The sequence below is a fragment of the Dipteris shenzhenensis genome, chromosome 31, assembly GCF_047967505.1.
Source record: "Dipteris shenzhenensis isolate YYH24624 ecotype China chromosome 31, Dip_SZ_1.0, whole genome shotgun sequence".
Taxonomy (NCBI): domain Eukaryota; kingdom Viridiplantae; phylum Streptophyta; class Polypodiopsida; order Gleicheniales; family Dipteridaceae; genus Dipteris; species Dipteris shenzhenensis.
Genome location: NC_141626.1, coordinates 19,954,833 through 20,099,011, shown reverse-complemented (window position 1 = coordinate 20,099,011; position 144,179 = coordinate 19,954,833). Strand labels below are relative to the sequence as shown.

The window sequence follows — 144,179 nt, the reverse complement described above, 5'->3', positions numbered from 1 at the left end:
AGTGACCGTAGTGGAATTATCAAGTGTTGACTCTAAATCAATAAAAAATGCATGGAGGTTGGTCAAGTAGGCTATTAGTTGTCAAGGGGTATGCATAGACATATAGCATTGATTATGAAGAAACATTCAATCCGGTTGCAAGGATGGCAACTATAAGAGCAGTCATTGCTATGGCTGCATCAAAGGGATGTTCTTTACATCAAATGGATGTAAAGAATGCTTTCTTGCATATGAGTCCACTAGTAAACATGTTATCAATAAGAAGAGTGCAATTAGAAAAACGCATTGGTGACTACACACTTGGCACTGTCGTTTGCAAAGATAATGATGATGAACAAGGCATAGAACTATGTTAAAAATAGGCAGGCTATGAGGTAGCAAATGTACCCATTTATGAGTCCACTAGTAAACACGTTATCAATAAGAAGAGTGCAATTAGAAAAAAGCATTGGTGACTACACACTTGGCACTATCATTTGCAAAGATAATGATGATGAACAAGGCATAGAACTATGTTAAGTACCTAGTTTGAGAAATGTATAAAGACAATGAAATTTGTTTGGCACAAATAAGGGCCTTTGCAAATTATGGTTTTATGTGGATGTGCACTTGTTCAAAAATCCTTACTGTTGCTTTCATTAGGTTTTGTTTGTATCTACTCTTTGTTCTTGCAAACTTTGATTTGGAATTAATTATGGTTGCACTTTTTCCTTCTTCTCATCAACAACTCTAATTGAACTTTCCACCTGATTCTCAACATGCACTAACAATATTAAGCTTTTCTATATTATAGTTAAAGTTCCTGTCAATAAAAAATCAAATTCTACTATTGAGAGGAAAGCACAAGTGTGTCAGAGAAAAGGCAAATAGCTAGGATCGAGAAGGAATCTTCACAAATGTCAATCATTGGAGCGGCAAGTATAGGAGCATAGAGCAATTGTATAGTTGCAAGCAACAAGAGGGGAGAAACTTTTGAATTGTAAGTTATAATGATAAAGGACATAATTTCAAACACATACAGGGTCATGTTTGAAGGATTGATTTTAAATCATTTATGGTACATATGATAGGAATAAGAACTCACCATACCCCAATTAAGAGTTGATTTAACTAACAAAGTGGGTCTTACAACAATTTTATTACAAATTGACGAGGACCTTATTGGTAAGCATGAGAAAATAATTAGAATTGGTAACTATGTAAGAATTGAAATTTTGGTTTGTTACTTAGCAACCTAAATGGGAAAAGGGTGACTTAGCATGAACATTAAAAATAACAAGGAGCATAGTTATCACACTGCTACCAACGTACAAGATCAAGCTAAACTTCTTTGAAAATAAAACTGTAGCAAAATTGCTACAAAGCATAGATGCATACCCGGTTGGGACAATTGCAATTTTGAGCTCACTAACAATACATGAAAATGAGAAAATCATAAGCTATTAGTTTAAGGTTTCCAACTAAATAGGCATAGATGAGTGCTCAATTATGAGTAACTTTTCTATAGTGTTAAGTCACCGTGAAATGGCTCATTGAAGTTTACCAGTAATTCCAAGGGCAAGGCAATAATACCAAATTTGTAAGGAATAATAAAACATAGTATTTTGTAGTGTGCTTGGCATGGTTGGGTAAACATGTAACTCTAGCAATCACTAGCAAGTGCACATTTGCCTATTGTGAAATTCCTTATGCGGGTCTATCATGAGTTGACATGTAAGCAAACTACTCACCTAGGTTTCACTAGATGCTCAAATTACAAAACACAAGCTGGGTTACAGAGAATAGGCAAGAGTTGCATGCTACAAATAAGATGTTGAGCCTAAGGATGTGAACTATATGACTGCAATGATTAGAGAAGGGAACGATAATCGTGATACAAGACATTAGTGCTAAAGCACAATCTATTGCAAAAGCTTTTGCTTAAACAACTAAGCCCACCCGCTCCATGACTCTAGAGTCTATATACTACTAAAAAAGCTATTGCTTGGACAATTGAAAAGACCTATTTTGCAAAACTACATTTTGCTAAAAAAAGCTATTCTATCAATGTATATACTGCTAAGAAGCTACATCTTGAATAACCTGGAAAGTGTTTTGCAAATCTACATATTGTGCAAAAAAGCTCTTGGCTAGAAGCATTTGTAAATCAAAAGAAATTTTGATGCATGCTTTCTAATGTAAACTAGAATCTAATGCTATAACTATTGAGAATCATGGTCTTAAATCACACAAAATAATTGTATACTTGACATAATGGCATGCCTAACATGTAGCAATTTATTCAAAATTGAAGACAAAGGTCAATACATTTTAGACTAGGATTTGTATCAATGGATAAGGATGAATCAATTGATACTATTTTGTGTAAACAAAAGCTATGCCATGTAAGCAATTATGAGTCCACAATAGGTGATTGCTAGTTTGACACAGTGAGATACTTATACAAGAAAATATGTCATTTGAAGAGCTTCGAGTTGCAACAATCCAAAAATTCATAACGTGTATATACAAAGTATCGGATGAGTGTGTGGTTTCATACCACCATTTGCTTCATGTACTACAATTTACTTCATGTAAGTGCATCTAGAGATTCAAACACCGGGGCCCCTGTCTCAACCTTTAAACTATAGAATCCTTTCCTTTCTGTTCTATTTGGATTGGCACTATCGTTTCACAACGTATATTCGAATAAAGTGCTGTATGGAGCAACCACATTGCTTATGTGCAAGCCATGACATAAATCTCTGCAATAGGTGACTCAACTTATAATCTTAAGGCACATCAAATTTGCACACCCTACACTAGACTCGAGATAGACTATAAGCATGGGCTGAAAGGAAACATCGCTATAGGACAAATAATCCAACACAAAAGCTCCTTGTTCCTGCAAAGGAAAACAATCATCGGCAATGCACACAGTGGCATGGCAACAGTTTACACGCATTGTGGAAAACAAAGGCAAAAGTACTACGTGCTAGGGAAAGAAGAGGAGATAATTTGTTCGGCAAGGAACTGAGATTAAGGTGCATGAGTAGGAGCAAGCGGCGACACTCTCAAGCTAGCAAACCAAATGAAATGAAGAGGAAGGCAAGTAATGGGGAATGGTTCAAGGGAGGGGATTTTGGGCACTTTTTGGGCTTGAAATTTCCCAAAATTTCCGATGCCAAATTATTACCGCATGTGGAGGTTTGGAGGAGCGAGGTGAGCAAGCAATGACATGGCACAATGTGTTGATGATGTGGTGCAAACAATTGCCACATGGTGCAATAGGACTAGCAGATGGTGGGCATGCCATCACTTCAAATGCAAGCATTTAATATGAATGGGGAGGCTGATTCCCATGCTGAAAATGGCCTGATCGAATGGATGAGCTCTTATCTTGTACAAGCCACATTAGACCATACCTACTGAGGGTGGAGAAGAAGAGCTTAGGAGAGGAATAAAGGTCAAAACTCAAATGAGAGAAAACAAACATTGAAGAGGGTTGGGAATGGTTACGAATGAGTGAACAAAAGAACAAACAAGGTGACAAAGATCAATTTTGGCTTATTTTATCTAGTGGCACGTGGTTGGATGAGAGCACAAATATTCATTTGATCCCACAATGTCGCTTGCATAAAAAGAAAACATAAGATGAGAAAGAGGGATTGAGATCAATGATGGAAACTTGAGAAAGAGGATTGATACGGAATTGAAGCCTAGTTTCTTGGAAAATCCTAAACACAACTACCATGTAGCAATGGTTTGCATGTGGGAAGGAAGCATATTGTTTTGTGCTATCATTAATTAGTAGTTGCTATCATCTGATATCATTCACTAATGTTTGTTGGCATTGCATATCATATGTAGTGATTACTTTCTACCTTCTTTCCCTCCCTGTCTTTTCTTGCCCTTATACTAGCTTTGGTTGTTTAGTATTGGTATATACTCTCTGGGATCCCACCTTCCTCATATTACACTATGGCTTGAGAAGATACATCAACGTTTTATCAATTATACACATGTCACTCATCTACCAACAAGATGGTAGAATGATGTGATGTTCTTTATCCTTTCATGTGAGTTGAAGACTGCTTACTTAATGATGATGGGAAAGACAATCTTTCCGATTAAGTCTTATAATTCTACTTGATTTTTGGATGGTTTGCCTAGTAAACTCTGGGGATGAAGATGCAAGCTGCTTGGTCACCAACAATATATGATATTAGCATGAATGAACCATTTGAGCAATGTAGGGTTTGAGTAGCATGATACAATAAGGCATTTTGAAAGGCAGAAAAGCCTAAAAAGAAATCATCAAAAGTTCAAAGTAGCATGAACAACAAAGCAACATGATACAATAAGGCCTCATGAGAGGGGGAAAAGCCTTTAAAGAAATAATCAAAAGTTCGGAGTAGTGCAAGATGAAATCCTAGGGTGCACAATGCCGAGGTAGCCATGGCAAGGAGAATAAACAAGATGAATGATTTATATCATTCAAGAGGCTTCCCGAAAAGAAATGGGTATTGGACTCAAACTTCAATAAGCAGCTTGACCTGATGTGCAGCTACAATAGTCTACAACAATAGACAACACACAAAGGTAAAATCGATAGAGGTATTTTAGATAGCTACTTGCCTGAAGCACGGGGATGATAGGTGCTCATGGTGGCTACTATGGGTTTGGAGTGGAGAAGCTTCAATAGGCCTATAGGGGATAGAATGCTATGAAATGAGGGGAGAAGCTTCAATAGGTCTACAGGGGATAAAACGGTGTGAAATAGGCCTACAGGGGATAGAACGGTGTGAAATGGTAGTGTATACAATAGTGTAAGAACAAATCCAAAATTGAAAATTCTAGGAAAGTCTAGCTTGGAGAGTTTTGCAAGGTTGCCTTGTTTCCTGTGCGTAGTGCTCATACCTGCTTGCATGCCTGAGGGTTCCCGTTAGGGAGAGGGTAGTAATGGCTCAATGAAGACTCGATGTTGTGAGGACAAGGAGGGTGGTGCTCCTGAGGGTACACTGATGATGAGTTCTAGATTAATCAAGGTGGTGTGCCAGCCTCTTTCCAAGAGTACTCACATGCATGTTGATGATCTAAGACATGCAACTGGTTCTAAGTGGGGGGGCAGTGTGGAATAAGGGAAAGGTGAGGGCAGTCATAATGGGAATCCCCAGAAAGAAGCCCAATCATTGTCGTATGCTGAGAAGTAGGTTTTCCCATTGTTGAGGGAGGTTTTCCTTGTGTGTGCAGATGTTGCTCATAGAAAGGTGGAGCCTACTAGAAGACATCTTAGGGAGGATGGAGAGTGCTTGCTACCTACATTTTGGTGCCATTAAGCTTGAAGTGGAGAAATTGGCCAATGGGGGTGTTTATTTGTTTTTTACAGGCAGGGTTCCTTCTATGCGAGAGTTTTGGGATTTCTTGGCCTTTGAGTGTGAGGTGCCCTTGGAGGGTTATGATGTTTGATTCATGTGCAAATGGTTCTTTACAAATGCATTTCGAGGGAGATAAAAAAATGATATTCTTAGTAGGTCCTTCGTCTTCATGCGAGTTGTGGTCCTTTTGATGCCGTGGAGCTTGTCTTTCAACATCAATGAATTTATGTTCAAAGAATGCCCTCTGTGGCTTGATATTATTGGCATGTTAGCCTAGATGGGTTCTTCACTCAATCTGGTGGCTAATTCGTGGGTACGATATTGGTGGTAACCCCCTTGGCAAGAAAATCTTTTGGTGCTAAGATGAGCCTAGAATTTGTAGGATCTTAGCCAGGATATTCCCGACTTTGTCAATGTTCATCTATCTAAAGAGTGTTTGTTACTTAAGAGGGTTAGATTCGGACCGTTTCTTGAAGCCTGCTATGTATGTAGAAGAGGGGGAATTACACACATAATTTTCCTTCACAGGAGGAGAACCCAAGCCTTGCTGAAAATGACAGGGGTGAGGGTTCATCTAATAGCTCTAGATGAGATTTGGATGGAACAAATCAAAAGGAGGTTATCATGCTTGGTGAAGGGGGACCAGTGGGAGAAGCCTAAGCCATCTCAGTTGGAGCTTGTGATGATTGATCAGCTCATGTGAATTCTCATCCTTTGATGCCACAATTAGCACTCAGCAAGGGCGACATGCAAGGTTGAGTGTAGGATCCAAGAGGACAATCAGTGGGGTGGATTCTAGACATGCAATGGTAGACTCGGTCAAATTACAAGCTCTCTCAAAGGATGGGTGGAGTAACTCTCATGATAGCAAGTGGGATGATCATTGGAAAATTGTGGGAAGGAAGAGGAAGGCTCATGTCGCAGAGCCGGTTGATAAAGGTGTTCCTGAAAGCAATTCTTTGGTTGATGATTGAGTTCCTATGGATCACCTAGTCACTATGCATGCTCAAGAGGATGAAGTTGAGGATGTCTTTCTTGACAACAAGAAAAGGGAGTTGGAGGAGAGACCTACATCTAGGAAGCCAAAAATCAGCAACCGTCTAAAGAAGTATCTAAAAGGCTTAAGAACTTGGCTCAGGGTGCGGGTGGTAAGGAGAACCATTTCAATTTCTTACATGATGCGTATAAGCCCTCACTCAATAATGAAGGTAAGAGGTCCTGCTAGAGTCTCATTAGCATCTTGGAATGTTAGGGGTTGTTGTTGCAACAAAACCAAACAAAAGGGGTGCATTGCTACTGTTAGGAGGTGGGGAGTGGATGTTATTCTTCTTCATGAATTAAAATGTGTGCATTATGATGGTCACTAGCTTGCTTTTAAGCAATTAGAGGCTTTGCCTCTACATCGACGCATCTGACCTAGCACTTAAAAAGAAAAAAAAAAAAGGAATTATTTACTGTTCTTTCATCACTCGACGGTTTTGTGAATCTCCCCCAAAGGGGAAGGGGAGTGGTAGCTATTCTATCTACAAAGAAGTTGGACAGGAAGGAGATTTTTTGAGACCTAGGCAAGTAGTACATTGCAGTTTTGGACTATATGGCTAGGTTTCTCTTTAAGTGGTGTGTGCTTATGCCTCCAATGAGTCTTCGTATCACAGTCTAAGATCTCTCAAGGGAGGGAGACAATTCAACAGGTTATTTGATGTCCCGTTCAAGTTTGATAAAAAGTTGCTATCTAAAGAAGGCTTCTTTGATGAGATAATCAATGTTTGAAGAGACGAGGCTGATCAAGCCTTGGAACCGGTGGTGCACTGGGATAAGTCCATCATGGCTATTATGAAAGTGGCTCAAAGGTGGGAGCAGAGAAGTAGAATGGAGTAGAGCCACATAAATGATCAGTTTGTTGAATGCGGGTCCAACTTAAGAGATGCCTTGAACTTGACACGTGAGGCCCACATGTGATGCTATTTTGTAGCTTGAGTTGGAATGAGCTCATCTGCAAAGTCATTTAAAATGGCTCTCTGTGGGGATCGCCCCTCATAATTCTTCTTCTAGGTATTGAAATACAAACAATTGGTTGAGATGATTGATAGGGTAAAAGATTGTCAAGGAAAAGTTGTAACGGAATTCTGGCATGTTGCAAAAGTTTTCAAAAAGATATTGACAAGCATTATGGGAGATTCGAGTGAGGTGACCCATGAATGGATGCAATGTGTTAACGAGATGTTTCATGACATCTCTCCAAGGGTATTTTCTCGTCAGAGAGCAAGATTAGAGGGCCCCCTTATCGAGCCCTTATCTTTGGGAAGCCTTGGATCAATTGGAGGACGAGAAGGTCCCGAGACCTGTTTAACAAATGGTGGAAGGCACTCATTAGTAACCGGTGGAAAGTGTATTTGCTGCCAGGGAAGGTCAACTTCCTAGCTTGGAAGGTACTCAACAAATGGCTACCTTTAAGAGGGTGTATGCACAAGTTCACATGTTAACTGCTCTTTGTGTGGTAAATGGTCTGACAATACTATGCATTTGATTTGGGGCTGTGCAGTGTCAAGAAGAGTATGGTGTAAGGTCGTGGGGGTGGTCTGCAGAACGGGCCTCATGTGGCACTTTACTATCCATTTGAATTGGAAGCTTATCCTTTTAGGGGACATGGAGGGGTTTCCATCCACTTTGGTGATGTGTTGGCAGTACATTATGGCCGCGATCCTATTAACGATATGGTTGATGTGGAATGACTTAATTTAAAGGGCTGTTGGGGTGGCGTATAGGGTTGGGCTTGCCAAACATTTTGTAGAGAGAATTGTGAATAGGAAGGATACTATGGCAGTGTCTTTTTAAGCTTTCCATTGAACTGCAAGGTTCTGTATGATGATGGATTTTGCCCTTTCGATGTAAGTTTGCCCAACCCAATAGCCACAATTCTGTAGTCTTTGTTTTCTCATTAATAAAAGCTAGCATATTATACCCCCTCCCCAAAAAGACAAGGTGAATGATAATAAATCATTCATAAGGCCTGCTCGAGATCCATATAGCGATAGAGGGTGGAGATGATGAATTGAAAGCCATGAGAGAGAGAGAGAGAGAGAGAGAGAGAGAGAGACACTAAAAATGTGGAGGATATCTAGAGGAAACAATCTTGTTTTCACAAGTGGAGTGGATTTAATCAAAGGCAACCCAAACCACATAAAATCCACAACTAAAAGGCCATAGTTTGAAAAAAATAAGTGAGGGCAACTCCAAGGGAAGAAAGACTAGGCATTAAAGCACTTTGACGATGGAGCCTCCAACAATCAAGAAACCTTCACTTGCAATAACTAATGGACCAATTGCAAAAAAGAAGAATTTTCGAATTTCCAATAATCTGGATTTTTAGCTTTGCAAAGTAGAACCGTTGCTAAGGCTACCCAGAGGGCAAGCCAAAAAAAGGACGAATTCAAAATGGACTCAACCAACGCGCGGTGGCACGGGGGAGTGAATGGGGAGGTTAAGTAGCAAGGCCTTGGCCTGAAACCACGTGGACCAATTGGAGGGAGGCAATGAACACAAAGGCGAACAAAAACCTCCAAAGCGCTAAAGAGGGGGGGGAGTGACAGCTGGCGGAACTAATGACGATTAAGGATGCTAAACGTAATCCGGATTAAAGGCTCTAATACGTCGTCTTCTTCATTTTCCCGATCTCTACGCTTCGCAATCGATGATGAAGACGAAGATGAAGATGCAGATGGAGATGGAGATGGAGATCAGGGTGGTGGCAACAACGCACATTGCTCTGAAATCACCTTTTTGATTCTCAAGCATCTCTCATACCTTCATCCATCTTGCTGAGATCTCAAATCCCATCGGATCACTCGACGTTCGACTTTCTCTTGCACAATTCTCTGCCCGCGAGCAGTTTCTTTGCTCAATTCTGTCAGAGAGCTCGTTTCATGATTGAATTTATCACATTGGTCGCTCCACAACTAGCCTAGCACCTTTTCCTCTCCCTGCTGATCTTTCGACTTACTTTGTACGTGGACGTCCTCGTCGGGCTATTCATCTGTGTATCTACGTAAACTTCGGCGTTATCGCCTTCTCCCATAGCGCTTAAACAGCGATATTCCACTTCTTGCGGAGTACACCAGCATGTTTGCTTGAGAGTAAAGATTAGAATTCCTCAAAGGGGCTTGCAGTTCTATCGGAGGTCTCTGCGTTTAACGTCAGATTACAGCCTGGATCTAATTTTTGCGTCAGAAGCTGGTATCTACTGCGAATACGATATGTAGAGTTTTACATGACAACACTGATTCTAGAGGAGAATGGCTAGTGACAGTGTCAATGCCGACTTCTGCTACTTCCACAGGGATTTGAATCGCGGCAACTACGGTAATGATGTCGCGTGCCTGCAGCAGTACTTGAAGTACGAGGTATGTCCAACAGCTTTAACATGCACTTCTATGAAAAGCTTCATAGAAAAGAGCGTTTAATCGCGCTAGAGTTGAATATCATAGAATCTTTGTGCGAAAGAGGAAGACTTTAGGGAAAGGCTTCATGCAACAGAAAAGGATATGTGTTGAAAAGGTTCGTAGCCAACAATTTCTGTAACATTGTGCAGGGCTATCTGTCTGACGAACCCTCAGGATACTTCGGGCCAGCAACAGAAGCAGCAGTGACCAGATGGCAGGTTTTAACTCAAAACAATCCAATTCACCCCCTGTTAACCCGTGTCTCCAAGGAAGGGAAAAGTATAAAGATCAACGCCTTCATCGATGCTGCAAGTGGTGCTTAGAAAACATATCCAGCAGTAGGCAACTCTTAAGAACTTGTGATTTTGAGAGCTAACTTGATAGGCATGCACATCGATGCCTATGCTTGGAAGTGAGGGTGTATGCTATATGATGAAACCCATGTACACGTACTACTATAGGGTGTCCTAGCTAGCTACGTGTCACCAAAACAAAATTTCCTCTTATAGCATTGAAGGAGTCCGTTGCAACAGTTTTATTACGTTATATGGCTATTTTTTCCTATCCCCATTATTTTTTTTTGCGCAAAAAGTAGTGCTAGTTATATTGCTTGAAAACGAGAGTACAAGAGGGCCTCAAGGCCAGCGGGCTGCAATCACAAAATGGATATAGCCCGGGGAACCAAAATACTAATTACAAGCCTCTCAGGGCATAATCATCGGAGAGTGGACAAACAGCCACGGTGGAGGGGAGTAATGCCACTGAAGACTCTAAGCAGAGTGCTGGAAGAACAGCTCTCGGTGGTCCCAGTCGCGAAGTAAGCGCCGTCTCTTCTCCTTCCCTGCCCGGGACTCCCCCTGAATCTGATCCCACTGACCCTTGAGCGTGTGAATGATCGTGCTCCAAATGTCTGCTAGGGTCTGGGTAGCAGAAGAAGCCTGATCTCCTAAGGTCTGCGCGCATCTGGAAGTCCAGATATGCCAGCCTGCAATGCTCCCTATGATCTCCCAAACTGGGTGCCGAGTCATCGTTCCTGCATTTGTCTCTGTCAGATGCCAAGGGAAGCTGTCCATGTATGCCCAGGTGGCTTGCGTGATGAAGAAAACTGGATCCTGCCTAGAGAACTCATAAGCCAAGTGATGTCCCATCTCGGTGCTGCACCAGCAACCTATCCCCATTATTGCATTGACGCTGCAGTGTTTGAAATTGAGAATATTTCTTGCAATAGCCTTTTCAAGTCTTTTTGACAGAACAGTTGTGCGTAGAGGCCGTTGAGGTATCAATTTATGTTAATTAGTTTAGTTTGTAGAAAATCACGTTTAAAACTACAATGTGTCAGTCTTTACTGATGGTCCAAGTGACTAATATTGTGAAAATATATGTCAGAGTTGTGCATGTACTCTGTAGCATGCTTGTGGTTGTCATGCTCTTTAATGCTAGCCTTTGTCATGGCTGACTCTGCCTTGGCCCTTAACCTCTGGAGACATTATAGGAACTTGGCATGGTCTGCTGACAAGATGGAAGAATACTGACGGGGAAGATATATTCAAGCATGTGACATGCAGCACTGATGATACTAACAGTAGAAACTTGTGGTATGCATATAAAATGTGTGAATACTGACGTTGAGTTACCTTTCAAGTATGTGACATGCTGCGCTGATGACATGAACAGGGATGTCATAGCAGCTAATCTTTACTCTGTAAGCAGGTTTAAGGTTGAAGCAGATTCTCATGAACTTGAGTCGCCACTCATTCTGTTTGCGTCCAGTGCTCAATGAGAAGACTCCTTAGATATATATTTGTGCCAGAAAAAACGCTATTTTTGGACTGATCAGTTGAGGATAACAGAAAGTCATAGGTAACATCTCCTTGTATGTGAATTTGTCTGAAGTTGAAAGCATGCCTCCCCTGTCAGCCATGCCACAATCTGGCTACAATCTTTTAAAGAGCACAGTTAAGTCCTCTGTGCCCAAGGGAATCTCTACTTGTGAGGAAGTATGAGATCTTCCTTGGGCAAAGACTAGCCCAAAGGTGGGACCAAACTCTGGTAATGACCTTGAGGGGCACCTACTGCTTCTGCCAATGTCGCTCTCACGAGGGAATCCATGATGAAACATCTAGCTATAGACTCTGCCAATGCGGAGAAACCCACCTCCTCTACCTCTCTAGCTGCCTGTCCTGGATGGCCGGAACCACTCTCCAGGGTCCGAGTGCACCTGCTGCAGCAGTTGACCATGCCAAAGCCATAGAAGCCATTGGGTGAGCTCATCACTAGGGTTGCTCATTGTTTTTGTGAGTTGAAAAGCTGTTATAGGGGTCACTTACAGGCCCTCGGTTTGTCTTATACTGTTTTGGAGCCCCCAGCGAGGAGATATCCTTGGCACTGTGGTGACAGGAGAAGAACTTAGGCGAGAGTGAAACTGCAAGTTAGAGATGGCACAGGATTTTCCTAGATTCATGGGACTACCCCATGAAGATGCTACCAGGTTCATGGAAGAGATGGAGTTCACAGCTTTAATGAAGGACATGAATACGCCAGAGGTGTTGTTGTAGATCTTGACTTACTGTTTGAAAGGTGAAGCCAGGACATGGATGCAGAACCATCCAGCATGGTTTTGAGAGGCCCAAGCACCCTCACGGGAGCCTACATATAGGGAAATGAGAGCTGCATTCTTAGATCAATATGCTTTGGAAAGAGACCCCAATGGAATCTAGAAGGAGCTATGCAATTATCAACCGGCGCCAAACCAAGATGTCGACCAATACTTGATTCATTTCTCCTTATTGTGGCAGCTTTACATCCGGAGATCTCACCCAAAATGATTAAGGAGAGATTTGTTGCAGGCCTTAAGCCGGATATTAGATTGAAAGGGTAACTGAAGAACCCTCTTCGCTTTGATGAGGCCATATGGTATGCACTAGAGAAGGAATGGAAGATGAAGAGATTGGGACAATTGGGCTTCCAGGAAAGTTCAAAGAATCCACCAATTAGCATTGAAGCTGCTCCGGTTGCCAGAGAAGAACCAGTACTTCCTCTCGCCAAAGGACCAGATGGCTCTTTGAAAGAGAACCTCCAGGAGATGGTTGAATTAATGAAATATGTTGGATGGTACATGTCAAGGTAGGGTAAGAGGATCTTGTGGAGGTAGGCGTGTTGGAGTTCCACAAAATCAGAATGGGCAGCCACCATGGCAAGGAGGAAGAGGTCGAGGTATGTATGCTATGAATGTGCAATTTTTTAATTATGTTGAGTAGGGTCACTACAATAGCTATTGTGGCAAGCCTCCTTGTATGGAGGTGACATGTTTCCTCTGCCACAACACTTGAACAATAAGGCTAATGATTTTGGGGTGGAGATTCAAGATCCTTCTCAGCCTAGCACTAGTGGTATTGCTAGCATACCCGTGAATGCGAATGATAAAGGGAAACATAAGGTAGTGAATCTGATTGGGTTGACAGAAGTTCCACAAGTAATGCCGGTTGCAAAGAAAACTAAAGCTCAAAGCAATGGAGAAACAGGCCCTAGTCCAAAGAAGGGGAAGCAAATGGAAACCGTGCCTCTAGAGCAAGCAAAGAAAAAGGTGAGAAGGCCTAAAAGACAATACAAAGTGAAAGAGCAGGAAGAATACAGCTTGGTAAAGGATTTGGTTCAGTGAAAAACAGATATTACTTTTGGTCAAATGATGGGTATGTGTTCAAAAGCAGTCAATCCTAGTAATAAAGTTGTTTCAGAGTTCAGATAGATGACGGTGCTCAGATTTGTGTAATCACATGGTCATGTATGGAGAAGCTGGGATTAAAGATTTCAGCTCAGTCAGGGTACAAAATCAGATTGGCCAATCATGCTATAGTTAAATGTTTGGGTATTATAACGGATTTGGACGCGGAAGTTTTCAATGTACATGGCAAAGTTAATTGCCATGTTATGCCAGTATGTCTAGGAGCTTATCCACTAATTCTAGGGAGGCCTTGGCTACGAAAGGTGGGTGCTATTCAGAATTGGGGAAAGGAAGTGATAACCGTCCATACTAGTAAAGGAAAGAAGATGAGTTTTGACATGGTGAGTCATGTGGAGCTGAATGAGGATGAAGGAGGGGATGATGAAGAGGAAGAGACAGAAACTGAGAGCGAAGAGAAGACTGAAGATTCTGATGAGGAAGGCCAAGTGTCTTTCATTCTTGGTGAGAAAGACCCCTGAGAAGTGCAGCTAATGGATATATTTGATGCTGAAGAGGAGGGAAGACTAGAAACCATGGAAAATCTGATGCAACCAAGGAGTTCGACAACCCAAAAGTAGGAATTGGTGGAGAGGATGCTGAGTACCAACCTCACTTCACAAGAAAGCTATGAATATCTCAGGATGTTTGAAAAATTCCCTGACCTTTTCATCACTTCGCATGAGGAAATAAGGGGATTTTCAGGGGAACCTTTCAGGATAGAGTTAAAGGAAGGTGCAAGGCCAGTGTTTAAAAGTTGAGGAGGCTGGGACCCAAAGGAAAGCAAGTGCTCGAGGCAGGAGTAGAGAAGCTTTTGAAGGCGAGTTTTATTTATAAGGTAGAGAATGTTGATTGGAGGAATCCAGTGGTAATAAGGCCAAAGAAGGATGGTAGATGGTGGGTATGCGTCGATTATAAGCCATTAAATGCAGCAACTAAGAGGAATCACTATCCATTGCCCTTTCTTGATGAAATCATGGATAAAGTTGCAGGCCATGAGTGGTACAACATATGTGATGGATATTCAGAATATTTTCAGATAGCTATTGCAGAAGATCAGGAGGAGACAACATTTATTACACCTTGAGGCTGTTTTTTTTAGAGTCATGCCGTTTGGTGTGACAAATAGTCCATCCATTTAGCATAGAAGTCCATCCATGACATCTCGTTGTGCTCGGTCTGCCTCAGCATCCTGTGACGTCATCACTGCCTGCTGTGTGGTCAGTCATAGTAGCATCTCTTTATGTCATCGCATCTTAATTAGATAGAGCCCAATGCAAAAGTGGTCATGGAAGTGGATCAGTCGTGATAGTGGACCAAAGCCATGTCCCTGCTGAAAGAGGCAGTGGTATTGTCCCCGGATCTCATAGTAGGCTGGGCAGACACATAAGAAATGCTCCTCTGTCTCAACCTCCCCCAGTGTGCATAACCTGCCGATCCGCTACTCTCTAGGTATAGCTGCAGCTCTCATCAATCCCCAATTGATGAGAGAGAGAGAGAGAGAGGGAGGGAGAGGGAGAGGGAGAGAGAGAGAGAGAGAGAAAGAGAGAGAGAGAGAGAGAGGGGGGGGGGGGGAGGGAGTTTATTAAAAGTCTATGGAAGACCAAAGGTTCTATGAAAGAAAGAAAGAAAGAAAGTCTGTTAACATCCACTTGAGACCAAAAGGTCTATGGGACAGCAAGAAACCCTGTAGTACATCTGCTTAAGGGAGGGCACATGGCAGCTCCCAAGGAGTGCAAAAAGCAACCCATATTATTTAGAGTACCTACATGATATTTTGGAAGAGTAAACAGCCATACATCAGTTTAAGATTGAGAGTCTTTTGGTTTTGATTAAACTCTTTGATTAGTGCTACGCCTTGACGGTAAACTGCCCATTTTCCATCCTTTCTGGCAGCCCTGACTTTCGCTAGTTCAGTTGCCTTAATCTTGAGTTGAGCTTGTGTAAGCTCTTCTGCTATCCATAGTTTGGTGCCCTTCAACTTGTAAGATTGTCAAAGAAGCTGGATCCGTATATCTTTTGACTTCAGTGTAAGGATGGCATGACCTATATAGTGCAAAATAGAAGCTGGCCTAGAGTTGTCATCATCCTGCTCATCATCATTCACCCATTCAATGTTGGGCAAGCTTGCTTTGATCTTTGTCAATATTTCACTATATGTATCCTCCTCTTTGTACCAATCTTTTGGGAGTCCCCCTATTCTAATCTCCAACGCATTATCACATCTAGCTTCGTGTTCTTTAATCTCTGCTTGAATATCAAACTTACTTGCTTTGTTGTCCACTTCCACAATCACTTCCTTCTTAGCAGTTTGTACTTCAGTGTGAACAAGATCTTTGACTATAGAGACTAGCTATGGGGTAGGGGGGAATCCTTACAAGATTTTACAGCCTCATCAATTACTGTCTGCTTACCAAGCCCTTCTAGAATGAGGAGTCAAGCCTTTACTTCTGCCAGCTCCAATCGTAGCTCTCTCACTGCCTGCTACAAATAAAAAATCTGATCCTGTTGCCCGAGGATGGGTCGTTTTGAGCCTTCTTGTTGGTAATTCCGTGCATATGGAGAGGGTGTCATGGCTGCAACTGTAGAGTACCGAGTCCTGATGGATGTTGAAGGAGTTGAGGGAGTTGAGGGGGACTTGGAGGAGAGGGTAGGCCAGTCCATAATTGGCTATATGTTGAACCCCCTGGCTTAACCTAACCACCGGGTTGGGTTGGGGGTTTAGCCCAACTCGGGGTTAGGGAGGACTAGGACTAGGTATGGATGGGAGGTGTTGATGGGGGGGAGGTACGGAGGTACGACCTTGAGCTGTGGTACGGACGATGAAGGACGAAGGTACGGCTGTGGTACGGAGGTATGGACGGGCTGTATAGACGGAGGTACGGACGGGCGGAGGGGGCTGTACGGACGGAGAGCTACAGGAGAGGCTGTACGGAGGTACGGACAGAGAGAGAGAGAGGCTGAGCGGAGGGCTGAGCAGAGAGGCTGAGCAGGAGGCTGAGCGGAGGGGCTAGCGGGCAAATGTAAGTGTACTGAATAGAAGCCACTAAGCGGGCTTCAACACTCCTGATGAATACAAAAGAAATCCTATAATCATGATCATAGCAGCATTGATACATAGGGAGAAAACTATCTGAGCTAATGGAGGGTATGGGAGCTGGCTGGGCATCAACCTTGAGAGGGGTTCGTCGACATGTGAGGCTGCTATGGTGGCAGAAAACTTGTGATGGAGCACTAGCAACCGTCAACATGTGTGTGATGTGCTCTCTTGGCTATGGCCTTGCAGCGAACAAGTGCCACTATCACTCATTGGTGAGTTTGGCATATCTCTGGCTCGGGTCCTTGCAGCCACCATTGCCTCTGTGAGTTCTCCTGATTGAAGCTGTTTGGCTGGGAAAATGCAGTGATCATGCTCTGAGTGGAGTTTGGTAGTATGCCCTGAGCAGCCCTGCTCCTTGTGTCGAACAGCCTCATGGCTGAAGGCCGCCAAGAATCTTGTATGACAGGAGGCTGGACAGGGCTCCGCGAAACCATCCTTGAAGAGGCAGTGATAGCGACCTCTGATCTCATGGTACATAGGGTGCTATGGTTAGCAGCCCTCATCTTTATTAACTATGTATTGGCAAAGACTGAAGACCTTGTTGCTGTGGACTTAGAGAGGATATTACTAGGTGCACCCTTTATAAAAGAAAGACACACCAAGATAGAATCAAACCTGCATTAAATTTCTATCAAACCTGCATTAAATGTCTCCTGGCTAAGTCTATAGCTCATGGCTCGGGACATGTAGTATTGGCCAAACTCCAATGCCACAGGGTCTGCATGTGAAGCCTGTGCCTTTACTTTTTGATCATTCTCTCTTTCCATTTTGGTTCCTGTTCTTTCTTTCAATACAATACAGGTATGCATATGCAAACCTTGCAAAAAAAACAGGAATCACCTAACCCAATAGGAAAATTGCAAACCAAAGAATTACAAACCAAACATAGTGAAGTGTTGGTAGCTCCTTGGAAAATAATACCTTTTGCTTGACCCTGCTGTGCCCTTTTGCTCTGTTCAAAGTCCAATAACACACAACCTCAACCCATGAACAATTACCATAACTTCTTGCACTTGTGCTTATGTTATCTTGCATGCCTAGCCGATTCTTACACCATTAACAATTGCTCTTGATGTCTGTATAAAAACTTGGCTGCAAACAATGCTAAGCTGCAACTAAAAAGGGGGGTCCAAATATTGCTGATTTCAATTTGCATCCCCCTTTTTAAAGTCACATAGTAATCTAGTGGAGAAATTGCACTTTTTTGTTCGTGAATCCTTCCAAAGTGCTAGCTTCCATGGGTAGCAAACGTGACTCCAAAAGCATATCTTCAATGCATCCAGTAGATCAATAGTCCCATAGGCCATGCATCCCTTGGCTCTATCAATGGCTTCCTTCTAGGTGGGGGATACAAACGTTGCCACTATTTTTATGCACTTCAGCCATTTTCAATAGATACTAAGATAGAGAAAGAAGTTTAGGAGATTTAGTGCTAGAGTAGGATGCCATTTTTGTAACAAGTCGTTTGGGATATGCTATCTAGGATATTCATGACATGGAGTAGTTGTTCTAGGTTTGCAACAAAGCTATTGATAATTTCATAGATTTTATTGGATGTTTTTTTTTGGGGCGGGGGGAATGTGGAATTTATCTTTATCCTTTGTGCAATTATTAGGAATTCATAGAATCATGTAGCATATGCCAAATAAACATCATGATACCGACTTTATTCCTTCAAATGGTTCAACATTTTTGCCAATGATTAACAGAGTTTCCTTTTGCATTGGTGTGTAGCTAGTGAATAATCTCTTTCCACCAACTGGGTCATATGAGTTCGCATCCAGGGCTCTTTATGCAAAGAAGAACAAGATTCCCACAGCCGAGGAGCTTCTAGCTCTTGAAGTTCAAGCACAGGTGAGTTAACTAGTGATATTTTCTTTTGTATTTGTAACAAAAACTTGTAGTCTGATTTATGTGCTTCGTATCAAAAAAGTGAAACTTTTAGTGTCTTGTAGCAAAATGTAGGTTGTCTCAATTTGCTTTTTGCTTACAAGCATTGTCACGTCTGAGTCTGCCCTTCACCTCTGGAGTGTTGACAGAAGCCCAATACGAGGATCTTTGTATAAATGGATGCTCAAGGGTGTACAGGTGCGTGAATATGTATGTGCAAGAGCACATGTGTATAATGTGGTCTGTACCGCCATTGGGCACTAGTAACATTGGTGGTTATGTCATAATAGCTAGTTATTGCTATGTGTAATGGAGTTTATGGTTTTCACCTTGTGGGTGACTGCAACGTGGTTGGAACTGCACTAATTTTTCTATATTAGAGGATGAGTTAAGGCATACTCCTGGATTCATGTATTAACTTTGCTCCCTAGGTGGGTGGCCAATCTATGAGATAGATGCAAAGTCTCCTCTCCAAATCGATGATTTCTAGGAGGAGGATTACAGGCTGCGAGACTGGAGGGCAAGGCATTTGTATTACATAGGCACTCGATAGACTAACGTCGTGCATCCACTCTAACGACATGGCTCTAATTTATGAATCACATGCATTCATTTGGCATTAGAACCCATGATGCAGAGAAGGGAATGGAAAAGGTATCCGCTGATGATCTAGGGCAGCCAATAGCCCACGTGGGAAGAGACAAGCTGCAACCAGGCCCATTTTGACCAACCAAAGCTAGCCCAGTCAGTTTGACCAGGGTTGGCAGCCTGCAGATCAAGGTTTACCTAGTAGGCCTGCACAGAGGTGCCCTAGTATAGCAGGAAAAGGGGCATTCCACTTGTGCTCAGATAAGTAGAGATTCCAAGGCTTCAAAAAGCATCAATTTTCAGAAGGGCTTCTGCCCATCTGCAGTAGTAACACTCAGCATAGCATAGTGCCAGCAAGGATGGAATGCATGCAACCAGGTGCACACTGAGAGAAGGGTCTTCTCTCATCTCCACATGAGTATCACACTGGTTTTTATCTTATAATGTGAATATTCCTAGTGAGAAAGAGTGCCTGGTGGACCCAACATGGAATCCTGATTCTCTCTTCCTACTCTCTTATGTCTTATGTGACTTGTCTATGCTTCTGCATTGTAAGTTTGTAGCATAGGGATGCAAGCTCACACACTGTTACACTCAAGTTGAGGCAACATGACCTCGGAAGGGTCAATCGACATTTTCCTTTAAAAGATCAATGTTTGTATTATAAAGGGGCAAATGATTTCAATGATATCCCAAGAGAGGGGTAAATGATGCATTGAGGAGAGGCCCTTAAATGTAGACATGTGGCATACTAGATCCATCTAGGGAATTTTGGGGCTTGGTAGAATTTGCAAGCTTGAGCATGTTGTTGACTATTCTAGAGTTTTGCTACCACCGAGGTTGGCTGGGAGGAAATTCTGTGTGCCTGCCCCGTGATAGATTGTTAAAATGATGATGTGAAGCGAGTTAAAGATAGTGATCGTTATATTTTGGTATCAAAGCACAGTGTTTGGTGATTGTCGTGGTTTGGAGCTGCACATCGAGTTGACAGACTAACGATGAATTGAGATTGGAGGGATTTGGTGTTATCTTTCGTCATTGATTTGAAGGCGTGGAAGACGAGATTACAGGAGCCTGTGAGCATAGGCTAGATTTGCAATTGTATGTATCGTGATTCCGTTGGTAGTCGGGGCTAGTACTTACATACGGCAGTTTGGTGGTAAGCGATGCGCTGACAATTCTTGCCTTTGTATGGTGCTAGAGAGAATCCGTGAGCAGTTCATATAATTCTGTCTAGTAATTCAATCGATGTGACCTATGGGTTGACGGCGGTCATTAGGTAAGATCGTGGGAGCACACAGTCTATTAAATGGCATTGTGACTGGTTGGCAGGGCTTTGGTTAACACCAAAGGTTGGAGCGGAACATCATATGGTGGTGAAAGGTTGTGGGTCAATTGCTCTACAAAGTTCGGGCGTTACGACAATATAAATGGCTTGCTAGTCGTGGGCTCGGCTATTGGGCCTGGTAGCCCACAGAGCTAGGCCTTCATTGGTTGCACTTAGTCGTTGAACACGAGTTAAGATTGCGCTCACAAAGACCTGCCTGGTCAACGGAAGATAATTCGACGACACAGTTTTAAACTGGAGAAGAAGCTAGTCTCGTAGGCCTGCTCACATTTGGCTGGACTAGGAAGGTAACTAGGATTTGGAGAGGCACTGTGCTTGGTCGTGAGCTCGTGGGAAGGGGTAGACAGTCCCGCATATTCGTGGTCACAAGGCAGGACACAAATGCGTATTGGAGTAGCTTGCAGGGACAAATTGATCTCTCCATGCAGCATGAATAACTAGGGAGTTTCTATGTTTTTTTAAAATCAGTGTTGGTATATGTTAATTCAGTTTGCCTTAGGATTTGAGGTTTCTGAGATTGCAGGAGTTTCCCTAGCATAGGGAAAAACGGTTTTGGTTTGCAGTTTGATCTATGTCTGGTTAACTGTAATTTTGAGAATTGGAATTTCGATTGTAGAAGCAATTCAAGGGTGTTTTTTTTTTTAAAAAAAAAACACACACACACACCCCTATCGACTTAAATGGAAGTTGAAGAAGAAGCTTCTAGGGTGGATCCCGTAGAGTAAGGAGTCCGGCCGACCTTGCAGGTGTTGCGCCCAGCAAGCCATACACTATATGGTAGAATTGCATTATTGGAGGATGCCTTGCAACAAATTTTAGCGCAACAGTTACAAGCAAATGTAGGGCAATCCGAGCTTAGGAAAATGGTTCATAGTATGTCTACTAGACCATCTCGTGAAGAGAAAGGTAAATCTCCAATGGAGCCTGAAACTAGTGTTCATACGGTTGAGCCTAGGAGAGCTAAGGTACCTAATATTGCCAATTATAGGCTAGAAAGGTATTCTGGTCGGATGTCTGACCGTAGTTTCGATATCATAGAGACCTGATTACACAAATGCGATGAAGCTTTCGCCATTTGTGAAATCAGGAATGATATGAAGAAAATCTGCGAGGCCACCCATATCTTTAATGAGGCAGCAGATCGATGGTGGATAAAACAGCAGAAAGATGGAGTGGCATCCACTACTTGGGAGGGGTTTAAAAAAGAATTTAGAAAACACTTCTTGCCTCCTGACAAAGCATCTTGAGCTTGGGATCAATATCGAAACCTTCGTCATAGGAATTTATCAGTGGCGGAATACACTAATAAGTTCAGAGAAAGTGTAATGAAAGATTATGAACCTCTACCTTAGTCAATCCAGGTAAAAGATTTTATCTTTGGATTGAATGATCGGATCAAGATGGAAGTTCGGGCTAAGTATGCGAACACGCTAGATGAAGCAATTGCCATAGCCCTAAAGTATGAGGATGCCAAAGGGAACAGACCAAGTGGGTTTGTGCAGGTTGGGACTTGGTATGAGTACCTGAAGAAAACTGGGTTTAAGAAGAAGTGGATTAGCAAAGGGAGTGCTCACAGCCTAGTGGTCAAGCCAAGCAGGTAAAGCCAGTTGAGACTCCTAAACGAGTACCACCATTGGAATGAAAAGAAAAGTAACACCAATGGCAGCCCGGGCTTGGTCGAAGTCTTCTTTGAACCCAGAGCAAAGAGAAAAAGCGAGGAGAGAAGGCTTGTGTTTTGGATTCCTTCAGCCTCATCAGTGGAAAGATTGTCCACGAAACAAGGATCGTCGGATGGTTGAGATGGTGATCTCAGAATGCGACGTGGAATTGGAGGGAAGTCCCAGAGCAGAACAGAGCTAGCGGGATCTTCACAAAGGTCAGTACCTGTTTTGTTATGTGTATCTGTTGCTAAGCTAGTAACTAGTGCACTTGATAATGTCTTGTCAAAGCCCGCAGCAACGGGGTGTTAGAAATCAAGAGGGAATGAATCACTCAAACCTCCACCCAAGATCTCTCCAACTCTTACACACACTCAACTCAGATAGATGATCACAGATGCAACAAACCCTCACTCAGAAATAAATATGGACAGAGAGAGAGAGAGAGAGAGAGAGTATATTCATCCACCGGATGGTGGGCAGAAAAATAGCTTCAAGGGAGCAGTACAAAAGACAGCAAAGTGCTGGAGAATATTGATGAGCTCTCTCTCTCACAAACTGCTCTAGATCTGAGTGCTGAACGCAGCCTTGGAGAGGGGCCTTCAGTCTTGCACTGGATGATGGAATGAATGGAGGAGTGGGCCTTTTATAGGCACTGCCCAGGCCCCTTGAGTTGACTGACCAGCAGGGTCGGTACCCTGTCTGGTGGCCGACCACATGGGCCCTAGAAAACCGACCAGGGTTGGCCCTGGTCGGTGGCCCGAGTTGGGCCGACTTGGCCTGCCACAGGCCCCTATATAAGGGTGCCCTGTGCAGCCAGTCTACTCTGCTGCAGGAGCCTCCATGTGAGGCCTAAAGCCCTGTTTTACCTGCTGTTGCAGGCTGCAACCAGCCCGTGTGCTGGTTGCCTATGATGCCGACCTGAGTCTCTCTCTCTCTAGCCCTCCTACCTCTCACTGCCCCTTGTCCCCTCAAATCGGGGGCTCACAGGTGGGCACAGTGAGTTTCTAACACCCCCCCTCAATGTCACAACTGTGGGCCAATCCCCATTCGTTTGATGAGGTGCTCCATCTGTTCTCGAGGAAGTGCCTTCGTGAAGAGGTCGGACAAGTTGTCGGCGGTTGGGCAGTACATAAGCTCGATCACGTCGTCGATGATGAGCTCTCTGTGCTTGGTCCGGGCATGGTATGCTTGGTCCGTATACTGGATTCTTGGCAATGGCTATGCAACTCTAATTGTTGCACATCAGCACTGTTGCACCTCCTGACATACGTCCATGTCCTCCAGAATCCACCTCAACCACAGTGTCTCACAAGCTGCTGTACACGCGACTCTGTACTCTGCCTTTGTAGATGAAAGGGCCACTGTGGGTTGCTTCTTACTCAGCCAAGAGATGGCACCAAATGCAAGTAAGAAGCAATACCTTGTTGTTGATCTCCTGGTGTCAACATCACCCGCCCAATCACTGTCACAGAACCCGCCTAGTTCGATGCCTTTGGTATAGGTGATCCCGTAGGTGCAAGTACCCTTTAGATACCTCAGCACCCGTAAACTTGCATCCCAATGACTCTTCCTGGGAGAAGCAGAAAACTGGCATAATAGCCCAACTGCATAACAAATATCAGGTCCAGTATTGGTAAGGTAAAGCAAACTTTCTACCAATCGTCGGTACACAGGAGTATCGACCAGCTGTGATGTGTCGTGAACACTTAGCTTGAGCCCGACCTCCATGGGAGTTACTGCTCTCTTGCATGCCTCCATCTGAAATCTCTTCAGAAGTTCTCTGCAATATTTCTCTTGTGAAATGAAGATCCTGTCTTTGGCCTGCTTTACTTCTATCCCAAGGAAGTAGTGTAATAACCCAAGGTCAGTCATCTCAAACTCAGACATGAGTAGCTCCTTGACCTGAGAAATCTTCTTGACATGGTCACCTGTCAAGATAAGATCATCAACATAGAGGATGAGTACCAATCGCAACCCCTTCTCAATGAACAAGTAGAGGTTTGCCTCAGAAGGGCTCCGACTTAGCCCTATCTTCTGAAAGAATACATCAATCCTTTGGTACCAAGCTCTGGGGGCCTGTTTCAGCCCGTATAGCGCCTTCTTCAAATTGCAGACCTTTAATGGGGACCTTGGATCTTGAAAGCCTGGTGGCTGCTCTACGTATACCTCCTCCTCCAGGGTTCCATTAAGGAATGCGGACTTCACGTCAATTTGAAAAATAGGCCACTGGAATTGGGCACCAAGGGCAATCACTGTCCGGATAGTAACCATGCGAGCTGTGGGAGCAAAAGTTTCATCAAAATCCATGCCTTCAGTGTGAGCAAAACCTTTGACCACTAACCTTGCTTTATACTTATCCAAGCTGCCGTCTGATTTGTATTTAAGTTTGTATACCCACTTAGTGCCGATGACTTTCCATCGCGGGGGCCTGGCCACTAAGTCCCAGGTATTGTTCTTCAGGATAGCATCCATCTCTACCTGCATGGCAGCTTGTCATTCTGGACAGTCCTTCACCTCCTCGAAGGTCCTTGGCTCTTCAAGCTGAGCCACCAACGCAAAATTCACGGAAGGGGTCTTCTGAAGACGTTGGGACTGTCGCAATCCGAAACTACTACTCTCAGGTATTTCGGTGACCCGAGAGTCTTCCAATGTCCGTAGGTAGTGGGAGAGGAACTAGAACTGCTTCTGGAACATCCTGCTCTTCCTCAGTACCTTGTGGAACATCAGCTTCTGATTTCGCCACCTCTTGGATGGTCAACCTGGGGCGGGGTGGGTTCGGGGGTTGAACAATCTCCTCCTTCTCAATCTGAGGCTCCTCCTGGGGTTCAGGTTCCTTTTCCTCGAAGACAACATCCCGACTGATAAGGATTTGCTTCTTTACTGGGTCGAAGAGTCGATAGGCCTTGGATTCTTCGCTATACCCAACAAAGATACATTTTCCGCTCCGGGAATCAAACTTGGTCCTGTCTTCCTTGTGCACATGCACCCATGCGTTAGAACCAAAAATGCGAAGATGAGTGATAGAGGGCTTCTTACCATAAAATGCCTCATATGGAGTCGTGTCCTTGACGGCCTTCATCTTGGTCCTGTTGAGAATGTGTACGGCTATATTGATAGCTTCACTCCAATAGGCTTTAGAAAGGTTCCTACCTCGGAGCATAGCAAGCCCTGTCTCCGTGGTGGTTCTATGCTTCCTCTCGGCTACCCTGTTTTGGTGAGAAGTATGTGCTGTGGTGAGTTGTCGCTTGATCCCATGCTTGCGACAAAATGTGTTGAACTCATTTGAGGTGAATTCTCCCCCCCTGTTTGTACGGAACATCTTGACATCCTTCCCTGTCTCCTTTTCAACTCTGGCCTTCCAGTCCTTGAACTTCTCAAAGCCTGTGACTTTTTGGCCAAGCAATACACCCAGGTTATTCTATTGAAATCATCCACAAAGAGAAGTGAGTACCTGGATCTTGCCCACGATGCTGTAGACATTGGGCCACAAATGTCGGCATGAACCAACTCAAGAGGTTTGCTGGCCCGAAACGAGGCCTCTTGTGGGAACTTGTCCTTGTGCTGCTTGCCTTCTAGACAAGCCCTTCAGACACCATCCTTGCCTGTAATTGGTGGAAGTCCACGACTGGACAGTTGTTTTTAATCAATGAACATTGTTCAGCATATGCAGTCAGTGAAGGAAAAGAGGGTAATCATTCTTAGGCTCTTCTTTGTTCCTGGCTTCTCTCTTCCATTTCTGATCCGCCTTCTTCTTTCGGCATTCTTTGGCGGAGTGGCCAAGCTTTTCACAGTAATAGCACTTCATTTTCTTCTTTCGGTCAGCGTCCTCTGACTTCTTGAACTCCTTTGGCTTGCCTTTTCCAGGCTTGTCTTTGGCCACTAATGCCTTCTCGTCAGTTTGTGTAAAGAGTTTCTCTCGAGCCTCCTCCTGAAGCAGGAGTGGGCCAAGCTCCTCAAAGGTGATTGGCTTAGTCCGTTGATCCGCAGTGACCGTAGTTACAAAACTTTTGAAACTCCATGGCAACTTGTGGAGTGTGAGCAACGCCAATTGACTCGAGTCCACCTTCTGACCAACCGCTGCGAGCTGGTCCTGCACGACTTTCACCTTTGTCAAATGGTCATGCACACTATCACCCTCATTCATATCAAGATTATAAAGCTAATGCTGAAGAGTAATGATACGGGCTGTATTATCGGTTTCATAAAGCTCCTTCAGTATGGCCCACGCCTCTGAAGACGTCTCTGCCAACTGGATATGAGGAATCACAGCATCTGCTGTCGTGCCAATTAGCATTGCTAAGGCTTGAGCATCCCTCTCCTTCCATGCACTGAGTTCATCCGCATCTGCTTCAAATATAACTTCACCTCTTTTGTCCACAATGTCCTCCAGCTTCTCCTCGGTCCCAATCACTATCTTCCACAGCTTCCGTGCCAACAGATGGCTTCAGATCTTGACTTTCCAGATTGGATAGTTCGTCCCATCGAGCTTTCCAGCTTCACCAAAATGAAGAAGGAAGATGACTGGAGAAGGAGGAAGGACGAGCAATGGGTGTAGAGGCTTCTGAACGCTTATCCATCTCGGTGAATAGCAAACTGAAAAACTGAAGCGAAAAAGATGTACTGACCTCCTGTGCTAGCCTAAGCTGAAAACAGAATCGCCTTTCTGCCAAGGGACTCCTTCCTTCAGAGAGTGCTTTGATGAAGAAGAGTTGAGAGCCTATGGCTCTGATACCATGTTAGAAATCAAGAGGGAATGAATCACTCAAACCTCCACCCAAGATCTCTCCAACTCTTACACACACTCAACTCAGATAGATGATCACAGATGCAACAAACCCTCACTCAGAAATAAATATGGACGGAAAGAGAGAGAGAGAGTATATTCATCCACTAGATGGTGGGCAGAAAAATAGCTTCAAGGGAGCAGTACAAAACACAGCAAAGTGCTGGAGAATATTGATGAACTCTCTCTCACACAAACTGCTCCAGATCTGAGTGCTGAACACAGCCTTGAAGAGGGGCCTTCAGTCTTGCACTGGATGATGGAATGAATGGAGGAGTGGGCCTTTTATAGGCACTGCCCAGGCCCCTCGAGTTGACCGACCAGCAGGGTCGGTACCCTCTCTGGTGGCCGACCACATGGGCCCTAGAAAACCGACCAGGGTTGGCCCTGGTCAGTGGCCCCGGTTGGGCCGACTTGGCCTGCCACAGGCCCCTATATAAGGGTGCCCTGTGCAGCCAGTCTACTCTGCTGCAGGAGCCTCCATGTGAGGCCTAATGCCCTGTTTTACCTGCTGTTGCAGGCTGCAACCAGCCCATGTGCTGGTTGCCTATGATGCCGACCTGAGTCTCTCTCTCTCTCCAGCCCTCCTACCTCTCACTGCAACTTGTCCCCTCAAATCGGGGGCTCACAGGGGGGCACAGTGAGTTTCTAACACGGGGTATATAGCCTTTAACGATACGGAGTTAATTAAGATGAAAGGGCAAGTAGCCAATCATGATGTCATTGTGTTGTTTGACTCAGCGTCAACGCACAATGTAATTAACTCCAAGCTTGTAAAGAGGCTGAAATTAAAGACTAGCCCATCTGACTATGCATATACAGTCAGAATGGCAGACGGAAGTTCAACTGAAGTATGGGACCAAAGGGTTACCCAGTTGGAACTTCAAATTTAGGACTATGTTGAGAAGCTTGATTTTGAAATGACAAAGCTTGCTCACGCTGACATAGCCTTGGGTAAGGCTTGGCATTCTAGGAAGAATCCAGCCATAGATTGGAAAAAGCATATTTATCAATTCAAGATTAATGATGTGCTGTATGTCTTACGAGGTGAAAAAGATATAGCTCAAGGACCGTTGGTTTCCGTAATGGAAGTTCGAAAAGCTTAAGAAGAGTTTTTGTTTCTTTGTACAGCGTTGGTAGAGCCGATTGATGGTCCTTCGGCTAGCACTGATGTTACCTAAAATGGAGAGATGGCCAAGTTGGCTGATCAAATAGCAGAGGAGTTCTCTGATTGTTTTAGGGATGAGTTACCTTATGGGTTACCTCCAGAGCAGAATGTTCAGCATAAGATTGAACTAATCTTGGTGGCAGAACCTGTAAATAGACCTCCCTATAGGTTAAGTTTTACCGAAGAAATGGAGGTGCAAAGACAACTGGAAGAATACCTCAAGCTGGGGCAGATTCAACCCAGTTTCTCACCTTTTGCTTCGCCAGTGATATTAAAAAAAAAGAAAGATGATACTTTTCGCCTCTGTATAGATTACAGAGCATTGAATAATATCACTATTAAGCATAGGTATCCGATGGCTCGGATCGATGATTTGCTAGATGCGTTACATGGGGCCGTAATTTTTAGTAAGATAGATCTTAAATGTGGCTACCATCAAATCCGTATTAGAGCCGAGGATGTGCATAAAACCGCTTTTAGAAGCAGGTTTGGATATTATGAGTTTTTGGTAATGCCGTTTGGACTTACCAATGCTCCAGCTACATTCGTCATGCTTATGAACGATTCACTACGTCCGTATATTGGGAAGTTTGTAGTACATTTTATTGACGATATTCTTGTGTTCAACAAAAGTATTGTTGAGCATCACGAACACTTAAGAATAGTGTTCAATACTTTGAGAAAAGCCAGTCTTTATGTAAATAAAAAGAAAACTGTACTGTGTATGGTAAGACTTGAATATTTAGGATTCATTATTACTCCTGAGGGGGTAGAAATGGATTCAAAGAAAGTGGCTGCGATACTAACTTGGCTTATCCCTCAGAGTTTGACCGCTTTGCGATCATTCTTGGGATTTGTCCAATTTTATCGAAGGCATATCAAAGGATATTCCGAAATAGTATCGCCATTGACTGATCTAACCTGAGATAAAGTACCTTTTATATGGGGACAGAATCAACAGGAGAGTTTTAACACCATAAAACAAGTTGTGGTCTCAGGACCGGTGTTAAAAATAGTTGATCCCCAGAAACCGTTTTTCCTTGAAACCAATGGAAGTGGCATTGCAGTAGGAGCAGTTCTCCTCCAAGAGGGAAGGCCAGTAGCCTTTGAAAGCAAGAAGCTTTCTCCCTCTCGACGAAATTGGCCAACTCATGAATTAGAGTTGTATGCTGTTGTCCATGCTCTGAAAACATGGAGACATTATTTATATGGGTCAGAGTTTTACGTTGATGTTGATCATGATACTCTGAAACATTTTAGTAAACAACCGGAGTTGAGAGGCCGCCAAGCTAGGTGGGCAGAACTCATGCAAGAGTTTAACTCGACGATTCGGTACCGAAGAGGGAAGGATAATAAAGTTGCTGATGCGTTGTCACGCATTATGCATAATATGAGTTTCACGGTATATTAGAGTGCTCTAATGACCGAGATTAGAGAAACTCAAAAGGTGGACAAGTTTGTCCAGAGTCTTTGGCCTAAGGCTCATGTATTCAAACTCGGGGAAAAGGATGACCTGGCATCTAGAAAAGGCCAAACTTATGCAAAATATACCATAAGAGATGGTATGCTGAAAAGAAATGGCAAGGTAGTAATACCTAATCAGAATGATCTCTAGCAGAGAGTCATTCAACAATGCCATGATAGCCCATGTGCGGGACATCCAGGAGTCGAGAAAACATATGATCTCGAGAAGCGAGATTTCTTTTGGCCAAAGATGAAAAAACATATTCACGAATATGTGACGTTGTTTTTTGTGCCAGGTAAGTAAGGCAGAACGGGTGAAGCCACCCGGACTTTTACAACCTTTGGAAATACCACTAGGTAGGTGGGAGAGCATTTCCATGGACTTTATTGCAGGTCTGCCTACAACACAAGGTGGATATGATTCTATCCTTGTGATAGTTGATCATCTTACTAAGATGGCTCACTTCATTCCAACTAGAGAGTCTGTTAGTGTCCTGCAAGTGGCGGATTTGTTTATTAAACATATATTTCATTTGCATGGATTACCCAAATCCATAGTGTTAGATAGGGATGTCACATTTACCAGTCATTTGCTGGCTCATGGGATTCAATAGCATGTGAGGCATGAACTGTCAATCCTGCTTTCTTTTTCTCCGAAGCAATGCGCTTCCTGCATTTTGAAATGTCATGTCCAGGCTTGCGACAATAGTTGCATCTTTTCTTCTTTGCCTTATCTGCTGTATTTTTAGATGCATGGGAGGAATTGCAGCTGCTATGCGCAGAGGCATTGCAGCTGCTATGTGCAGATTTTGGCTTGCCCATAGGCTTGGAAGCCTTGCCTCTTCCTGTCTGTTGTGAAGCAAATGCATGATTAGGAATAATGGCTTGTCTGTTAGCTCTACTTTGCTCTTCCTGCAAAAGCAAAGTAACTAGCTGATCAAAAGAATAGTGGTCTGGATTACCCATGGCCACTAATCGAAGGGTTGTAGCAAACCCTTGATATGTATCTGGCAGTCCATTCAATGTGGTACTGACAAGCTGTGAATTTGGCACCACCTCATCAATGTTGGCAAGCTGTTCCATGAGATCCTTGACCTTTGTCAGGTATGCATCCATAGACTCACCTTCATTCATACTGACTTCTTGTAATTGCCTTCTCAAATATGCAACACGAGCTTCATTGCGAATCTGATAGAGAGAAGCCAATTTATCCCAAGCATCCTTTGCTGTCCTGCAAGACCGGATGTGTGGAATAATGATTCTCTTGCATGATAAAGCAATGCATGAATGTGTATTTGCATCTCTTGCATCCCATCTTGACTGTTCTTGAGTTGGAAGAGCAGCAGCAGGAGTGCTAGAGGAAGAGGCATCAGGAGGAGTACCCCCTGCAGAAGGACCAGCAGTAGAGGCAACCACTGTAGCATTGGCTGGCCTCAGATCAGCCCCAAAAACAATATTCCACAAATGCTTTGCAACAAGAATATGTTTCATGAGATAAGACCACATCGGATAGTTGGTGCCATCCAACTTATCATCTTCACGAAGAACTCGAAACAAATCTTGATTGTTCCCAGCCATAGCAAATGTGATACCCTGAAAAAGACCTGAAAACCCAAAAGCCTCGAGGCTATCACTGCAAAAAGCTGGCTGTCCCAAAAATGACAGCAAATATCTGCAAATTTCAGACCCAAATCAAAGGGCAAATGCAGATCTAAACCAAATGTGACAGTGACAGGCAATGTTCACTGCAAAAAACTGCAAATTTGGCAAAAGCCCCAAATTTATTGAGGGCAAATAGGCCAAAAAGAGGGCAAATGCAGAAAAGCCCCAAATTTTGCTGAGATTTTGCAAATGTGACCCAATTTATTGCAATCTGACTCAATGTCCTGCAAAAGTGACTCAATGTTCTGTAAAATGACTCAATGTCCTGCAAATGTGACTCAATGTACTGCAATAAAAAAGAAATTGCAGACGAAATCTCGAATCTCTCCTAAAGGTATTGAAAGCCCCAAATTTTGCCAAAGTCCTGCAAGAGACTTCACACGTGCAACACCTGTACGGCAGTCTCGAGAGAAGTACCAGCTGTACGGACAGCTCAAGTACAGTGTATGGTTGTACGGTTAGCTCAAGTACGGCTGTACGGTGAGCTCAAGTACGGCTGTACGGTGTACGGTTGTACAATTGTGCTACGTACGAGAATCTGAAGTACTGCATATGTACGGAGGCTTCCACGTGCAGGTACGGCGATGTACGTGTACGGCGACGCAGATGTATGGCGACGCGCAGGTACGGCGACGCAGTACGGCAATGTACGTGTTCACGTACTGGCTGTACGGCACAGGTACTGTATGCAGTACGGAACAGGTGAAGCTGGACGCTTGGATCTACAGCACCAAAAAATGGCGACTGATAGACCCAAAAAAAACTGCAGCAGTTGAAGATGTGTCGACCAGCAGGGCAGCAGACTCCCAAAGAGCAATGGAGGACTCGGTGGCTGAGGAGAGCTAGAAGACAAGAGCAAAACCTGCTCTGATACCATTGAAGGGTCGGAGAGAAGAGAGTGCAGGTACAAAAGATACGTTGTAGAACAGCCGTCACGTCAAAGTCTTAGATAGATCAAAAACACACAAGTACAAAGTACTTGTACCTAGACCTAGGACTAAGTGTCCTAGGTGTCACATAGGACTAAGTGTCCTATGTGGCCTAAAAGGCACTAACACTATAAGTGCCTACACTTATGCCTAAAAGGCACATACCATGGCCTATAGGGCATCACTAGAACCACCAGAAGATGGCCTACAAAGATAGTGATCGTTATACACACATTCTATGATTGAAGGCAAGGTACCAAAGGCTAGATGGATAGTTCCAAGAGCATTACCTCTTGTATTTTAAGCTATGTTTCTTCGCCAAGAAAAGGAAGGAATAGAGAGACTCAAGATTTTGTTGACAAAGCAACATTTTATAGAAGTTTCTAAATAGAAGAAAGGAACATCATCTTTGTAGCTCTATGACATGTTCAACTCAATCAATGAGTATTTCTATAGAATAGACAAAAGCTTGGATTAAGCCACTTCCATATGGAAGGAGGCATGAATCACACAGGCAATTATGGTTATCGTGATAATGGCCTAGCTGTTTGGTCATGTAGTTGTTGTGGTTAGCCTGGTTAAAACTCAATTAAAAAATCATTATGGTTAGCCCGGTAGTGGCCAAGCTGTTTGGTCATGTAATAAAAAATTAGCTAGTGGTTGGAAAAAAGGGCCATGGGCAGTCTATTTTTTGCAAAGCACATAGAACCATCGGGTCGATTGGTCTCTACGTGCCTGCATGAAAAGGAGTGCAGTACAGGGAGAAGGCCTGTACTATTTTCTTGTTCATTCGAGAAGATTCTACAAGGTGCCTTAGTTTGTTAAAGAATCAGGAGTGCCTCAAGGGCATATGGCTGCTGTGGCCAAAACTTAGGAGCATGGACATTGCCAAGTCAAAATGAAAGAAGGGCTCTTAGCTTGCATACAAGAGGGTGGTTGGGTGGTGAGTTTGTTGCGACTGATTTTGTTTTGATACATGATTAGGGTTAGGTCTTGAGAAGACTTCACACCAAAGGCCTTTTCAAAGTCATCAAAGCAGAAACACCAAAGGCCTTCTCACAGATTGCGAATTAGGTCTGAGAGGACTTCATGCCGTTCTTAGAGATCAAAGCGTGGCCGTTATGGTAAGCGTTTTCGCGACTCTAAGTTTTCCATGGCCGCCCAAATAATTGAGCTGAACCAAGCTTTTGTTGCGGGTGACGATGATACACTTACCATATGGCAAACTCTTTCTTCACCGGATGCACCTCTCTGGCGTGAGGCCATGGATGATGAGTTCTGCTCTCTCCTAAAAAACAAAGTTTGGCAATTCCACCTGGACGATGCATCGTCAGTTCAAAGTGGCTAAGTATAATGCCGACGGCTCTCTTTCTCGCTATAAGGCGCGTCTGGTTGCTCGTGGGTTCACACAAATTCCTAGAGTCGACTACACTAATACCTAGGCACCCGTAGTAAAATCCCAGTCTCTTCACCTTATCATCACTCAGCGCAGCACATGGGCTCCTTCTGCATCAAATGGATGTAAAAACAACGTTTCTGATTGGGGTACTCAACGAGTCTCAACGTGTGTACATGCATCACCTCGAAGGTTATGCTCCTCCTGGTCAAGTGACGAAGGTTTGCTTGCTGTACAAAAGCCTCTAGAAGGCTTTACTAGTGACATGGGAGTCGCTCCCTTCTATCGTTCTTTTCTCAGTGTCTCCAAAAGAGGATGAATCAATGCATGCCTTGAAACACTTTGGTCTATGCACAGATAAAGTGGGACAAAGGATACTGGCATTTGCACAACACAAAAGAATATTCAAGCCCTAGATAACCATCATTGTCGTGCTTTGTGAAGACATAGAAGCAGATGCATGCCTTGCAGCACCTTTGTGAGCACCATGATCCATCGTGGGCTTACAATGAATGTAGACTAGACACAGTTTATGTATAACTGCATCTTAATGGCCATTGATTATCTTGTTTACCAAGATTAGAGAAGTTGAACAGAGTGGCACGTAAGTAACCAACACCATTGGTGGAATTCTTGGTGAGGTCACAGATGTGCAAACATTGCATGGGCAGAGATTCCAATCGATTGCTTAATGCAATTACTGAGAAGCCTGCTGAGACCACAATGGTGCACACTGCAAAGTAAAAGTTGCCTGTTATGTTTGACTGGCTAACTGCCTAGTGGGACTGGGGGTATGCTAGCCAAAGAGAGAAATCCACCAGCAATATGATGATTGTGTCTCTAGCTGAAACAAGAGAATGAGCTACTCTTGTGGAATATGGCAACGACCGAGCTGGAACTATCGAAGCTGAAGTTGTTTGATCTGTTGGAGCTGTACGAGTTGTGGTAGGTCAGGGACCAAAGCCTTGGCTGGTATATTGGATGTAGGTTCAATATCTCAATAAGATGAGCCTTGAGGTCCTATGGAGCGGAAGACTCAGGGAGTGGCATCCCTAATAGACTTCAAGAGCCTTAACGAGCTGAGAGGGATAGAAACAGAGAAAGAGCTTGGTCAGCTAGTCGATAATCTTGACAGGCTGAAAGAAAGAAAGAAAGAAAGATGTATTAATGTCTTTTGGAGGCTTGGCGGGCCTATCTATCAAAGTACAATCACAAGAAGTAACCCATACAAGCCACTGTGGGCCGAAACAAAGGGCTCGCTAAGGCCCTTTGCAGAGTACTGCGCTCTAAGCTAAAACAAAATAACAAGAATCTAGTACTCAGATTCAAGAAATATAGCCCAATGTAAGGGTGGGTCTCCTATGAGCTGCAAAGATATCTCGTATCCGTGTCTGCTGGGTCGTCTCTCTTGGTAGTGGGGGCGTGGTCTCCGTGATCTCTGTATCCGGTGGGCCATATCGATGGTGCACCTCCGGTCGGACGATCTCCCCTAAGTATAGCTGTGATGGGCTGGACCTCCATCATGCGTACCCTAGTCTGTTTTTGTATCTTTGGCAGCACCTCTCCACGTCGCCATCTTGTCCCGCTAGCCCACTCAGCCCTCATGTCATCTATCTCCTCCTCAACTTCGCTATGTCCAGGGGCAGGCCCAAAGCTGTAGAGATCTGTAACCTGTCTATGGGCTCTCTCTAGCTCGTCGCAAGGGCTGCTGTCTCATCCTATTTTCTAATGTGGCGCATTAGGGTCTCTCTATGTCATCGCATCTCCATCAAATAGAGACCTATGCAGACCTGATCATTAAAATGGATAAGTTGGGAGAGAGGCCCAAACCCGTGGCCCTCTTGGAATAAGCAATGGTATCGTCCTCGAATCTCATAATATGCAGAGCAAGTACATAGGAAGTTTCCTCTGTCTCCACCTCCTCTAGGGTGCATAGTCTACAGATCCGATGCTCTTTGGGTGTACGTGTGGCTCTCCCTGTCTCAATCCTCAACTGATGCGACGAGACCCACATCTGTCCGATGGCGATCCTCAGACTCATCTGTCCTCTAAGTACGAGGGTCTAATAAGCACTCCATCCACCGATACTCTAAGGAAATGGTCGCGGTAGAATCGGATCTTGGTGGAGAACTCGTGGTCCTTCCCCCAAGTCCGTGATGTGTGGAGCTGAGTAGGCCCAACTGTATGATATGGTTGATCTCATCTCGTGGAATTAGGTGGTTCGGAGCATCTAGGCTGTACTAAAAGGAGGGGAGATGATCCATCTAGATGCCATGACTGCGAAACCATTTGGATATGTGTGTGTACCAAGCCATGCTAATTCCCCTCTCAACTAGGCGTATAGACGACTCGAGAGCCAATCTCGGTAGTTTCTATCTAGGTAGAGCCCGAACCCTGTGAAGATAGGTGACTGTCTGGAAGATGGCATTGACCTAGAGCGGTGTCATGCCGAACTCTGCCTGTAGATCTGGTGGGGGACAAAGGGTTTTCTCCGGATCATCCTGGAGCCCATCATCACTTGCAACCTCTCGAAACGCCACCACTCAGTTGCAGTGATTGATCATCCCCCTAGAAGGGTGCTGCATATATGGCCGTCGGTTTCACTAGTGTGTGGAATAGCCATCCCTTCATCGGGGGTCCTGAAAATGTGCCCTAAAGCATGATCTCTCTGGTCGGTCTAGAGCCCCATGCCCTCAAATAAGTCATGCCCTGGCTGCGTGAGTCATGGTGAAGACTGGACTTGCAAAGACTACCCCTAGGTAAGTGTATGACTTTGAAGAACCAGACTCCTCGAGAATGCGAATGTGTGCAACGCATGCAGAATTTGAATGCCAATTGACCCTCCAATGGGGAAAGAGTGCCCTCGTGAGAGTACTTGTTTCTCTTTTGGACATGCAAGGTGGGAGAGAGATGGCGGATGAATGCAAGGTGAATAGAGAGAATGCTACGTGATTCACAATGAAAGGGTGATACCCTTTCATTAATGGCCCTTGAGATCACTCAAGTTCCATCTTTCCATTTACACCTACCCTTGGCCTATGACTCATGCATCTACCATTCAATGTACCTTAATGCACCCTTCCCTTCCTATTGCCCCTAGGACCTAGACACGTGTGTGCACATTTTTATTAATAAAATAAGTGTCACATGTTCAAATTTGATGCTGTCTGAAGCAGTGGCTCCAGCTCGACTAGTTCTGTCTACTAAGATGATCCACCGCCATAACAAATCAGTCGGTGTCCATCATAAATACAAAAACATGTTACACCATTGGCGTATAATATATAATAATATTCTAATGTCTACTAATCACGGATTAGTGATTTCTCATATCATGACACTCCCTCCTGCTTGAATGCATAGGAGTCCTCTTCTGGATCCTCTCTTGTCTCTTTCTCATGCTTACGCTGTTCTCTTTTACTTCTGCATTTTGCATCACCTCGTCACAATCTGAAAATAGTCTTCTCTTGATAGTACACGATCTCTTTTGAATCAAAACTTAAATCTCATCTTCAAGTTCTGGTTCCTTGTGATGCTGAATATCAAAAATGCAGAAGTACCACTGCAGTGCCTCTTCAATATCTCTTCATGCTCTGAATACTAAGCTGCTGAAATCCCTTCATAATAAGCTGCTCAATAAACTGAAACATTTTCTCAACAAGCTGGCCAGTATTAAAACGATTCTCTCACCCAATTGTTTCATTGAACTAGGTAGCCCTTGGTTAGTGATTTTGAGATCGAGAGCTTCTTAGTCTATAGAGGCTATAGATTGTCACTCTCTTTTTCCAACTCTTCTATTTCAGCCCTATTCATCCTATAAGACGCCCTACATGGAGGAGAAAATTCGTTATTCTCTGTCCATACTCTACAATGAATATGCCTACTCTCTATTCAGCTCACACATCCATACACCAGTGTTGGCTAAATGTATAGCATTTACTCTTGGCTCTATGTTCACTGTAGAATCCTGGGATGAGGAACTCCTACTTGGATGCTTTGCCTTTCCCTTTATTGGTCTTGGCAATTTTGGCTCATATAGAGTAAGACATTATGCCATGGATGCAGTGTGGCAAGACCAAGCTTCTCGTGATCGGTCTTATCTTGATGGGCAAAATATAGCTCAAAATGGTGAATCCAATTGAGGATTTTATCCGCTTCTCTTGCTCCATTGTACTTTGGGAATTCTATTCTCCCTAGAGGTTGAAATTTGGCTCTCTTCGACGGGATACCTAAATCTTCATCTCCCAAATTCAGCATTCTCTTAGTCCCAAATTTTGTCATAATGGACTGTTCAATCATATGGCTAAGCTGAGACACCAGCTTATCAACGGGAGACTCCTCTCTTACTCTTGCACTTGGATTATAATCCATGTGTATGGGATTTTGAGTTAAAGGCATAAACTCAACGCCTTGCTCTTGGATGGACTCATTTCTCCCTTCATTTCTAAAGGAAAACTCCCTACCAAGAGATTCTGAAAGAGAAATGAAGGTAATTCTATACGTGGGTTGTCATACTCAATATGTGTGTAACTCTCATCTAGACCATCCTATTCTGAAGGAGGTGATGGTGTTCTCTCCCTATCCTCTTCTGGTAGTGGAGGAAAAAGGACAAGTTCATTACTAAATCTCCCTTTCCCTTCCATTCTTTCCTTTTAGTAATACAAGAGAGAAAATGACTTGCTGTAATTCAGAAAAGGGGTTTATTTTACAGCAAAAGTTAAGTGTTGTATAGCTGGTGGTACTTATCCGACTCCTGCTTCGCTTGTGTCAACCACCCACTTCGAATTACCTCTTCTTCCTTCTCTTTTAGCCTTTCTTCCTTGTTTTTATGCTGTAAATTGGTACACTCCGCTTGTGCTACTTGTTTTGAGTGGATTGCAGTTCTACATACAGTTATAGGGGGGTACCTAGTGGGTGGATCACCCCCTTAAAATCTTGTTCCGATCCGACTTTCCGTTGGGGAGGATGGGGGGGGTCTCTTTCCCTCACGGTTTAAGGGTTTTAAGGGTCTATTCGCACCGGGGGGGGGTAAGTCACCCCATTAGGACACCCCGTTCCCTCTCCAAAGACCAAAATTTCCAGAAGAAAAGAAAGAAAGAAAGTCAGAAAGAAATTGGTACACTCCGTTTGTGCTACTTGTTTTGAGTGGATTGCAGTTCTACATACAGTTATAGGGGGGTACCTAGTGGGTGGATCACCCCCTTAAAATCTTGTTCCGATCCGACTTTCTGTTGGGGAGGATGGGGGGGGGTCTCTTTCCCTCACGGTTTAAGGGTTTTAAGGGTCTATTCGCACCAGAAGAGGGGGGGTAAGTCACCCCATTAGGACACCCCGTTCCCTCTCCAAAGACCAAAATTTCCAGAAGAAAAAAAGAAAGTCTATTAACATCCACTGGAGACCAAAAGGTCTATGGGACAAGAAGAAACCCTCTAGTACAACTGCTTTAGGGAGGGCGCATGGCAGCTCCCAAGGAGTGCAAAAGCAACCCCCATTTATTTAGAGTACCTACATAATAGTCTGAAAGAGTAATCAGCCATACATCAATTTAAGACTGAGAGTTTTTTGGTTTTGATTTAAACTCTCTGATTAGGGCTATGCCTTCACGATAAACTGCCCATTTTCCATCCTTTCTGGCAGCCCTGACTTTAGCTTATTCAGTTGCCTTATTTTTTAGTTGAGCTTGTGTAAGCTCCTCAGCTATCCATACTTTGGTACCCTTTAGCTTGTAAGATTGTCGAAGAAGCTTGATTCGCATATCTTTTGACTTCAGTGTAAGGATTGCCTGATCTTTGTAGTGCATAATAGAAGCGGGCCTAGAGGAGTCATCATCGTGCTCATCATCATCCATCCATTCAATGTTGGGCAAGCCTGCTTTGATCTTTGTCAATATTTCACTATAAGTGTCCTCTTCTTTGTACCAATCTTCTGGAAGTCGGCCTATTGTTATCTTCAACGCATTATCACATCTAGCTTCGTGTTCTTTAATCTCTGCTTGAATATCAGACTTACTTGCTTTGGTATCCACTTCCACAATCACTTCCTTCTTAGCCGTTTGTACTTCAATGTGAACAAGATCTTTGACTGTAGAGACTAGCTGTGGGGTAGGGGAGGAGTCCTTACAAGATTTTACAGCCTCATCAATTATTGCCTGCTTACCAGGCCCTTCCAGTATGTAAAGTCAAGCTTTTACTTCTGATAGTTCCAATCGTAGCTCTCTCACTGCTTGTTGTAGATAAAAAATCTGATCGTGTCGCCCAAGGATGGGTCGTTTGGAGCCTTGTTGATTATTGCGTGCATACGGAGAGGGTGTCATTGCTGCAACTGTAGAGTACCGAGTCCTGATGGAGGTTGAAGGAGTTGGGGACTTGGAGGAGAGGATAGGCCAGTCCATAATTGGCTGTCTGGAGAACCCCCTAGCCTAACCTAACCCTCGGGTTGGGTTGGGGGTTTTGGGTTGGGGGTTTAGCCCAACTCGGGGTTGGGGTTAGGGTTTAGCCTAACTCAGGATTAGGGTTAGGTTAGGGTTGGAGGGGGGGGTGTTGTTGACGACGGGACTAGAGGGTTTGTTGGTGACGATGGGCTAGGGGGAGCTGGCGGCTGTTGGAGGCTGCTGGCTCCTGGCGGCTGTTCGCTACTGGCGGCGGCTCTGGTAGCTGGTTAGCTAGGTAGATAGATAGATAGGTTAGATTAGACTAGATTAGATTAGATAGGTTAGGCGGCGGCTTAGACAAACGACAGACGGGTTGAGCTAACAGGCTAAGCGACGAACTAACTGAGCTGAGCGACGGACGGGCTGAGAGTTGAGCGACGGGCTTCTACGATGGAAGGTTACGACGACCTACGACGACGGGCTACGATGACCTGCGGGCTACGGGCTATGACAACCTTATCTCAGGGATTCCAAAATTCAAGGTTCAGAAAAAACTCTTGCCTCCAAACTCAAGGCTTGCAGACGACCTCCTGTCGCAGCCTTCAGATCCCGTGGTATGCAGCAGGCCGTCCGTCCGTCAAAACCCAAGGTATGCAACAAGCCCACCAAAAGCCTGTCTCGCCATACGGGCGTGCAGCCCTCTACACCCTCACCCGTGCAGGTGTCTTCCTCGCACACATGAGCAGCTTCTTCCGTGCGTACGGCTCCTTTTCACACACTCTTCTTCTGCATTGTCGCTTGCTGTCCATAACTCTATCTCGCACGCTCTCCTATTGTCCCGGTCGTGGATTGTCGCTGATCTGATACCAAATGGGAAGAACCAGACTTCTCGAGAATGCGAATGTGTGCAATGCATGCATGATTTGAATGCCAATTGGTCCTGCAATGGGGGAAGAGCACCCTCGTGAGAGTACTTGTTTCTCTTTTCGAACTACATGCAAGGTGGGAGAGAGATGGCGGATGAATGCAAGGTGAATAGAGAGAATGCTACGTGATTCACAATGAAAGGGTGGTACCCTTTCATTAATGGCCCTTGAGATCACTCAAGTTCCATCTTCCCATTTATACCTACCCTTAGCCTATGACTCATGCATCTACCATTCAATGCACCTTAATGCACCCTTCCCTTCCTATTGCCCCTAGGACCTAGACACGTGTGTGCATGTTTTTATTAATAGAATAAGTCACATGTCCAACTTTGATGCCGTCTGAAGCAATGGCTCCAGCTCGAGTGGGTCTATCTACTAAGATGATTCTCTGCCATAACAAATCTGTCGGTGTCCATCATAAATACAAATGCATGCTACACCATTGGCGGATAATATATAATAATGTTCTAATGTCTACTAATCACGGATTAGTGATTTCTCTTGTCATGACAATGACTGTACATCTCCACTAGCTCCCCTCAGTAAGTGAAGGTGTATCGGTGAAGAACTGCACGTGAGGTGTTGAAAATCATAACCTTGGTCTTCCCAAGGTTGACTGTCAAATCTCTCTGCAAAACACCTTGAGGGCCTCTAGGTAAGATGCTTTAGTTGGTGGTTGAGGGTGAGAGTGTGAGTGTTTGTGTGTGTGAGGGGGGGAGAGAGAGACACCAAGAGTGTTTCAAGTCTCATCCTTTGATAGTTAAAAGAATGTGAAAACGGAGAATTCTTACCATTCCAATGTGTTTGGTTACCACAAGTTCTCTGGGAGTTTCAACGAGCAAGATGAACTGTATTCCAGCACATTAATATGCAGTAATGAACTGCGAATTCTGTTTAGAAATGTAACATAGACTGCCAAACAGTGCTTTATATTGTGGGCAGAGCTATATATCGTGTTATGCCTTGACAACAAGTAAAATCAAGGTCAGTAGTTAGTTTTGCATTTTCAATTTATGTCCAGTTATAATGAAATTCTGGGTGAAAGAAGCTTTCATGCAGATTGGAGCTGGCTGGTTCATAGTCTTATATGGATTAGTGAATAGACCAAAGCTACTTTGGATGCATGATGGTAAGCAAAATGAGCTACAAATAATGGAATTTGAGAGTCAATTGTAGACCACTGATCTGGTGTAGTCTTGTCTGACTGTTATTTGCCAAAGCAGTATTTCATTCCTTCTGTTCATTTTGTGTGTCAGCCTGCCAGCTGTCCCTCTTTGCTTTTACCATGACATGTTTTCATATGGTGCGCCTCTCAACTGGGAGTGCACTGATATAATGAAACTTAGTAAATCAGAATTTTGCCAGCATGCTTATGCTTTGCTTCAGTCTTCATAATGGTCAATTGTTTACTTAGTATGTGTATATGTTCATAATTTTTCAGGGCTCTGTCAGGACGTGTTTGGATGTTTTGTGCACAGATTCCGATGGTGGGGAGTTCTGCCAGACTGGGTGCTTAAAGTATGCTTTCCAAACTTTTATCAAATATATGAGATCGTAGAACTTACATTTTCTAGCCTTAAAGCAATGAGGGCCTGTAAAGCATATGCTGGCATGAACAGAATAGCATTGGAGTTACTGACCCTTTTTATTGTTATTTGCATTATTCTTACTGTCCTGGCTGCATTCTGTTTGCTTTATGAAAAGTTACATAATTGGACATGACCATCTTTCCAAGATATTAAGGTGGAGGGGGGCGGGGGAGGCGGGGGGTTGCTGTGAAGAAATTGGGTTAATGAAAAGCAACCTTGGTTAATTCTTGTCGGTCTTGATGTGTGTCCCTTCCTGGGTTCATATACTAAACTCTAGGTGTATTCACCCCTCTACCATAAAGCAAATGCTCTTTACTTAAGCTGATTCCTAATCATGGTGCAGGAGAGGTTCACCTGATGCCGACAAATTTCACCTTTGTCAACAAGTTTGTCAGGTTGCAGCTGGAAGGGCTTGTGACAGGGTAAAGTCTAGTTTTTGGATTAACTTAGTTTGACAAAATTTGAATTGAACTTGTTAAAAGCTGTCAATAGCAAGTACAACTTTTATTATATGAACTCTTTGTTTTATCTGGCCTTATGTTTTAATTTTTGTGCAGTCGTTTCCTCCGACTGAACCAATTAAGTACAAGAAGTGTTTATCCATGGTAGCAAAAAATTGCAGACGGACTTGTCAGAGAGGCCTTAAAGCTGGGGGTAGTACAAGTCTCTAGTTTGTAATTCAAGGAAACACATTGAAAGTTTTTTGGGAGGAAAATCTGTAAGGCAAGCAATTGGGAGCAATTAAACATTTTCTTGATTTTTACATTCTTGCAATCATGTTTTAACATGCATTTAAGTCGTTATGCTGATCTGTGGTGTCACAAGATGCTCAACATGTATAATTTTGAAAGGGTGGAATTATTGTTCAAATTGGCAATGTTCTTAACTGAATGTACATCTTACGGTGTTGTACTATGGCATGTGAACAATTGCCTCTTAAAGCAATGGATCATGGCCTTTTGATTCTTAACTGAATGTACATCTTATGGTGTCGTACTATGGCATGTGAACAATTGCCTGCCTCTTAAAGCAATGGATCATGACCTTTTTGACTTTGGTTATTAAACAGGCTACTAGAATTGTTACAGGGTTGTGTGATCTAGTTTGTGCAGAATGCAGGAAGTACTACAATGTTTAAGCTTACTTGATTGCCAGCATTCCAGGCGCTAGAGGTCGTGTGACACTTCACTGTGTCAGTGAAGGTTTGCTTGTGCTGATGCTCTTTGAGGTTCCTTTAACAAATGTGGTTGAGAATCTTGCAACCAGGGGAGGAGTTCACGAACTGTAGTACATTACACTTGAAATGATTTTCAAAAAATTGTTCCCTAAATATACCCTTCCATATAGTGTTCAACAGAACATACATCATTTGTGGTTTTGAATTTCGATTTGTATATTTTCCATGTTGTCGCATACAGAAGGCTGTGATGCTTAAAATGATTTTAAAACATCTGCTCCCTAAATATACCCTTTCCTATAGTGTTCTGTTCCCGAAATATACCCTTCCATATAGTGTTCAACAGAACATACAGCAGTCCTGGTTTTGACTGTGGATTTGTATATTTTCCATATCGTCACATACAAAAAGGTGTGATGCTGCATTAATAATTGTTTTGAAAGGATGGTAGATGACCTTATTTTTTCTTGTGAAACAAGAGAGCAATCTCCTCAATGTGAGGAATTTAAAAACTCAGAAAATTGCAGAGAAAGGGATGTTTATTTTATTTTATGAAGGGGCAAAAAACATCCCAAATTATAAAAACTGGGACAGTGATCAGAACCAGACTACTTTAGACACTTTAGGAACCTCTCCATGTATTCCTTGTCAATTTATGTGAACTTGCTCCTTTTGATTGCAATAACAATGTTTAGAAAGGAAGCCAACTGATAGGCTCTAGATTCTAGTCTCTAATTTCTTCGCGTCGAATCACAGGCAAGGCAAATTCACAAATCTCTCTTTCGTTTCGTCAATCACGGGTAAGACAAATCACAGGCGCTGGCATCGTCTTTTTCCTCCCAGCCTCTCTCATGGATCGCATGCATACAAAAGATACATAATTTCATTGCTTCATGCTTATCCACAAGCCCACAATTCCCTAGATGGTTCCCTCCTGCCACATGTCAACATTTTAGACCTTTAGCTTGGTACACCATTTACCCCTCTTGGGGCACAATTAAAACATTTGCCCCTTGGCATTTTTACACATTTAGGTGCACCTGGGCTTGAGTACTCGGAACCACCTAGTCGATGCCAATACACCCTCACCTAGGATCTTGACAGTTACTTCCCTTAACCATTTAATTTACGCACATGAAATATTATAGAAGTCGGTCATCTAAGAGAAAATGCTCACCGATCTTTCCGAGGTCATGCTATCTCGGCTAGAGCATAACATTTCTTCCCTCTTCAAGCATCATCGTCCTCGATGATGAAATCTGGAAACACTCTCCGTAACTGGTATACGGATTCCCAGGTAGCTTCTGATAGAGGTAGACCATGCCATGCAACCAACACCGTGGGTATCTTTCGATTGCGCACTTGCATTGTTCCTCGGTCCAAGATTCTTGTTGGTTTGCGTCTTGCATTATCCTCTATCTCTTAAAACAAAACAACACCTTGGATTAGTGAGTCACCTATATGCAAAAATTTCTTTAAACGAGAAACATGAAACACTAGGTACTAATTTATAGGCTACCTTGCCTATTCTTTTTAGAATTAACCATGGCCCACAATATCGAGGTGATAACTTAGCGCACACTCTTGCAATCAAAGACTTAGAGTGCGAAGGAACTCTGAGAAAAACTTTTTCTCCTTCCTTAAATTCTCTAGTGGATCGGTTTTCATTTGCATACGCCTTAGCTCTATCCATAGCTTGACGAATGTTTGCTCTCGCAAGTGCTAGCATCTCTCGCATCTGAACCACAAAGTTCGCGGCACTAAGCACTTTCTGAGGTACTCTAACTATAGTTGGATTCGCTGGCCTATAACCATAGTTCAGTTCAAACGGACTGAACCCTGTAGAGAAATGTTTCCTATCATTGTGGGCAAACTCCAACAATGGCAACCACTTGTCTAATGTATGTTTCCTCAATGACACATATGCTCTAAGCATGTCCTCTAAAATTTGGTTGATTCTTTCCATCTGACCATCCGTTTTTGGATGATCCCCACTACTCATTCCCAACTCAGTCCTTAGTGTCTTAAATACCACAGTTCAAAAATGATCAGTAAATTTGACATCTCTGTCTGACACTATGGATTTGGGTAATCCATACAGACGAAATATATGTCTAATAAACAAATCCGCCACTTGCGGGGCACTAACAGATTCTCTAGTTGGAATGAAGTGAGCCATCTTGGTAAGACGATTAACCACCACAAGGATAGAATCATATCAACCTTGTGTCGTAGGCAACCCTACAATAAAGTCTATGGAAATGCTCTCCCACTTACTTAGTGGTATCTCCAAGGGTTGTTAAAGTCCGGGTGGCTTCACCCGCTTTGCCTTACCTGACATGAAAAACGTGTCACATATTCATGAATATGCTTTTTTATCTTTGGCCAAAAGAAATCTCGCTTCACGAGATCATATATCTTCTCAACTCCTAGATGTCCCGCACATGGGCTATCATGGCACTGTCGAATGACTCTCTGCGTGAGATCATTCTGATTAGGTACTACTACCTAGCCATTTCTTTTCAGCATACCATCCCTTATGGCATATCTTGCATAAGTTTGGTCTTTTCTAGATGCCAGGTCATCCTTTTCCCCGGGTTTTAACATATGCGCCTTAGGCCATAGGCTCTGGACAAACTCGTCCACCTTTTGAGTTTCTCTAATCTCGGCCATTAGAGCACTCTCTAACACCGTGAAACTCATGTTATGCATAATGCGTGACAACGCATCAGCAACTTTATTATCTTTTCCTCTTCGGTACCGAATCATCAAATTAAACTCCTGCATGAGTTCTGCCCACCTAGCTTGGCGGCCTCTCAAGTCAGGCTGTTTACAAAAATGTTTCAGAGTATCATGGTCAACATCCACATAAAACTCTGATCTATACAAATAATGTCGCCATGTTTTCAAAGCATGGACAACAGCATACAACTCTAATTCATGAGTTGGCCAATTTCTTTGAGAGGGAGAAAGCTTCTTGCTTTCAAAGGCTACTGGCCTTCCCTCTTGGAGGAGAACTGCTCCAACCGCAATGCCACTTGCATCGGTTTCCAGGAACAATGGTTTCTGGGGATCAACTATTTTTAACACCAGTCCTGTGACCACAGCTTGTTTTATGGTGTTAAAACTTTCTTGTTGATTCTATCTCCATATAAAAGGCGCTTTATCTGAGGTCAGATCAGTCAATGGTGATACTATTTCGGAATATCCTTTGATATGCCTTCAATAAAATTGGACAAATCCCAAGAATGATCGCAAAAAGCAGTCAAACTCTGAGGGATTGGCCAAGTCAGTATCGCAGCCACTTTCTTTGGATCCATTTCTACCCCCTCTGGAGTAATTATGAATCCTAAATATTCAAGTCTAACCATACACAGTATAGTTTTCTTCTTATTTACATAAAGACTGGCTTTCCTCAAAGTACTGAACACTATTCTTAAGTGTTCACGATGCTCAATAATACTTTTACTGAATACCAGAATATCGTGAATAAAATGTACTACAAACTTTTCGATATACGGACGTAGTAAATCGTTCATAAGTATGACGAATGTAGCTGGAGCTTTGGTAAGTCCAAACGGCATTACCAAAAACTCATAATGTCCAAACCTCCTTCTAAAAGCGGTTTTATGCACATCCTCGGCTCTAATACGGATGCTCTAATACGGATCTGATGGTAGCCACACTTAAGATCTATCTTACTGAAAATTACGGCCCCATGTAATGCATCTAGCAAATCATCGATCCAAGCCATCGGATACCTGTGCTTAATAGTGATATTATTCAATGCTCTGTAATCTATACAGAGGCGAAAAGTATCATCTTTCTTCCTCTTTAATATCACGGGGGAAGCAGTTGGTGAAAAATTGGGTTGAATCTGCCCCAGCTTGAGGTATTCTTCCAGTTGTCTTCGCACCTCAGCTTCTTCTATAAAGCTTAATCTATAGGGAGGTCTATTTACAGGTTCTGCCCTCGGGATAAGCTCAATTTTATGCTGAACATTCCGCTCTAGAGGTAAGCCATAAGGTAACTCATCCCTAAAACAATCAGAGAACTTCTCCGATATCTCTTTAGCCAACTCGGCCATTTTCCCATCTTGGGTAGCCTCAGTGCTAGCTGATGCATCATCAATCGACTCTACCGATGCTATACATAGACACAGAAACTCTTTCGGAGTCTTCCAAATTTCCATGGCTGAAATCAATGGTCCTCGAGATAAATCCTTCTCACCTCACAAAACATATTCTACCCCGTTCATCTTGAACTGGTAAATATGCTTTTTCCAATCAATGGCTGGATTTTTCCAAAAATGCCAAGCCATACCTAGGGCTATATTTGCGTGAGCAAGCCTGGTCAACTCAAAGTCCAGCTTCTCAACATAGTCCTGTATTTAAAGTTCCAACTGGGTAACCCTTTGGTCCCATACTTCAGTTGAACTTCCGTCCGCCATCCTGACCGTATAAGCATAGTCAGACAGACTAGTTTACAACTTGAGCCTCTTAATAAGCTTCGAGTTAATTACATTGTGTGTTGACGCTGAGTCAAACAATACAATCACATCATGATTGGCTACTTGCCCTTTCATTTTCATCAACTCGGGCTCATCGAAAACGGTATACCCCGTTGCTGCGGGCTTTGAAAGGATATTATCAAGTGCACCGCTTACTAACTTAGAAACAGACACACTTAACAACACAGGTACTAACCTCTGAGAAGGTCTCGCCAATTGCGTCTGCATATGCTCCGCATTAGGACTCTTTTGCATTTCCAAGTCACATTCAGATATTATCATGTTGGCCGTGCGATGGTCTTTGTTTAGTGGACAATCTTTCCACTGATGTCGCTGAAGGCAGCCAAAGCACAATCCTTCTTTTCTAGCTTTTTCTTTTTGCTCAGGGGTCAACAAGGACTTTGACCAAGCCCGAGCTGCCATTGGAGTTACTTTTCTTTTCACTCCGATGGTGGTACTTGTCTTTGCTTGTCCCTCAACCGGCTTCACCTGCTTGGTTTGGCCACTTGGCTGTGAGACACTTGTCTTTGAACTCCATTTCCTTTGAAATCCCCCTTTTCTTGGGTACTCATGCTGAGTCCCTACTTGCACAAATCCACTAGATCTGCCTCTGGCATCCTCATAGTTCAGGGCTACTGCAATAGATTCATCTAATGTAGTCACATATTTAGCCCGAACTTCCATTTTAATCTTGTCGTTCAGTCCATAGATATAGTCTTTCAACTGAACCGACATAGGGAGAGGGTCTGTTATTTTCATAACACATTCCTTGAACTTGCCAGTGTACTTTGCCACCAACAATTCCTCTAGCGAAGGTTTCTGTAAGCATCCCAAGCTCGGGACTCTTCGTCAGGCGGAAGAAAGTGTTTCTTAAATTCAGCCTTAAACCCTTCCCATGTGGTAGGGGCAACCTGATCTTTCTGTTGCTTTATCCACCACCTATCCACTGCCTCAATAAACAGGTGAGTGGTCTCGCGGATTTTCTTTAGATCAGATCTGATTTCACAAATGGCGAAGGCTTCTTCCCGCTTGTGCAACCAAACCTCGATCACATCAGAACTGCGCTCGGTCAGCCGACAGCATACTTCTCCGGTCTATAGTTGGCAATATTAGGTACCTTGACCTTCGCACATTCTGATGAGTGTATACTGGGCTCTGGCTCTACTCTCTGGCTCTACTGGAGCTTTGCCCTTTTCATTTCTAGATGGTCTAGCCGACAAGGCTTGCACCATCTCTCTAATTTCATTTTGACCAGCGTTCACTTGAAGCTGCTGGTTCATGATTTGTTGTAAGGCATCTTTTAATATAGAAATCCTACCCACCAGGGTAGGTGTTATGTGATGGGACACTTGTTGTGTAGACTGCGCTCTAGATTGACCAGGATTCACCCTGGAATCTTGTCCCTCTGCCTCCATTGTTTCAAAAGGGAAAATAGTTTTTTTTTTCACTTCGAATTTCTTTCTGCTGTACAGAAATAAATCTACTGCAAACTTTGCCATACAGGAATAAATCGACTGCAAACTGGAAACTAAAATTTATATCAAAGGAAAAAAAATAATGCTCCTTGGAAACTCCACGTAATGTAGATGTCCCAAAGCCTGCTCTCTATTTCAGAATGATACGCTATTTACTGCTTTGAGGAGCTGCCTCCAATCTAATATATTGCTCTACCCAAAAATTGATCGCCAAGGCTCTTACAACGGGTAGATTTCCCAGTCCCGACTAAGCCATACATTCCAAAGACGGAGACTCGAGACGGGCCGTTGTGTTCTGATGTTTGGGATATCGATTCTAACCGACTACAGATCAGTCGTAAAAGTCGATCTTTTCCCTAGCCGTTTGCAGGTACGCATGCTCGCGTTCACCTGCAGACTCGTTAAACACCAATCCGCCCAACTGTCGAGGAGTTTCACAGCTTCACACCATTTGCCAACATCAATGCGACGGTCTTTTGCAATTTGATCTTGCATGAAAGTCTCAAATTCCTTTGCGTAATACCACTACAAGCCTGCGGCTGTGCAGCTACGGTAGGTTAATACATGCTCTGCGCTCCTCGTCGTACCTCGTCGAGCCAATCAGCCACGCATCTTCCCTTTTCAAGTAGCCATGACACGCGAAACCAGGCCCTCCCGCCTACGATGACGTCCGTGACGATCACGCTACATACTGTCCATGTCACACATCCCGTGCCTGCGCTCCCTTCATACGCAATCCCCTCTTCCAGCCTGATGCTCTAACACCAAATGATAGGCTTTGGATTCTAGTCTCTAATTTCTTAGCGTCGAATCACAGGCAAGGCGAATTCACAAATCTCTCTTTCGTTTCGTCAATCATGGATGAGACAAATCACAGGCGCTGGCATCGTCTTTTTCCTCCCAGCCTCTCTCATGGATCGCATGCATACAAAAGATACATAATTTCATTGCTTCATGCTTATCCACAAGCCCACAATTTCCTAGATGGTTCCCTCGTGCCACATGTCAACATTTTAGACCTTTAGCTTGGTACACCATTTACCCCTCTCTTGGGGCACAATTAAAACATTTGCCCCTTGGCATTTTTACACATTTAGGTGCACCTAGGCCTGAGCACTCAGAACCACCTAGTCAATGCTAATACACCCTCACCTAGGACCTTGGTAGTTACTTCCCTTTACCATTTAATTTACGCACATGAAATATTACAGAAGTCGGTCATCTAAGAGAAAATGCTCACCGATCTTTCCGAGGTCATGCTATCTCGGCTAGAGCATAACACCAACCATCTTATTATAGTTTCCACTTCATAGCTTAAATTATTACACCACAAAAAAACATACTTGTTTTTAGCTAACCATATCCCTGTTATTGTTTCCTCCTCATTGTGGGCCACAATATTTTTGGTTTGAAGATACTAAATAGTTAGGAGACACCATTTCCTTTTGAAGGGAAGCTTGTCCTTAATCTAGCCTTTTCGACATTGCCGTAATGCAAGTACAAGGTAAAGATCTAAGGATGAGAAATCCTCTTTATGAAAGTAGTATCTACATCAAGGGCTACATCTTCAATCAAGTCCACATTCTGAATAATTTATCTCTAGATCTACCTGATCCTCTGATGGTGATGATGCTCAATAGAAGCGGTAGAATATGTACCATCTGGGATTTTCTTAGAATGATAAATCGTGATCTCCACCTTTTTATCCATCATCTGATGCATCACTAGAGATGTTGGCATCTTTGTATCCACACCCTGTCTTCGAAGTCAGTTTACTTAGGGCAGTAACTTGAATCAGATACCACTATCTAGGGTCAGATCGATCTAGATCAAAGAGCTATGTTCAACATCAAAATGCTACAAACATTAGATATGCTTTAAAGCAAGGTCATGAGCTTAATTTATTGGTGCATGTCTTTTCACATTATTCAAGAAGAACAAAAGTATCACTTTCATATATCAAGAGGTAGAGTCTATAGCAAAAAGTCCACTTCCATTTTTTTTCATTATAGCTTTGGGATCATTGTAGATAACTCTAAATCATTTCACATCAAAAATGAAATACTAAAATTTCTAAATTTTCTCAAAGCAACTATGACTTGTAGGGCCATAGACTCCTATATGCCACTAGCCTAAAAAAAAATATTAGAGGTTACAAAGAACCACAAAAGGGAAGAGAAAGAGGTGATGAGAAACCCCAAAAAATATGAGCAGGACCCATCAAAGATTAATTGAAGGAACCTCAATAGGAGGAAGACTCCCAATGAGAGTACATCTTTGACAACAGTAATGATAGAGTCAAGATTGCAATATCCTCCTTCAATTTATCCAAAAGAGGAACTAGGCACTTTGCTACCTTCCCCATCTAAGGAGCAGTCTCCTTTTCAACAATGATCCACACAGTTTAGAGAGACTAATCTCATCCAATGTAGAGCTATTGTTTCTCATTACTGCCTCCTTCTATTTTATCCTTGCTCCCATTTAAAATTAAGATATTGACTTGGAGTACAAGAGGCCAATGGAAGAATAGGAATCAAATGAATGCATTGGACAATAGGGAGATTTTATCATGTTTCCATGCTTGTCCTTCTTCCCAATGGAATATTCACCATTTAAGATTTTGATGTAGACCTTCTTGAAAATTTTACTAGCAAGAAGTATTAAACAAAAATGAGTGACAATGTCCTTACAGTTGCTTGCCTCTTCCTATATGTTTTGGTGCATCATTATAACTGTTAAGATTCATATATGATATAAATCCATTGTATATTCAAAGACATTATCATCATAGGCAATGCAATTATGATTGTTGTATCTAGAAATTGATTTCTTCAAAAATTGGGGGATGGAAGGGCATCATTTATGGACGAGTTATTGAAGAAGTAGTCAAATATCACCAACTTTGCTAAAATTCCCATGTGGACCTCTTCTCCTTTGTTACTTGTGGCTTCTCATAATCGACCCATAGTTTCATTACCTTTATCATTTTGTACGGTAAATTATTCACTCCCCCCCTCCCTGCCCCAACTCTCCCCTGCTGCTGCCCTGCAGCTCCACCCGTGCTGCCCCTGCCCTCCGCTCCTACTGCCTTGCAGCTACGCCCTCCACCCGCACTACCCTACCCTCCACCCCCACTGCTCCTGCCCTCTGCTCCTGCTCCCCACCTGTGCCTCAGCTTGCAGCTCCTGCTGCTGCTCCACCGCCCCTTTATCCATGCTGCTCCTCCTCCCTCCTCCGCTCCTCCCTTCCTCCCATGCTGCACTCAGCTGCTGCAGCCTTGTCTTCTGTTGTAGCTCCACCCTCTGCTGCAACTCCCTCCTCAGCCCGCAGCTCCCCTCTCTGCCCCTCTGCTCCTGCTCCTCCCCTGCTCCTGCTGCTGCAACTCCCTCTTCTGCGCCCCCTCCTCCCCTTCCACCTCGCTTCCTCCCCTCTAGCCACCCGCTACCATTCAGCTCCTCGCCATCCCTCACCCACCCCCTCTTGACCCATCAGCTACTCCCTTTACCACTCAGCCACCCTCCCCTTCCCTACTAGCTCCCCCGTCTGCTCTCAGTCTCCCAGCCTACCTACAGCCCCCCCGCCACCTCCCATCATGGGGAGGGAGCCCATCATGCTCCGCTTCCGCTCTTGCAATAAGACTTGCACTCAACATGGATCAATGAAAACGCAATTAGAAAAGGTGGAAAGGATGCAGATAAAGCCACCAAGAAAAAACAGACAATCGAAACTCGAAGATGTGAACACACGATAACATCGCGGTGGACTTGGAGTGGACAGCAAAGCAAAGATGGGGCCCACTTCCGCCTCAGTATCAGCCACAGCCTCAACTTCAGTGCCAGCTCCAGCCTCAGCCAGCTACATCACCCACATCCTCATATTCAGCCTCAGTGCCAGCCTCAGCATCAGCTCCAGTTCTAGTTCTAGCTCCACTTCTGCCCATAGCCTCTACTGTTATAGCTACTCGCTTTGATATACCCCTACCCATGACATCGATTGCCCCATCCTCCCCTAGGATTGAGGGGTTGTCACTGACACCATCTCTTCCATCTCTCCCTTCTTCTCCCGCTACAGTTCTCTCCCCGATTATGACACCTACTTTGGAGGGGTCGTACACTGTTCCATAGTACTTGACCTTTCTCTCCCCTCTGCCTCTCAGTCAGCCCACACTCCCTCACCCTACTGGGATCGCCTCATCCTCCCCATTCTGCACCCATCTTACCCAGTCATCACCCAGTCTCCAGTCTCTTACTCACACTGTCAGGCCACAGTCCTATTAGTATCCTTTAGAGCACGGACGAGCTGACCCATCAGAGGCTTGGGAGTATTTGTTGATGGAGGTCCAGAGCATCCGAGAGCGTGAGAGGGAGCTGTCACGCTTCGCATAGGAGCAGACACGCTTCACCCAGGAGCAAGCTCGACTCATACACGAGCAGTCTCAAGCTATCCTATGATCTTATTCAGGGGCTCAGATAGATCTCACAGCTCCAACAGGAGGTCACTGCTGTACGTACAGCCCCAAGGAGCACCTCAGTCGTGGAGGCACAGATTGCGAGCATGCAATCTGCCATCGAGGAGACGTCCAGATGGGTCGACATAGCCAAACGGTAACCTGCAACGGTAACCATTTCGGCTACCCTCCTGGAGCAGTAGTAGAGAGCCAACAAGGCTCTCAATTAAAGTATGTGGGATTCCCCGCACTAAGGCTACCCCGATGGCAGATGCGTAGGTCTTCGTGACCACTACCCTAGGGGTGACTGAGCACAGGATTGAGAGAGCATGGCAGGTTGGGAGAGACCCCAACCGAGAGCAGCCCCTTATCATCTGATTCCATGACGCTCAGGCACGACTTTTGACTTTACATCGTAGGTCAGTCTTATGAGACCAGCCAGTGATCTCCATGGACGAGGACCTCATTCCACTACAGGTTAAGGAGAGGTGTTTCATGTTGCAGCAGCGGGATCAGGTCTACAAAGAGGAGAAGTGGGTAGTAGTTTGAGATGGATGACTCCTTACAGGCTCCCGTCGGTCACCCTCCTCTCCTCCCACATAGGGAGGCGGGGCCTATGAGACTCAGACATCCGAGACCCTATCCTATACCATCTGGAACTATAATGGTACCTTATGGTCAGAACCAGGGAAACTCTCAGAATCCTATTCATGTTATGACAGTCTTTTACACAGAGACACACATCAGAGTCCAAAGCGCCCACTACCAGCAGTCGGCAGGTATACTTGGGAGTCTGCCTATAGAGATGAGACGAGGGATACAAGAGGGGTTCGAGGATCAAGAGGAGTTGCAGTCCTTTATAGATCCACACTTTTGGGCATCATCTCAATGGAGTAGAGAGATCCACACTCCAGGTTTCTCTAGATTCGAATCCGACACATGGATAGCTAGGATTTGTTTATCGCAGTTTGCTACTCCCCCCCCCCCCCCCCGAGACCTCCCACTTTGCCAAAGATATTCGAGGGGAGGATGAGATATCCCCATTTGTTGCTCTCTATTAGTCCATCGTTGACTTCTCCAGCCACGGGGAAGTCCTCCTAGTTGGGGACTTTAACGTGAGAACAGGCACTCGTCAAGTACCACTTCTCGACTTTAGGGATGATTCCACTCTACTGCCAGACATTGACCTTGAGGAGGCAGGTATGCTATGAGTTTCTACTGACAGACGAGGACCGTTCACATCCTATGGGCAGGCACTATTAGACCTCAATAGGATACATGATCTCATTATAATGGTCTTGACAAATGGCCCGCATTAGGTGGGTTTACTTGCTTTCCACATGGGGGAAGCTTCAGTGTTGTGGACTACATCATGGGATCCCCTGCCTTCACATCTCGCATCACTGACTTTACCGTAGCACCTCTCTCTCCAGGGGCTGTTGACCATACCTATCTTTTCTTTAGCATTTCTACCCCCCGCTGCATAGCACTTTCTACCCCGTTGAGCTCCTACTCCACTTGCCATGATATACGCTATGATCATGATCACTCACCTACTTACTCTGGTCTTCTGTACATTCTTCTCACATACATTGACTTTATACCCTTACTAGAAGACCGTGCTGCCCTAGTCACTCGCTCACTACATGAGGCTGCTCTTCACACCTTCCCCGACACCACCCGCTCCACCTGTCCACCACCTCTTGGGACCGTACCGTGTAATAGCTAGTACGATGATGAGTGTAAGGCTTTACACCGTCAGCTCAGATTCGAAACAAAAAACAACGTTTCGAGCGAATCAACGATGCTACGCAAGTACTGTCGTCTGGTACGTAGGAAGAAACTTGACTTCGTGCGTCGAAATGAAGAGGAGCTACTGAACATTCTGTTTAGTAACAACTCTAAGGACTTTTGGCGGTGATTTCTAGAGGGATGGTCCCCCCCACCACTCACTGACACTCAGGTGTGGTTTGATTATGCACGCACGCTCTATGATATCCCAAATCAACCAGCCCCTAACTTATCACATATGCCATGTTCCACATCCTACACCCTCTTCACTAGGGGGGGGTAAAGGATGCCGTAATGAAACTTCATAATGGTTGAGTGAAGGATCATGAGGGACTATGCACTGAGTTCATTGCATATGGGATTAACCTCCTAGCCCCGATCTTAGCCAAGCTATTTAATGAAGCCGTTTGCTTGGGGTTTCCACGCACCTGGACCATCAACACTATCTCACCCATCCACAAGGCAGGGGATCCCATGAACCATGAGAACTACAGGACCATCATGATTGGACATGTTGTGTCCAAGATTTATGTATCAATCTTGATTTTGAGGTCAGCAGATTTGCGGAGTGTCAAGGACTAAGAGCAGCGGGACAAGCCAATTTCAGACGGGATCATTAGACTATGGACCACATTCTCGTGCTCAGATGTATCATCGAGGAGGCGAGGGCACGGAAGCAAAGAGGGTTTACTATTGCTTTGTGGACTTTCGCAAAGCATTTGACACTGTTCCGAGAGCTCGGCTCTTACGACGCCTACAAGATCTGGATTATGACCAGGAGATCATTTGGGCTATCATGGCACTTTATGAGCGAGTTTCAGGCAGATTCCGGATAGGATATGGATGGAAAACGAGATCATGAGCACTATCATGGTCAAACAAGGGTGCCCATTGTCACCTACATTGTTTGGCCTCTACATCGACGAGCTTGAGACAGTGATGCAGGCACAGGGTGGGGTAGGTTGCTCTCTCACAGGCACATTGATCCAGATATTACTTTATGCAGATGACGTGGCTCTCTTGTCATCCTCAGCAGAGGGGCTCCAGAGACACCTTGGCGCACTACAATCCTTTTGTGAGTCTCATGATTTCAAGGTCAACTTGGGTAAAACCAAGGTTATGATCTTGAATACATCCCGAGTCATCACGGGCAATGAGCATTTCACTTTTGAGGGGTCCCCTGTTGAGGTAGTTTCATCATACACTTATCTAGGGGTTGTCTTTTTCGGACCCACCTTCACCATGAGATCCGCGATGCAGGCACGCCTGAGTAGGGGATATGCTTCATTGGCTAGACTTGAAAGATAGTGCTTCCGCTCTCATTTTCAGGATCCACGAACCAAAGGGTTGCTCTTTGACTCCTTGGTCCGCCCTGTAGGGATGTATGGCAACCCATGTTGGGGACCAGATTTGTCGGATACAAAGTGGGCCAGGGTGGAGCGGCTACAGGTTCTCATGTTATCATGAATGGTCTGTGTCAAGCCATCCGTCCCTCACCAAATCATTCGGGAAGGGTTTGGGTCACTCCCATTATAGCTAGATGTTGTATTTCAGGTCATTACATATCTATATCGAGTCAGGGAGTATGGGGATTACACATCCGAGCATAGCAGGATATCATGGCTAGCACTGTCCTCTTCTATGCACTTGTAGTAGGGGGAGATCAGAGGTGTTGGTATGCACGCACAAAGAGATGGTTTGCAGGATTAGGGCTCCACATGGACAGACTACCCCCTTTCTAGTACAGCATAAGTGCTCCTTTCTCTCTCCTCCTATCACACGAGGTCAACCAAGTTATCCGTGAGGATCTACTATAGCTACACACATTTCGAACTTGGTTGGGCCCGAGTGATCTTCTAGTGAAGCTGGGTTTCTACAGAGATCACTTCTTCCATATCACGACGGAGGGTTTCATTGATCCACCAGGACACATGGAGATTCACCTAGCCCACTCGTTGAGGATCTTCCTTGGGCAGCAGTTTTGGGTCTCTTCACATAGGCTTCATATCGAGAGTAGCCGAGGAGAGCGGTTACCCAGGGAGAGACGCATATGCACACTGTGTGACATGCAAGAGGTTGAGACAAAGGGGTATTTCATCTTCAGATGTCCTATTTTTATGAGATCCGAGGGCGTTTCTACTGCCTCTTCAGAGATAATTCTGGGATGTTGGCTCGTGTCCTCCTACCTAGAACAGCGATGTTTGGCTGGTTTCATTCATGAGAAGCTCAGACACAGGAGCAGACTTCTCCCTTGACTGATACCTCTCAGAGCTCTATCACGGAGTTCTTTCAGCTAGATCACATAGACCCCCATGAGGTGAGACCTCGACATGACCGTGACACGGAGCCTGTGACTCGACAACTTAGACAGAGGGTTGACTCACAGATCACACTTGGGGACATCCCCTCCTTGTTTAGGGTTGAAGCCCGACCAACGGGGGTCACAGTGGCCTTGGTTAGACGCAGAGCTACGACTAGGAGACATACCAGGACTACACCCTTGAAGGGGCGACAACGCTCTATTGCTGACCTCATGCCTCCGCTTCCACAGCCTCTCTCTCTCTCTTCCTCTCCTCTCCTCTCCTCTCCTCTCCTCTCCCTTTCCTCTCTCTCTCTCTCTCTCTCTCTCTCTCTCTCTCTCTCTCTCTCTCTCTCCTTCTTTTTCTTCTTCTCTCTCTCAGCTTTCAATTCGCTCCTTTTTCACACATTATCTTGGACAGGCCACATGAACGAAATTCATCTTGTTAATATTATTTGGCTGGTTTAAAAGAAAAAAACACGTTGAACAATGTTCAAGTGGCTTGCCTTGAAATGAAAAGAGGAAAAAAGGAGGAGAAAAAGGTGGAGATCACATGCCCACAACCAATCACAAAAAACTTGCCTGCCTTGAAATAGAAAGAAGAAAAAAAGGAGGAAAAGGTGGAGATCACATACCCACAACCAATTGTAGAAAACCTCAATGAAAAAAAGAGGGATGAATTTCATTCACGTGCCTGCTCGAAATGGTGCATTGGAAAAGGGGACGAATTGAAAGCTAAGAGAGAGAGAGAGAGAGAGAGAGATTCTAGGGGTGAAAGTTGGTGAAAGTCATCCAATTTCAAGCAGCCCTCATTGGAGCTCTTATCCATCTAAGGCACGGCTCCTCATTGTGATCAGGGCCGAAGACCAAGTCGCTCTAATCATGGCACAAAATCCATGCATCTCAATAGTTTACTATCTAGAGCAAAGGGGAGTCCAGCAAGCACCAGGAGGTGCCAAACCACTAGGCAATGATCAGAAACAGGTTCGATTGACAAACTTGCCATTCATCGCCACCGCCCCTCATCAGGGAAAAAAAAGAAGAAGAAAGAAAACAAGTGAAAAAAGATGAATGACACATGTCATTCAATAGGCTTGCCCAAAATAAATGGGGAGGCAAGGGGGGGGGGGCCCTAGGGACGAGTGGTGGAGTGAGGGAAGCTAAGAGAGAGAGAAAGAGAGAGCTAAGATAGAGAATGAGGAGGCGAAGCGTGGGTGGGCTAGGGACGAGTGGTGGAGAGAGAGAGAGAGAGAGAGAGAGAGAAAGAAAGAAAGAAAGAATTTTTATTAGAGTCTTCAAAAGACCGATGGGTCTATGAGACTGAAAGAAAACCTGATACAAATCATAGTAAGGGTGGAGCTATTGAAACGAGCATCATCACTCATGCTGAACCCTAAGTCTGATCATACATAATCAAATACATCTAGATGTAACAATGAAAAGAAAAGAAAAGGACTGGAGCAGAGTGGAATCCTCCGTATGGAATGTCACCCTGGTTGGTGCATAGATGATGATGGGACGTTAGTGCCCGTCAAGGGGTGCCGTGTCTCTCGGTCTCCTAGACGAGGCTCAATACAAGACCAAAGCCATTGTGACTCTCGTGGGACGTATCCCAGGTCTAAACAATGATGGGAGGTCCCCCATAGTGATTTGTGTGTCCCCTCGATGTCTCGTGTGTCGTGCTGCGATCGTCGGGTCAGGGTCTCTGTCACGTCTGCAACTAGAGACTGGACGATCAATGTCACTCGATGAGAAGAACTCTGTGATCCTGCTCTAAGAGGTGTTTGATGATGTGGCCAAGTCTCGTCGCCTAAGTAAGTACTCTCTGTGTCGGACCCCCTCGTGAATGAAGGCCGCGAGGCATCTCTGATCTAGGTAGGCAAGAAATTTGGAAAGGAGCCCGGAGCCGTCTCTGAAGAGGTAGTGGTAGCGACCTCGAATCTCGTAGTACAATGGGCACCTGAAAATAAAATGCTCCTCCGACTCAACCTCCTGACAGTCGCACAATATGCATAAGCGATGCTCCCTAGGAATCCCCTCTGCTCTGCCGCTCTCTATGCGGAGGTGGTGTGATGATACCCGAAGCTATCCGATGGAGATCCGTAGTGAGTGAGGCATATGAAGCTCAATGTACCTTGGTGGTGTGATGAATCCCTCCTCCAAAATACGAAGACAGTAATCTCTATAGAAACTCAGCTTCACTAGAAGCTCCCTCAGGTCCTAAAGGTGTGTAGTTGCAGGAGATCCTCTCGAATGACCTGGTTGGTGTGTGGCCCAATCAGGATGGTGGGTGGGAGTACCAGAGGGGCATCTAAATTGTACTGAAAAGGAGGTATCCTATCGATGTGGAACCCTAGTCTCACAAACCATCTGTGAGTCCGTGCATACTAGCATCGCTCGTCTCCCTCTGCTGCCAACCTCATGGAGGAATCGAGAGCCAACCATGGCAACCTCTGTCTCCCTGATGTGCAATCCCCATATGATCTAACCCGGTGTAGATATGTGATGGTCTGAAAGGCTGCATCTAGCTGGAGTGGAGAAGCACCAAACTCGGCCTGAATGATGTGACGTCGTACATATTGTTTCCCCCGGATCATCCGTGAGAGCATAAGGATCTACAGGCGCTCCACCCGTGTCCACTCTATCTCTGACATGTAAGGCCCCCAACAAGGGCTGCCATGTTGAGATATCGAGCTCCACTCGTGATATGCCAGGGTGACTATTGTGCATTTATGTCACCGACTTGTTAGCTGCAGATGTGGTTGGTACACCGCCCATGAATAATAGCTGGATGACAGCTATCCTTATGTACTCTAGTTCGTGGCTCAGTTAGTATGCCACCTTAGTTAGCTGAGTTTGGTTTGAGACCCATATATAGGATTCTTCTATTTCTTTGTACGAGAGTTCTTTTGGCTTTCACAACTAAGAAGAGGAAAACTGTTTTTAGCCTCCACCTTTATGTGTATTCCCCCATTATGTATGTGAGAAAGCCGCAAGTGAGACTCCTTCCTTCTCTCCCACTATCTTCACATGGTATCAGAGCCTGGTTCGTGGTAAGGAGCTCAAGAAAGCAAACCAATTTTGTTGTGTCCTGGTAAGAGGACCAGTGTTGCTTTCCTTTTTCGAGTTTGGGAGCAAATCTCTGCAGGTAGCACAGCCGGAAAGTGCAAGAGTGCATTGTCTCAGATTGAGACGCCCTTCACGGTGTGGCGAGAGGGCAATATATGCTGCGCCACTTTGGGGCCCATTTTGGAGGCGGAAGTTCTCTGCAAGCACTGAGAAAAAGGCCCTGTTTTTGCTGTGCGACCACTGCTTCGCAGGTCGGTGAAAAGTTGCCGCAGAAATTGCATCAAATGCTTGTGCACGGAGATATTGGGAGTTACAGAATCATCCTTACTACCTATGTTGATGCAAAATCATCACTAGGAAGTGACTATGTGGTCAAATACCACTTTCCTCAATTTTGCAGATTTGCCCTTGTGAGGCAGAAGCTGTGTTTTTTGCAGTGACATAATATTTTGCAATGTTTTGTAATGGCGTCTGATTCTCTTTCACAGATTGTCACTGAAAAGCTTGACAAGAACAACTTCCAAGCATGGAAGTTTAGAATGATGAATTTCCTTATGGGAAAAGGCTATTGGGAGTTCATTACAGAAAATAAAGAAGAACCAGTTCTTCCTAATGTTCCCAATCAACAGGAAATGCAGGCATTTAAAGGATGTCATGAGAGAGCCAAAAAAGTTATGTACTGGTTATCTATCAGTATATCAAATTCTATGATTGTGCATATTCAAGATGCAAGTACGCCAAAGGAGGCATGGGATACTTTAGCAAAAATGTACAGCACAAATACGCAAGCCAGGAAAATGCAGCTCAAGCAGGAGTTGCACAATGTGCAGAGATAAAATATGAGCATCAATGACTACCACATGAAGATGAAGAAAATTGCAAATGCACTTGCTTCCATTGGGTCGCTAGTGGAAGATGATGATCTAGTTTCTGTGACCTTGAATGGTCTAGGAAAGGATTATGCACAATTCCAGACATCCATTGCCGTCCGTGAAAAATTTCCTGTTTTTGAGGAGTTGTTTGCTCTTCTAATTTCTGAAGAGCAGAAAAATGGTGGTGCATCTTCTTCAAGAGGAACTTCAAAAGAAACTGTCCTCTACTCAAATGCTGGAAGAGGTAGAGGCAGAGGTAGAGCAGGCCGATTTGGAGGTCATGGTAGAAATCAAAATATGCAGCAAACTCAAGAAAACCAGTCCTATGGAGGAGGACGTGGTAACTCTAGAGGCAGGGGGAGCCAAAGAGGTCGTGGTGGATGGCAGAGAGGCCAAAATGCAAACAGCAATGTTGAATGCTACTATTGTGGTAAAATGGGTCATATGGCTAAAGACTGCTAGAAAAAGCAGAATGACATTATGAATGGAAAATTGCAGCAAGGCAATTATGCATCCTCTAATAGACAGGGTGATGACAGAAATGAGCATTTGTTTATGGTGCAGCACATGACCAATTCTGTGACAAGTGCCGAAGAAAGCAATGATGTGTGGTATGTTGACTCAGGTGCATCAAACCACATGACAGGTCATGTAGAATGGATGCAGGATGCAAGGAAAATGGAAAGACCAAGATTTGTGGAGACTGGTATGATACTGCACATCCTATTGTGCAGATTGGTAAAATTCCTTTGTCTATGCAGGATGGGAAAAAGAAATACCTGTCTGATGTATTTCATGTCCCGAATATCACCAAGAACCTGGTTTCTGTTGGTCAAATGGTTGAGCAGGGCTTGCAGGTCAGATTTAATCCTCATGGATGCTTTGTTGAGAATATGAAAAATAACGGTCGCCTGATAGCAAAAGGAAAGAAGAAGGGCAGGATGTTTACGTTGGATGCGGACATGCCCGAATTGAGTGCAGCAATGTTTGCACATGGGACCGGTGTAGTTGCAGATATTGATATCTGGCATAAACGCATTGGTCATGTTAATGTACAATGACTTAAATCAATGCAGGCCCAAAATATTGTTGTAGGATTGCCTAAATTCAAGGTTGCAGAAATGCATAAGCTATGTGAAGCCTGTCAATTTGGAAAACAGGCAAGGAAACCATTAACTAGACATGTTCAAGAGAGTAAGAAGCCATTGGAATTAATCCACTCTGATGTGTGGACTACTAAAGCTGCATCTATTGGAGGCTGTCATTATTTTGTCGATGACTACAGCAGTAAAGTTTGGGTGTATTTTATGAAAAATAAAAGTGAAGTGTTTGGGCACTTCAAAGCTTTTAAAGCTATGGTTGAAAAAGAAACAGGCCTGCAAATAAAATGCCTAAGGTCAAATGGAGGGGGAGAGTACCTCTCAAATGAGTTTGCAAGGTTCCTGCAGGAGCATGGCATAAAGCAACAATATTCATGCAGTCATACCCCACAGCAAAATGGACTTGCAGAAAGGAAAAACAGGCATGTTGGAGAGGTATCTCCGGCCATGCTAAATGAAAAAGACCTACCAAATTATTATTGGGCTGAAGCACTTGCTACAGCAGTTTACATAATGAACAGGACTCCCACTGCAGCAATACATGGCATGACGCCAGAGGAGATGCATACTGGTAGGAAACCAGATATTTCTCATTTGAAAATTTTTTGTTGCATTGCCTATGTTCATGTGCCAGATGAGTTGAGGTCCAAGTTGGATCCAAAAGCTGAGAAGTGCATCTTCATTGGTTATTCTCTGCAGTAGAAAGGGTATAGATGCTATAACCCTTCTACTCGTAAGTTTACAGTGAGCAAAGATGTTGTTTTTGATGAGATGAGCAGCTGGTATAAACCAGTAAATGTGATTAATGTTGTAGATGCACAAAATGATAATGCTGCACAGAATTTACAGCATCAATCACAAAATATTAGTGGACCTACAGTGTCCTCTAGCAGTGGTTCACATACTTCGCCATGGACAGGCAGATTGAGATCAGGAGAATCTCCTCAAAGCAATGCAGATAGTGGTATGCAGGTATCACGAAAAGGAAAAGAGAACGTAGATCAACCCATGTTTGATATGAATGTAGGTCACTCTTATGTGGATGGTGAATCTAGTGGCTCAGAACAGAGCATTGATGATGAGTTGGGTATTCCTTCTGTTGTTACACCTGGAGTAAGGAAGACCAGGGATGTTTTGAGAGCACCTAGAAGTGAGCCTATTTTGCGCAGGTCTACCAAAGCTAGATATCCTGTGGATAGGTTGAAATATGATGGATTTACAGCCATTCACTATGCCTATATGGTCAAAGTGATACAGGAACCAGATTCCACTTCTTTTGAGCAAGCCATGGGAAAAGAAAAATGGGAGAAAGCCATGGATGAAGAAATGGATGCCTTGGAAGCAAATGCTACATGGGAATTGGTGCCTTTGCCTAAAGACAAGAATGCAATTGGTTGTAAGTGGGTTTATAAGGTGAAGCACAATGCAGATGGTTCCGTGAACAGACACACGGCAAGATTAGTTGGTAAGGGGTATGCACAGACATATGGCATTGATTATAAAGAAACATTCAGTCCGGTTGCAAGGATGGCAGCCGTAAGAGCAGTCATTGCTATGGCTGCATCAAGGGGATGGTCTTTACATCAAATGAATGTAAAGAATGCCTTCTTGCATGGTGATTTGCAAGAAGAGGTCTTTATGGAGCAGCCACCAGGTTATGTTCATGCTGTTCATCCTAAGTTTGTTTGCAGGTTGAAGAAAGCCTTGTATGGCTTGAAGCAAGCACCTAGAGCATAGTCTAACAAGATAGGACAGTATTTTGTCACTATTGGCTTTCAGATTTCCAAGGCAGATTTCTCACTTTATGTGAGAAAAACAGAGAAAGGTATTATGCTGCTTGTCATTTATGTTAATGATTTGATCATCACAGGTGATAGTGATGAAGATATCCTTCATGTGAAAATGCTATTGAAGCAGAAGTTTGAGATGAAGGATTTGGGAGAGCTGCGTTATTTCTTGGGCATTGAGGTGATTAGATCACCAAGTGGGATATGGCTCTTGTAGAGGCAGTATGGATTGGACATGCTGTCCAAATATGGGATGACAAGCTGTAAGCCTATTTCAGTTCCTTTGGAGCAGAATGTGAAGCTGAGCGCAGATGCAGATGAGCTTCTGGAAGACCCTACTATGTATAGACGCATAGTAGGAAGTTTGATTTATATGACTATTACCAGGCCAGATTTGAGCTATGGTGTTGGATTGGTAAGTCAGTTTATGCAGGCTCCAAGGAAACTGCATTTGGATGCGGCTAGACGCATACTCAGGTATGTGAAGTCCACATTGCAGTGTGGACTATTTTATGAGGCTGGGGTTCAGATACAGTTGCATGGATGAAGCAGTTTACTTTTACTTTCGATGGGTCACCAGTTGAAATCGTACCCTCATACACTTACTTAATGGTCATCTTCTCTGGCCCGATCTTCATGATGAGACCAGCGATGCAGGCCAAACTGAGCAGGGGATACGCCTCACTGGCTAGGCTAGAGAGATAATGCTTTCACTCCCACTACCAGGACCCTTAGACCAAGGCTCTTCTCTTCGACTCCTTGGTCCCCGACCAGCCGGTATGTATGGCATGTGAAGATAGTGGGAGAGAAGGAAGGAGTCTCACTTACGGCTTTCTAACATACACAATGGGGGAATACACACAAAGGTGGAGGCTGAAAACAGTTTTCCTCTTCTTAGTTGTGAAAGCCAAAAGAACTCTCGTACAAAGAAATAGAAGAACCCTATATGTGGGTCTCAAACCAAACTCAGCTAACTAAGGTGGCATACTAACTAAGCCATGAACTAGAGTACATAAGGATAGCTGTCATCCAGCTATTATTCATGGGCGGTGTACCAACCGCATCTGCAGCTAACAAGTCGGTGACATAAATGCACAACGGTCACCCTGGCATATCACGAGTGGAGCTCGATATCTCAACACTCCCCCTTGAGCTCAATCCCAATTCCTGCACACCAAGCATGTCTCTGAACTTGCGCAGCTTCTCCATGCCCAATGCCTTCGTGAATATGTTAGCTACCTGATCCTCTGTGCTAACATAAACTAGATCAATAAGACCTAGTAAAACCTTCTCCCGCACATAGTGATAATGCACCTCAATGTGCTTTGTTCTAGCATGATAGACTGGGTTATTTGCCAAGTGTATACTGCTCATATGTTGTCACAATAAATGACAACTGGCCCATCTGTAGACTGATGCATATCATAAAGTAGCTAATGCAGCCAAGCTACCTCACATGCAGCCATTGCTGCACCCCTGTACTCAGCCTTTGTGCTCGACAAGGCAACTGTAGGCTGTTTCTTGCTGCTCCAAGTGACTACAGCACTCCCAAAAGAGAACACATATCCACTGGTAGATCGTCTATCAGAAATACTACCAGCCCAATCAGTAGGAGAGGCGTTAAAGATCATGACCTTGGTCTTGCCAAGGTCGACTCCAAATCATGGGATAAACAAAAAGCCTGCAGTGCATCCAGGTGTCGCTAGAGCCCCTCGGGTGTGGACGACAAGAGTGCCACATCATTTGCATAAAGAAGAATCCTGATGATGATCCCGACAAGTGAGCAACCGGTCCCTCCGAACACCCCCATGAAAGTCTCAAGCTCATCGATGTAGAGGCCAAACAGGGTCGGTGAAAAGGGACAACCCTGTTTGACCCCTATGGTACTCAGGATCTCATCTGTCCAACCTGCGCCTACCCGAACTCGGCCTGAGACTCTCTCATACAGTGCCATGACTGCCCAGATGATCTCCTGATCAAATCCCAATGTCTGTAGGCATGTGATGAGACGCGAGCCGCGAACTCGAGGTACTATGTCAAAGGCTTTGCAGAAATCCACAAAGCAACAATATACCCTCTCCTTCCGTGATCTGGCCTCCTTAATGACACTCTTGAGTGTGAGGATATGATCCATAATCCCATGGTCTCGCTTGAAACCAGCCCGACCCTCTGCTCTGAGCCCTCTCATCTTTGTGAACAGGCTGACCGATGCATCCAATACATCTGCATAGATCTTGGACATCACATGTCCAATCATGATAGTCCTATAGTTACTCGGGTCCATGGGATCCCCTGCCTTGTGGATGGGGGTGATGGTGTTGAGTGTCCAGGTGCGGGGAAGCCAAGGCAAACAGTGTCATTGAATAGCTTTGCTAGGATCGAGGCTAACGTGTCGATCCCATATGTGATAAACTCAGTGCATAGCCCCTCATGATCCTTAGCTCGGCCATTGTGCAGTTTCAATGTCGCGTCCTTGACCCCCCCTCTGGTGAACAACGTGCAAGTGCTGGGGCGAGGTGTGTGTATGAGATCTGGAGTGGGTTGGTGTGGGACATCATAAAGATGGTGTGCATACGTGTGCAAGACTCTCGTGTCGGTGAGGGGTGATGGGGACCTATGCTCAAGGAATCTCCACCAAAAATCCTTAGAGTTGCTGCTGTACAAGATGTGCAGCAGCTCCTCCTCATTTCAACGAAGAAATGCCTGCTTCTTCCGACGTACGAGACGTCGGTACTTGCATACCGTGTTTGGTGTGTTCGGGAGGTGACATCTGGTTTCAAATCGGAGTTGTCGGCGATAAGCCTTGCACTCCGCATCATACAAATTGTTGCAGGGTACAAAACCAAGAGGTGGTGGTCTAGTGGACCGTGTGGTATGGGGAAAGATTTGGAGGGCAGCCTCGTGGAGTATGCGACTAATCAGGGCAGCACGGTCCTCTACGAGTGATATGTGATCGATGTAGGTTAGGCGTCTGTTTAGGTGTCCAGAGTAGGCTAGTGAGAGGCTGTGATCAAGGTGTATGTTGTGGTAGGTGTCGTGCTTCCTATGTGGTGTTGTGGTGTGGCTAAGCGTGGGGTGGCGATAGTGAAGAATAGGTATGTGTGATCAGCTCCTGGAGGGAGTGGTGCTACGGTGAAGTCGGTGATACATGAAGTGAAGGTAGGGGATCCCATGATGTAATCTACTACACTAGTGCCCCCCCGGGTGGGCAGCAAGTAAAACCACCTGAGGACGGCCATAGGTCGAGCTTGTTGCAGATGATGAGATCATGCATCCTGCTCAGATCAAGGAGTGCGTGTCCATATGGTGTAACAGGTCCATGTCGGTCCGATGAGGTCCTAGTCATACCTGCTCCGTCTAGGTCCATGTCTGGTAGCATGATAGAGTCATCTCGGAAGTCCAAGAGTGGTGCCTAGCACATGCTCGTCTTGGCGTTGAAGTCCCCAACGAGGAGAACTTCCCCGCGGGCTGAAAGGTCTAGGGTATCCTGATGTAAGGGTGCATATGGCGATGTCTCACCCTCCTCTTGTGCGACTTTGGCGAAGTGGGATGTGTCTGGCAAGAAGTAGCATATTGCTATGAAAAGGTCACGAGTGTTTGTGCGTCGGCGGATCCGGATCCACATGAATCGGGAGTGTGCGTCCTTCCTCTCAATGGAGATGGCTCCAACAAGGGAAGACCTGTACAATACTGCGACCCTGCCTCCTTGGACTCCTCGTCTCATCCCTGACGGCTGACTCCCATGTGTAGCCACTGACTATTGGTAGTGGACGCTCTGGGCTTTGGTGTGTCTCCGTGTAAAAGACTATGTCTCGTCTTGTATAAGACTCCGAGAAGTTCCCTGGGTCTGACCATAAGGTACCATTACAGTTACAAATGGTGCAGTCTAGGATCTCGGAAACTTGAGTCTAATAGGCCTCGTCCCCCTAGGAGGTACAGGTGGGAGCCCGACGGGTGCCGGTCAACAACCTACTATCTCAGACCACGGCCCATTTCCCCTCCTTACGGGCAACATCCCGCTGCTGCAGAAGAACTCGTCGCTCCTTAATCTGTAGTGGTGTCAAATCCTCGTCCATGGATAGGGTGGGATGCTCTCGTAGAGAGGCTCGGTGTTGGAGTGTCGCTAGTCGAGCATGTGAATCTCTGAAGCGAATGACTTGGGGTTGCTCTCGGTTGGGATCTCTCCCAACACGCCATGCTCCCTCTATGCCATGGTTGGGGACTCCCATGGTGGTGGTCACAAAGGTGATCGCCTCCTCCATGGGCGTCGTAGTGGTGCTGATCCCTCATATCCGGATGTTGAGGGCCTTCGAAGCCCTCTACTGCTACTCCTATATGACGACTGAAACGGTTGCCTTTGCAGGCTCTAGTTTCGCCACGTCCACCCATCTAGTCGTCTCTATTATAGCTGACTGTATCATGGCTATCTGTGCCTCCATCTCTATGACTGGGGTCCCTCCAGGCGCTGCTCTGAGGGTCCCGAGCTCCTCTCGAAGCTGTGTGATGTCGTGTCTGAGTCCCTGGATAAGGGTGCCCTGCTCCTGTACAATGCGGGCTTGCTCCTGGGTGTAATGTGTTAGCTCTGCCTGACGGGCCCAGATGGTGTGTATCTCAGCCAATAGGGAGTCCCAAGCATCTGGCGGGGGCCTAAGATGTCCTGGTCCAGGTGGGAACTGGATCTCGAGAGGGGTTGGAATGAAGGTGGGCTGCTGAGGTTGTACTGAGGGTGGGGACAGCATGATTTGGGCAGGGGAGTGATATGTAGTAGTAGCGAGGCCGGATGAGGTGATGAAGGGTGGCTGACTGAGAGGTAGAGGTGATACGAGGGGAAAGTACTGTGGAGCCATGGCTAGTGGGGCCAATGGTGAGGCTACTGGAGAGGAGACCTGTGATGATGATGCAGGAGAGGGGGAGGAGAGAGGTGGCGTAGATGATGAGGCGCAGAGGTAGCGGGGGGGTAGTGGAGGGGGTTAGCGAGAGGTAACAAGGGTAGAGTTAGCGGGAGGGGGTAGCAGGGATAGCAAGAGGGGTAGTGGGGGGTAGCAGAGGTAGCGGGAGGGGTAGCAGAGGTAGCAGGAAGAGGTAGCGAGAGGGGTAGAGAGAGAGACCCAAAATAGTTAGTTGTGCATAATTGCCCGGGCTTATAGCTTTAACAAAGGGCAATGAGAAAAACTGGAATTTATCAAATTTAAAAACTAGAACCATTGCTAATAAGAAAAATTCGACTTAAGGCGAGGCCAAAAACTTGTGCTGCTTTTATATGGCAAAAAGAAACTTCTTATGGGCGGATCTGTTCCAGTTTCAATTGGGGACCCATTTCAAGAATCTTGTTTGAGAAAAAGAGAGGAGAGAATTTTCGCAGTGTTTTGGGCATGGCGATGGCGATGGCGATTTCGTCCTTCACTGCTCAAGAGTCTCTGTCGCTCTGCCCCTCGCTCTGGATTCCGCCCTCCGCTCAACCTCTACCCTCTGCCCTTTCTCCACACTGCATTCGGTGAGTTCAATTCGTTTCACTCCCTCCCCAACCTTTTTGGTTAATTTCAACTTTTTGACATAGACCTCCGAATTCCTTGTTGTGCCACAGATGTAGCGCAGCAGACGTGCAACTTGATCATCATGCTGCTCCTGCTTCCAAGAGACAGCCTTCGCCGAGCATGCCTTTCCATCTGGCTATCCCCGTCAATGATGTTCAAGAGGCTAGAGACTTTTACGGAAAGTAAGACCATCGATTTTGGTTGGTTCTTTTTCCCCCCCCGAAAGTTCGTGTCGAATTTGTCACAGGGAGTTGCTTGCGAAATTGCATTCGTACGGCCGACCTTAAAATCGACCTTGCTTTCCGGAATAGAAAAACGATGCAGCTGTCAAATAAGGCTTCCTCACGACCGAATTTGATGCAACGATCATGCATTAGGGAGAGGGTCCAGCTCGTAGCTGATCGATCGGCTCCTCCTTTAGCTGCGTCGCTCGCTACCCTGCCAACTGTTATACTGCTGCTGCCTCAAGGAGTCGAACTTTAGCAGGCACGACGTCTTGTCTGCATTGATGGAACTCTTTAGTATTCTGTTATGAAAGAGCTTCCGGAATCTTTCGAAACCCAGATGGCAGCTTATGCTTGGGTATTGAGCGTAGCTTTGCCTACTAATTGATATTATTTTTGCTCATTTACTCATACTTACAAACTCCATTCTTTGTTTTGTTCTTTCGCTTGTTCTCTCTCTCTCTCTCTCTCTCTCTCTCTCTATATATATATATATAGGCTATATGATCCCTGCCCACGGCATTCCCAATTATTCAGTTAGCGTCTCTCATTCAATGAATCACGCTTTTTTTAAAGCATTACCCCCCCCCCCCCGAGCGCAGGTTCAATAATTCATGCCATGTTGGATGAGCAAGATATGCGTAGGATGGGAGGGCTTGCTTCCTTCTTACCTTCTACTTATGCCATGATGCCTATAGGCAGCTCATCTTTAATTGGATTCCCTTTCTTGACTGGATTCTATTCCAAAGATCTGATTTCGGAGCCTCCTTACACCAAAGTGTATATATATATATATATATATATATAAAAGACTGAAAATGTTTTTAATACCCGTCTACCTTTGGCTATAGGTTGCGAAGTTAGGCCACCTCATTTGGGAGGGACTAAAATGATATCGTATAGTCTTCACAACGACTTGTAGCTTGAATGAATAGAATGTTGACTACTTTTTGACTAGGCTTCTCCTTCTCCTTTAGTGCTAGCCTTTGTCACGGCCGAGCCTGCCTTTCACCTCTTGAGTGCCAATAGAAACTCAACTACGAAGACATTTGTATAAATGGATGCTCAAGTATGTGTGGGTGTGTGGGTTTCTATGTGTGAGAGCATATGCTTATACTATTGTCGAACCCAGCGTTGGGCGCTCCTGATGTCATTGGGGATGTTATAGTAGCTAGTCCCTACTATGTGTGATGGAGTTCACTGTTTTCAACCTTATGAGTGACTATCATGAGATTGAAACTGCACTTTGTGTCGTGTTCTTAGAGGATGAGTTTGGGCATGTTCTTGGATTCATCTAGATATATATTAGACCATGGTGACCTCCTACGTAGTAGGACGTGATCTGCTGTTTGAATTAGTAACATAGTCCAACCAGCAGGACGTGATCCGCTAAAGGTCTGTTCCTCATGGTGGCTTTTGTAGGTGGTTTTTGATAAGATGCTAACCTGGTCGAGGTTTCTAGTTTGTTCTTTCTTTTAACTCCTATCCTTATTTTGGAGCTCCTCCCCCCTATAGAAAGTGGTTCCACCCCTTGTACTACTCCATAGTGACATTTGCAGGCTACTAACCTAGACTTGAGGAGCACTTCAGCAATTTGTTCACTCTCATACTCAGCTCCCAAGATCCTTAATATGGGGTTCCTCCCTGGTTCCACCCCTTATAGTACTCCATAGTGACTTTTGCAAGCTATTGACCTAGACTCGAGGAGCACTTCAGCAGTTTGTTCACTCTCATACTCAGCCGCCTTGGGACACATCTTGCAAAGGAATAGATCTCCTTCATTCCTCCATTATTTGTCTATGAGCTTTGCAAGCTAGCCTTGTGATCGCTTGCTTCCCCTTTATGAATATGCGCATGGCAAATCTTTTACATGGTGTCAGCAGAGACAAGCTTGTTCACTAGTGGGAGCCAAGAGGAGGAGGTGACACCCAGTGGTGGAGTCAAGCCAAGACTTCAAACAAGTGCTCCAGTCCCACGTGATGTTGAGAGAAGCATTCCTAGAGCTCACATGAGTTAGCCTTGGTGTCCATGCGAGCATTCGACGCCCAACTTGTAGACCAACACTAACAATAGCAATCCCATATCATTCTCCATGAAGTATCTTCTGCTTTGAAAGGAAGAGGACAAATTTAATCCTCATGTTATAATTTTCCAGCAATTTGTAGGCAATACCAATTGCAATCTTCAGCAATACATTGGCAATTCTCATAGATGGCAAAGAACGAGCTAGAGTCACGTAGCAGGCGTCCAGCTTCACTAACTCACTCTCTCTGCACACATTAGGGCCTAGAACCAAATTGGGCTGGACCCCCCCTAGGTATTTATTTCATATAATGAAAGATTTACAGAGAGTACAAGATCTGCAACTCGCAAGCTGATTACAAACGTGAGAGAAACTGAAAATACAAAGGAGAGAAACTCCTCCTCTTGGTAAGTGCCAAGTGTCTAATTTCTAGCCACTATCTAAATTCTGGCCATGGATTAAGTCCTTCTAGGCCTTCCAACTCCCATGGTCATGTGCTTTCGTAAGGTTCTTCCTTAGCTCCATGAAAATAAGGTATTTTGACCCCTCTTGGTACCTGCATCAATTTAATGAAGCACACCAGGCTGCTCACCACCCAACCGTGACACTTACGAGATACGATAAGATGTCCCCTTCGAGCCACGAGCTGAGCTACTCAAACTCCCAACCAGATCCTGACCAGCTTGGTGTCCCATACCACCATGTGGCGCCTAGAGGCCTTGGATCTGCAGTTGGGCCTTGGGCTACGCTAAGATGCAGGCGCGCGTCCGTGACTATCCAGGATCAGACCTAGCACCTGGGAACGAGAGTTGCTCCCATCGGCTCCCTGAAGATTGAACCTCTGGGCCCTTTTTATAGACTTGGGCCCAATTCGCCAAAAATAGCGGAGACCTCTATCTGGTTCGTATCCTTGCCACTCAACTGGAGAATCAAGCTTGCCTAGCCCTAAGCCTTCCCAGGCCTAAGCTAGTCTTGTGTACCCCACCCAGTACACGTCAGATACCAATCCGTGTACATGACATACTTAATCCGTGTACATGACATACTTTCCCTCCTCTAAGAACTCACTCCTGATTTCGCAAAAAAACCCGGGAATGTCCTCTGGAGGTTAGGTAATTTCTCCCATGTTGCATCCTCCTCAACACGATTCTTCCACTTGATCTTGTATTCTGTGATAGTTCTATTGTCTTTCACGAAATTCAAGAATACTCTCAGGTTCGTGTGGAATAAAAGTCAAATCATTAACTTCTATTATTTCTTGAGGAGAAACAAGTTGATCATCCGCACCCAGTAACTCTTTCAATCTACTAACATGAAACACTGGATGGACTTAAACATCAGGAGGCAATTCTAGTTTATATGCAACTGGTCCAATTCTTTAACGGACTGTAGTATCTGGGGGATCGTTTCGGAACCAAACTAGTACTTAGGCTCTTGGATTCCTTGGGAATACGTAAATACACCATCGTTCCTTCAAAGTACTCTCTGGGTGAACAATGTCTTTTAGCATAAAATCTATACCGATCTTGGGCACTTCTAATAGACTCTTTGGCAAATTGCAACATTTCTTGCATGTCTTGTAAGAATGTCCTTGCAGCATCATTTTGAATTCCCTTGAACCCAACCATAACTGGTGACTTAGGCTGAAACCCGTGCATAAGTGTAAAGGACTGTAACCTGTACTTGAGTGCTTTGCTCTATTATAAGCAAATTCGATCATGGGGAGATAATCTTCACATGAAGACTCTCTCTTAGAAACATGTGCCCGAAGCATATCTTCAACCAATTGGTTAACCTTCTCTGTACTGTCATCAGATTGTGCATGATCTGAGGAACTCATACTTAGGGTAGTTTCCAACTTCTAAAAAACAAGTGTCTAAAAGTTACTTGTAAACTTAGAGTCACTGACTATGTCGGAAGGCAAACCATATAGCTTAAACAATTGGTCCATAAACTCATGAGCTAACTGAATAGCTGAGATGGTTGATCCAGTAGGTAAAAATCTAGCCATCTTTGTCAGACGGTCGACTATGACCCAAATGGAGTCATGACCCTTGCGCGTTCTAGGCAACCCCGTAATGAAGACCATGGAAATACTTTCCCATTTATTACCCGGAATTTGCAATGGTTGTAATAAACCGGCGCTTCTAAGGCGTTCGGCCTTAGTAAGCTGACAAACCCGGAGACCTACCACATAGCTTTCAATAAATGCACGCATCTTAGGCCAATAAAAGGTATGTTTCACAAGAGACAAAGTCTGATGTATACCTGGATGTCTAGCACTAGGAGCATCATGACACTCCCAGAGAATCTTGGATCGAAGATTCGAAACATCTGGCACACACATCTTTCCATTCCGGAATAGCAAGCCGTTCCTAATCATCCACTGACCTCCCGCCGCTTGTAGTGTAGGAGGCATAATCCCCGAGTCTTGGTCAACCATGGAGCTTCCATCTTGGACCTTCTGCCAATAAGAACTGAAATGACTATCAGTTGCGCAAAGTCCTCTCAAGGATTGAAATAGGTTTGAGGATATTTTCGTAAATGACATAGCATTTACAAACTTGACTCGACTTAAGGCATCCGCCACACTATTCATGGAACCCTTTTGATAATGTATTTCAAAGTCAAAATTTTGCATTAACTCTGTCCATCTAGCCTTTCTGCCCCTCAATTCTGTACCGTCACACACATACTTGATTGACTGATGATTTGTCAATACAAGAAACTTGGAACCATACAAGTAGTGTCTCCAAACCTTTAGAGTATACACAACTGCACACAGTTCTTTTTCTAGTGTGGGCCAATGATATTGGGTGTCGTCTAGCTTTTTACTTTCAAAAGCTATAAGTCTGCCCTCTTGGAATAAAGCTGTCCCAATCGCAAAATCACTCGCATCGGCCTTTAAAACAAAAGGCCGGGTAGGATCGGGTAATACAAGAACAGGAGCTTCCTTGATAGTTTGCTTCAAAGTCTCACAAGCCTTGTTCAATGCATCATTCCAAGAGATCGGTTGGGTAGACCTGCGTCCACAACCTTTCAATATGTTGGTCAAGGGTGTCGTGATGTTCAAATAATCACCCATGGACTTCCGTAGAAAGACCGTAAATCCTAGGAAAGAACGAAGTTGTTTCAATGTTTGAGGGATGGGCCCTTCCAAAACCTTCTGGATACGATCCAGATCAATGCTGATACCCTCGGAAGAAATCTTGTGTCTTAAAGTAAATGATCTCCTTCATAAAGAAGTCACATTTACTCTATCTTGGCATAGAGCTTATGCTGTCTTAAAATAACTAAGACAATCCGGATGATCCTCTAGCGATCGGCTATATACCAAGATGTCATCTTAGAACACGACAACGAATTTGCCCAAATAACCTCTGAACAAATTTGCTAGAAGGTAGCAGGAGCATTGGTCAAACCAAAAGGTAATACAAGAAACTCGTAGTGGCCATACCTAGTATGGAAAGCGGTTCTATCTACGTGTTTAGCATAGATATGGATTTGGTGGTAACAAATCAATCTTAATGTAGTACTTTGCTCCGGCCAATCGGTCTATCAAATCATTGGACCGAGGAAGAGGGTATTTATTCTTAATTGTCACTTTATTCAATCGTTTATAATCTACACACATTCTTCATGAACCAGCTTTCTTCTTGATTTACTTGGGCGAATATAGCCCATATTCAGATAGTCTTGTAGTTGTGAAGCTAACTCATCCTCCTTGAGTTGGCTCATCCTATAAGGTGGAATACTAATAGGTTGAGCCCCAAGTACTAAATCTATGTGATGATCTACTGTTGTTTTGGAGGTAAACCTTCCGGCAGTTGTGCGGGGAATACATCCATGAAATCATCTAACAACATTCTCAATTCACGGTGTTCAAACATGCTTAAATCATTTTTGTTATTAACAGAGACAACAAATGAATAAAGCAGAATCAAAACACACTGATACACATCATAATGAGAAGTGTTTATTATATTCCAAAGCTGCATCGCAAATACAATAGGTCCTTGAGAAGAGGGAATATTATCACATTGAATACAAAATTGGGTGTCCTTGTCCAAAAAAGAGAGTGTATGATCTTTCCATCCAATCCAAATATCGTGGGTTTTAAACCACTCTATTCCGATCAACAAGTCCACATGTTCCAAGTGCATGACATAGCACGTAAGAGCAACTGTGTAGTCTTGAATCCGGATAGAAAGTTCGTCGACCTTACGATCCGAAGGATAGAAAGTTCGTCGACCTTACGATTCGAAAACTACTTCCCTGCTGAACGCTGCACCTCGTAGGTGTGATCGGTAGGTGTTGTGGACAGCCCCATCCTCTCCACAAGTTTGTAGTTCACAAAATTGTGAGAGCTGCCTGGGTCAAAGAGAATGTGAACTCTTTGGTCCCTTACTTCTCCATAAGCTTGGAAAAGGTCATGGGGGCCAAATAACGAATTATTAAAAGTGCAATTACAAGAAAGTGGGCAGGTAATGACATTTACAGAAATATGTGTAATCGATGCTTGGTTAGCTTCCTAGCTTTGATTCCTTGTTCCGCATGGAGCTTTGGTCTTGGCGTTTGCATCTGGTTCTTGCGCTTAGGACAATCATTTCGAGTGTGGCCTCGATCCTTTTAAATAAAACAGTGTCCTTCTTTCTTTAGCTTAAGGGTGCGTAGGAAATGGGCTCCACCATTCTTCGTCTCTTCTTGGAGGCGTTGTCAACTGACTTCGACTCCCTTGTACTAGTTGTCGATCGGAAGGACTTCCTCTTATTCTTTCCACTCGTGTCGGCAGTAGTGGTTCCCTTTGCGCTGGCCATAGTATCATCATAGATGCGCGCATAGTTAATGACCTCTTGCAAAGTGGTACACTTATTGTTCTTGATCTGAAGCTTATACGAGCCAGGCAAACCATCCACAAAGAAGCCCAACAAAGTGATGGGGTCCATCTTTGTAGCTCTGGTCTGCAAATCACGAAACTTCTGAAGTTAGACTTCAAAAGTCAAATTCAGCTTGGACATATCGAGGGCCTTGTGCTTGCCTACGATATCATAATCCTCCTCCTTCTTCAGAAATTCTTTCCTGAAGACCTCTTCAAATTCGATCCATGTGGAGGGCTTCGGTCGGAGTTCCTTCTACCACAGTAGAGTCTTCCCTGATAAATACCCTATTGGAAGTTGCATCTTCTTCTCACCAGGATAAGGGTGAAACTGGAAGTATACTTGCCACTTGTGCAACCAAGTGTCAACCAGCTCCTTGGTCCTAGATTTTTGATCTCCGGGATAGGGATCTGGTGTAATATTTGGACCCAACATTGAAGCCAAAGCATCAACATGCGTGCGCGCTTGAACAATGCTGGTCAAAAGCGTGATAGAAGCTTGAATCCCTTGGAGTTGCTGCGTCAACTTTATTTGATTTGAATTAACCAGCTCAAACTTCATGTCGAGAGTGGTGGTGAATTCACTAATGGTAGTCTTTGTAATCAAATCATCGTAGAGACCGTGGTCGTCCCCTCCGTAGTAATCCATATCGTGATCACCCTCAGTGAGCCTGGGTTCGACTGAGTCAGCCATGAAGAAATCGGGGTAAAGGAAGCGCTGAAGTCGAAGTTGGAGGAAAGAACTACTTTAGGAAAGAGGAGGCAGTAGTGGAGATCAAGTCAAGGAGCAGGCAGTGAACGAAAAACTACCACGAGATTGCGCCAAGAGGAGAAAGCGGCAAGGCTAGAGGGTGACGAGCTGATGAACTGAAGAGAAAGAGGGGGGGGGGGGGAGCTGATCCAAACTGACGGCTGCAGTAGACCAGCCCTAGTTGACGAGATCCGGCAAAGATGGTGGCTGAGGAGATGGCTTCGCGTGTGCGGTACTTTGGGCTGGAGCGTGAAAGCAAACTGCCAAGATAAAGGTGCCATGAGCCGTGGCTTTTAGAAAGCCTTGCTCGCACAAAAAGCACACCCCTAACTTTGGTAGGAGCAAGATAGTAATATTCTCTCATCCTCATTGTCTGAGTCAATGGAAGATTCAGACGGGGGGGAGTTCTCAGAGGAAGAAGTTTACATGATGGGGGTGTCTCCGACCCCGCCACCGCGAAAAAGGTAACAGCTAGTCCCCAATAGCTTGAATCTATGCTTTCTCTAGACCTCACTCAGAGTGAGAAAGATGAGTTCCTAGAAATGTTCAAAGGTTTCCCTGACCTCTTTGCAACTAGCTACCACCACCTTCGCCATGTGACTGCCATAAAACACAAGATAGAGCTAAAGCCTGATGTTAAGCCAGTGGCTTAGAAGTATCGGAGATTAGGGCCCCTATAGACCGACGCTTTGCGCTCAGAGTTGCAGAAGCTTGTAGAAGCTGGATTTATTGTTCCGGTTCATAATACTAAATGGGTTTCACCAGTGGTGGTCACCCCAAAGAAAAACATCCTTGCGCACATCCAGAAGGATGCACGTGGCCTTCCAAAGCCCATCCTAGCCCATTGCTTCCCTCTGTGTTTCCTACTCCAATCGTTTCACCATCCTCTCTCCCTGCGATCCCCTCCAATCCAATTTCCTTCTAGAAGATCCTTCTCTCCTTGAACTTTTAGCCGCCCTTCCAATCTACCCTGCTTCACCTCAAATTCACCAAAGCTCTCTCTCGCCTCTCTTCTATCCCAATCCAGTTAACCAACAACCCTAACTGACGATTGAACAAGCCCTTACAGGATATCACCATGAATTCCATATTTGAGTCATACCTAGAGGAAATCACGTCCAATCTCTCTCGTAACAGAGATTCATACCTCAGGAGTTGGCTTTGATACCAACTGACACGTCCCCAGCACTCTTGAAACCTATGACCTACAAGCAAACACAAGAACACACCAACGTGAGGAACCTGAGCAGGCTGCTCACCACCCAACCATATCACCTACGGGATACGATCCCGAATCAAAAGTCCTCTCCGAGCCACGAGCTGAGCTACTAGCACGAGCTCCCAACTAGATCATGACCAGCCTGGTGTCCCATACCACCAGGTGGCGCCCAGAGGCCTTGGATCTGCAGCTGGGCCTTGGGCTACGCTAAGATGCAGGTGCGCGTCCACGACTCAATCCAGGATCAGACCTAGCACCAGGGAACGAGACTTGTTCCCATCGGTTCCCTAAAGACTGAACCTCTGGGCCCCTTTTATAGACTTGGGCCCAATGTGCCAAAAATAGCGGAGACCTCTATCTGGTTCGTACCCTTGCCACTCAACTCGAGAATCAAGCCTGCCTAGCCCTAAGCCTTCCCAGGCTACTTGAGCTAGTCTTGTGTACCCCAGTACACGTCAGATATGAATCCGTGTACATGACAATGGCACCCATTAACCGTTAGCTTTTACATGTAAAAATAATATGTAGACTAAGGTATTTTGACCCCTCTTAGTACCTGCATCAATTTAATGAAGCACACCACCATGGCACCCATTAACCGCTAGCTTTTGCATGCAAAAATAATATGTAGACTAACCCTAGTCTCTTTGGGCATCTCCACCAAGCAAACCCAACGCACACCAAATATTAATTCTCTAGTCGACCGAGGGCAAACCCCTTTGACCATAATCAAAGGACTTTGACTAAAGTCAAGGCGCCTTAATTATAATCAAACCTCTCCAATTGAGGTTGAAACATCTTGGTTGACTAAAGTCAATCCTCTTGGCCTAAACCAAGCCTCCTTGGTCAAACTCGGGTCTTTTTGACCGAGTCAAGTGTCTTTGACCACTTAAAAGAACTCTTTGACTAGAATTAAACACAAATGAAGAACTCCTTAATTATAATCAAATAAATGGTCAGCTTTGTACATTACTTGGAATATTTACCACTTAAAAGAACTCTTTGGGCGTCTCCACCAAGCAAACCCAACGCACACCAAATATTAATTCTCTAGTTGACCGAGGGCAAACCCCTTTGACCATAATCAAAGGACTTTGACCAAAGTCAAGGCGCCTTAATTATAATCAAACCTCTCCAACTGAGGTTGAAACATCTTGGTTGACTAAAGTCAATCCTCTTGGCCTAAACCAAGCCTCCCTGGTCAAACTCGGGTCTTTTTGACCGAAGTCAAGTGTCTTTGACCACTTAAAAGAACTCTTTGACTAGAATTAAACACAAATGAAGAACTCCTTAATTATAATCAAATAAATGGTTAGCTTTGTACATTACTTGGAATATTTACAGCTTGGTAACATCCCCTTGGCTTCTAATCAGTTGATCTCAACTGAATATCTAGAACTTGTGGATAATTAGACAACATGTCTTCATCCATCCACTTGGCATTCAATGCCGAATAATTTTTAAACTTTACAAGGTATCTACAAAATTCCTTGCCCTGAGGTCTCTTGCGTACCATATGGTACACAATCTACTATGGTGGATCTTCTATTATAGGTTCAGTAGGCTCCGGTCCTTGATATTTCTTCAGAAGACTCACATGAAAGGCATTATGAATCTTCCAATGCTCTGACAATTGCGATCTGTATGCCACCTCATCGATTTCATTTGTGATCCGAAAAGGGCCATAGTACTTTGTAGACAACTTGGCATAGACTTTCTCTTTGCCCTTAAGCTTACGGAGCATGGCCTTCTCAAAATTTAAAAGTACCCAATAGCTTCTCTTGAGGTCTAGTTTCCTTCTATGCTTATCTGCAGCTTTCTTTTGTTTCTCCCAAGACCTTTGTATTGCTGTCCGCACTTGGCTGAATGCCGTCTAGAGGTCTCTGACATATTGATCAGCTTCAAATCTCTCATCTTTAGTCCTCAGGATTGGTGGCAGACTCACCTTTCCATATATGACCTCAAATGGGGCTTTACCTGTGGAGGTATGAACTATGCTATTATATGCAAACTCCACGATTGGAAGGTCTAGCACTGCTTTTTTTTATCAGCCACGTAGCATTTCAAAAGGTCTAGCACTGTTGAATTGCTACTTGACTTTGACCCTCTGTATGGGGATGGAAAGAAGAAGAAAAATTTAGATTCGTCCCCATGTTATTAAATAAGGCTCTCCAGAACAGGCTGTTCATTCTGGGGTCTTTGTAATTAACAATGGACTTAGGCATACCGTGGTGCTTGAAAATATGAGCTAGGAAAACTTTAGCCATATGATCTGCCTTGATTTTCTTCTGTACTGGAATGAAATGGGCCTACTTGCTGAATCTGTCAATAACAGGTTATATCCCATCATTTCCAGTCTTTAATCGTGGCAAATAAAAAATGAAATCCATCGCTATGCTTTCCCGTGGTGCGTGAGGCATAGGAAGAGGCATCAGTAGGCTAGGTGCCTTCTGTCTGTCATACTTGACTTTCTAACAAGTAAGGCATTCTGTAACAAAATGGTGTATATCTTTACGCATAGCTGGCCAATAAAAATACCTCTCCAAAGCTTGAGTAGTAGCTCCAATTCCTCTGTGCCCAGCATACGGAGGTGCATGGGTGAGAGCATAACTGGTCTGCCCACAATCTTGGGAAACAAGAACTTGAACTGAAAGCATCCATTGTGAACCACCCTACCAACTAAGTCTCTCCAAAACAGCTCACAGCCCAGAGCCTTCACTAAAGAGGCATGTGTGAACTCTTAACCAGTCTGGAAGCTTAGACCAAGCTCATTCACGAGCTAATGCATACCCTGCAGAAGAATCACGTCTCAACGCTGCCATGCTGGCAGCAGCCCGTACAAATCTTCTCCTGTTTGTACAAGAGGAGCTCATACCTAGCCTATGCACCCATACACCCGTGGTACACTAGCCTGTACTACAACCAAGAGCAATCCGTACATAGCTGCACGTATGGTGGCCATACAGTCACCAGCCCACAAGCATGAAGATTAACTAGTGTTCACACACTCGTGACCAGCCCGTACCAACCTGCTTACAGTCCGTACACGAGCGTACGGCCAGTTCGTACTGAGTCGTATCAGTCCATACTAACTTGCTCACAGTCTGTAACAAGAGAAAGCGTACCACGGCTTCCGTACAACAGTCAGAGTCTACCAACACTAGTAGTTCGTGCATCTGTGCAAAATCCTCCGCTGTCTAATCTAATCCGTGCGACATGAACTCTTTACTGCGTGAATCCCCGTTTTCGACCAGCCATACGTGATGATTTCTTCAAGTGCTTTTACAAGCAACCTTACCAAATCCATCCAAAGTATGGGGAATGCCACGTGGCATCCTCCTCTTCATTTGCCCCCATTGCCCCCTCTAGTGGGGCAATTTTAAGGGCCTAACCAATGGCACTAACTTAAAACCTTAGTTCCCTTTGCCCCTCTTTGGACCAATTCACTAATGCACCCCCAAGGCACTAATCCCTAAGGGGAATTCTGTATACCTACATCCCATGGCCTTGTCTACTCAATTTTCCAAGGTCTTGCCCACATGCAAGTTCAAACTCACGCCCTCATGACATACCCCTCTCTTGAAACATGGCAAGCAACCTCGATTGCATATGGATGTTGCAATTACTGAAATTCATGTGAATATACCATCATTGAAGCATGTATTACAAACTGACATAGCATATATGATTGTTCAGAGCCTAGGATAGCAATCCATATACACTGCAAAAACTATATCATAGTGACTAGTGCACTAATCATAGAAGTCCCAAGGCAGATATACTGTCAGCAACCAGTACCTCGGGTGAACATACAATGTCACCAAGCGATCTCTAGATTTTTGAGGCTATCTGTATCAAAGCAACGGTGGTACTACACCTCTCTTGAGCATCAGGCAATGCTCCAGGCCTATGCTCTACTAAGCCTGAAGGAGCCACAACTAAGTTGACTCAAGCTAAAATGCTTGTAGGTAGAGCTGTAACAATTGAGGTGTATTTGCCAAATCATACTCTTCCAGCCACTTTGCATGCAATGGCGAGTAATTTCAAAATTTTACCAAGTAGTGATGGGAAACTCTACCTCCGACTTTCCTTTCCTTATGTGCCAAAATTTGCTTTGGAACTAGGGTCTCATCCAGCTCCTCAACCTCTGGTTGCATCTCAAAAGGCATATTCTCTGGCACATCCCCCTTGAAGAGCTTAAGGAGACTCACATGGAAACCATTGTGAATCCTCCAATGATCAGTAGCTTCAAACCTATAAGCTACATCGTTGATCTTTTTTGTTTGAAAAGGCCCATAGTATCTCATGCTCAGCTTGGGGAACAACGAGTGTTTGCTCCTCTTCTTTTTCAGCCTTGCCTTTACAAAACACAAAAGAACCCAATCACCTTCTTTAATACTAGTTCACGGCGGTGAAATTATGCTGCCTTCTTTTGCTTTGCCTGAGTCTTTTGGTGAGCTTGCTTCCCCTTTTGATATTCCACATCCATGCTCTCAACATACTTATCAGCCTCAAAAATCTTATCCTTAGTATGCAAAATAGGGGGGATTTTCCTCCTTTCTTCCACTATTTCAAATGGAGCTTTCCCGATGAAAGTACGCACAGTATTGTTGTAAGTAAACTACACTAAGGGCAAATACTGCTCCCCTTGTGTCTTATGCTCTGACACATAACATTTCAGCAAATCAAGTATAGTGGAATTAGTGTCATGTGCACGGATTGGTATCTGACGTGTACTGGAGTACACAAGACTAGCTCAGGTAGCCTGGGGAGGCTTAGGGCTAGGCAAGCTTGATTCTCGTGTTGAGTGGCAAGGGTACGAACTAGTTACTAGGCACCACCTAGTGGTATGGAACACCAGGGTGGTTAGGATCTGGTTGGGAGTTCATGCCAGACAGTAGCTCAGCTCGTGGCTCGGAGGGAACATCTTCTGATCGGGATCACATCCCGTAGATGTCATGGTTGGGTGGTGAGCAACCTGCTCAGATTCCTCACGTTTGGTGTGTTCTTGTGTTTGCTTGCAAATCAGAGGTTTCAGGAGTGCTAGGGTTGTGTCAGTTGGTATCAGAGCCCACTCCTGAGGTAGGAATCTCTGTTACGAGTAAATTTGGATGTGATTTTCTCTAGGTATGCCTCAAATTCGAAATTCATGTTCATGCCCTGCAAGTGCTTGTTGGTTCATTGTTTAAGGGTTGTGGATCAGGATTGGGAAAGAAGGAAGGAGAGAGAGTGAGAGAAGGGTGAATTCGATGTTGATGTGAGGGGCTAAGAGAGAGAGAGAGAGAGAGAGAGAGAGAGAGAGAGAGAGAGAGAGAGAGAGAAAGAGAGAGAGAGAGAGAGAGAGGTGTAGTTAGGAGGGAACTGTGAGGTCCGGGGAGGTGCGAAGGAAGTTGTTAGGTAAGCATAGAGCTGGGCAGACCGAAGAGATCCCATGTGCAGCTGGGTCCGGAGGAAATGCGATGGCATGCAGAAGGGAAGCACGGAGAGGTGCACAGCAGGCAGGAGCCAGATCGCGATCTAGGCCGGGAGCTATTCCGGGGGGCGTGGTGGCTAAGAAAAGTACCATCCCCTCCAAGCTTGGAGGGTGGGCTTTTGAAAAGTACGGCTTTCTAAAAGCCTGCTTACCCCCCTAATAACTCGGCCAATTCGCCGCTTACCCCAAGCCCCTGAACTGCGCATGCATGAAACCTCTCCACGCCATCTTGCTCGAGAGCCTGTCATGTGGTACGGCTTGCTGCAGATGTCCGTACGACACAGCCAAGAGTGGGAATTTGTGGATGGTTTGCTTGACTTGCACAAGCTACAGATCAAGAATAACAAGTGGACTTCTTTGCAAGAGGCCATTAACTATGTGCGCATCTATGATGATACCATGGCCAGCACAAAGGGAACCACTATTGCCGACACGAGTGGAAAGAACAAGAGGAAGTTCTTCCAGTCAACAACTGGTACCGGGTAGTCGAAGTCAATTGACAACGCCTCCAAGAAGAACTCGACTCAGAGGAAGAATGGTCGAGCCCCTTTTCTACGCACCTTGAAGTTAAAGAAAGAAGGACGCTGCTTTGTATGCGAGGAGCGGGGTCACACTCGGAATGATTGTCCTAAGCGCAAGAACCAGATGCAAGCACCGGGACCAAAGCTCCATGTGGGACAAGGAACCAAAGCTAAGGGAGCTAATCAAGCTTCGATGATAGGTATTTCTGTAAATGTGATTACCTGCCCACTTTCTTGTAATTGCACTTTTAATAATTCGTCATTTGGCCCCCATGACCTTTTCCGAGTTTATGGAGAAGTAAAGGACCGAAGAGTCCACATTCTCTTTGACCAAGGCAGCTCTCACAATTTTGTTAATTACAAACTTGTGATGAGGACATGACACCTAGCGATCACACCTATGAGGTGCAGCTTCCAGCCGGGAAGCAATTTTGGGATCATAAGGTCGACGCACTTTCTATCCGGATTCAAGACTACACAGCTGCTCTTACGTGCTATGTCATGCACTTGGAACATGTGGACTTGTTAATCGGAATAGAGTGGTTTAAAACCCACGATAGTTGGATTGGATGGAAAGAGCATACACTCTGTTTTTTAGACAAGGACACCCAATTTTGTATTCAATGTGATAATATTTTCTCTTCTTAGGGACCTATTGTATCTGCGATGCAGCTTCGGAATATAATAAACACTTCTCATTATGATGTGTATCAGTGTGTTTTGATTCCGCTTTCTTCATTTATTGTCTGTGTTAATAACAAAAATGATTTAAGCGTGTTTGAATACCGTGAATTGAGAATGTTGTTGGATGATTTCATGGATGTATTCCCTGCTCAACTGCCGGAAGGTTTACCTCCAGAACGGGCAGTAGATCATCGCATAGATTTAGTACCTGGAGCTCAATCTATTAGTATTCCACCTTATAGGATGAGCCAGCTTGAGGAGGATGAGTTACCTTCACAGCTACAAGATTATTTGAATATGGGCTATATTCGCCCGAGTAAATCACCATAGGGTGCACCTGTCTTCTTACGAAATAAGAAAGATGGTTTGTGGAGAATGTGTAGATTATAAACGATTGGATAAAGTGACAATTAAGAATCGATACTCTCTTCCTCGTTCCGATGATTTAATAGACCGTTTGGCTGGAGCGAAGTACTTCAATAAGATTGATTTGCGTACGGGTTATCACCAAATCCTTATCTATGCGAAACACATAGATAGAACCACATTTCGAACTAGGTATGGCCACTATGAGTTTCTCGTATTACCTTTTGCTCTGACCAATGCTCCTGCTATCTTCCAGCAAATGATGAATGATTTGTTCCGAGATTTTTTGGGCAAATTCGCTGTCGTGTTCTTAGATGACATCTTGGTATATAGTCAAATGCTAGAGGATCACATTGGACACCTCCGGATTGTCTTAGTTATTCTAAGACAGCATAAGCTCTATGCCAAGATGAGTAAATGTGACTTCTTTACGAAGGAGATCATTTACTTAGGACACAAGATTTCTTTTGAAGATATTAGCATTGATCTCGATCGTATCCATAAGGTTTTGGAATGGCCCATCCCTCAGACAGTGAAACAACTTTGTTCTCTCCTAGGATTCACGGTTTTTCTACGGAAGTCTGTGTATGATTATTCGAACATCACGGCACCCTTAACCAACATATTGAAAGGTCGTGGATGCAGGTCTACTCGGCCAATCTCTTGGAATGATGCATTGAACAAGGCTTTTGAAACCTTGAAGCTAACTATCAAGGAAGCTCATTTTCTTGCATTACCCGATCCTACCCGGCCTTATGTTTTAGAGGTCGATGCGAGTGATTTTACGACTGGGGCAACTTTATTCCAAGAGGACAGATCTGTAGCTTTTGAGAGTAAAAAGCTAGACGACACCCAATATCGTTGGCTCACACTAGAAAAAGAACTATATGCAGTTGTGTATGCTCTAAAGATTTGGAGACACTACTTGTATGGTTCGAAGTTTCTTGTATTGACAGATCATCACTCAATCAAGTATGTGTGTGACGGGTCTGAATTGAGGGGACGAAAGGCTAGATAGGTAGAGTTAATGCAAGATTTTGATTTTGAAATATGTTATCAAAAGGGTTCCATGAATAGTGTGGCGGATGCCTTAAGTTGAGTCAAGATTGTAAATGCTATGTCATTTACAGAAATATCCTCAGACATATTTCAATCCTTGAGAGGGCTTTGCACAACTGATAGTCAATTTAGTTCTTATTGGCAGAAGGTCCAGGATGGGAGCTCCATGGTTGACCAGGACTCAGGGATTGTGCCACCTACTGTTCAGGTGGCGGGAGGTCAGTGGATGATTAGGAACGGCTTATTGTTCTGGAATGGAAAGATATGTGTGCCAGATGTTTTGGATCTTCGATCCAAGGTTCTCTGGGAGTGTCATGATGCTCCTAGTGCTGGACATCTAGGTATACATTGGACTCTATCTCTTGTGAAACATACCTTTTATTGGCCTAAGATGCATGCATTTATTGAAAACTGTGGTAGGTTGTTGGGTTTGTCAGGTTACTAAGGCAGAACGCCTTAGAAGCGCGGGTTTATTACAGCCATTGTAAATTCCGGGTAATAAATGGGAAAGTATTTCCATGGATTTCATTACCGGTTTGCTTAGAACATGCAAGGGTCATGACTCCATTTAGGTCATAGTGGACCGTTTGACGAAAAATGGCTAGATTCTTACCTACTAGATCGACCATATCAGCTGTTCAGTTGACTCATGAGTTTGTGGACCACTTGTTTAAGCTATATGGTTTGTCTTCTGACATAGTCAGCTACATGGACTCTAAGTTTACAAGTAACTTCTGGACACTTGTTTTTGAGAAGTTGGAAAGTATGAGTTTCTCAGATCATGCATAATCTGATGGTAGTATAGAGAAGATCAACCAATTGGTTAAAGATATGCTTCAGGCATATGTTTCTAAGAGACGGTCTTCATGGGAAGATTATTTCCCCATGATATAATTTGCTTATAATAGTGCGAAGTATTCAAGTACTGGTTACAATCCTTTTATGCTTATGAAAGGATTTCAATAAGTCACCAATTATGGTTGGGTTCAAGGGAATTCAAAATGATGGTGCAAGGACATTCTTGGAAGACATGCAAGAAATGTTGCAGTTTGCCATAGAAGTGCCCAAGATCAGTACAGATTTTATGCTAATAGACATCGTTCACCTAGAGAGTAGTCTGAAGGGACGATGGTATATTTACGTATTCCCAAGGAATCCAAGAGCCTAAGTACTGGTTTGGCTCTGAAATTATCCCCCAGATTAGTAAAAGAATTGGACCAGTTGCATATAAACAAGAATTGCCTTCTGATGATAAAGTACATCTAGTGTTTTATGTCAGTAGACTGAAAGAGTTACTGGGTGCAGATGATCAACTTGTTTCTCCTCAAGAAATAGTGAAAGTCACGGATTTGACTTTTATTCCTCATGAATTTGAAAGTATTCTTGAATTTCGTGAAAGACAAATTCGCAATCGAACTATCACGGAATACAAGATCAAGTGGAAGGATCGTGTTGAGAAGGATGCAACATGGGAGACATTACCGAACCTCCAGAGGACATTCCCAGATTTTTTTAGCGAACTCAGGAGTGAGTTCTTAGAGGAGGCGAAGTATGTCATGTGCACGGATTGGTATCTGACATGTACTAGGGTACACAAGACTAGCTCAGGTAGCCTAGGGAGGCTTAGGGCTAGGCAGGCTTGATTCTAGGGTTGAGTGGCAAGGGTACGAACCATTTCGAGGTCTTTGCTATTTTTGGTGCATTGGGCCCGAGTCTACATAAGGGGTCCATAGGTTCAGTTCTCAGGGAGCTGGTGGGAGCAAGTCTCGTTCCCAGGTGCTAGGTATGATCCTGTATTGAGTCGCGGACGTGCGCCTGCACCTTAGCGTAGCCCAAGGCCCTGCAGCAGATCGCAGGCCTCTAGGCGCCACTTGGTGGTATGGGACTGTTAGAAATTACCCAACAGAGGGTACGTACAACGGAAGACTGATAAAATAGCCCAGGAGCTCACACAGTGTGGTATGGGGTGTGGAATCACAAACTTCTTAACTTAATGTGCATATGGTGTGCAAGCCAGTAAATAGACAATGCTCAGAGACAAATATAGAAGCAACACTTGATATTTCCGTCCATCCACAAAGTAGGACAGGATCCAATACCAAAAGGTTCTCCTACTAGATGTCAAGCACTTCTAGATCTCTGAGCCCACGTGCTCCACCTTGAGTGTAGGTAGACTCTCTGTCCAAAGTGTTCTTCTCCACCTTACTGCCTGTGAATTAGCCTAGGTGGGCAGCACCTTGCTGAGCTAGGTCTGCAACTCTCCAGCCTCTATGTCCTCCTGGATGTAGGCTCATAGGCTGCTGGTCTGCTGCTCCTTCTGCTTCCTGAAGTGCTGCTCCAAAAGATGTTGAATGAGGGCCTGGAGGCCCTGCTTTTATAGGCCCCCAAGGGGCTGTCATAGAACCGACCAGCCAGCCTCATCCTGGCCGACCAGACTGGCCGATCAGTCTGCTTGCTGGCCGACTTGGTTGGCTGCTCCGACCAGCCCTATATAAGGTTTTGGGCTGCTGATAGGCTTCCCTTTGTTGCTGCTGGAGATCCTCTTGCAGACTGTACACCTGCCCACAGACCCCCGCCATGCTGTGCCATGCTGCAGCCCTTTGCCAGCTCCATGTCCTGCCCATACATGTCTTTACTATTGCTGACATCATCGCGCCTCTTACCTGGGACACCCTGCCATGTCTGCTGTTCCAGATCCACCTCTTCCAGGCCAGATCCTGATGCTGAATGCCTCGCCATCTGCTCCTGTTGTTGGCGCCATCTATTGTAGCCACCTTGACTACAGGTGTGTTTCCTTTGCTTGCTGCCCATGTGGCAGCCCCCTCTCTTTCTGAATGCACCCACATGGCAGCCAGGATGCTGCCCATGTGGTACTCCCTCAAACCCTAGGTTCACCCCCCCATGCTCTCCTCATTTGGGGGCTTACAGATGGGGAGGTGACCTTTCCAACAGGGACACAGGAGGCTGGTTAGGATCTGGTTGGGAGTTCGTGCCAGTAACTCAGCTTGTGGCTCGGAGGGGACATCTCCTGATTCGGGATCACATCCCGTATATGTCATGGTTGGGTGGTGAGCAGCCTGCTCAGATTCCTCACGTTTGGTGTGTTCTTGTGTTTGCTTGTAGATCAGAGGTTTCGAGAGTGCTGGGGTCATGTCAATTAGCCTCTTCGGACTGCCCATCTATTTGAGGATGAAAAGTTTAATGTAGTGCCCATATTCTCAAAGAGCCCTCTCCAAGACAGATTCGTCATGCGTGGATCTCTGTCACTAACAATAGACTAAGGCATCCCATGATAGTTAAAGATGTTATGCATGAACAAACTTGCCATGTGATCCGCTGTAATTTTCTTTCTCACCGGAATGAAATGTGCCTGCTTGCTGAACCGGCATATAATAGTCCAAAGGCCATCATTCATGTAGGTGTCCGAGGAAGATCAAATATTAAATCCATGGCAATGCTCTCCCATCGTCTATCGGGGATTGGCATTGGCTGCAACAATCCAGTTGTCTTCTATCGGTCAAACTTGACCTTCTGATAGATGATGCATGTTCTCACGAAGGCACCCACATCCGTCTCAAAGATGGCCAATAGAAAAAGTGCTCCACTGATTTCACCATGGCATCAATGTCTCTAGGCCCTTCATATTGTGGAGCATGACTTTTTATCATAACCTTTGACCTCAACTGCTTTGTGACAGAAAGACGACCATGCATCATAAGAAAGAGTATAATGCTCAAGACGCTGATTATTAGACAGCTGGTCATAAATCCTTGAGAAATCTACATTCTAAGCATATTGTTGCATCCAACTCACCGTGGTAGGCAATGTTACTGCGGAAACCGGAGGTTTCCTTGACAATGCATCAGCCACTACATTCTTTTTTTCCTCCACATGCACTATCTGAAATTGACATATGCCCAACGCATATACTTCTCAAATAACTTCGTTTGAGTGAGGAAATATCTCAAAGATTGATGATCTGTCTGCAGTGTGAAATCAGCCCCAAGTAAATGGTGCTTCCATGTAGCAAGGACAGCCAGCAATTCTTTTTCGTAAATGCCCATATGTCTTTCATCATCCTGCAAAATCCTACTCTCATAGGCCAACACTCGCCCATCCTGAATAATGACCGCACCAAGGCCATTCTTCCACTTGCATCTGCTTGGACAGCAAAAACTTTTTGGAAATTTGATAGGATCAATACTAGATCCAAAGTAAGCTTTTCCTTTAGCATTTCAAATGATTTTCAGCCCATATGAAAGATGCTCTCTTCTTCTACATTGCATAGAGGGTCGAAGCAATTTCAGCAAAGTGGTGTATGAACCGCTTGTAGTACGAGCATGAGCCCAAAAACCTTTGTACTTTAATGCAAATTTTCCAATTGTGCCCATTGCGAATTGCTTCAATCTTAGCGGGGTCCTCCTTGAGTAAACAGCCTCTACATCACACCGTGCCAACCTTGCAGTCGGCCAACCTTATGCAGCCTTGGATTTTGTGATATAGAAACCCTAATTGGTCTAGGGATTTTCCTCTACCAAGCAATGCATTTTCTTGCCTCGAGAATCCCATCATTTGCTTGGACAGCAGCATGCCTTTGGTTCTATCTTGATGCTGAAATTGCCCACACAGGATCAGACAAAAGTGACACACATTTCGGTGTAAACTTTTGGCACCCAGGACTGCCACAACAAGCCCCAAAAAGACCAACACAATGGCATTAATGTCTTCCTGCTAGATGGCCTCCTTCCACCCCTTTTGAGGTTCTGTATACTTATTCATGTTTGCTGTTCTTAGTTACCACCTCGACGATCAATGCACCATGCAATTGAACTTCTTCCCAATAGGACCTCACTGTCAAGGCCTCCTTACTGGGTTTCCTTCACTCAAAACAAGGAGATTCAAAGACAACTTATGGATTACTCGAAAAAGGTCACATTTGGCCTAGTCACAGTCCTTCTGGTTCTCCAGGGCTTCTCGTGCAAAAAAGAATAAGTCCATGTGCCTCTGCATGGACTAGAGATCTCTTAATAAGCTCACAATCAAGAACATTGCCTTGCATTGATGATCTCTTGGATCAACTCGTACATGCAACACACTTCTCGAAGATTGCTCTCCGTTTTGGGTGGCCTAACCTCGAACCTCAAGTCTAAGTACCACTTTCAAGCTTTAATAGTCGTAATCTCAAATCACTCCAATGATGAATTAATGGACTAAATCCATAGTTCATGACTCACATTTCCAAAATCTTCCATTGCAGCACCTCTTTTCTACAAGCCCTTATGCAATGTTGAGCCAACCCTTTGATTATGATTGTGGCACCTTCAACTCTCTTCTGTGGGACAGCGAGCTGTGCTTAGACGTGTTGAGGAGGGAGAAGCTTTTTACTTTTGGTCTTCTATTGGAGGAGACAACTATTATTATCTATTGGCAACCAAGAAACATGTCACGGGGGCGTGAAATTCTAAGTACTTTAATGTACTATAAGACTGTGACAACTTTGGTTTTAAAAGTCCAAGCGTGGGCTTAATAATGTGTAATTAAATGCGGCATGGTGCCTAGCACATAAGCGTAATTAATCCCTAGGCCCAAAGGTATTCTAAGGAATTAAAAGAGTGGTTGTTGGAAAATGATGACGTGGCATTTTTAATGGGCTCCCTAGAGGGCCATGTACCTTCAGTGGCCCCCCTAGAGTTCCAGGTTGCTCTAGTGCCTTCTACATGCCCCTTTGCCAATCCTGGACCTTCCTGGGGCTTCTAAACTTCACATGTGTGGTTTTCTCTCTCATCTTCTCCCTTTGTTGAGATTTTGGACTGGTTTTTCAGCCTCCTTCAGTTGAATTCCGTTTTTCTTCATAACTCCTCACCCGTTTGGATTCCTCGACTTCAGTTTGGCCTAATGGCTTCCCCTCTGCCTCCCCTTTGCAGTGATATGCTTTTCGCTCCGTGCGTTTGGTAGAACAGGCAGAGTTGAGCACTTCTTTTGCTGGTCGAATTTGCAAAAGTGGCTTTTTCTGGACCTTTTTGCTTCTACAGCCTCCTGGGCCTCTCCTCTTGCAAAGCTATAGCTTTCTGTTGAATTTCAAGTGGTCCCACGCGCTGGTTGACTGGTTTTTTTCAGTTTTGGAGGACTTTTCGGCGATGAAACTTCTCCAAAACCTTCTCAATGCATTCCTCTCTAAAGCACGCTTCTTTTGAGCCCAAGAACTCCCACTTCTTTGCGACAGAAGTGCTTCTTTTCGCATTTTTCAGTGGAATTCTTGCTGGTCGGCTCTTGTATATGCTCTTTGTTCATGCCTTTGTACTCCTCTTTGGCTGAGAATGCAATTGGGCATTGGCTACTATGTCCTCTTAGCGATTGAGGACTTGGTTCGAGTTTTCGGTGAGTTGTGATTTTGCTGCTGCAATTTCTTTTTGCCATAAGCTATTGGTTGGCCTCGTGTGCCGCCTCTTTCTAGGTTCATAGGTGTCCCAGGCAGTGCTACATGAGTCATTCTTTGGTTGGGTACTTTGCCGATTTTATTTTGGAGCTTTGAAAAGCTTTGTGAATGCCATCTGGAAACCACTTAAAGAGAGTGCAGCTGGGGTGCAGTGTGATTGCATCTGGACAACCAATGGAATTGCACTCGGAAAAGAGAATGCCTTTGGATTGAGCCTATGGGTTAAGTGCACTTATATGCTTGAAAGCCTTGTGAAGGCTCAGTGAATTGGGGCGGCATGCTCAGTTGCAGGGAAGGTCTCCCAGATGCAAGTTGTAATCATTTCATTGTGAAATATAAAGAAATACCGAAAGGGGCGCCACGGTGTTTGGGGCCAATCGGCTGCACTTGTCTATGTTTGTTGAGTAGGGGCATTCTAGCCTCCATCCCTTTTTTAGTGGTTTTGTTTGTGAATAAATGGGTAAATGCCAAATGGTGATCATGCAATGGTTAATGGTTGTGATATATGCTTTGTGAGCTGTAAATAAGTGCTGAAGTGATTAAAGGTTTAATTTCACTGCCCTCTGAGTGATTAGAGTTCGGTTGCATTGGTTCCATTGCTGGGATACCACACGCTCTTCCTCAAGAGGTGGGCCTCGGTAGTTTGGTGGAAGGATATCTTTGCTGCACTTTTTGACAGCTGAATATTACAACCACAAACATGGTGAGTACCGATGAGCAAGAGAGCTCCACAACTCCTCAAAGGAGAAGCCAAGATAGCCTTAATGATCCAGCTAGTGTACAACTGTAGGGAGCACAACAAATGCCTTTTGAGCAGGCCACACATGAAGCTACAACTGAGCTCAAGAGTGATACTAGTTAGATGATGCTACTATGTTGAATGCACAGCTTGCAAGTGCAGTGACTGCTTTGACTCAGCTGACTCAAAATTTGTCTCAGATTGTGCAAACAAATGCCAAGAAGAAGAAGAAATCAAGAAAGCACAAGCACGGAAAGAGTGAGTACACACATGCATCAACTTCTCATGGCCGACCGCGGACAGCCATAAAAAATGACTCAGAAAGTGACTTCCAAGAGAGAGGAATCCCCCAAAAGAGCACTTGAGAAAGAGGTACAAAAAGTACAACCAGTGCAACAATATGAGCAGCCAGCACAAGGCCTTGGTTTGGGTACTTCTACTCCTCAAAATAATAATGTGCAGTCCATAAATGTGGCTCAACCACCTCAGCCATATTTGAGGCAGCAACCTGAATATTTTGGTACAGATTCTATCTTTGATGCTATGTTGATTTCACTGCCAACTGGGCATAGAAAGCAAGCCATGTATGACAATGTGGGAATGCAGCCAGGCATGCAAGCCACAACATATGCTCCCATGCCTAATGTTCATCCAAGCATGGCTCTCCCTAGTGAAGGGAATGCTGCAAAAATACAGCCATCTTTGGGACAGCCAATATCAAATCTATATAAAGAATTTAAGGATGGTGGTTCTCATGTCAAGTTTGAGACATATAATGGAGTACAGGACATGTACAAAGCCCTCACATTCCTTCAACAGTTTGATGCTGCATTTCTTGGGGGTTTGTTTACAGAAGCATCCAAGATGAGGAAGGTTGCCACATTTTTGAAAGGCAATGCACTTAAGTGGTACACCAACCTTATGCTTCATGGAGATGCACCTGCTGCTTGGCTGGAATTTAAGCAAGTGTTCTCTTCTACTTGGCTTACTCCAACTTTTGAAGTTGAAGTACTTTCACATTGGCATGACTTGTCATACAAACTTTGCAAGAATCTTGATGATTACACCCAGAGGTTTTGCTACCATTGAGCTCTTACAGGCATGTTTCTTTGAAAGAGAAAATGAGAGGTACTGTTGTGGATTGCCTAGTGAGCTACGTGATTATTGCATCAAAACCAAGGTGGGTTCTATGACTCAATTAATTGAGAATGCAAGGACAGCATATGCATGGATGCAGGAGAAGAATTTGGGCTTTATGGGACAGCAAGAAAGAAGACAACAAACGGGCTGCCAAACACCAGAATAAGGACATCAAATCTGAAAATAAAAATTATGGCAAACGACTGTTTCAAAAGAGAGGAAAGGCCCAATTCAAAGCTGGTCAAAGGCGTGGACAGCCTAATAAACAGCCCCGTACCAAGTTATCCGATGAAGAGAAAAAGTCACTCATGGAGCAAAACAAATGTTTTATATGCAAAGGAGAGGGACACCGCTCTTATGATTGCCCATCCAAGAAAAGAGACAGGTCAGATGGTGATAAACAGGCTGATCGGAAGGGCAAAAGGCCTAAACCTTCCGCAGGACTTCTTCCAGATGTGATTGGGAGTTTGCCACATGCACATGATGAAGAGGAAATGAAAAAGACTGAGATGTACAGAGCATGGGGAAAAATCAGAAATCAGAATTGTTTGTTTTTCTTTGATTCTGAGGCAAAGGCAAATTTCATTACTCTTGATATGGCAGGAAGGCTTGGCATCAAGTCTGAGGAAATGGGGCCATCCGGCATGTGTGATATGGCCAACCCTGAACTCAACACACCTGTCACTCCTATCATTGGCAAATTGAGGATGCATATCCAGGGATATCAGGATGCAGAGGACTTCTACATTATGCCTTTGCCAGAGTGTGATGCTTTGCTTGGGATGCCTTGGATGTACAGGGTGTGGGCGGATGTACAGATGAGAAACAAGAAGATTTCTTTAACTCATAGAGGCAAAAATCATGTACTTGATGTAAAGTTGAAAGGGGAGTCCATCCCTGTAGTTTCAGCTTCTTGTATTTCCAATGTAATAAAGCGTCATATTTCAGCGTACTTCATATTTGTCAAAGAGGACAACCAACCAGTTCAGGAAGGCTCTACTCTTTCTGCTTTAGATAGAGAAAGGGCTGCTTTTATTTCAGATTTTCAGGATTGTTTCTGAGATGCACTTCCTCAAGAATTACCTCCCAAGAGGCCCGAGGATCATCAAATTGATATAATTCTAGGAAGCTCACCGCCTAATATACCTCCCTATCATGTCAGTAAGGCACAACAAGAAGAGATAATGTCACAAGTGAAGGAACTCTTGGAAAAGGAATTAATACAGCCAAGTAATTCTCCTTACTGTTCCCCTGTGTTGCTTGTGCAAAAGAAGGATGGCAGTTGGAGAATGTGTATTGATTATAGGGCTTTGAATAAAGTCACAATTAAGAACCGTTTTCCAATTCCACGCATTGATGATATATTGGATCGGTTGAAAGGTTTCTCAATGTTCAGTCGTATTGACCTTAAAAGTGCATACCATCAGATAAGGATACGGCCTGAAGATGTCTACAAGACTGCCTTCGGTACTTCATTTGGCTTATATGAGTTTCTTGTGATGCCTTTTGGTTTGACTAATGCACCTGCCACTTTCAATAGAATGATGGACATTTTTTTTAGAGCACACAGAAAGTTTATGGGCACTTTCTCGATGACATCATTGTGTTCTCTAAAAATGAGCAGGAGCACAAGAAACATCATTGTGTTTCAAGAGTTGAAAAGACACAAGTTGTTAATAAACACCAAGAAAAGTGAGTTCTTTATGCATGAGATTCATTTTCTCGGTCATATAGTGTCAAAGGATGGAGTCAAAAGCAAGATGGATCCTACAAAAGTTGAGGCCATAAGGAGTTGGCCAATTTTGAAAAATCCTTTGCTGTAACTTGTGATGCATGTGGGAACAGCATAGGAGGCACTTTGATGCAGGATGGCAGAGTGGTTGCATATGAGAGTAGAGTTCTCAAAGATGCTGAATTGTACTTGCAGACATACGAGAAGGAAATGTTAGCAGTGATACATGCTTTGACCACATGGAAACATTACCTTCTTGGAGCTGATTTTTATGTGCAGACATATCATTAGTCACTGAGATATTTTCTCACGTAGAGAAAATTATCTGAAAAGCACATGAGATGGGTTAACTTTTATTGGCCATCTTTGAGGAAAGATGTGGAAGAATATGTGAGAACATGCATGGTTTGTCAGAAAGTAAAGTTTGATAGGCAGAAGGCCTTTGGGTTGTTACACCCTTTGCCAATTCTGGATAGACCATGGCAAAGCATAGCTATGGATTTTGTGTTTGATCTTCCACGTACTCCTACTGGACATGATGGATTGTGGACAATAATTTGCAGGTTTAGCAAACAAGCCCACTTTGTGCGAGTAAGAAAGAAAATTACAGCATATCAAATGGCCAAATTGTTTCTGCAGCATGTCTTCAAGTATCATGGGATGCCTGAATTCATAATTAGTGATAGAGATCCGAGGATGACCAGCCTCTTTTGGAGAGGGCTGTTTAAAAATATGGGCACTATGCTGAATTTTTCGTCATGTTTTCACCCTCAGTCTGATGGACAATTGGAGTAGGAAAACTCTACCATCTTGGATATTTTTAAATGCTATGTCTCAGACCACAAAAGCAAATGGGAGCATTATTTGCCTTTGCTGGAATATGCTTACAATAATACGGTGCACACATCCACAGGTAAAGCACCTTTTGAAATAGTGGAAGGTGCCAGGAAGATACCTTCCATTTTGCATACAAAAGAGAAAATCTTCGAAGCTGATCGTTTTGTGGAAAGCCTTGAAGAGGCTTACAAGAAGATCAAATATGCCTTGCAAAGAAGTCAGGACAAGCAGAAAAGAGCAGCAGATAAGCATCACAGGGAATTGGTATTCACAAAAGGTGATTGGGTTTTGCTGTGTTTTCAAAAGGCAAGGCTGAAAAATAAGAAAGGCAAGGAAAGGTTGTACACAAAGCTGAACATGCATTACTACGGTCCTTTCCAGGTTTCTGAAAAGATAAACGAGGTAGCTTACAGGCTGAAGTTGCCTCCGCATTGGAAGATACATAATGCCTTTCATGTGAGCTTGTTAAAGCAATATCATGGAGATGTTCCCGAGGATTTACTTGATGAGGTACAGCCTGAAGTGGAAGAACAGGATGAACTTTTGGTCCCAGAGCAGATTCTGGTACACAGAGATAGAAAGCTCAAGGGTAAAGTTATCCGTCGCTATTTGGTAAATTTTTAAAATTATCCATCACTTAATGCGAAATGGATGGAGGAAGGTGAACTGACAGATTCACCTGGGATATTGCAGCTTTACCTTGATGCTTTCCAGTTAGAGCCGACTACGGTCCAGGCTCCTACAGGTAGTTTAGCAGAGCGAGCGTCTGGAGCATTACCTGGTGTTCGAGAGGGGGGTAGCACCTCCACTCCCTTAGTACAGACGGGCTCACCGTGATTTCATGAGGTTGCTTGATGACACTGTATGTTTCATCTGAGATACTGAGCTGACAGTATTTCTGATGTGAGACTTCATGATATTGATGCATCTTGACTATTGATCGCCGAGGATCACATAGATTTTGAGCAGTGTATATGGATGGATGCATGTCTTTCCTAGCCATATTTTCACTGTCTTTGTATACTATAGCTGCTGCGGCTTTCTTGTGTACTCTTTCATGGTATATTTCATGCTCACTCCTGTGTTTTGGGGTAGAAAATTGTGGTTCGCTATTTCAAGAGGGGGGTATGTCATGGGGGCGTGAAATTCTAAGTACTTTAATGTACTAAGACTGTGACAACTTTGGTTTTAAAAGTCCAAGCGTGGGCTTAATAATGTGTAATTAAACGCGGCATGGTGCTTAGCACATAAGCGTAATTAATCCCTAGGCCCAAAGACATTCCAAGAAATTAAAAGAGTGGTTGTTGGAAAATGATGACGTGGCATTTTTAATGGCCCCCCCAGAGGGCCATGTACCTTCAGTGGCTCCCCTAGAGTTCCAGGTGGCTCTAGTGCCTTCTACATGCTCCTTTGCCATTCCTGGACCTTCCTAGGCCTCCTAAACTTCACATGTGTGGTTTTCTCTCTCATCTTCTCCCTTTGTTGAGATTTTGGACTGGTTTTTCAGCCTCCTTCAGCTGAATTTCGTTTTTCTTGATAACTCCTCACCCGTTTGGATTCCTCAACTTCCGTTTGGCCCGATGGCTTTCCCTCTGCCTCCCCTTCGCAGTGATATGCTTTTCCCTCCGTGTGTTTGGTAGATCGGGCAAAGTTGAGCACTTCTTTTGCTGCTCGAATTTGCAAAAGTGGCTTTTTCTGGACCTTTTTGCTTCTATAGCCTCTTGGGCCTCTCCTCTTGCAAAGCTACAGCTTTCTGTTGAATTTCGAGTAGTCCCAAGCGCTGGTTGACTGGTTTTTCTCAGTTTGGAGAACTTTCCGGCGATGAAACTTCTCCAAAACCTTCTCAATGCATTCCTCTCTGAAGCACGCTTCTTTTGAGCCCAAGAATTCTCACTTCTTCGCGACAGAAGTGCTTTTTTTCGCATTTTTCAGTGGAATTCTTGCTGGTCGGCTCTTGTAAATGCTCTTTCTTCATGCCTTTGCACTTCTCTTTGGCTGAGAATGCAATTGGGCATTGGCTACTATGTCCTCTTGGCAATTGAGGACTTAGTTCAAGTTTTCAGGGCTTGGTGAGTTGTGATTTTGTTGTTGCAATTTCTTTTTACCATAAGCTATTGGTTGGCCTCATGTGCCGCCTCTTTCTAGGTTCACAGGTGCCCAGGCAGTGCTACATGAGTCATTCTTTTGTTGGGTACTTTGCTGATTTTATTTTGGAGCTTTGAAAAGCTTTGTGAATGCCATCTGGAAACCACTCAAAGAGAGTGCAGCTGGGGTGCAGTGTGATTGCATCTGGACAGCCGATGGAATTACACTCGAAAAAGAGAATGCCTTTGGATTGAGCCTATGGGTTAAGTGCACTTATGTGATGGTGTTCTATGCTTGAAAGCCTTGCAAAGGCTCAGTGAATTTGGGCTGCATGCTCAGTTGCAGGGAAGGTCTCCCAGATGCAACTTGTAATCATTTCACTGTGAAATATAAAGAAATACCGAAAGGGGCACCATGGTGTTTGGGGCCAATCGGGTGCACTTGTCTATGTTTGTTGAGTAGGGGCATTCTAGCCTCCATCCCTTTTTCAGTGGTTTTGTTTGTGAACAAATGGGTAAATGCCAAATGGTGATCATGCAATGGTTAATGGTTGTGATATATGCTTTGTGAGCTGTAAATAAGTGCTGAAGTGATTAAAGGTTTTATAGTTGAGGTATTGTAAAAGTTGAACATGCAAGAGCTTTGCACCCTACGGAAGCTGGAGTTAAGCTTTCGATTTAGAAGCTTTGGATGCCACACTTTATAGGCAATTAATTAGCAGCTTATATATCTTATCCCTATATTACCATATGTAGTGCAAGTAGTCAATCTGATTATGGGAGTCGGTAAGTGGAATCATTACAGCAAAGCCAAGAGGATGAATAATTATCTGAAGGGCATTGTGTATTGGGTCTTGGGTACACAAAAGCATTTCAGGTTTTACTTCATGGATATTGTTCTTGTTCTCTCTCCAACAATTATCAGCTTGTATTCGCAATGTGTTAGGCAAACATCCGCGAGCATCTCTGACCTTTCTTATTGCTTTCATGATTGATGTAACAACCTGGTTACTATCATGGTCATGCAAACTATCAATCCATACATCACAAAAGATTCGGTATCCATGTACTAATACTCCACACAAGTGTGTTTTTAGTCCACGTTTGCCCTCCAATGCCGGTGGGATACGCCTATATCGTGGCAAAGTGGTTGTATTCTGGTCCATGCCATGAATGGTGATGCACATGGACTTATCGACATGTGAAATAGCTTCCTCTCTCCAAGAAGCATACAACTTTCGAGCATCCTGCACATGATGTAAATGGATTGATCGCCATTTAATATATCTTCCTCACTGCTGCTCACATTTACTATGTTCAATGGCATTTTTTAATTCATCACATGTCTTACATTTTGACATCCTTTGCTTTGATGGTGTCTTGACATGGCAAAAATCTCTACGCCAAATTTTGTACAAGGTTGATCGTGAAATCATGCTCTCGTCTCTGTCTTGTAAAGTTTTATTGACAGTCTCTAGGATGACCTTCTTTGTCATTCCCAAAGGAAGATGTTGTTGGCATTCGACACGTCCCTCTAGCATTGTTTGTTGAAGATGAGGCTGCGGTAATGCATGGTCTTCGAGAACTTGCTTTAATGTTGCGGTAAACGAGCATCCACACCAATGCAGAATGCAAAAAAATGCAAAATGGCAGTACTAAGTCCTAAGTACAACATAGTCATATCCCGACTATATATATATATCAATCTCAGCATCATTGTCCGCATCATCATAACCATCATCATCATCATCGTCAGCAACGAGACATCAGGAAGGATGAGGCTGTGGCAGTGGAGGCATGAGGTCAGGAATAGAATGTTGTCGCCCCCTCAAGGGTGCAGTCCTGGTACGTCTCCTGATCGTAGCTCTGCGTCTAACCAAGGCCACTGTGACCCCCGTCGGTCGGGCTCCGACCCTAAACAAGGAGGGGATGTCCCCAAGTGTGATTTGTGAGTCAACCTCTGTCTGAGCTATCGGGTAACAGGCTCCGGGTCATGGTCATGTCGAGGTCTTACCTCGTGGGGGTCTATGTGGTTTAGCTGAATGAACTCCGTGATAGAGCTCTGAGAGGTATTAGTTGAGGGAGAAGTCTGCTCCTGTCGCCGTGCTCGGAGTATCCTATCGCGGTGTTTGAGCATCTCATGAATGAAACCAGCCAAACATTGCTGGTTTGGGTAGGAGAGGACACGGGCCAACATCCCATAACTATCTCTGAAGAGAGAGTAGAAACGCCCTTGGATCTCATAGTAAATAGGACACCTGAAGATGGATGAAATGCCCCACTGTCTCAACCTCCTGCATGTCACACAGTGTGCATATGCGCCTCTCCCGGAGTAACCGCTCTACTCGGCCGCTCTGGATACGAAGTCTATGTGAAGAGACCCGAAATTGCCCAAGGGAGATCCTCAGTGAGTGGGGTAGGTGAATCTGCGTGTATCCTGGTGGATCAATGAAACCCTCCGCTGTGATATGTAAGAAGTGATCTTTGTAGAAGCCCAGCTTCACTCGAAGATCACTCGGGCCCAACCAAGTCCGGAATGTGTGTAGTTGTAGTAGATCCTCACGGATAACCTGGTTGACCTCGTGTGATAAGAGGGGAGAAAGAAAGGAGCATCCATGCTGTACTGGAAAGGGGGTAGTCTATCCATGTTTGGCCCTAGTCTTGCAAACCATCTCTCTGTGCGTGCATACCAACACCTCTGATCTCCCCCTCCTGAAGTGCCATAGAAGAGGACAGTGCCTCACTTTTTGTTTAGCCTTGCCTCATGGCGCAATAAGAAGCAACATATTGGCTGCTCTCGCGTATACTAAGGATGGTTAGCTAGTAGTCACTTAGCAATCTCGAAAAGCATATGGCTTCATGGCCTCCTGGAAGATCTTGGTCATTCATGAACACATGCTGCCCCATTATGTGACACATCTAGTTGCATAGTTATAGGTGAGAATCCAGTGTTCCCATGTGTCAGCCAAGCATATAGAGGATAACTTACCCTTGAGAAGGTATCTACAAGACCAAGTTCGATTTGATATGTTGTCTAACTGAAGACAACATAATAGATAATCTCCATCACAAAGCTCACTAAAGTTAGGGCACATTAACACCATCTCATTAGGGGTTTTGTGTTAGGTATTAATTAGGTTTTAGTCACATTCACTAAATAAAATAAATGCAGGATATCTCATAATGAAAAGGGAAAGGGGGAGCAAAAGCTAGTCCCAAACTCTAAATTATCCTTAACATGGTAAAACCACAAAAGTAGCATGGGTGGGTCGTAGTCAATGGGAATATCTAAAAAGAGCCAATGAGGATGTGCATAATGCCAAGTCATGCCGTACTTTGCCAATTGAGAAATAATGCCACAATTCGAAACTCTGAGGAATGTCTCTTCTTTGTGATTGCTATCGGTTTTTTGGAATGCTTGTCCTTCATGAGTGGATGTTTGTGACCAATTTGGGATAAGACCTACGTGGTGTTAGATGCTCATCACATCTATATGCATGTGTCACTCATCGTGCTTAGGACTAAGTTATTGACCACAAAGGATGCTCAAGTGATTAAAATTCAATTATACAAATCTAAGCCCTTAAGGTTTCATCCTTACTTTTAGATTTTTAGACTAAGGTCTTTTCTTGATGTTATTGGCTTCTCATTTAGATGGAGCACATTCATGTCAGTGTGTGCTTCATAGCAATACACTCATTTTGCATTGCCTCCAAGGCTATTGTGCTTTCGTGTCTTCTTCAAGTGCTCATTCACGTTTAGAGCATTTTTAAGGTTACTCTAGGGTTTCCCTAAAGTTTGGTTATGGTGCCGAATTAATGCTATGTGAGCTCGCTTTGTACTTTCACTCTCTTCGTTTCTGGGAGTGTGGACTGAAACATGCTATTAGGTAGCTAAACCTAAGCTCAGAGTAAACCAAGGTCGTAAGTTGAAGCCATATTAGACCTTTTAAAGGGTCCTCTGTTAGACCTAATCCCATCCTAATTGCTAGCTCATGCTATGGCCTTTGGATGCAATTGGAAGGCTTAATCCTCTTATACCTCAAGTTTTTTTCTCAACTTCAGGCCTTAGGCATGTCTTTAGAGCTGGTTAGTAGCTTGGTAGCATGGCACGTATGGAAGGGCTGATGCTCTTAGATGGTGGGACCATGGCTCATCCTTTATATGTGAGGATGAGAAACCTAAGTTTTGCTCTTACACTCTAGGGCTTAGATATGTTTGAGATTTGATGCTTAGAGTTGTATGGGAGTGGAGCTAGGGTGATCTCAAGATGGCTCATGATTAACATAGGACAAATTTAAGCACTTGGAGTGTGACTTTTTTTTTCTTTTTGGGGGGGGCACATTTGAGTGGTATTAATTTCTTGAGCCGAGTTGTCAACTTTTGCATATCTTGCTTTGACCATCTTGGACAAGAGTTGTGCATCAAATGATGGTTTGATTTTTTTCCTCTTTAAGTTGGGCTGGTCCTTTGGGTTGAGACTTGGGCAACTAAGTTAGGATTTATTGTAGGATAGATTTAGTGCATGTATTGCCTTTTCTTATCTTTGTACCAAGTAAGTAGCATGCTTTTTGATTGAGATAGACATATGAGTACTAAGCTTTGTGCAAACAGGGTAGTTTTTGAGAAAGGGGGCTATAGGGAGGGAAATGAGGGTGCAAATCATGGACTTAGTGATAGCCTCTTTCTACCTTGATGAGGTAATAGCTCATGTGTCATTTTACATAAGAGTATGCATTTGGAGCGTAGAGAATTAACTATCTTCTCAAGACACACAAGGGTGACGGGGCTTAATTTTTACTTGTTTTGCATCTTGTATAGGGTTCTAGGATGCCCAGAAGGTCGCTCTGCAAAAACTTGGGTCGATTTCAATCTTTATGGGCATCAGGTAAATTCTACTTTTCCTTTGAGCTTCTACATACTAATCTTTGCTCTTTCAACTTAAGAGGTTTTTAGCAATTTTTTGAATTTATGTTTCTCTAAATTTTTTCTTTGATCTTCTACATACTAATCTTTGCTCTTTCAATTTAAGAGGTTTTTAGCAATTTTTTGAATTTATGTTTTGAGTGTCTAGTTTGATGTTGAATGTAGCATGTTGGCTAAAAGATTTTGGATTAGAGAGTAGAGAGGGATATCTCTGGTCCTCATGTGTGTCAACCCATTGGTGGGCCAATGGTGTCGTACTCTCTAGGTCTCGGCTATGTTTTCTCGGCCATGACCGCTAGTCTGTGTCACCCAAAAGGAAGAAATCAATGATCGTCCTCTGGTTGGCCTTCATCAATCTCATCTCTGTCGTCTAAGCAGTCGATCTCTTTGTCGGGTCTTGTCTAAGAAAGTCGCCACATGTATTTGATTGGGGTGGATCAGTCCAAATTTTGTCTTTGAATAGATAAAGGTGTCGTCTGGATCTCATAATACACGGGGCATCTAATGGCAAAGTGCTCCCTGATGACTTGGATAGGTGAGGGTGACCGATGGGGCCTCCAGGCTGTTTTGAAAAGGAGGAAATCTCCATGTGGAGTCGAAGGCCCACAAACTGTCTGCATGTCTGATGATACCAACTCCTCTGGTCTTCCTTTGTTGCTAGTGCCATTGTAAACTACTCGGTGCTTTCTATCAATTCAGACAACGGATTTTGCAGAGGCATTTGAATGAGATGATTGCGAGTTGCCAAACACATATACTTGAACTTAAGAGTTTGCAATTAAGCTGGAATTAAGACTTATACAGCTTAAACACAAAGTGACATCATTGGAAAATGCAATATGATTGAGGGGCCAAGACGGCCCCCCCCCTTATCCAGGCTCACTTTATTCTTGAAAATGGAGATACAAGACCAAGGTGCAATACACCTTCCAAACTGATGAACTCAGTGAAAACCTAGGACCTATATACAAGACTCAAGAGCATATGTACAAGGTAGACAACAAAAAAAGAGGACTCCAAGCTCAGGTTTCAACTCTTGGCTTGCCCAATCCACAAGGAAGAAGCCTGCAATAATCACCACTTACATCCAACATTAGAGACAAGCACTAGTTTCTAGAAAGATAGTAGAGACAACATGAAATAGTGCTATAAATGAGATAAACTTGACAATACAGGCTCCCTTCGTGACTTGACCCTTTTGTAGATGAAGTCCTTGATGCCTTTGAAGCTACCTTGGGTGAGGGGAGTGTGGAAATGGGGCTGGAATGAGAACAGCTTAGAAAAACAGCCTGTAGGCTAGAGAGAGAAAGCTTTTATGGAGTGATAGCTGTAGAGAGAGAGTGCCAATGCTGATCCCAAGGGAGGAGATGTAAGAGAGGAGCTGCTGCTGTTCCAGAGGTGCACAGAAAGGCAGATTTCTGCAAGGGAAATGGGCTGGAACAGTAGAGATAGAAATTCTGCAGTAGAGAGAGAAAGACTGCAGCAGGAGAGAGAAAGGGGCTGTGGCTGCTCCAGGTTAGGTGAAGGAGAGAAGATTCTGCTGCTGTTCCAGAAGAGCTGAGAGGGGGCAGATTTCTGGAGAGGAGGGGCTGGAACTGTAGAGAGAGAATGTGCTGTTGTAGAGAGAGAAAGTGTTGCTGAGGTGAGAGAATGGCCTGGGGAGAAGCTGGCTGCACCCAAGGAGCTGGAGAGGTTCTACTGCATCATCCAAAAGGAGGGAGAAGAAAAGTGACGAAATTTTCATGTGTGGAATGAAGGGGAGAGGCCTTCTTTTATAGGCTCAGCCCCCCTCCTAGACCTAGAGTGGAAGGTGGACACTTGTCCCAGATTTTTGGTGGGCTGCAGTCCCAAAGAGGACAGCCCACCACCTGCCCCAAATCTACCAGATTTGGGGCCAAACACTTGGCCTGCATGCCCTGCCACTTGCCATGCATGCTGCCACATGTGTGGGACAGGTGGACTGACCTGCCAGCTCAGATTCCATGTGGCAGTCTGCCACGTGTCAGCTGCCACGTCACTCCCAAAAACCCTAAAATTTCAAAGTTGTCAGAATTTAATTCTGATCGCACCCACGGGTTCCTAACAGCTTAGACTATCTATTGACGTACTCTAAGGTCATAACTGAGCCATACTGAGCTCATTTGTTTGTCGTCTTATCTTGTATCTCCATTACTCTTGGCATGCTTCCAGGCCCACACCCAAAGCTCAGGGAACATTCTCTTGAATGGTTCCTAGGTCAGTATGCAATCTATGCATTTGATTGGTCCCATGTTTGGGTACTCAGGTGGGGTGTGGTTTCGAGATGTCCCTCTCAAAGAGAGGCCATCACTCTTGTGGGTCACTAATGCCCATAACCCCAAGCAAGGGGGTCCACCCTCAAATGCTAGACCTAGTCCCCATTGGTCCGTAACTGAACAGTAGGAAAACATTTCATTTCTTAATAAGCATACTATTGAAAAACAAAAAGAAATAGTACCAAGCAAGTGGATACATGTTGAAGCAGGATGACATTTGCTGAGGTGAGAGAATGGCCTGGGGAGAAGCTGGCTGCACGCAAGGAGCTGGAGAGGTTCTACTGCATCATCCAAAAGGAGGGAGAAGAAAAGTGACGAAATTTTCATGTGTGGAATGAAGGGGAGAGGCCTTCTTTTATAGGCTCAGCCCCCCTCCTAGACCTAGAGTGGAAGGTGGACACTTGTCCCAGATTTTTGGTGGGCTGCAGTCCCAAAGAGGACAGCCCACCACCTGCCCCAAATCTACCAGATTTGGGGCCAAACACTTGGCCTGCATGCCCTGCCACTTGCCATGCATGCTGCCACATGTGTGGGACAGGTGGACTGACCTGCCAGCTCAGTTTCCATGTGGCAGTCTGCCACGTGTCAGCTGCCACGTCACTCCCAAAAACCCTAAAATTTCAAAGTTGCGCACCCACGGGTTCCTAACAGCTTAGACTATCTATTGACGTACTCTAAGGTCATAACTGAGCCATACTGAGCTCATTTGTTTGTCGTCTTATCTTGTATCTCCATTACTCTTGGCATGCTTCTAGGCCCACACCCAAAGCTCAGGGAACATTCTCTTGAATGGTTCCTAGGTCGGTATGCAATCTGTGCATTTGATTGGTCCCATGTTTGGGTACTCAGGTGGGGTGTGGTTTCTAGATGTCCCTCTCAAAGAGAGGCCATCACTCTTGTGGGTCACTAATGCCCATAACCCCAAGCAAGGGGGTCCACCCTCAAATGCTAGACCTAGTCCCCATTGGTCCGTAACTGAACAGTAGGAAAACATTTCATTTCTTAATAAGCATACTATTGAAAAACAAAAAGAAATAGTACCAAGCAAGTGGATACATGTTGAAGCAGGATGACATTCCCTCCGTCTTTCATTCGGTTGTCCGCAACTGAAATGCTTCCTCATAAGCATCCAGGATTTCAGGACACTCCTGAAATGTGGCTCTGTCCACCCATTGGGCATCGGTGGATGGGAGCCATCTGAACTTCAAAACGTACATTTTGCGAGTCGTGCCTCGACGTCCCGTAGTGAAGTTATGCAAAATAATTTGCTCTGGGATCAACAAGATCTTAGTGTCCTCTACTTCAGGTGCATCGTCCAGTGTGGGCTCTTGAGGTGGTTCCCCAATGAAGGGTTTCACCAAGCTTACGTGGAAGACATTGTGGATCTTCCAATGCTCTGGAAGTCTCAATCGGACTGAGACATCATTTATTACCTGCAACACCTGAAAAGGACCATAATATCGAAAGGATAGCTTGAAGTAGATACGCTTTTTGCCCACTTTGGTTTAACCGGGCTTTCTCAAATTTCAATAAGACCCATTGGCCTTCTTTCACTGCAAACGCCCTCCGTCTTTTATTTGCAGTTGCTCTTTGTTTCTCCTGTGCCTTTTGAATGGCTGCTCGAACTGTGGCATAAGCAGAGTCATAATCCTCCACGAATTGATCAGCGGCAAAGATTTTCTCTTTTGTTTGCATGAGTGGAGTTGGTAAAGATCTACCATATACAATTTCGAAAGGAGCTTTTCCAGTGGAGGAATGAATTGTGTTGTTATAAGCAAACTCCACAAGAGGAAGGAATTTCTCCCAAAAGGTTTGCTGGTCATGCACATAAAATTTCAGCAAATCCAAGAGTGTACTATTCGTAACTTCAGTTTGGCCATCCGTTTGAGGATGAAAAGCTGAGGAGAAACTTAGAAGAGTTCCAAGGTTCTCAAACAAAGCCTGCCAGAAGTTACTAGTGAACTTTGAGTCTCTATCTGATACTATAGACTTGGGCATGCCGTGGTGTCTAAAGATGTGTCTAATAAATAAATGGGCAGCTTCAGGTGCCTTGAGATTCTTTCTGCAAGGAATGAAGTGGGCTTGCTTGCTGAATCGATCTACTATCACCCAAATCATGTCATGATTTTGATTGGTCCTGGGAATTCCTGTAATGAAGTCCATGGTGATGTGTTCCCATGGTCTCTCAGGAATGGGTAGGGGCTGAAGTAAATCCTTGGGTTTTCCTCTCTCATACTTAGCTTTTTGACATGCGAGACAAGCTGAAATGTAGGCAGCAGTGTCCTTTTTCATATTAGGCGAGTAGAAAAATTTATCCATGGCTGAAAAAGTGGCCACAATACCCCTATGACCAGCATAGGGTGGGTTATGGCTTTCCTCCATCACTTTAGATCTAAGCTGCTTTGTGATACATAGTTTGTTCTCCATGAATAAATAGCCATCCCTGATGTGGTAGGCATGATGGGTGCCTCCATCTTTCAAATGTGCCCATGGCTGAGCAAAATCAGCATCTCCCTCATAGAATTCATTGAGGGCTGTTAGCTCATCATGATAGGGAACTGAAATATGGTGAAGCCGTGGTCTACGAGAAAGGGCATCAGCCACTACATTCTCTTTTCCAGGAGTATATTGTATCTGAAAATGAAATGATTGCAGAAAGGTAGACCATTTCATATGTCTCTCTCTGATCAGAGGTTGAGTTAGAAAATATTTAAGACTTTCATGATCAGTTTTTACAAGAAAATCTATCCCTAAAAGATAATGTTTCCAAAGTTTGAGAGCATGAATTACAGCCAAGAGTTCTTTTTCATAGATATCATAATGAAGTTCAGCATCTCTTAGTCGTCGGCTTTCAAAGGCCACAGCATGACCATCCTGGGTAAGAGAAGCCCCAAGGCAATCGCCACTGGCATCAGCTGCTACTAGGAATGGTTTCCTTAAGTCAGGAATGATAAGTACAGGAGCTGTAGTCAGGGCATATGCTTTAGAGCATTAAAAGAGTTCTTTTCTTTTTGGGTCCATCTGAACTTCAGATTTTTCTTAGTGAGATCATGTAGAGGGGCTGCAAGTTCAGCAAAATGCCAAATAAACCTTCGGTAATATGAGCATAGGCCTAGAAAAGACCTTACCTCATGGGCATTCTTCAAGTCAGGCCACTCTACAATTGTCTGTATCTTGGCTGGGTCCATACGGACACCTTCTCGTGAGATAATGTGACCAAGATAGTGAATCTCAGGAAGAAAGAACTCACTTTTCTTCTCATTGATGTGAAGAGCATTTTCAGCTAAGATTTGAAATACAATCTTTAGATGTTCCTTATGCTCTTCCTTATTCTTGCTGAAAATGAGGATGTCATCAAAGAAGACGGCAGTGAACTGTCTATAGTTCCTGAACAACCGTTCCATCAGTCGATTGAACGTGGTTGGGGCATTAGTAAGGCCAAATGGCATTACCATATATTCATACAGCCCAAATGTGGTTCGGAAGGTTGTTTTATGAATGTCCTCAGGTACAACTCGTACCTGATGGTAGCCACTCTTAAGATCTATACGGCTGAAAATTTCAAATCCTCCTAAACGATCAAAGATATTGTCTATACGAGGAATTGGGAAACGATTCTTAACCGTCTGTTTGTTTAAGGCTCTATAGTCTATGCACATCCTGAAGGTTTTATCCTTCTTTTGGACTAGTAAGACAGGAGAGCAAAAAGAAGAACTACTGGGTTGGATCAATCCCTTGTCCAAGAGTTTTTGGACTTGCTTGAAGATTTCATCTTGTTGAGATTGACTAACTCTATATGGGGGTCTATTTGGAGGTGAAGACCCTGGAACTATGTCAATTTTGTGATCCTCTGGTCTCTCAGGAGGGAGGTGACTAGGAAGTTCCTGAGAGAAGCAACTAGAGAATTCCTGAAGGAAATCTAATCTTTCTTTTGTGAGAGGATCTGACTTTTCTTCACTTGGTTGCTTATCGCGTACAAACACTAGAAAAGAACATACTCCTTTCTTAAGCAAATTGGGAGATCGTGCATGACTTACCATAGGAATGGTGTTTCCTGAAACTCTCGCTGTAATGCTCACATCTCTACCCTTATGTTGGAGGGTTAGAATATTCTTCACATAATCGATTCGGGGGTTGACTTGCTTATGCCAAGGCATGCCGAGAATTACATCTGATCCTTGAAGTGGTGCCACCATGAAGGGTAGATGATCCAAGTACCCTTGGATGTGTACCCGAAGCTTGCCGATGATGGGGTACACCTTCTCTTCTTGGTTCTTGACAGAATTTAATTCTGATCGCACCCACGGGTTCCTAACAGCTTAGACTATCTATTGACGTACTCTAAGGTCATAACTGAGCCATACTGAGCTCATTTGTTTGTCGTCTTATCATGTATCTCCATTACTCTTGGCATGCTGTCAGGCCCACACCCAAAGCTCAGGGAACATTCTCTTGAATGGTTCCTAGGTCGGTATGCAATCTGTGCATTGGTCCCATGTTTGGGTACTCAGGTGGGGTGTGGTTCCTAGATGTTCCTCTCAAAGAGAGGCCATCACTCTTGTGGGTCACTAATGCCCATAACCCCAAGCAAGGGGGTCCACCCTCAAATGCTAGACCTAGTCCCCATTGTCCGTAACTAAACAGCAGGAAAACATTTCATTTCTTAATAAGCATACTATTGAAAAACAAAAAGAAATAGTACCAAGCAAGTGGATACATGTTGAAGCAGGATGACATTCTGGCCGTCCAGGGTAGGTCACACGGAGAAGTGGAGGAGATATCCATCTTCTCCTACACAACATGAATGGACGACAGCTACAAATGGAGACATCGACCTTGGACTCCTTTGAGAGAGACACTGGAGGGGATCCTCAAGAGGGGCGCTCTTGGTATTGGACGCACGCTTTGGTCCAGCCTTCGACCGTGGAAGGTCTCATACTTCTTATGGTTGACTGCTCACGAGATTCTGCTCATTGGCCCTTGGTTGGAGCAGATGAGGGTGGATGTGTGTTCTTATAGTTGCACGGAGGGTGTCTTGTATTCTATCCTGCACTGCCTTTGGAGCTGCCCGAGTGCCTAGAGGATCTGGCTAGGTTCCCTTCGGATCGTGACTCGGATGCAGAATATCCACTTTACCTGGGACATAGCGGCCTAGTTGATGGAGGGGGGGTCATGCCTTCCACATTGATGAGGTTTCCCCCAGCCTACATGATACATAGACAGAGCATTCATCAGATTGAGTTGCACGAGGAAACCCCTCCAACCCAACGCCGTCCTCCCTTGGCTCTTGAGGATGATGTGTGGAAGACAGTGGCTAGCATTACAGCATGGAACATATGGGAGATTTGTACTTGCATGTGGGCATGACCCTAGAAAACCAGTTAGCAAGGCCATGACTACACACTCGAGAGATAGGCTATCATCACACGTATATATATATATAGAGAGAGAGAGAGAGAGAGCTTATTAAAGTCTTCGGAAGACCGATGGGTCTATGAGATTGTGAAAATCCTGGTACAAACGAGCTGTGAGGGTGGAGCTACTAAACGAGCATCCACACCAATACAGAATGCAAAAAATGCAAATGGTAGTACTAAGTACTAAGTACAACATAGTTATGTCAGTGGTCGACTACATATCAATCTCGTCATCGTCATCATCATCATCAGGACATCAGGGTGGATGAGGCAATGGAGGCATGAAATCGGCGATAGAGTGTTGTCGGCCGCTCACAGGTGGGGCTGTGTGACGTCTCTTGGTCATAACTCTACGCCTAACAAGGGCTATAGTAACCCCTGTCGGTTGGGCTCCAACTCTAAAAGAGAGAGAGAGAAGAAAGAAAAAAAGAAAGTTTATCAAAGTTTGCTAAAGACCGATGGGTCTATGAGACTAAAGAAAAACCTAATACAGTGAGCAAAAGGGTGGAGCTACTAAGCGAGCATCCTAACCCATGCTAGAAATCTGTGTGTAGACATAGTCAGTGATATCATAGTACATGTCCACCCTAAACCTAAGCAGCCATCGTGGCATCATCATCCTCATGTGGAGACATAGTCTGATCCAATACAATACAATAGGCATATAGAACATCAAGATTATACATTTGACGGTCGGACTACGCAGTGCAGGCAGGAAGCCAATATTGGATCTCTGTCTACTATCTGGATGAGTAACCTGTCGTGCCCTCCTGTGGTGGCCGCTACCCGATGTCTGACGAGCGCCACTGTAACCTCAATCGGCTGCACCCCAGGCCTGAAGAGAGAGGAGATGTCAGTGAGTGTGATATGTGCATCTGTCCTTTGCCTGGTTCGTCGTGTCTCAGTGTCAGGGTCTTAGCCTCTCCTACTAATAGTGACAGCAACCTGTTTTGCTTGAAAGAACTCTATGATCGTACTCTGGGAGGAGTTGGGCACGGTCCCTTGCTTATGTCTCCTCGATCTGATGAGACGATCTCTATGTCGGACCGCCTCGTGAATAAAAGCTGCCAGGCATCTCTGGTCTGGGTATAGGAGGAATTTGGATAGGCCCTTGAATCCGTCTCTGAAAAGGCAATGGTATCGTCCACGAATCTCATAGTAGACTGGGCAATGGAAAAGAAAGTGCTCCTCTGGCGCTCTCACAATGTGAAGATGAGAGAGACTCATAAATAGTCTGGATAAATGTAGAGATGCAACGGCTGACACATGATTGGCCTCTAGTGTGAAAAAGCATCCCAAGGGTGGTTTAAGGAAAGGGTGCATACCGTGAGATTTGTACGTGTGTGTATAATGGAAAAATGAAATGCATAATGAAATATCCATTTTAACAAGTATGTGACTCTTTGTTTCTTATATACACGGATTTATAGCTCTCTTTTTGTTCTGTCTCTAACATTTTTAAGTGATTCCTAGATAGGATTTCACTCGAACTTTAGTCTTTTGATTGTTTTGCAGTTGGTGTGTCATTGCGTCCCTAACTACAATGCAGAAAGCTCAGCAAATCCAGTAGGTAAGTAGCGAGCTTCATTTGAATGCATAAGATTTTCCATGAGTACAATTCTGAAGGGCAATTTGGCCTTGAGGTTGCAAGTTCAAGGGGAGACATGGACCAAATTCTCTTGAGATTGTAATCTAAGACTTGAATAGTCTCTCTCTCTCTCTCTCCCCTCCCCCCCCCCCCCTCCCTCCACACCCTACTCCCCATTTTTCTACATGTATTAGCTAATGATAGCATGCCACAGCCTTCTTGAGTTACATTGCTTCTCACATCAACTACCCCTTCTGAATGACTGTCATGAGATTGAAACTACACTATATGTTGTGTTTTGAGAGGATGAGTTTGGCCATGTTCATGGATTCATATTTGTCTGTCTTCTCTCTCTCTCTCTCTCTCTCTCTCTCTCTCTCTCTCTCTCTATATATATATATATATATACGTATACGTATACGTATATGTATATGTATATGCATGTATGTATGCATGCATGCATGTATGTATGAATGTATGTTTTCGAGGGCGGTTTTTTGTATGTATATATAGTCTAAGCGCTTTTTTTGCTTAGCTGCTCATTTGGAGGGACTAGAACAAAATTATATAGTCTTCACAAGCAGTTGTAGCTTGCATGAAGAGAATGTGGACTACTTTTGATTAGCCTTCTCCTTTAGTGCGAGTGTTTGTCACTACTGAGTCTACACTTCAACTCCAAAGTACTGACATAGCTCAGTACAAAGACCTTTGTATAAATTGATGCCAAGTATGTGTGGGTGGATGGATCCGTACGTGTGAGAGCATATTTTTATACTATGGTCTACACCCACCGTTGGGCGGCCATGAGATTGCTGGGGATGTCATAGTAGCTATTCCTTGCTATGCATGATGGAGTTTATGGTTTTCAACCCTATGACTATCATAAGATTGAAACTACACAATGTGTTGTGTTTTTAGAGAAGGCATGATCTGGGGTTCATCTAGGTGTACGTTCCTGCTCTATTAGCAGACGTGCAAATTTCACCTTGTGAAGTCTTCGTTCATGTTGCGGCTTGTTGATATTGTGGTAAATTCGTTCTATCTTAAGTGGTGTGTTGCCCATCAGCTAGATTGTCTAAGCATTTTTTTTGCTTAGTTGTGCGTTTGGAAAATCGTATAGTGTCTATAAGTAGTTGTAGCTTGAATGAAGAGAATGGGGGCTACGCTTTTTGATAAGCCTTCTCCTTTAGTGCCAGCCTTTGTCATGGCTGAGTTTGGCCTTCACCTCCGGAGTGCTAACAGAAACTCATTACAAAAGACCTTTTTATAAATGGATGCTTAAGTATGTGTGGGTGTGTAGATTTGAATGTGTGGTTTATACTATGTCTACACCCACCGTTGGGTGCCGATGACATAGGTGGGGATGTCAGAGTAGCTAGTCCCTGCTATGCGAGATGGAGTTTTTGGTTTTCAACCTTGTGACTATCGTGAAATTGAAACTGCACTATGTGTTTTGGTTTTAGAGGATGAGTTTGGGCATGCTCTTGGATTCATGTGAGTGAGTGTGTGTGTTTTCACCCAAAAAAAAAGTGTGTGTGTGTATTTAAGGCTTTTGTTTTTTCCGATCCTCCTTGTGGCGATCCCTTCAGGATGCGTTAGCATAGGGAGATCTTCCTCCAGCCCAGTTAGAAGCTTTCTTTCACTGTTTTTAGCTTTCAGTAGAAGTTTGTCACCAAATTGGTACTTCTCCCAAGACATAAAGAGGAATCTTTATTTGGCGATGGTCAAGAAAGTTGACTTTGGTTAACTTTCTTGTTTTACTTTTGCTTTGCATTAGTAAAGAGAACTGTGGGGATGCCCACAAGGGACTAGGATTAGCTGAAGAACTAGGAATGCATGCATTTCACTAACCTTTAATGGGTTAAAGTGTTTGTGCAATGTATAGGGCCTAAGAAACTGCAAAAAGAACCCAAGAGTGGGGAGAAATGCACAAAAAACAGGTCCCACGAGGCTTAAAAGCATGGACAAGCGGGGCACCTCTTTAAAAGGAGGGCCCACGAGATAAAAAAGGCACCAAAAGCACCAGATTTAAAAAGACAGCCTAAAAAGCTTGGTTTTTTTTGTAAAAGTAGCTTGTAGAAAGCAGGCCCTAGCTTTTTGTTAGGCCTAGTCTATAAAAGAAAGGCCCCAGGCCTTCCAGATTCATCCAAGAGTTGTACTCAGCTTCATGCTCTTTTCAGAGCCAGTTGTACTAAGTATTATTCTATTGCAATAAAGACCTTCGGGGGGGGTCCAACCCTTATTTCTGGGCCCTAGATTTCGAATTTCATAAATAACAAGGAAAAACAGCATCTAATAGCTTCATCTGACAAGGAGCAGCAATAGATTTCTTCTAGGAATCAAAACAACCTGAGAGAGGGAGAGAAAGAGCAGAGATTACTACTTCCACGCAATATTTTTGCAATATTTCACAAGAACTTCGCGATAGAAACTAGAGAACACAAACTGAATCTGAAAATCAGAATTGCAGCACTGATCTCAAAGATTTTTCACAATAGGACAGAGGGAGAGAAGGAGACGCAACACGCGCAACACTATCTTGGTGATTATCTGCTGCAAATCGAAGATCCGGGCTGCGTTTCTACCAACAATGATTCGTTTTTAGGGTTTCAAAGCTGAATACAGATTCGTTTTAGGGTTTCTGTCCGGTTTCAGTGGTATCAAAGCATAGGATTTCCACTTTCCTTGGTGGAAACAGTCCAAGGCTAGCAGGCGCACTTATTTCTGTATCAGTTCGAGTGTTGGAGGGTGAGCTGCACCAATTGTGACCTGATTCTTGCTCGAGAAGGTGGGGTGCTCCTGTTTGTGAACTAATACACATCCAGGACGGTGGGGCACTCCTGTCTGGAGGGTAGGAGTTGAGGCGCAAATTTCAGGAGGCACAAATTTGTATCGCCCCTCTTGGGCTGTTTTCTTCTTTTTCTCTGTGATCTATCAAGTGGGAAAGACGTTCATATTGTCGTCATCCTTGACGTGCTTCCAATCTCTTGCTCAGAATTCTCAATGCAAAAAGCACTTGCTTTTCACGAGAAACATTTGCTTCTCCCAAAAAAGCACCTGCTTTTTGTGCACACGCGGCCTTCTTTTCTCCAAAGCGGAGTAAAAGAAGCAGTAAAAGCAGTAAAAATCAATGAAAAGCAGCAGTTGCTTTTTCGTTTTTCTCATCATGGACGTGGCCTCTTAGCCCTCACAAGTACAAGCGCCTAAGCAAGATTGTGAGATGAAGGGAAGAAGGTCCCAGGATGAGGATTTCTATCAAGAACTATTGGCTGAATTGGCAAAAGGCCTCAGAGATGTTATGGGACATCTAAAGATAAGTATTTCTTTCATGTTTATTAAGCTTGCCTTATTTTGATTTAAAGATCTAACCCTTGTATTTTATTACAAGGAACGAAGTGTGTTGTTTCCTTGATTGTCAAACTCTATTTGAGGGTAGTATGTTCAAAGTTGGCAAGTTGATAGTCATGCATCTGATTTTATGATCTTCAATTATGAAATTGAGTTTTGACAACTAGTCATGATAATTATGTTCTTATGGAGTATGAGATGATCAACTATCTGATCCTTTATGGCGGGATTTCATGTGGTCATTATTGACCAAGTATCTCAGTTTCAGAGGAGTTTCAGTTATGATATTCAGTTTTGTTGTTTTCTTGTTATGGAGCATAACATGCTCAAGTATCAGCCCTCAATATGGCAGAATATTATGGTCAGTATTGACCCACTATTTTCTTTAGGATTCTATCATTCAATAGTTGCCATTGGGATTTGTTTATACAAGAACTCTTATGGTTTCTCATGGATTATTATGGCCAAAATGACACAGTTTTACTGTTCCCTGTCAGTTATATGTCCTTTTGGAAGTTTAAGAACCCTCCAAGTTTATGTCTGACCAGCACGGTAAGTGTTTGGTATGAAGATATTTTATGTATAAGGAAGGACCGGATCAGTGAATAGAATTGCAAATATTCTTCAATGCAAAGTTTTTTCCAAAGGAACTTCCAAGTTGAGCTTTACAATACTTGGAAGAGTATTGGTATGGAGTTTATCACTTCATTAAAAAAGATTTGAGTGGATTCTCAAAGAAAGAGGATATGGAAAGATTCCAAGAAACAGTTCCATTAAGGCTAAGTATCTCTTTTATGTTGATAAAGTTTGCCTTATGAAGATCTAACCCTTGTATGTCAATACAAGGAGAAAAGTGGACTGTTTTCTTGAATTTGTTTCACGAAGACACAAGTCAATGAGTATGATATGCCCAAATATTGGCCATGTGGCTTCCTTTTTATTCAGATTTAAAGATGGAGTTGCAGCCTAAGAAGCCGAGGGGAATACAGAGCCCTTGGAAGAAGCAATCATTTCAGAACTATCTCTAGTCCGGCTTGTGAAAGTCAAAGAAGAAGTCAACTCCAAGAAGTGAAAGGGGCATGGGAAGGACATGCAAGTACCGGATGGGAAACTTCTCTGAGAAACATATATGTCAAGAGCTTTGTCATTCCAAGGAATTTGGACCAAGAATATTGATATGATCGAGAATGGCACCATATCGAAAGAACTCAGGTGGGGGGTTGATCATAGCAAAAGGGAGTGGATTCAGAGCTCGGGCAAACCTGATCAACAGGGGGACCTGCGGTCATCCCTACCGCCTCCCCTCTCCCCGGATCCCTCTCCCTCTCCATTCCCCTCCTTTCTCCTCAGTTCCCCCCCCCCTCGCCCCTCCTATGGTCATCCTCACCACCCGTCCCCCTCCCTCCACCTCCCCTCCTCCCCCTCTGTCCCCCCCTCAACTTCCTTAGCAGGTTCTTTGGCCTCCTTCCCTCCCCTCCCTTCCTAGGGCCTATCTCAACTCCCTTACCAGCGGGCAATGGTAAGACAATGCCCCTTTCCGCTTTCTCATCGCAGCATCCTGTCCCCTCTCTCCATTCGAGAGGGGAGCCAGAGGGAAGGGGCTCGTCCTCTCGGTCAGCAACTCCCAATTTTCAGCGTAGGCATCCCTTACCGCGGGAATTTTGGAGATTGGGGCCCTGGAATTATCTAGAGATTCATGACTCTTACCCTCGACCCGTGGAGGTAAAGCTTGTGATCTTGCAACCACGGAAAGGGGGTTCGATCAGCGTAGTGGGCTCTCAGACACACCCTGTTTGGAGATTCTAGTTTGTCTCCACAGGGTTGGAGAAGTGGTCCCTAGTGGTGTTTGATGCTATGCTGGGAGATCAGATTTCATGCATGATGGATGAGTGGATGGGGCCACAGGGAGTGGACCTTTGGCACGCCCATGGTGGTGAGGTGAATTTTCAGCTGTGCTTCACGCGGGAGAAGCCGATGTGTGGTTTGGCGGTAGGAGTTATCAGATTGCCGCTTGAGGCAAAGGTTGATCATGCATACTACTAGCCACTCTAGAAGTGTGCGGATTTGTTTAGAGTGGAAGTCTCCTCCATGATGAAGTAGGCACGGAAGATCGGCATTGAGCCGATGTCCACCCTAAAACGCCGCCGTACAGACACTGACTACTTGCCCTCCCAACCCCCGGCAAAGTCACGTAAGGTAGTCTTTCTGGAACACACAAGAGAGCCTTTTTTTTTGCATCCCCGTTCTCATGACCATAGTGAGTTGGAATGTGCATGGGCTCCATGACCATGCTCATAGTCAACTGTAGTACTTGATCCTTCCACAGGAGCTGCATAGGACAGTGGTAGGGCAGGCAGTGGACATCCTTTTGATTCAAGAGCATATGTTCTCAGCATCAGACATTAGATGGCAACACCACCTCCTCGCGGGAAGAGGCCCGGAGGTGTGGTCCCCTGCAGTAGGATGGGGTGGAGGGGTCTGCATCTCGGTCTCATAGACAGTGGCTCTAGAGGTTTATGATCAGGGCGAGCTTATCCTAGGACGGGCAGTTTGTATGGGAGTTAGGATGGAAGAGTCCAGGATTGGGATCCTAAACGTGTATGCCCCAGCGTGCAGATAGCATTGTCCGGCCTTTTGGAGGAGGCTGACAGAGTGTCTTCCGGATGTAGACTCCTAGATTGTTGGAGGAGACTTCAACAACCTGGAGTTTGTGCCGATTTCTTCTTCTTTCAGCCTTTTTTCAGTTTTTCCATACTTAGCACCTTCGGGCCTGCTGTTTTGTATGAAGTCTTTCAAGCATTAATAGAAGGTTCCTTTCTTTGCAACAAAAAAAGAAGTTGAGGGGATGTCACCGAATTGGTACTTCTCCCAAGACATAAAGAGGAAACTTTATTGCATGGGCGATGGTCAAGAAAGTTGACTTTGGTTAACTAGATAAGCCTTGTATTACTTTGCTTTGCATTAGTAAAAGAGAATAGCCCACAAGGGACTAGGATTAGCCCAAGAAATAGGAATGCATGCATATCGCTACCTTTAATTGGTTAAGTGTTGGAACTTGTTTGTGCAATGTTTAGGGCCTACGAGAGTGCAAAAAGTACCCAAGAGTGGGGAGAAATGCACAAAAAGCAGATCCCATGAGGCCTAAAAGCATGGACAAGTGGGACACCTCTTTAAAAGGAGGGCCCACGAGAAAAAAAAAGGGACCAAAAGCACCAATTTAAAAAGAAAGCCTAAAAAGCTTGGTTTTTTTTTGTAAAAGTAGCTTGTAGGAGCCTTGGCTATCTAATGTGAGGCCTCGGGTGCGCAGATCAACTGGACAAAATCCATCGGTTTCTTCACCAGCTCTGAGGAGACATAGGAGATTCAAGAGTGGGGAAGTGACTTTGGCTTCTGTTGGATACCATGGGGCCAGACAACAAGATACCTGGGATGCTAGGTGGGTATTAACATTACAGCAGAGCAACAGATCACCCCGGTCCTCGAGAGTGTTTGGCGTAAGCTTCTCTATGAGAGCTCGGCCAAACTATCCCTAGTGGACCGTGCCCTTGTGGCAAACCAGGTCCTTGCCACGGCTTGGTATATTGCCTCCTGCTGGTGCTTTTATAGAAAGAAAGAAAGAAAGAAATTTTATTAGAGTCTTCGGAAGACCGATGGGTCTTATGAGACTGAAAGAAAACCTGATACAAATGACAGTAAGGGTGGAGCTACTGAAACGAGCATGATCATACATAATCAAATACATCTAGATGTAACAATGAAAAGAAAAGGATTGGAGCGGAATCCTCCGTATGTCATGTCGCCCTGGCTGGTGAATAGCCGGTGATGGGACGTTGGCGCCCGTCAAGGGGGGCCGTGCGTCTCGGTCTCTTGGACGAGGCTCGACGCAAGACCAGAGCCACCGTGACTCCCGTGGGACGTATCCCGGGTCTAAACAATGACTGGAGGTCCCCCGGAGTGATCTGTGTGTCCCCTCGATGTCTGGTGTGTCATGCTGCGATCGTCGGGTCGGGGTCTCTGCCATGTCTGTGGCTAGAGACTGGACGATCAATGTCACTGGATGGGAAGAACTCTATGATCCTGCTCTGAGAGGTGTTTGATGATGTGGCCAAGCCCTGTCGCCTGAGTAAGTACTCTCTATGTTGGACCCCCTCGTGAATGAAGGCCGCGAGGCATCTCTGATCTGGGTAGGCGAGGAATTTGGAAAGGAGCCCGGAGCTGTCTCTGAAGAGGCAGTGGTAGCGACCTCGGATCTCATAGTACATTGGGCACCTGAAAATAAAATGCTCCTCTGACTCAACCTCCTGACAGTCGCACAATATGCATAAGTGATGCTTCCTAGAAATCCCCTCTGCTATGTCGCTCTCTATGCATTGGAATGAAAAGAAAAGTAATACCAATGGCAGCCTGGGCTCGGTCGAAGTAACCCAGAGCAAAGAGAAAAAGCAAGGAGAGAAGGCTTGTGTTTTGGATGCCTTCAGCCTCATCAGTGGAAAGATTGTCCATGAAATAAGGATCGTCGGATGGCTGAGATGGTGATCTCAGAATGCGACGTGGAAATGGAGGGAGGTCCCAGAGCAAAACAGATGCAGATTCAGCTAGGCCATCTCTCCATTTTGGGTAGCATCAGTGCTAGCCAAAGAACCCCGCTGTACAGCATCGGCTCTACTGATGCTGTACAAAGAAACAAAAACTCATCTTGAGCTTTTAGAATTTCTATTACGGAAACCAACGGTCCTTGAGGTATATCTTTTTCACCTCGTAAGACATACAGCACATCATTCATCTTGAATTGATAAATGTGCTTTTTTCAATCTATGGCTGGATTCTTCCTAGAATGCCAAGCCTTACCCAGGGCTATGTCTGCATGAGGAAGCTAAGAAGCTTTGTCATTTCAAAATCAAGCTTCCCTGCATAGTCCTAAATTCGAAGCTCCAAGTGGGTAACCCTCTGGTCCCATACTTCAGTTGAACTTCCATCTGCCATTCTGACTGTATATGCATAGTCAGATGGGCTAGTCTTTAATTTCAGCCTCTTTACAAGCTTGGAGTTAATTACATTGTGTGTTGATGCTGAGTTAAACAACACAATGACATCATGATTGGCTACTTGCCTTTCATCTTAATTAACTCCATATCGTTAAAGGCTATATACCCCGTTGCTGCGAGCTTTGATAGGACATTATCAAGTGCACTAGTTACTAGCTTAGCAACAGACACACATAACAAAACAGGTATTGACCTTTGAGAAGATCCCGCTAGCGAGCTGGCTGATCAAATAGCATAGGAGTTCTCTGATTGTTTTAGGGATGAGTTACCTTATGGGTCATCTCCAGAGCGGAATGTTCAGCATAAGATTGAACTAATCCGGGGGCAGAACCTGTAAATAGACCTCCCTATAGGTTAAGTTTTACCGAAGAAGCGGAGGTACGAAGATAACTGGAAGAATACCTCAAGCTGGGTTTTAACCCAATTTCTCACCTTTTGCTTCGCCATTGATATTTAAAAAAAAGAAAGATGATACTTTTCGCCTCTGTATAGATTACAGAGCATTGAATAATATCACTATTAAGCACAGGTATCCGATGGCTCAGATCGATGATTTGCTAGATGTGTCACATGGGGCCGTAATTTTAAGTAAAATAGATCTTAAATGTGGCTACCATAAGATCCGTATTAGAGCCAAGGATGTGCATAAAAGCGCTTTTAGAAGGAGGTTTGGACATTATGAGTTTTTGGTAATGCCGTTTGGACTTACCAATGCTACAGCTACATTCGTCATGCTTATGAACGATTTACTACGTCCGTATATCGGGAAGTTTGTAGTACATTTTATTGACGATATTTTGGAATTCATTAAAAGTATTACTGAGCATTACGAACACTTAAGAATAGTGTTCAGTACTTTGAGGAAAGCCAATCTTTATGTAAATAAAAAGAAAACCGTATTGTGTATGGTAAGACTTGAATATTTAGGATTCATTATTACTCTTGAGGGGGTAGAAATGGATCCAAAGAAAGTGGTTGCGATACTGACTTGGCCAATCTCTCAGAGTTTGACCGCTTTGCGATCATTCTTGGGATTTGTCCAATTTTATCGAAGGCATATTAAAGGATATTCCGAAATAGTATCGCCATTGATTGATCTGACCTCAGATAAAGTACCTTTTATATGAGGACAGAATCAACAAGAGAGTTTTAACACCATAAAACAAGCTGTGGTCTTAATATCGGTGTTAAAAATAGTTGATCCCCAAAAACCGTTTTTCCTTAAAACCGATGCAAGTGGCATTGCGGTAGGAGCAGTTCTCCTCCAAGAGGGAAGGCCAGTAGCCTTTGAAAGCAAGAAGCTTTCTCCCTCTCAACGAAATTGGCAAACTCATGAACTAGAGTTGTATGCTGTTGTATGTGTGAGAGCATATTTTTATACTATGGTCTATACCCACTGTTGGGCGCTGATGACGTCAGTGGGGATGTCATAGTAGCTAGTCCCTGCTATGCATGATGGAGTTTATGATTTTCTACCTTGTGAGCGACTATCATGAGATTGAAACTGCACTATGTTGTGGGATGAGTTTGGGAATGTTCCTGGATTCATCTAGGTATATAGAGTTTTATGTTGATGTTGATCATGATACTCTGAAACATTTTTGTAAACAACTTGACTTGAGAGGCCGCCAAGCTAGGTGGGCAGAACTCATGCAGGAGTTTAACTTGACGATTTGGTACCGAAGAGGGAAGGATAATAAAGTTGCTGATGCGTTGTCACGCAGCGTTGTCACGCATTATGCATAATATGAGTTTCACAGTATTAGAGAGTGCTCTAATGACCGAGATTAGAGAAACTCGAAAGGTGGACGAGTTCGTCCAGAGTCTTTGGTCTAAGGCTCATGGGAAAAAGAATGACCTGGCATCCAAAAAAGGTCAAACTTATGCAAGATATACCATAAGAGATGGTATGCTGAAAAGAAATGGCAAGGTAGTAGTACCTAATCAGAATGATCTCAGGCAGAGAGTCATTCAACAATGCCATGATAGCCCATGTGCGGGACATCCAGGAGTCGAGAAGACATATGATCTCGTGAAGCGAGATTTCTTTTGGTCAAAGATGAAAAAGCATATTCATGAATATGTGACACGTTGTTTTTCGTGTCAGGTAAGTAAGGCGGAGCGGGTAAAGCCACCCGAACTTTTACAACATCTAGAAATACCACTAGGTAGGTGGGAGAGCATTTCCATGGACTTTACACAAGGTGGATATGATTCTATCCTTGTGGTAGTTGATTGTCTTACCAAGATGGCTCACTTCATTCCAACTAGAGAGTCTGTTAGTGCCCCGCAAGTAGCGGACTTGTTTATTAAACATATATTTCGTTTGCATGGATTACCCAAATCCATAGTGTCAGACAGGGATGTCAAATTTACCAGTCATTTTTGGACTGCAGTGTTTGAGACACTAAGGATTGAGTTGGGAATGAGTAGTGGGGATCATCCAGAAACGGATGGTCAGACAGAAAGAATCAACCAAATTTTAGAGGATATGCTTAGAGCATATGTATCATTGAGGCAACATACATGGGACAAGTGGTTGCCATTATTAGAATTTGCCTACAATGATAGAAAACATTCCTCTACAGGGTTCAGTCCGTTTGAGCTGAACTATGGTTATAGACCAGCGAATCTAACTACAGTTGGAGTACCTCAGAAAGTGCCTAGTGCCGCGAACTTTGTGATTCAGATGCGGGAGATGCTAGCACTTGCGAGAGCTAACATCCGCCAAGCTATGGATAGAGCTAAGGCGTATGCAGATGAAAACAAATCTGTTAGAGAATTTAAGGAAGGAGAAAAAGTTTTTCTCAGAGTTCCTTCGCACTCAAAGTCTTTGACTGCAGGAGAGAGTGCTAAGTTATCACCCCGATATTGTGGGCCGTGGTTAATTCTAAAAAGAATAGGCAAGGTGGCCTATAAATTAGAATTACCACAGGGCTGTAAGGTGCACCCAGTGTGTCATGTTTCTCATTTAAAGAAAATTTTGCATACAGGTGACTCACTTATCGAGGGTGTTGTTTTGTTTTATGAGATAGAGGATAATGTAGGACGCAAACCAACAAGAATCCTGGACTAAGGAACAATGCAAGTACGCAATCGGAAGATATCCACGGTGTTGGTTGCATGGCATGGTTTACCTCTATCAGAAGCTACCTGGGAATCCGTATACCAGTTACAGAGAGTGTTCTCAGACTTTATCATCGAGGACGCTGATGCCTGAAGACGGAAGGAATGTTACGCTCAAGTTGAGGCAACATGACCTCAGAAGGGTCAGTCGACATTTTCCTTTAAAGAATCAATGTTTGTATTATATTTGTTTGGGCTTTACATAAATGATCAGAAAGGAATCAAAGTCAAGGTCCTTGGTGAGGGTGATATGGCACTAGACTAGGTGGATCTAAGGCTAAGGGGTATAAATGCATTAAATGTGCCAAGGGGCAAATGAATTCAATGATATCCCAAGAGAGGAGTAAGTGATGCATCTAGGAGGTACCCTAAAATGTAGACATGTGGCATACTAGATCCATCTAGGGAATTGGGGCTCGTTGGGATTTTGCAAGCAAGAGCTTTTTAGAAAAAAAATGGAGATTCTATAAGCTTGCTACCATCAAGGTTGGCAGGGAGAAAAATATGTGCCTATGCTGGTGATTGTAAAGAGAAAGATAGGCTTTTGAATGTTTATATCGTGATATGCTTCCTATGTGGTGTGTGTGGTGTGGCTAAGCGTGGGCTGGCGATAGTGAAGAATAGGTATGTGTGATCAGCTCCTGGAGGGAGTGGTGCTACGGTGAAGTCGGTGATACATGAAGTGAAGGTAGGGGATCCCATGATGTAATCTACTACACTAGTCCCCCCCCCCCCGTGTGGGAAGCAAGTAAAACCACCTGAGGAGGGCCATAGGTCAAGCCCGTTGTAGATGATGAGATCATGCATCCTATCCAGATCAAGGAGGGTGTGTCCATATGGTGTAACAGGCCCGTGTCGGTCCGATGAGATCGTGGTCATACCTACTCCGTCTAGGTCCATGTCTGGTAGCATGGTAGAGTCGTCTCGGAAGTCCAGGAGTGGTGCTTGGCGCGTGCTCGTCTTGGCATTGAAGTCCCCAATAAAGAGAACTTTCCCACGGCTGAAAGGTTTGGGATATCCTGATGTAAGGGTGCATATGGCGATGTCTCACCCTCCTCTCGTGCCACTCTAGCAAAGTGGGATGTGTTTGGCGGGAAGTAGCATATTGCTATGAAAAGGTCACGGGTGTCTGTGCATCGGATCGGGATCCACATGAATCGGGAGTGTGCGTCCTTCCTCTCAATGGAGATGGCTCCAGCGAGGGAAGACCTGTACAATACTGTGACCCCGCCTGATCCTCGGACTCCTCCTGTATCCCTCGTCTCATCCCTGAAGGCTGACTCCCATGTGTAGCCACTGACTATCGGTAGTGGATGCTCTGGGCTCTGGTGTGTCTCCGTGTAAAAGACTGTCTCGTCCTGTATAAGACTCCGAGAAGTTCCGTGGGTCTGACCATAAGGTACCATTACAGTTCCAAATGGTGCAGTCTAGGGTCTCGGAAATCTGAGTCTCATAGGCCCCATCCCCCTAGGGGGTACGGGTGGGAGTCCGACGGGTGCCGGTCAACAACCTACCATCTCGGACCATGGCCCATTTCCCCTCCTTGCGGGCAACATCCCCCTGCTGCAGAAGAACTCGTCGCTCCTCAATCTGTAGTGGTGTCAAATCCTCGTCCATGGACAGGTTGGGATGCTCTCGTAGAGCGGCTCTGCGTCGGAGTGTCGCTAGTCGAGCATGTGAATCTCTGAAGCGAATGACTAGGGGCTGCTCTCGGTTGGGATCTCTCTCAACACGCCATGCTCCCTCTATGCCATGGTCGGGAACCCCCATGGTGGTGGTCACAAAGGTGATCGCCTCCTCCATGGGCGTCGTAGTGGTGCTGGTGCTATCTCGCGTGATCCCTCGTATCCAAATGTTGAGGGCCTTCGAAGCCCTCTGCTGCTGCTCCTATATGGTGGCTGAAACAGTTGCCCTTGCGGGCTCCCGTTTCGCCAGGTCCACCCATCTACTCGTCTTTGCTATAGCCGAATGTATCGTGGCTATCTGTGCCTCCATCTCTGTGACTGGGTCCCTCTAGGCACTGCGCTGAGAGTCTCGAGCTCCTCTCGAAGTTGTGTGATGTTGTGTTTGAGTCCCTGGATAAGGGTGCCCTGCTCATGTATAATGCGGGCCTGCTCCTAGGTGTAATGTGTCAGCTCTGCCTGACGCGCCCAGATGCTGTGTATCTTAGCCAATAGGGAGTCCCAAGCATCTGGTGGGGGCCTAAGATGTCCTGGTCCAGGTGGGAACTGGATCTTGAGAGGGGTTGGAATGAAGGTGGGCTGCTAAGGTTGTACTAAGGGTGGGGATAGCATGATTTGGGCGGGGGAGTGGTATGTAGGAGTAGCGAGGCCGAACGATGTGGTGAAGGGTGGCTGATTGAGAGGTAGAGGTGATACGAGGGGAAAGTATTGTGGAGCCGTGGCCGGTGGGGCCAGTGGTGAGGCTATTGGAGAGGAGACTTGTGATGATGATGATGCAGGAGAGGGGGAGGAGAGAGGTGGCGTAGATGATGAGGCGGATGATGGTGGTGAAATAGTGGTGGTAACCATAGAGGTTGAGGATGTGGTGAGCGGCATGGGCTTTGGGTGGGCCCCTTTCTTTTGGGCCGCGGTGCTGTCCACTGTCAAACCGCTCCAGTTGCTGCGTTTGTTGAAGTCCTCCAGATTGAGTTGCTTTTCTGTTTTGGCCTTGTCACCGTTCCCCTTCCCCATCTCCACTCGTATGTGAATTTGGACCGAAGGATCTCCCGCCTAGTCTCCTGTCCTCATCCCCCTGTTCCCTTCATCATGGGGGAGGTAGCAGCGGGCAAAGAAGGGATTGTAGGAGGTCGGAGCTGTTGAAGAAGAAGAAGAAAAAAGAGGTCGGAGCTGCGAGCGGGGGTTTATTTTTAAAAAAAAAAGCGAGGGGGGGTTGGGAGGGTGGGGGCTGAGCGAGGGGTAGCGAGGGGGTAGCGGAGGGGTAGCAGGGGTCGCAGAGGGGGTAGCAGAGGGGGTAGCGAGGGGTAGCAGAGGAGTAGCGGAGGGGGTAGCGAGGGGTAGCGGAGGGGGTAGCGAGGGGGTAGCGGGGGTAGCAGAGTAGCAGGGGTAGCGGGGGGGTAGCAAGGGGCTGAGCGGGGAGTAGCAAGGGGGTAGCGAGGGGGTAGCGGGGGTAGTAGAGGGGTAGTGGAGGAGCAGGGATAGAGGGTGCATTGGGCAGCTCCGATGTTTGGTTTGGAATTTCCTTTGGGCAAGATTGAATGGCACGAGGAATACCAGAGCCCGGGTCGCTTGGAAGACGGTGATCATGCCGGAGGCACTGGGAGGCTTGGGTATCATTGATCCGAAGATGCAGAGCATAGCCCTCTTGGACAAGTTGGTTGTGCGTGGCCTCACCCCGAGTGCAGAGCCTTGGAAGCTCCTCTTACAACGAGGGCTTCTCAGGAACACTCCAGACATTGGGGGGCAGTGGCAACATTCACACAGATGGATCTTCTCAAAGGTCCCCCTTACGGGGAAGGGTTCCCCCTTGATGAGGAGCCGCCATAGGGTCTGGCAGAGATTAGCAGGGGGCCTCATTCGTGCTCAACCCTGTTGCAGAGAGGAGTTCGAGCGTCAGCCTCTCATTTGGCACCCGGCGATCCAGGATCAGGATGGGCGTATGCTTGGGCAGCGGACTTACATTGGTTGGGCACGGTGGGACAGTGGGCCAGCTTGCTCCTTTGGCAGATGGTGCAGATTACCCATGGAGGGAGAGGCGAGGCTTGGAGCCTTAGCACATATGCGAGGGGCAGGGCAGCGGATGAGGAAAATTGACCTAGCCATCCCTGAGTCTTGGTGGGAGAGACTTCGCGTGTGGATGGATAGCAGGTGGTTGGGTCAGTGAGGATCCGGGCTATCAGGGGGGGCCGCCTCATGGAGCTCTATCCTTTGAATGCTCTGACCCTGTATCCGGTAAGCTGGAGAGACCTCATCAATTTGGAACAAGTGACCTCCCTCAGTCAACCAAGCCACCATCCCTCAAGTGTAGTCCCTCTGAAGGCTCTGCATGCCGGTCATAATTCCGAGGGCCCCGATCGAAATCCTCATTGCGCTACAACAGCTCTAGAGGTAATGAGGAATCGTCTCCAGAAATCAACAGTGACATTGGCCCTCCACTCGCATCTGCTCCAATCACGGGCCAATGGGCAAGCCTCTGTGGACGGCCAGCCAGAAAAAATATGAGATCTTCCTCGGCCACAAACTGGACCATAGACGAGTCGAAAACCTGGAACGGATCTCCTGGGGCACTCTCTAGGCCAACCCAATGCCTCTTCCTCAAAGGGGTCCAAATCGAAGAGTCTATCTGAAGCCTCCTGCCAATCCGTGTGGTGTAGGAGAAGAAGGGCCCCTCGTCCACCTGCTCGACGAGGCCGATCCTGGAGGGACAAAAACCACTCTCCCAGATCCCACACGACCTCCCTCAAGGGCCTACCCTCCCAAAGCCAAAGGCGCCATCTGGGGGCATCCTGCTCTTGGATGCTGGAGGATCAATGTGCCAATCCTTTCCCAAACGACCCACCACTCTGATCATTTACCAGTGAATCCCATCTAGACTCCCATCCATCTCTGGGTCTCTCTCAGTGAGTGCCTCTGAAGTAGGCCTCTAGGTCCCACGCAAAAAAAACAAGGTTGCGTGCTGCCTCGCTGCATCATCATCCTCAAGGGAAACCTAGTCCCCTTCCCGAGGACAGCATGTGGGAGGTAGTCGCCAATATCATGTCTTGGAACACTTGGGTTGCCCGTTGTAGTCTAGTGATGGGCGAGCATCCGATTCCACGCTCGGCTACCTTGGTCGGCATTTGGCAGGATATCATCTACACCTTGCGCTCCACGTGGGAGCGTGGGACCTAGGGCTCTAGGGCAATTGTCACGAGGCGTGCACGTTTCTGCAAGGCTTGGCCTGTAGGAGTTTTCTACATATTCACTCCACGAGGGATTCGCTGGTTGTATAGTCCCCCCCACTTGGCTGTTAGCCCCTGTATCAGAGATTCCCTAGGCAGTGAGCTGGGTTTCTCTGGAACAGGCTGGTTTTCTTCTTTCAGCCTTTACCGGTTGTTTTTTCCATACTCAACACCTTCGGGGCTGCTATTTTGTATGAAGATTTTCAAGCATTAATAGAAGTTTCTTTCCTTTGAAAAAAAAAAAACTTTGACCAATAAAAGATAACTTTTTTTTAAATAAATGAAAGACTCATTAATGATGATCAAATAAATGGTCAATTTGAACTTTGACTTTGGAATGTTTACAACTTGGTGATATCCCCTCGGCTTCTATTCAGTCGACCTCAAGTGAAAAGCTTGTAAATATCCGAAAGCTGTGGATGATCATACAACATGTTTTCATCCATCCACTTGGCATCCAATGCCGAATAGTTTTTGCCTTGGGGACCTTTGCATACAGTATGATACACAATTTGTTCTGGCTGAAAGACCTCCTTCAGCTGGTCCACTTCTAGTGGATCCTCTGTTAGTGGCTCTGTAGGCTCCGGTCCTTGATATTTCTTTAGAAGACTCATATGAAAGGCATTGTGAATTCTCCAATGCTTAGTGAGTGCCAATCTGTATGCAACGTCATTAATCTCATCTATAACCCTGAAAGGGCCATAATACATGGGAGCCATAATACATGGGAGATAACTTTGCATACACCTTTTCCTTGCTCTTTCACTTGCGTGGTGCGGACCTTGGCAAGTGTAACATTGGATAGCTGTCCTGTGATTCATTGTGTTCATTGTCAAAGTGCGGATTGTACTTAGCCTACTCTATCACTCAATGAGCATAAAGATCCCGGAGGATCAAACCATAGAAGAAACTCCATGAGAGAGACACACGGTAGGCAATACTCAATCTATTCCAAATGTGTGTGTACTGAACAATACATGATAGCCCTCTTATGTAGCGAGTGCCCTTTGAATAGTCAACATATGTGGGATCCTTTAATCCACATCTCTCCTTGTGGATATCCTTGATCCACATCTCCACATCATGTAGTCCACATCCTAGGGTGGCTACTTTAATACATTCCTATACCATACCTTAGCCTCTAATTCATGTGCTCATGGCACCATATCTCAACACCTCCCCTTGGTGCCATGATCCATTGGCTACTACAAGGTAATCAAATGTGAGTTTATATTCCATCACCTCCCCTTAGTGCATACACTGCTACATAAGGTGGTCAATTGTGGTTTTTACATGTCAATACCTCCCTTGGGTGCTTTCATAGCTACTCTCAGGCGGTCAGGCTTAATTTACAAACATGTGGGCTGAAGGTGGCAAGGATGTTGCTTCTCAATGCTTGATGTCGATGGTGTTCTCTTCTTTGCTTAATGTAGCTTGATGATGCTTTGTTCTTCCTGTTCTTTTAATGCTTTATGTGTGGATGCCATGTTCTGTGCTATGGTCATCTCATGCACTTGTGCTTTCAGCATGCTTATGACAGCGATGTGTGCATTCATGCTTTGATTTGTCATCTGCAAGGGTGGGTGCAGAGGCTGGACTTCCGAAGCTGGAGGATCGGCTGGATGGGCAGAGGCTCCTGTTGCTGGGGGGTTTCCTGTTGTTCCTCTTTCGAGGCCTCTCGGTCAACCCTGTCCCTCTCCTTGCAGTTGGTCCTTTGTCTGCGGCATTTGCGGGCCTGCTTGCTTGTTTTCTTCTTCTTTTTGACCTGTGTCCAGTTCCCTTCCGAGGGGGTAACCCATGGGGTCTGAGACTCCTGCTGCTCCTGCCTGAGAGGGCGCTGAACTCGGGCTTGCTGACTCTGCCTACTCTGTGGAGGAGGGCGAGGAGGCGCACGAGGGAGGCCACGGGGGCAATCTCTGGCGAGGTGGCCCATCTGTTTGCATCGAAGACATTGGCCTAGTAACTCGGAGATCTCCACCCTCTGGCGAAGTGTGCCCCCTTCCAGGGTCTCAAGAAGGATTAACTCTGGGAGGGACTCTAGGCTCTCCACCACCAGTCTGATCTTGGGGACTCCATCTACTAGAACGGAGGCGGTCGTCTCTGACGGGGACTCAAGCACCGTGCCAAATGCTCGGCCAATGGAAGGGAGGATGGCTGGATACTCCTTGGGGAGCTCTGGGAAATGGAGAGTAACCGGAAACCGTGGAACATGGTGTGTCGTATCCATGTCCTCCACTGTGAACCCATGATACCAAGGAAAGTGGTAGACAAGGTGCAGGCCAAGGAGTATGGGACGCTACTCCACAAGTGTCAAGGCGGTGTCAGGGGAGCTCAGCTGGATGAGGAAAACACCTCGTCCATAGATGGTGACCTCGTGGATGTGGTCGTCCTCTAATGCCAAGCTTGCCTGGATCCACTCTCGCACCCGTCTCCGTGTAGGCGTGCAGCCCACAATTCTGCCCACAAGCGCCTTGTCTTGGAGGGATTGAACTGCCTACTGTACTTGTTGCTTGTCAGCTGGGGAAAGAAGAACCTTGACGGCTGTGGGAGTCGAGGGTGCTGCCATAGAGCCCCTCTGGCCAGACCAAAGGTCGCCACCAAGATTTTCTTTCACTGTACCAAACACAAATGCACCTGCTGCAGGGAGGCAAATGAAAAAGGAAAAGAAAGAACTGCAAGGCGAGGCGGAAGGGCGGAGGAGAGAGAATGGGAGGGCGGCAGGGAAAGTAGAGGGGAGGAGAGGAAGGAGGGAGAGGAGGAGGAATGAAGAGGAGAAAGGAGGACGGGAGAGGCGGGAGAAGAGGAGAAGAAGGAGGTGGGGGGAGGCGGAGTGGTGAGGGGGGTGCATTGGCGGGAGGGGGGCAGAAGGACGAGAGCATGTGTGGGGCGGCAAGGAGGGGGAGTGGGAGGCAAGGAGGCGGAAGGAGGGGTGGAGTGGGGAGAAGGCAGGGCAGGGGCGGAGCAAGGGGAAGGTGGTGCGGGGGGGAGAAGGTAGGGCGGGGAAGAAGGCAAGGCGGGGGAGAAGCAAAGGGAGGAGGCACGGGGCGGGAGAAGGCAGGGCGAGGGGGCGGAGGTGGAGCGGGGAGGGCAGGGAGAGAGGAGGGGCGAGGCGGAGCGAGGGCGAGGGCGAGGCTGGGAGGAGGGGCGACGAGGAGGGGGGGGCAACGGGCAGAGCAGACAGGAACCTCGGGCAGCCTACAGGCCGCCGTGGGCAACAGGGGGGAGCTCACCGAGCAGCTCCTCCATTGCTCTGCGTTCTTGGTTGCTCAGGCTTATGAGTGCACAACTTCTAGCACCACAAGTTCCACAATCAACAACCTTTAATGACAGATCGCCAAGGGTCGACCTGGTCAGAGTGAGATAGGTTCATTACATTCTTTGCGCTCCCATACATGATATACGACGCCTGAGCCAAAAGAAGAACAGAGAACACAAATCCTTCCAGAAAGAATTCACTTTTCTTGCTGTTTGCATAGAGCTGGTGATTTCACAGCTCTTGAAAAACAATAGCAAGATCTTCCTTATGCTCTTCTTCTAGCTTAGAGAAGACAATGATGTCATCGAAGAAGGTTCCTATGAACTTTCTTTAAGGGGCGGAAGATACGATCCATCATTCTGTTGAAGGTAGCCGGGGCATTCGTTAACCCAAAAGCCATCACCAGATACTCATATAGCCTACAAGTAGTGCAAAATGCTGTCTTGTACACATCCTGTGACTATATCCTGACTTGGTGATAACCACTCTTTAAGTCTATCTTGCTGAAAAGTGAGGCTCCATTAAGCTGGTTCAGCACATCATCTATGCGCAGAATTGGGAATCTGTTCTTGATGGTCATCTTGTTCAGTGCGCGATAGTCAATGCACATACGAAATGAACCATCTTTCTTCTGTACAAAAAGTACAGGGGAGAAAAATGGAGAGGAACTGGGCTGAATCAGCCCCTTGGACAACAAGTCTTGCACTTGGGCCATGATTTCTTCTCATTGAGTTGCGCTAACTCTGTATGGGGGCCTATTAGTTGGCTCATTGTTGCCAGGAATAAGCTCTATGCAATTATCTTCAGGTCTCTCAGGGGGTAACTCCCTTGGTAGAGCGTTAGAAAAACAATCTTTAAAGTTTACAAGAAACTGAAATTTATCTTTATCTACCTCATTCATTTCAGCATGCATTTCAATCTCTCTTTCTTTTATACGTTGAAACTGTAGACTTTATTGCTTTTCAATTGAAACATTAGATACAATGGGGATAGTCTCCCCTCTATTCCTGGCAATCACACTCTGCGTTTTACCACTATGTACAAAGTCAAGAAAAATCTCTCAGGTAGGGTTAACTTCACTACCTTGCGATGGAATCAAATTGGCACAGGGTCCCCACAAAACATCTTGTCAGCATCTAGGGCCTTGCCCAACTCCACCGTCTTTATCCCCAGCCTTAATTCCAAATTGGCACAGGGTCCCCACAAAACATCTTGTCAGCATCTAGGGCCTTGCCCAACTCCACCGTCTCTATCCCCAGCCTCAAGGCTAAATCTTCTAAGATAAAGTTGTCCGTAGACCTCGGATCAAACGTTATCTCGCTCCAAGAAAGTAGCAACTCTCTTTCCTCTGGATTTGTCAAACGTACGGAATCCCTCCTGCCATCGACTTTTGCTGTCGTGGTGGCTTTCTCTGCTCATTAGAACTCGAAGGTTTCTCGAGGTAGTGGGCAGCCACATGCCCTTCCTTTCCACACCTGAAACATTTCCCCCCCTTGTGAAAAATGGCTATTTGCTCATGGGAAAACTGAGGTTTACCTTTGAGGGCTTTTGGTGTTTGGTTTCCCCTCGGCTTCTGAGGCTGAAATTCCCTCTTTTGAGCCTTGGGAAACTCCTTGTTAGACTGAGGTGTGGCTGTCTTTTTCTTCTCTGCTGTCCCGTTAAAAAGAGAAGGCACTGTGGTGGGATCCTGCATGTACATTAAGCTTTCCACAGTGAGTGCATGCATGATGTCTTGTATGCCCTCATGTTGCTGGGTATTAACCACAGCCTGTATCTTTGGAGTGAGACCAAACCTGTACTTTCTTACTTGGGTCTTCTTTGAGACCTTCTTGAAGGGAGTAATCTGCAAGTATGCATCCCAAAATTTCTGGTTATAGGCCTCTACTGTATCTCCTGCATCCATACTGTATCTCTTGGTTGGGCCTCTACTGTATCTTCTGCGTCCATATGCAAACTGTCTCAGGCAAGGAGGCCTGGAGGACATGGTCTCTGAACTGCTTGGGCATAAACTGTTTGAAGAAAGCTTTCTTGAAGCCCTTCCACTTCTTGGGAGCAGTACCAACCGTGGTTTGTGTGCTCCACCATGCACTAGGTGTAAACTAAACATTTGCAGATTGGAAGACTTAGAAAAATTCTATGTGCCAAAAGCTGCATCAAACTGCCTAATGAACTGCATGGCTTTTTCTGTTTGGCCATACTGGCCATTAAATGTAGCAAACCTGACAGACTTCCCATCTTTTTTGAACTCCTTAGTTTTTGCTGTCTTGGATGACTTCTTCTTCTTCTTCTTATGCTTTGGCTTCGATGATCCAGAAGAAGAAGACGATGATGAGAATGAAGAGGTAGAGCTAGAAGAAGAAGAAGAAGTTGAAGAGCTATGATGATGCTTAGCCTTTTACTTCTTGGAAGGTGTACTCCCTTACTGGCTATCTGCTTTCCTCCTTTTGCTGTGCTCATTTCGAGGTTTCTTGCTCTTCCTAGAAAATCATCTACAGGAAGACTAGGGACTGTGTCTAGGGATCTCTTTTTGGAAATATCATCTACAGGAAGACTAGGGACTGTGTCCAGGGATCTCTTCTAATTCCTCATTACCATAATTTACTGCACTCGTAGTAATCATGCATGCAAGCTTGGTGGTGGTAACTGGAATGGATCCCTCCTAGCTTCTACAAGCTGTGCCAGTAAATGTCTGTAAGTTACCTCAGTATTTGACTGCACACTCTGCTCTTGCATGGCTTGGTCATCCCTGGCACTCTCCACATGGGAGGGCATGGCATCCTGCCGTGAAGCCATTCTCTGCGAACTTATCCTTCATATTTTCAAACTCTTTCATAGAGTATATGCCAATGAATGCACTCAGCCTGCCTTTCCGAAAAGAAATACCTCAACAAGAGGTGTATTGCATCCACAAACTTATGCCACTAACTGGCTGTCACCTCAAGGCATAAACCAAAAGGTTACTTGAGCATCAACTGCTGTGTTGCCTCTTTTCTGGCTGCTGCAAAGAGCACTAGGAATGCATCTGATTCCCCTTTTTCTGCACAAAGGCATGCATTTGTAATCTTCTGCAAGTTCTGATTTTCTGCTATTTTCTGACAGATAGTGACAGTCAAACTGTACTGTGACAGGTGAAAAACTGACAGGTAAAACTGTTTTTTCTTTCAAGTAACTGACTGGCTAACTGGAATAATTGAATCAGACTGGAATCTGGTTAACTGGACCAGTCTGGTTTGGTCAACGGAACAATTTAATTAGACTGTCCCAACCGGACCTATAACTAGGTCACTAACGAGGGTTAGGTCGGATTAACCATCAGTCTGCCACGTCACTTACCTGTTGCCCATTTGCCACATGCACATGAATTCTAGACTAATCCTAGTCTCTGTGGGCATCCCCACCAAGCAAAACATGTGCACATAAATATCTAACTCTACGGTTGACTGAAGCCAACCCTTCTAGCCGTAATTAAGGACTTTGACCGAGGGTCAAGGTAATGCTAGAACTCTCCGACCAGAGTCGGTAATGATCTAGGTTAACGGGAGTCAACCTGCATTGGCCGAAGCCAAGTCTTGTTGACCGAAGTCAACTCTTTTGACCGTAGTCAGAGGTTCTTTGGTAACCGCAGTTAACCCTCTTGGCATAAGATAACCGTGGTTATACTTAACCAGGGTTAAGTATCTTTGACCGAAGTGAATACTTTGACCAATAAAAGATAACTTTTTGAACATAATTAAATAAATGATAGACTCATTTATTATGATCAAATAAATGGTCAATTGGAACTTTGACTCTAGAATATTTACAACTTGGTGACAAAAACTTTTACTTTTAAAAAAAAAAACGTTTTGAAACGTTTCACGTTTCTACGTTTTGAAACATTTTTGGTGACTATGGCATAGAAGAGATGGAGACATGGTGAGGCAATTTTCTGCCCTATTACCTGAGAGTGGCCTCTCCATCCTCTCATGCTAGATGACATGAATGGGCATGACCACACTTATGACCCTCTACATCCCTGGGCTATGTTAGACCCACGGGATACATCTTTTCACCAAATGGATACCATTTGTGAATAGACCTATCTCTTTAACCAAGGGACACTGTTGGGCGCTGATGATGTAAGTGGGGATGTCATGGTAGCTAGTCTGTGCTATGTGTGATGTAGTTTATGGTTTTCAACCTTATGTTTGACTGTGATTGAAACTGCAAAGGATGAGTTTGGGCATATTCATGGATTCATCTCTCTCTCTCTCTCTCTCTCTCTCTCTCTCTCTCTCTCTATATATATATATATATATATATATATATATATATGTATGTATGTATGTATGTATGTATGTATGTATGTATGTATGTATGTACACCCACACCCACACACACACACACACACACACTTTGTTTTTTTTTTGTAAATCCAGTGCAGTATATTTATATTCTCATAAATTTACAAGATAGGAAGTCTCCAAAATGGAGAGTATCCCAGAGATCAGAAACATAAAAAGAAAAGCTCTATGCAAGAAGCATGTATATCACCCTCATGGCAGGCATCATATAAGGATTGCCGCAATGAGGCTCGAAAAGATTCATATGACCTGTGAATCTGCCGACCCATGTATGCCTAATTATGCTCACTTCAGATTGACCAAAGAGCCCAATATCTCACCCATGAGAGAAATAGTGACTATTGAGACAAAGACCGCATAAATCTGCCAAATAACCAAAAATGTTTCCCAAATCTGTGACTCGGGAAACGGAGCCGAAGATGATCTGAAATTCTCCCAAGGAGGTTCCTAGAACCCGAGCACACACACACACACACACACATATATGTATATGTAGACACATATACACATACACATACACACACACACACACACACACACACATACATACATACATACATACACTTTTTTTAAAGTGAAAATTTTGTTCATACACACACACACACACATATTTTTTTGGGGGTGAAAAATTGAATTGCTTTATATTACATCACCATCCCAGAACATGATGATGGAAAATACATCAAGAGAAAACCTCAACATAAGATAGATATATATATCATGATCAATGTATTTGGTCTGAAAGCAAATACACACACACACGCGCGCGCGGACACACACACACACACACACACATACATATACATAAACATATACATATACATGTATGTATGTATGCATGATACCATTGAAATCGGACCAAAAGAGGACCACGACTACTGCAGACTAACAACTGGCCTTGAAAATACAGACGATTCTCGTGAGGAGTTTGGACAAAAGAGAGAGATCGAGGCTCAAAACCTGTACATATAAAATCCTCTCACCGCCTTCCTTGCTTGAAATCCGAAGCCACTTAAATTCAATTGGCCAGCTGTGCTAGCTGTGAGTGCCACATACTCATCATGTGTCAGAACGTGCCTTTTCATGCAATTATTCAGCTGCTTTTGTCCACATGATAATTCTTCATCATCTTGTCCAATAAATTGTTGATGCACACATTGTATCAGACATTGCTTGACATATTTGACTAGGGCGGTAGCCCACGAAATCGAAAGTTTCCATTGGTCCCCATAAGGTTTTGCCAACATTTCCTTCCAAAAGCCAAATGGGGGGATGAAAATGCACTTGAAAGAATCAACACAACCAAGCTGCTAACAATACTACCCCGCTAACAAGATGGTGCTCATGCTTTGAGAGTTGGATTTGGAGCACTCGTTTTGAGTCATGTTACTCTAGTCAAGTTTCCATTCCTCATCCGATATTGCAGCAGACTCAACTTGTTCTTCCAAATTCGATTCTTCCACTTGATAGGCTTTATTCTACAAATATTTTTGACAACTCGACCCTTTGTCACTTCTACCTGTGCTTCTCTATATGACCATTTGTCAACACAACACTACCTTCTTTCATTCAAAGGTCACAAGCACAACGGTTCAAAGAATCAAAGCCACACTAAGGCTTTTTTTGTCAACATAAATAGGACCAACTACACCGAAACGAATTCAAGAGAAGTGCAGTCAAACACACAGATGATTATACTCATATGAGAGCCAAAGCACTCAACTAAATACACACACATGCATGCAAGTGCACGTGCACGTACGTACGTATACATACATACATACATACATACATATAGATACATAGATATATTAGCTATGAGAAAGGTGAGTCTCCCTCAGTCAGCTACGTGGGAGCTGCAACTTGGACCAGGGAGGAGCGGCTGAGAGGAAGCTGCTTGTGCCCGTGCCCATGCTGGGAGGCCTAGACATAGAGGCGTGCTTAGTCACTGGGGAGGCTAGTAGGGAGGGGAGAGCAAGAGAGTCTATTGAAGCAGCAGGTGGGTGGAGGATAGATGGTAAGTGTGGTGTGGTCACCGAGTGCATTGTGGAAATAGCAGGTGGGCTGGGGGAGGGAAGGGGAGGGGTGGTCGAATGGAGTGTTGGGGGCAGCAGAGAGGGAGCAGAGGGATGTGAAGGGCGGGGAAGAGGGGAAGATTTGGGGGCTGAGGGGGGGTGGGGTGTACGGAATCAACATTTTGGGGGACGGGGTAGGTAAGAGGGGCTGTCCTGTGTCCTGCTGCTTGAGAAGCCACCTGTGAGCTCTGGGCCCTATCTCGAGCGGGTCTACTGGGAGGGCAGAGACGACTCTCCCTCAGGTGTCTCAGGGCGTCCTAGGGAGCTCTCACCTTCTCCTTCCCTTGGGACGTGAATGTTGGTGAAGGGCCTATACTTGACAGTTGGCGTCAGTGGGTGCGATGTCTGTAGTCCTTCACTGCTCTTGCCTACCTTCTTCTGCCTCCCCCCTAGTCCAAGCCCCCACCAAAGGAGTTTGGGGAGCGTGCTGCTATCTAGCCGGTTGCTGAGCTCTGTCCTCGTGGCTCTCATGTTGCTGCATTAGAGGCTACGAGAGGGGGCCTACCCCATAGGAAAGGCCCTTGCATCTATTTACAACATAGGCACTGACTAGGAGGTCAGAATCCTCACCCTCTGTCGAATCTAGTGCCTTGAGGAAGATCTCCTCTGGCAAGAAACCTGGGTACTCATTGATCCCTTGAGTCGAGGGATCCCATGATTTGCCAAAATGGAGGCCGTTGTGGTCGTCAGGGACTTGAGCACAGTTCTTGAATACCTCCAATGGAGGGCAAGATGGTCTGATAATCCTTTGGGAGCCTCGGGAAGCGGAGCGTCACTAGGAATCATGGCACATGGTGCATCATGTCCATATCATCGATTGTGAACCACCAAGGAATGAAGAACACTAGCTGCGGGCTGAGAAAAATGGGACTCGGCTACACCAAGGCTTGGGCAGTGTGATGGGGGAGCTAGAGAAGAAAGTCTCCTCTCTTGTAGATGGTGATTGCCTGGATGTGGTCACCCTCTAGGGCTAAGCTTGCATGGATCCAATCGCAAACCAAGATTACTATCCCCAAAATCAGGGAAACAAAATGCATTGTCCCTGCTAGTGGAAGGAAGGGGAAGAGGAAGAGGCAGGAGAGAAGCAGAGAAAAAGGAAGGAAAAGAAAGGGGGATTATGAAGAAGGACAACCCCCGAAAAGGCTCAGCCTAGGGGTGCTAAAGCAGGAAAAGGTCCTGCAAAAGGCTCCCAGAAGGTGCTGTCGAGCCCCACTCAATGGGTGCCAATTGCATGCAGGGGGGGTGGCAGAGAGGTAGGGAAGGAGTGAGGGGTGGTGGAACAACAGGCAGGGGGAGAGTGTGCGAAGCAGCGGGGCCGCAGGGGAAGAGAGGGGAGGGGGAAAGAAGCTGGAAGAGAGGGGGAAGGGAAGAGCGGAACGAGGAAGAAGGCTGGAGGCGGGGGGAGGGCTGTCTGAGGCAGAAGGCGAGGGGGGCTAATAAGGGAGGAGCAGCTAGAGCAGTGAGAGCTTCAACTTCAGAAGTCTATCTGAGGTCTTATTTTTCTAGGTAGTCACATTGGGTCGAACATGCCATAGCCTATTTAGGAATGTTTGTGTTTCATGGCAGTGTCTTTGTCGAGAAAACCTTATTGGTGAGTTACATCCAAAAGATAGAGACAGATGTATACAATAACAAGAAAGAAAGAAAGAAAGTCTTCGGAAGACCGATGGGTCTATGAGACTGAAAAACCTGATAAAATGAGCTGTGGTAGACGAGCATCCACACCAATGCAAAATGCAAAAAATGCAAAATTGCAGTACTAAATCCTAAGTACAAGAGGGATGTGGGGGAGCACTACTCTTTTCCCTTTTTATTGCAGCCGCTTGAGGGTTAAAAAAAAGAGAGCTACAAAGTGTGCACAGAAATGAAAAGCAAAGGGATGCATTGCAACAGAAAAAAGAGCGGACTAAAAATAACCATGAGGGAGTAGAGCTTGAGTCCTTTCCATTACCACTGCCTTAAGGGCATTCATAATAATTGAATTAGTGAAGATAATGAAGGGACTGTGTTGAGTAGCAATTTTGTGACCAGATGATTCATAGAAAATGCAAATTTTCTCTTCTGAAGGAATCCTTATATGCCTGCTTATGGGATGGCCAGATGGTGATCCTGTACCTGTGCCCCATTTTGGGCTGGCCATGTCTGTGCCAGAATTCCTTGAACTAGCTGATCGAGTAAGAGCTGGAGGTGTTCAGTTCATTATTGAACCACATATCCGTTTCAAAGGTCAGCCAGGCGAGCAGGTAATGTACATGCATGAACAGACGTGTCATAAAATTTTCTTGTTTGGCTAGACAATTTATCCTGGTGAAGCTCTAACGTTATGCATGTAGCAACTGTATGCATTTAAATGCTTTGAAATGTAGAAGATTTATTCTGAGAATTGTTTCATGGGTGGAAATTTTGCAGTGGACTATGTTTTTCAAAGATAAAAGTGGAAACTCATTGGAATTTAAGGCCATGACAAATCCAAACAACTTGTTTGCCAAATATGTTGTGGATTGATAGCTTGCTAGAACAATTGGTCAATTTTTCAAGAGTTTAGTGTACTTGCCTTGTATGCTTTGCTCATTGTTATGGACTGCAACATTTCTGGATATCCTGCCTCTCTAAAAGAGCTCTAATATTTTTGAGTTCTTTACTGACTTGCACTACGTGAAGTTCTATTTATGTTTAGGAAGATAAGCTCTCTGAGGTACATTCTTGGGAGGAACATGAGAGCTCGTCTTCCATCGACTATTTTCTTATTTGAATGATGTACAATGGATAGACACATGCACATGACAGTTATTGTGTTTCTTAAGAGAATAGAGTGGCAGTGGTGCTTTTATTCAGAGATGCCAGGTGACAAAGTAGAGAGGGAAGCGATGTATTAACTAATGGAACTAAAATGTTTTGTTTGGCTAGTTGGAACATGTGATGTAAAAGGTTAAATGCATATAAAGCTGAGCCATGGCAGAAAATGACTGCATGTAAGCTGTCCATGCTGTTTCAGCACTCATAACAGCCTTTACTCTTTCAGATTCATATCTTACACAGCTAATTTTTTAAAAAACAAGCAGGTTATGGTAGTAATTTTCCTCCAGATCCAACCCTCACACATACCTTCATTTGGACCATTGCTTGGACTCTCGTCTCAGATTAAATCCCCAGGTTTTGATGCAATAATCCTCGTTTTATTTGCTTGTCGTATATTGTGCAGACTCTGTAATGATTTGGGAATGCTACTTTATTTGTTTATAGTTT

The 144,179-nt window shown here is 44.7% G+C and overlaps 2 protein-coding genes across 2 annotated transcripts; both read left to right on the top strand.

Annotated features, from left to right (window-relative positions):
- The first annotated feature begins 9,038 nt into the window (after positions 1 to 9,038).
- On the top strand, positions 9,039 to 43,152 carry LOC147881170 (uncharacterized). The gene is made up of 6 exons (XM_087370002.1): positions 9,039 to 9,757; positions 9,946 to 10,014; positions 18,349 to 18,468; positions 42,244 to 42,320; positions 42,735 to 42,813; positions 42,949 to 43,152. Exons 1-6 carry the CDS (start codon positions 9,650 to 9,652, stop codon positions 43,060 to 43,062), a joined length of 567 nt encoding a protein of 188 aa, XP_087226128.1. The 5' UTR covers positions 9,039 to 9,649; the 3' UTR covers positions 43,063 to 43,152.
- A 27,048-nt stretch (positions 43,153 to 70,200) lies between these two features.
- Positions 70,201 to 143,767, top strand: LOC147881169 (uncharacterized). Its single transcript, XM_087369994.1, has 6 exons — positions 70,201 to 70,412; positions 70,503 to 70,634; positions 105,437 to 105,503; positions 114,768 to 114,822; positions 143,034 to 143,176; positions 143,343 to 143,767. The coding sequence occupies exons 1-6, from the start codon at positions 70,291 to 70,293 to the stop codon at positions 143,436 to 143,438; spliced, it is 615 nt and encodes a 204-aa protein (XP_087226120.1). The 5' UTR covers positions 70,201 to 70,290; the 3' UTR covers positions 143,439 to 143,767.
- The last annotated feature ends 412 nt before the right edge of the window (positions 143,768 to 144,179 follow it).

Bases quoted from the DNA above. Each gene is read 5' to 3' on its own strand.
- LOC147881169 (XM_087369994.1), top strand. From the start codon at position 70,291: ATGGCGATGGCGATGGCGATTTCGTCCTTCACTGCTCAAGAGTCTCTG. The intron at 105,504-114,767 runs GTAAATTCTACT...ATTGTTTTGCAG, and splicing joins TCAATCTTTATGGGCATCAG to TTGGTGTGTCATTGCGTCCC. The intron at 143,177-143,342 runs GTAATGTACATG...GAAATTTTGCAG, and splicing joins AAGGTCAGCCAGGCGAGCAG to TGGACTATGTTTTTCAAAGA.
- LOC147881170 (XM_087370002.1), top strand. From the start codon at position 9,650: ATGGCTAGTGACAGTGTCAATGCCGACTTCTGCTACTTCCACAGGGAT. The intron at 42,321-42,734 runs GTATGCTTTCCA...ATCATGGTGCAG, and splicing joins TGCCAGACTGGGTGCTTAAA to GAGAGGTTCACCTGATGCCG. The intron at 42,814-42,948 runs GTAAAGTCTAGT...ATTTTTGTGCAG, and splicing joins CTGGAAGGGCTTGTGACAGG to TCGTTTCCTCCGACTGAACC.